Source organism: Elaeis guineensis, chromosome 16 (genome assembly GCF_000442705.2).
Source record: "Elaeis guineensis isolate ETL-2024a chromosome 16, EG11, whole genome shotgun sequence".
In the NCBI taxonomy this organism is placed as follows: Eukaryota; Viridiplantae; Streptophyta; class Magnoliopsida; order Arecales; family Arecaceae; genus Elaeis; species Elaeis guineensis.
Genome location: NC_026008.2, coordinates 32,381,278 through 32,525,456, shown reverse-complemented (window position 1 = coordinate 32,525,456; position 144,179 = coordinate 32,381,278). Strand labels below are relative to the sequence as shown.

Genomic DNA, 144,179 nt, shown 5'->3' with positions numbered 1-144,179 from the left:
TTCTCTATCTATAGGAATACTACTGTATAAATGATCCAATAATTCTTGACATGATAATGATGAAGACAGTCTAACCATCCGACTTGCAAGATGATTGTACTACATGCCATCTTCGTCATTTTGTATTGTACCATCATAATATAATAGTAGACGAACTCGAGCAATAGCCATTTTCTCAAAAAAAATATAATAATATTAAAATTAAAATATTAAATATTAATAATTATTTTAATAAAATGGCTTACATAATAAATACATCCTATCATCAACTAATAGGTAAAGGTAGGTCCTATCTCATTCAGGAATTGTATTAGTTCTATAAGTAATTACAGTATGATATGCAATAAGATTCGAGAGAAATTTCAGCAGTATTTTTCTTTAGTTCTCTCCACACGACTAAAGATGTGTGAGGAGAACTAAAGAAAAATATTATCCAAAATTTCTCTCGAATCTTCTGTATATCGTTTGATTACTGTAATTACCTATAGAATTAATTGTAATTCTCAAACTGTCCAAACTGGACAGTAAATAGACCAATATACATAATTTTTTCATTCGTACAAAAATATATAAATATATGGATGTCGTAGAATATATATATTAATCAAAAGACAGGTGTACAATTCTATACAATGCAATATAGTTAAATTTTTTAATTAAATTTTAGAAAAAAAATCAGATTTTGATCGATTTTCAATAATATAATAAATAATATTAATATATTAACAGATATTTTAAATTAATAAATACATTAGTAAAAGGGGGGTGCAATGTGGGTGGGGGAGAAAGCGTCGAACGGGCAGAGGGAAAGAGAAAAGAGAGCCAGTGGGGGGATCGTGTCGGATGGGTGGCCGGCTGGCAAACAGCCTGTGGAGGGGGGGCCGCGGGTAGCCACCATGGGGGGTGGAGGGCAGCCGCCGCCAAGGGGCCGGCAGCCACCATCGAGGGTAGATCGGGTGGGGCCCACCGTGTGGGGTGGGGGGGCAGCCACCGTGTGTGTGTTGGTGCAGCTAGCCACTGTGTGTAGGGGGTGAGGGGGGCAGCCACCATGTGTTGTTGGGGGGGCTCGCTGCCGGTAGAGGGCCAAAGGGGGGGTGGCCGCCGCCGGCAGAGGGCCAAAGGGGGGTGGTAGAAGCCACCAGGGTAGGGGGTGGTAGAAGCTGCTGAGGGGAAGAAGGTGCACCGACCGGAGGAGGGAGGGGCCGCTGGCGGAGGGCGGGAGGGTGTCGGATGGGGAGAGGAGGGGCCAGTCGGCGGGGAGCGAGAGGGTGTTGGATGGGAGGAGGAGGCAGCAGCCGACCAAGGGGCAGCCAGCGGGGGGAGGCACACCAGGGGGGCCGCCGGCGAGGAGAGGTGCACCAGGGGGCTGTCAGATGGGGGGAGGAGGCGGCCGGGGGAGGAAGAGGGGAAGAGGGAGAGAGAAGGAAGAGGGACGGCGGCGGTTTATCGGCACAGGGAGCTCGATTGTCGGAGAAGATTGTTGGAGAAGAAGTGAAGCTTGTCGAAGAAATGCCAGGTTTGTTTGTTTTTTTATATATATAAAACTGAAAAACGCCATTCGAAATGTCGTTTTTCAAAAAATACCATTCGAAATGCCATTTTTCAAAAAATATCATTCGCAATGGCATTTTCTGAAAAATGTCATTTTGAAGAACATTTTTTTAGAAAATGCCATTTGTCATTCTGAATGGCGTTTTTCAAAAAAAACCTTCCGAAATGGTATTTTTTGAAAAATATCCTCCAGAATGGTATTTTTTAATTTTTTTTTTTTTTTGTAGTAGGTTTCCAGGTGGTGCTAATTGGGATCGAAGAAGCATCATTTCAAATGATATTTTTTTAAAAAAATATTATTTAAAATAATATTTTATAAAATTTATATTATTTATGTATATAAATTGATATATATATTAAATTGATAAAAAAAATTAAATTGAATTAGTATGTTAAAGGACTCGGGATTCTGTCCCATGGACAGGAACTTGGGGAGACGCCGAGCGCGGGCAAAGAGAACGAGAAGGGCTCCTCGCTGCCTCCATCTTATTTTATTTATATATTCATTTGTCCGAAAAGAGCCTACCACGTGGATTGCACGTGGAATACGTGATAAAATTGTTCTCCAGTCCTTCGTTGCATTCTATTTAATAAATTTCAAGATGTCATGTAACATTGAATCTCTAATGCAAAAGCTTTCAGTTTCCTTGTGCTATTTAATAAATTTCAAGATGTCACGTAACGTTGAATTTAGTTTCTTTCACGTTGAATTCAGTTTCTTTCTGCCCAAAAAAGCCTGTAACATGGGGATTAAACTAGATACTAAACATTTAAACTAGATACTAAACATTTCAATACGACTCGTATTCCGTTGGAACGACGACTCCACGACTATTAACTCTGATATTAATGATCCGAGAGCCATTCCTTATCATCCAATCTTTGCATAATATTTGGAACTATATATCAACAGGCTATAGAACTTTTAAGGCTTGTCGCATCCTTCAGGAAGTTAATAAATAACCCCAAATAGAATTTGTCTTGATTTGATAAACATTCTTCTCTCTCTCTCTCTCTCTCTCTGGGTACAAGCAAGGAACAATAATCATTTATTGAGTTTAGATGTTTATTATTTTCTGATATAAGAGTTTCTTATGTGTAAAAAGAAATGATAAGCTCATCTTCATTTAAACTGAACTCCAACATCAACATAATCAAAAGCCTCCTATTATTCTCTTGCAATTTGCAGCTAAAGGCAAAATCATCTATCTCCTACAATTGGATTCTAGTCTCAAAAAAAAAATAATTGCTTATACTCCTAGATGTAATGCAGCCCATGTTGTACCCTAAAATTTATTCACTTCATAGTTTGCTGACTAATGGCTCATATCATGCTAGTGATTAACAAGAGAAGGAAAAGAGGCAATAAAATAAAAAAGGTGGGGGAGGGATGACATCTGGTTCTTGGGGACTTTATAGGTAGTGACTTACTGTATATTCTCCAAGAAGGCGAGCTCACACTGCCCACAATAAAATTGTGGTGTCATTTTCGAGTCCAGGTCCAACTCAATATACATTGATATGGCACAATGTATCCTAGCCATTTTTGTTGAGTTCTCAAATTAACAAACCAACTTCATATTAGCATAAGTAAGAAGAGGATGTAAAGGACAATAATAACAAGAACTTGGTTAGACCGAATTAGTTAAATGTAGAAACTGTGTATCTAGATAATGATAAATGATTGCACTATAAATTTGGATTGAATACCAAATTTTAATTTTGAAAAGTACCATGATGGAATGAACCAACCATCCTAAATGTGGCAATCTAATTACTCCAAGTTTTATATCATTATTTTTTATTCTTTTTCTTAACCTCTTTGGCCCTATAGATCCTTTCTAATCACTGAAGCCGAATATTTATTAGCCTATGGATCACCCATTAGTGCCAACATTCTAAAAGTAAAGTTACTTTTAAAAATTAAATAATCTATTCAAACTTATGACAATCTATAACGTCCAGAGTCATACTTGAATTATACACATTTATAATTGTGATGATCATGGTTATCCAAATCTAAATGGATTTTTTGAAAAGCATCCCTCACTTAATCCATTTAAGTTGAAGATATTCAAATAATTTGATTAGCTCTAGGTCAAAAATTTCAAATACTATATTCATCGATGCTTAAGTTGGCCTACACCTAACCATGCTCAAAGCCTCAATTTGACCAACCTAAATAGTGGGCTACTTGGTCATCTCACAGGCTGCTCTCACTAAGCATATAGTGCATAGTTGATATCTTTCAGCATATTTGTAGTGGCATTTTCTAAATTATTATAGGTAACCAGAAAAATAAAGGTAATAAATGAGGAGCGTCATCCATCGAGCCTAATTCTTTGAATCCACCACTTATTCAAATAAGTCTACATATATCTTTTGTGTTCGATACAAGCTTATGGAGAGAATGAGGCAATAGAAGCTAAATGAGAGATTAATAGCGCAAAGATGAAATCTCGCCAATAGGAAGAACAAGAGCATAAAATTTATAGCGCATATATCTTTGAAGAGGCCATGATAGAAGTTGATGAGGAGATGACTTCCCTTAAGAAAAAGGTCAGGCTAGCCAACTCCAAAAAGGTTAGGCCAGATGGTTGTTTTTTTTTCTTTCTTTTTTTCCTTCCAATTTAGCTTCTTATTTTTGGTTGTTGGATGTGATTGATGTAATATATTGCAAATCTTAGAGGATGTTGAGAAGAGGTTGAGAGAGCTTATGAGGAGGTTAGCATCCTATGAGAAAAGGCGGCCAAGGTCGAGAAGAAAACTGGCACCATCCTATCTCTCCACCATCTCTTTATTTTTTGAATTGTTCTCTAATTATCTTTTGCTTCAAATAAAATTCTATAAAACTGCTCACTTACATTTTGATATTCTAGATTACTTTTCCTAACATTTCTTAAAAGAATAAGAAATATGTGTGGTAGTGCATTATAAAGTGCTTCTTATGCAAGAAAGGCAAAGGACCAACTTTGGGAGAAGCTTATAAAATTTGTTCTCTGATATCTACTTAAATGTAACGGCTATTCTAATTTGAAAATTATGATTTTATCTTATGCATAAGAGCAAACATATTGGAGATCCAAGCGAAATTATAAACTTAGATTTAATTAGCTCATATGAACCTAGATGAAATCTTGAATATGATTTTATGGTTCATTTTTAAGCCTTCAATTGAATCACAAACCTTATAACGTTGGATTTGACTCTATTTAAAGACAACCCTATTAATAGAGTATATGTTTACAAAGTGCTTCTTGTTATAATATATCAAAAAACAAATGAGTGCTTCTCCTCAAAGATAATGTGCTTCTCAAAATACCCTTTTAAAAGCATAATAAATAGCAAAGAGAGACTTTTATGGCTTTATAAGAAAAAGCCACAAATACTTTTTGATTAATTTTTTTTGGATAGTGCTCAATTAAAATTACTACTTACGCAAGTAAAAGTAAAAATCTACTCTTCTGTTACATTAGAAAAACTAACTCCACTTGTTTATACTTTTATCGAATACCAATTTGATTTCCATAATAATTGTAATATATTTCTTTTGGTTTCCTATTAGATATGGGAGCTGCAAATTAATTAGAGAAACTCATATCTATTTATCTCATCTTGAACCAAACCTAAAGCTGAAGTACGATCCTGTGGGTTATTGAAATCTTTAATTTAAACTAAAATATCTACAAATATAGAATTAAATCTACTAGAGTTGGATCCAACTCTTGAAACTAAATAGACATTAAAAATACTTTTTACATTATTTCAAATGATGAGAAATAACTATGTGTGTGTATCTTTTAAAGAGAAATGGGAGGAATATCTCCAAAAAATATTTCTCAATCACTTATGATATCATATAAACTATACTAAAGTTATAATTTATAAATTAGTGTCATACTGATAATGATTAATGGAATCACGAGTTCAACATTCACATTTATCTTATAGTTCATATCCAAAAAGTAATCAATCATCAACCAACTATAATAAAATGCATGATGATATTATAGCAACCAAGATTTAATTAATTACTTATGTTTTGACACTTGGAGAGATCATGGCTAGCCACTTATCATTCATAAAAGAGGCCATATTGAAAATTTATCTCGTATTAGAGCCCAAAATTTCTTTGCTCGCCAACTCTCCAATGCTCTCACTTGCAATCCATATATCATTCTTTTTCAAGGTTCATCCCCTTTCAAGCCCTATACATAAGATGGAGTATTTAGAGAATGATAAATCATCCTACATCAGAAAAGGAAGCAATCTTAGTAGTGCTTATATACTCATGGGCCTACCTACCTAATAGTTTAAGCTTGTGAGGTTGAGGTTTAATATGGTATTATAGCTCACAATCTCTCTTATCTAGCAATCGTCTATCTCTCACTTGCAATTTATGTATTGGATCTCTTTAGATTCCATTCCATAGAGTTTCATCCCTTCTCAGGTACTGTAGAGAGAGGATGTTGAGAGAGTGATAATAATTCGACATAAGAAAATAAAGGGATCATAGTAGTGCCTATATAATTATCAGCCCATCCATATATTAAGTTCAGCTTTTGGGTTAGATTTTAACATAATGAAAACACCATAACATATGCATTGTAAGGTGCTGCTAGCCTAATATTTTTTTCAGTAGTATAATTTTATTTTATTAAGTGCTCTTTTCGGGATTGAATTTTAAATTCATATTGGAGGAAGAAGCTCTAAGCTTATTAAAGATACTTATGCTATTTTCTGCTTGTTAGTTGACCTAGAAGGGATATACAAGGGGTTTTAAAGGCACCATAGTAAGATGGAATTGATGGTTTATATGATGAAGAACGAAAACTAGTTAATATTAATTTTGTAGAGAAGTTACAAGGAACCATATTAATATATAATATAATATAAACTAGCTATTATTAGGGTCTATGTCTAAAACTCTATCAGATTATATATTTGTAAACATATCAAAATTATAATATTATTATGATTATCCATCCAATAATTGATGATCACATTTTGCCAAGTTTATATCTTGCAGTGAAGTTTAGTTACAAAGTCTGACACTTTGAGAGCTGGCATCATAATTGAAGCAAGTGTAGAACCAAAAGAATTTTAAATTCATGCCTTTTGATGGACTCTTGTACATCGAAAACCCTTATGATATCTGCACCTACTGTGATCAGGATTTTTTTGGAAAATAATTTCAGTTGTTCCATCGTTGCATATTTTTATGGCTGAATTTTCTTAGGTCAAATTTATTGCCCTTTCCTTTAATATATTCTCTGTTTGTTCAGATCAAACTATATGACTAGTGTTCCCACCCTACAGAATGTGGTTCTCAGAAAATAATTTTTTTTTAATAATTGGCTACAAAAATAAAAACAAGAGAATCATCCTATGGCGCTTGAAAATAAAGGAATCATACATAAGGATACCATGTCATAGAAAACAAAGTTTGGTATCTATATCTCATGTTTTTTTTTCTACTGTTACATCTCATGTATTTGTTCGTTCAGTTATTTTTCTTCTGTATCATTGATTGTCGTTTTCTCATGAGGAGATGACATTTCTTTGTTGGATCTTCTTTAGTAATGCAAGAAATTTATTTTACAATATCAAAAAACAAAATAATCAAACCTGACACAAAATTGCCTGGAAACACTTATTTCTAGGTAGCTTTTTGAGGCAAGTTCTTTTTCACAAACCAATGATAACCTCAAGGTTTTGTGCAGTTGCTGAGAAAGTGAGGAGACATTTTAAAAGAGAGAATCTTTTTTTCCATCATATGTCAAAGGAGTAAATTCAGTGTGAGAAAAGTAAGGAAAGAATAGACCGCTAATTTTCTTTGAGGCCTAAAATATTCTTCTCAAATAGGTAGTGATTTTGAGAGAAAATAATGAGGCAAACAGAAAAGTGTACGTCAACTACTTTCTTTATAACTTTCCTTGTAATACTCTGAACATGACCAAAGAAGAGAATTATTAATTTTCTTTCCTCTTCTTCAGTTAATTTGCTTTTTCTTTCTTTCATTTGCTTAGCAACCGCAAACAGCCTTTTAGTTATTATCCAAAATCCAAGTAGTTTCTCATGGAATTGCTTTCTTGAATTCGCATAACTTACCACCTACCTTACAGTCTTAATATGGTACCAAGTGGCATCTAATGGGCTTAGTGTATATGATTTTGATCATTCATTTATACAACATATTTAAAGAATTGCCCAAGGTGTTGTAGAAAATTCTAGGCTTCTTTATAATTCTCCCAACATCTCACAGGTTGTAAGAATATTTTGGAACCTCTTGATTTTATCTTTGGTCTTCCATAATTCTTGAGACTCTGAGTCTCCCATCACCTTGTTCCATAAATCCATGCCACAGGAAAGTAGCTGTCAAATTATTCACTATGTGAACTTGCACCTGCATGCCTTGCAGTCTGTTCAACTTGACTCTTTGACAATCTACCTCAGCAAATCATGACATGCATATTTTTTTCTGCTAGCGCCTTGTCTGTCTAGCATTCCACAACTTCTTGCAATTCTTCTTCTCCTTGAGGCCTTTTTATGCCAACTCTGTGTCTCTTTGCACTTCTTTGACTAACTACACCATATACATCCATCTAAAAAAGAATGCCACATATACAGAGGCTTATTGATGCCAGGCAAGTGTATGAATGTCATTTTAGTGCAACCTTATTTATACTGACAGGTGGTTTATTATATCACATTGTTATATCAGTATCTTATATGCCATCTTTAATTTTCACCCACATATACAGAAAAGTTCCAAGATTTAGGTGAGCAATATGCTACAGACCATACCACCGAAGGGCGTACGAATCACTGCATTGCAAACTCTTCTCTGGGATTCACTTGGAGATTCCTTGATCAACTTCTCCCTTCAAAAATGATGGCTTCAGTGTTGAGAACATTACGGGACTCTCATGAGATTTTCTTTTTCATGGGAAGTTAAGCCAATTGCAGATTAGTATGAACTAATACATTTTAACGTTAGTTGTGTTATATTTACTTTGCATTAAGATGATGTCAGACATTGCTCATATAAGAACTAGGATGTTTAACTTCGGTAGAACAAGAAATAACAATGTCGCACTATTTTATGTGGTTCATATTCATATCCTTGATGAGAATTAGGATATGCAGTAGCCCAGCTCAAAGACAAACTGAGAGAAGGATTGAATCTAGGTTTGTAGAACGAAGATAAGTGACTCCACCAACTTTGCCAGTTGATACTTGATGTGAAAGATAAATTGCACTTCATAACAGTATAATTAATATTAATTATATGAGTATCATGCTAGAATGAGTATTTGATTTACAGTCTATATGATAAAACCATCATCCTTTGCTTTATAGCATTTTATCTAACAAATAACAAGAACTGATTTATAGCTTCTTTAATTTTTTGTTTAGGGTACAGTGACTGTTAGAGGGGTTGAGGGAGGTGATATGTGTTGATGTTGAGCCCCTATTTCCCATGGCCATTTTACTCAAAAAAGGAAAGAATAGAATGAGAACAAACATTTTTCGATGTAATATCATATTTAACAAAGATATTTGCGAAATGTACTTCTGTCTTTGTTGAAGAAGCAACGAAATTTTAATCAATTCATAGAATTGGGTACGTGAAAGAATTTATTGGCTACAAATGTTCATTTTACTGCCTACTAACAGTCTGGAGGATATACCAACTCTCAATAAATTAAATAAGAGGAAACATGTCATATTTTATAATGTTGATGTCCATCATTCATATTGTGTGGGGCTTTGATCAAATTAATATTAATTATTTGGAAATCGATCGATATTAGCAACCTTTGGTTCGAATATTAAAACAGCATAAAGTTTGGCATAAGCCTTATGCTTACCAAGTGGATCAAAAACAAGAAAAACAAAGAACTATTTATTTCGGTCAAACCTTGTGATGCAGGAAATTAAATAACCATAGCAAGAGAAGGCTGTTCCCTCCACTACTAGATCAATCTCTTAGGACATCACCCCAGTACTCAACCTTCTTGATTCCTACATCTTGATTTTGTATTGATGGTGAGTAATCCCACCTCTAACTTGGCCAAATTAGCTGAATGTTGAACTAGCTAAACCTCACTTTTGCTTTGGGAACGCCGAAAGAAGCTTCTTGACAAGTCCTTGCTTCAGTGCCTGAAAGGTAATCTGAATTCTTAGGTTGCCCTTATCAACCAATGAGTAAAATCTGAACTTTCTCAAAAAATAATCATCTTACTGTTAAGCTCTTCACTATGGTGCTCATCTTGCTGCTCGTTGATTCACTCCCTTTCTTCCTCCTCTTCTTCTTCTCTTGAAAGCTTGCAAGAGATCTGGGAACAATGCTTGGCAGCAATATCTTCTTCCAGTCACCAAAGCAAGTTGGAGTTCTCCTGTATTTGTGCTTGCGAGAAACTGGAACTAACTATATTGAAAACATTAATCAGTACCTTGATATCTAACAATTTAGAATGTTGATCAAGTTAACAAATCATTCAAGAATAACCCGAGCACCAACACCTTGTTGGATTTTTTCTCAGGAGTATTGGAGTATGTTATGCGGTGACCCGGCGCCATCGTTGCACCATGGGCAAGTGCCCTCAGGTGCTGCGCATATCGAAGCAGCTCAGCTTTCCGGTTGTAGCCAACACTTGAACGTGGTGTTGGGCTGTGGTAAACATGGTGATAGTGGTGATGATGATGGTGGTGGTGGTGATTTATATTTGATGAAGCCTTTGTCCTAGTTGGCTTTATGGTGTATACTGTCACAAGCACTGCCTTCTCCCTATGGCACCAGCCCTGCAATTAGAGACACCACGTATCCTACATAACATAATAGCCAAATATAAACGACATGGAAAGAGAAGAGAACCAGACTCACTGTTTTCTGCATGGAGAAAGGGGGGGAGAGAGAGAGAGGGAGGTATCGTTGAGGAGGATGGTTTGAGTGCAGTAGAGCTGCTTGGGATGGGATATTGCCAGAAGATGGCAAATGGCCGGTTGCAGGCCAAAAGGAAGTACTTTGGTCAGATGGAAAGCACAAGGTGAATTGTTGCATAACTAATTATTGGAGGCATTACTGCCAAAAGATAGGAAACAAAATGAAGACACCAATTTACTGATTATTTGTTCATTTACATTTTTCTATTGTTTTTGGCACCTAATGTTTGGATTGTTTTGTATCAGTTGAAACCAAATCTATGAGATGGACTTCACCTATGCTTTCTTATTTTAATATGTTAACCTGTCTAGGAGTCTTCGGCCATCTGAGTTTCTTATTTTAATATATTAACCTACTTTCTAACACCCTCTTTTGTCTGGTATTGAAAAGGTGCTCGGATTCACAGAAAGCGGAGAAAAACATGCATTTAGATGGATTATGATTAGGTGTGATTCGAATTTCAAATAACCTGGTCAAAAGCTAAAGAATATTAAACAACAGAGGTTAACATTAGAAAACATGTAATTGCATTAAATTCTAATAGTTTTTATTAAACTTGTACAAGGCATGCAATTTAAGATTCATAGGAAGGTGAAGGTTGCCAGAGTTGTTGTGAAGCCTCTGTTTTAGATACAAGAGACTTGGGCTTGATCCAGGCATTCCTCTAGTAACAGATCAAGCTCAACTCATTTTAGCTTCCATCAAAGTGTTTGTGGATTGCCAAAGAAGGGACATGACCTACTTGTCCATATCTTGTAAAGTAGACATTGCTTCTTTCATTGAGCACCCTTCACATAACAACCAAATGATTCATGAGTAATTAGCATCATTGATTTGGGTCATGTCTTTGCTTTTCTAGAAATATCATAAAATAAAGGTCTTGAATTTCAATACAAACACGAGAACTAGCAAACTTCTTGGAATTTAAAGAATTTAACTAAAGAAAATTTCTGATGCATCCACAAATACTTTCAAAAACACTAACAGTCTAACAACATTTCTACGTGTTAAGAAGAATCCTTCTGCAAAGAGTGTTCTATCTAAGCGAGGACTATTTGAAGTAAAAGATTTTGATAAACTTCAGATTTACTTAAATTATACGATAAAGATAAAAATTTAAAATTAACTTATCTAAGACCTGGTTGGATCGACACGTAGATTTTAAGAAGCAGAAACAAAAAGAAACCCAAAAGCATGCTGAAAATATTTTGCCATCATCATGTGCGCGCCACGCTGTGCCATGATACGTGCATACAAGCTAAGAGCCGAGTCAGGTCGGGCCGTCGTTCGTGTGTAAAATATAAAATCTACATCCCTCCAAGCCCCCTCAAGAAAAAATGGGTAAGAAAAGATGATTTATAGATACAAACAAGTATTTGTTCCTTTTCAATGTGGGACTAAAATAAGACAAAACCTTTAGAGAACTTTGGAAGGAAGGAAAATTTTGAATTTTTTCTCCAAAACTCTAACACTATCTTAACTACAACTTCTGAGTTGAACTTTGAATTCCCCAATCTAACTTGATGAACATGAAACAAGTGAGTTTTAGGATTACATCTTAATTGAAGTTTGGATCAAAATTAACCATGGTCAAACCACATGCTTTCATGGGACTCGAGTGTCATTACACAGTGGTAAAATACTCAATTTTATAACTCAAATGCTAAGTTTACTAAGATTGAAAGAGATTTTTGGATTTTTTTTGGAAAGAATTAAAAGAGACATGTACTCTTCATTTTTGTTAGAGAGTCTTTTATATCTTATGTAGGTAGTTTTTGGATGGTTTTATTTAACTCCCAAGATAAAAAATTATTTTCACCTATCATGGGTGAACCCCATCTAATTTTCAATATCTTCTACTCACACATGATGGGTGTAACATTTTCATTATGTTAATAATTTTTATACTAGCAAATGGATCATACGATCTACGAGTTCACCTACAAGTCTAATTATGTGCATGTTACGTATACATAGTGGCTGTATAAATCAAAAATTAAATTCAAATTATACTGTGACTCACTATATCCTAGGTATATTTAGTTATATTGGATTAAGCATGCTAATCCTTTAAAAGATATACTTAACCCCTCTTGTCTATTTATGCATTCACCATTATGTCTAATTTTTCTAAGAAAGATATAACTGATCGATCGATGAATACATAAGATTAAAATAATCTAAAATATCTTTCTCGTCAATCTTATACTTATCAGTTTTTGATCAATCACTTTTCTAGACATGTCTGATAGGGTTAATTATTCTATCACCATTAAAAATATGCTAAAATAGCAAACATTGATCTATCACATCAAAGTATAGTCAAAAGTTATAAGGACACTCTTGAAGCCAATTTAAATTTTAAGCCTCAAGAAACTCACACAGTGAGGACACAAGGATTTCTTTATCATTTAATTTTAACCTCACTTTTCTCATTATCATCTTTCCACACATGGTATATATGAAACATATGTTATGGTATTATCTCTCCACTAAGGAGTGCATATTATTTTATTTTATTTTTTTAATATTAATCTTTAAGAATCAATGAGCAAAATAGTACTTAAAACACAAACAGTACTAAAAAAATGGATTTGGTGCAACTTTCTTTGGCTTGCCACACTCACGAGCAAAGCGACCTATTTTTCCATAATTATAGCACCTTATTTTGCTCTTATCCTTTTTCTTCCAAAATCGCTTACTTTTCTTATTCTTCTTAAAGCTATTCTTTCTAGATTTGTAACCAATCTCTTTTCCTTTCTTTTCTTTATTTTTGTACTTCTTATGCCAATGTCTTTTTATCTTCTTTGAGCTAGATTTGGCCACATAAGCTTGTCCAATGCATTAGTGGCTTCAAGCTGCTTATCTTCCAACTCAACACTATGTGACACATCTTGAAAGATCTTGATGCTATCATTGTGGGCTAGGTTGACCTTAATGTGTTCCCAACTATCGAAAAGAGACTGAATCACTGCTTCAACCTACTGCTCATCAGTGAGGGTATGGTCAGCTATCTTTAGTTTCCTAATCATATTGAATATCTCTCTTAAATGCTACTTGATTATATAATTAGGTCACTTTTTGTAAATGTCGAACTTGATAGTCAACTGCCTTAGTTTAGTATTATAGTATCCTCAAATTTATTATTTAAGTGAAGCCACATGATTTGAGTAAAAGGCAGTTGTTCACATTCACCAATAAGATCATTAATCTTATCAAAATTCCACAAGCTAGAGCATCCTTATGCTTTCATGCTTGATAAGCTTCCCGATATCTCTTATTTTGGGCAGTATTTCCATCACCATGGTCAATCATGGTGTGGCAGATTACCTCCAATACCTTTTGTTTTTCAATAACATATGGGATCTTTGTTTGTCAGATATTATAGTTATCACCATCAAACTTTTTAGTTTTATTCAGATCAACAATAATATTCTTTGATGTCATGGATTCTATAGAGACAATATTGATGATAAATACTAGCACCTCAACATTTAATGCACATACATCACTTTGCAATAGAATAATATACTAAATCGATGATGACTTAACATAAGATATAAAATTAAAAGTACACTATGTTCCCAATCATTTTTCTTATGTGAATGATGATGTATTATTAACTTAGTATTCATGTTGCAAAGTTTAAGTTCCAACAATTTTAGAACTCTCACTTGATTAAACACTTATCAAGACATGCAATAATTAACCATGTAAAATATAACACATAATTATACCATTTGTAAGAATAAACATACTAATGTTAACATTAGCATTCAAATGCTTGCAAATATTTACACATGCTTAGTTATATTAAATATGAACAACTAAGCTGCTATACATGATATCCTAATGAGTTTAAGTATGACAAGTAGATATTATTTAGTCTTTTTTTTTTTTCTATTCTTAGTACACCATGGCTCTAGAATAATATTATCATATTCAACTTGATGTGTAATACCCGAGGTCATTTTTGTCATCATTAGGCTACTATCGGATTTGCCACATGTAGGATGCTTAGCGCTATAATTGAGGTACACTTGTCCATCTTATTGCTTTTGTCATATAATGTCAGTTATACTCATTCCTTAATCTCAATAGCGGATCCTCATAGTCAGGAATAATATAATTTTATAAATTCTTCGAAAAGTCTCAAACTAAAATTTTGATATCAACCTCCAAAGGGCTTCTATTCTTTCAAACGGTTGAACAGTATTATTTTTATTTTCTAAAACCTCAAATTTATTATCCAAGATAGATGTTGTGTCATACTATGTCAAGGTTTCATGTTATATTCCATAATTGATTGCAACTTACCTCTATTATATTGATCTCTCGAATACTTTTATGTCCTTTTCATTACAACTATTTCTAATTATATATATTAGATTTAGCAATTCATGCAATCTAAACTATAAGATCCAAGAGAATAAACTTAAAAATTTTTCCAACCAAAATCATAATATTTTTTTTATTTTTAATGTGTGTTGAAAGAAGAGATGGTTGGCATCTCCCTTGATAGGAATAGCCTTTGGGGTTTCCTGTTACACAAATGTCTAAGGCTCCATGCTTGGGCGGATCTTATTCATTTTTTTTATTTATAGAATTAACCAATATAAACTCTTAATTTCAAACTTTCATAACTTTCATTGTAGTTATCCAAATTTATAGTTCTTCATATCAGTGATAATCTTGTTCAGAGAACTTCCAACTGGTATAAGTTTCATTATTCATTTCATATTCTTCATAGAGAAGGATGACTCAAAAGGCACAAATCCTAAAACAAAATTGAAACTTATTTAGATTATAACTTCGTACATCCATTTAAGATGAAAAATTTCAAAATTAAATAACTACTCAAGGCCTACAATATAATTAAAAAATATTTGGATAACTCTACGTTGAGATGCCATGATGGGGTTTTTAAAAGTTTTAAATCAAAAATTTTTTAAAAATGCGGCAAACATGCACTTAATTAATCAACAAATACTATAACAATCATCCATAGAAGCCACGGATTTAATTTATAGGCTTTAATACCAATAACGAACATGAAACAAGTGAGTTTTAGGATTATTTTTAAATTAAAATTTGGACCAAAATTAATCATGATTAAATCACATGTTTTCATGGGACTCGAATGTGATTACACTATTAAAAAACACTCAATTTCATAATCCAAATGCTTAGTTTACCGAGATTAAAAGAGATTCTCATTAAAATTTGGACCAAAATTAATCATGATTAAATCACATGTTTTCATGGGACTCGAATGTGATTACACCATTAAAACACACTCAATTTCATAATCCAAATGTTTAGTTTACCAAGATTAAAAGAGATTCTTAGATGTTTTTTTTCAGGAAAGAGTTAAGAGAGACACATGAAGTAAGGGAGTTTTAGGATTATCTTTGAATTGAAATTTGGATCGAAATTAACTACGATCAAGTCACATGCTTCTACAAGACTCGAGTATGATTATATAATTAAAAAATATTCAATTTTTATAATCCAAATGCTAAGTTTATCAAAATTGAAAGTGATTTTCAAATGATTTTTTTTGAAAAGAGCTAAGAGAGACACATACCCTTTATTTCTGTTAGAGAAAGTCTTTTATATCTCATGTGGATAATTTTATTTTACTTTCAAAATAAAAAACTGTTTCCGCCTATCATGAGCAGACCCCATCCAATTGCCAACACATCCAAATAGGAATATTGTTTATCAATACAAAATATAGGTTCTTATGAAACATGTTAATTGGACCATTGTGACAAACCTAAAGGGATTTGATTCGACATGTACTGATTAATTAAATATGCATATACCCATTATATTCTTGAGTTGCAATTTCTAGAATTAGCAGAGGATTGAATTGCACCAACAATGAGGGGAGAGCATGGATTCTACCATAATGGCATCACAAGAGGGTTTTTTTAGCTTTTGAAGCTTATTTAAGGATGACGTTGTCAAAGACTTTGTGAGATATCAAGAACTTAATCACGATGAAAGTACACAAATGTTTGTTTAATCCTAAACGATTTAAGTTGAATTCTCTGAATACATGGGTGGAAAAGTCTATTTGAGCATGACTTACCAAAAAAAAAAAAATGCTATTTGAGCATGGCTTACATCAACTTAACATTCCATCAATCCGAAATCTAGAAGAATAAAAGATTTTAATGATTTTTTGTTCTTCCTACACATCTCAAAATTTCTAAATTTATAGGAGATGCGGGCTGTCAGAGTCAACAAGTGGCAGAAACATCCTAATAGGCCTGATTCTTACGTGTCATTCATCCATTGGTCCGACCACATAATTTGATATCAGAATCCGATCCCAAAATCCAAACCGGCATCTATCCTTGCGGAATCATAATATCTTATCGTGCACCGCAACACCTCGACCAATCAAACGTGCCAGATGCCATGACAAATCCACCAATCTGACGAACCTCCCGGAGTTTGAATGCACCCGCGGGTTGATCATACCGTGAGACTCTTCCAGCGAGACCTGGTAGGGTCGCGATACGGCGAAAGGATTTCTTAAGGGACACCATCGTAAATAAATCGCATTACACGGTCACGTACCTTCTAGGAACTATCGCGAAGCGCGCACCGTTCGGGGGTCTATAAACGTCCATTCCGGTTTCCTTCAGCCGGTCGCAAATTTCATTTTCGCATCGTTTTGGTGTCCTCGGTCGCTTTCGCTTTTGCGCTTGGATTCATCTGCTCCTCCTGCACAAACCCTCGAAGCTTTTCGGTTTGTTAGAGAATGGATTCCTTCTTCCAGTCCCAGGCCGGCATTGGAACCAGTTGGAGTTACGAATCGCTGAAGAATTTCAGGCAGATCTCTCCCGTCGTACAGAACCACCTCAAGCAGGTTCGATTTGCATCCCCCGGAATCCCAATTTTCTTGTTCCTCTTTGGCTTTGATTGATCTATTTTGTGCTTGTTGGATTTCTTTTATCTTGCCTCTTTCTGGACCTCTTGTCGAATTTCTTGGTATTTTTCGTAATTTTGATGATTTTTGTGTGGTTCCTCTCTATTGATTCGACCGTTTCTTGCTTTTATGGTGGCTTGTGGAGGAATTTTTGAGGAGGTAGCTTGTATCTGTCTTATATGTTTAATTGACTGAGCTTCCCCAATTTTCGCTGTCTGCTTCTCATAGACGGTGTTCTTCCGTCTCTCGTGTGGTGTTGATTGATCCAATTACTTTTCAATTTCTTATCCGTTTCAAGGTTTTGTTCATAAATTTCTAGAAGTTCTTGTTGAACACGGTTATTTCTATTATGAATTTGTGCATTGTTTCTTGATTTTGTGGTAGGTTGTGCGGAGACTGGTTATTTTGCTTTAGGTTGTTTTCATCTTACATTTTGTTGTGGAATTTCTCTTAAGAATGGTTATTTTCGGTTAATCTGGCCGATCTTGCAGTTGTCTTAATATTGCGGTAACTTGTGCAGGAATTGGTGTGTTTTTTTCTTGGATTAGATTTGTGTTTCATTGATTGATGGATTTAGATTTCTATGGTTGATTTGCTTTAATTTGTATAGTTTTTAAGAAAGAAGCCTTTGTGATGGCTTGTTTTGTATTATTGTGGGATGTCTCCTATGTAAATCTGTTCCTTTTTTATTAATTTGAAGTCTAATTCATTGAGGGGTTGATATGCAGGTTTACCTGACACTATGTTGTGCGCTATCGGCTTCTGCAGCTGGAGCATTCTTGCATATTTTGTGGAACATTGGTGGTTTCTTGACCATGCTCGGATGCTTCATAAGCATCGCTTGGTTATTCTCTTCACCTATATATGAGGAAGTATGAATATCTATCCTCTTTGGCCATTTTTCAAATTATTGTATTTCCAATCCATCGATGTATATTTAATGATCGTTGTTTATCGTTTATTGGAGCAGAGGAAGAGATTGGGCCTTCTCATGGCTGCTTCCTTCTTTGAAGGGGCTTCTGTGGGTCCACTGATAGAGCTAGCCATTGACTTTGACTCAAGGTATGTTGCTTGAGAATATTGGTTGCTACAAGCTTGTGTATTAGTCTATTAATTTATCTGATTTGTCAAGTTTGTGTAGATACTATTAGTATTTTGAGTGTGTTGATGGTTGTTCTTTAACTTTTCAGTATTTCTGTACTCTGTAGCATGCTAACTCATCATTCCATATGAATTTGTTGGATTCTTAAAGTTGGACACAAAGATTTGATTTATGCAACTCTGCAGTGGTTGATCAAGGGGTTAGCATATTTAAACCTCATGGTTAAGTTGTTTCGTTTATCACATTTAGGAAGTTGACCAGCCAACCAAGATTCTTTATTTAATCTTATATATTTATATTTCAATCTTAATAATGAGGAGAATATCGAAATGGTACTGTTGGATAGAGCTATTAAGTAGGGGAAAAGGAATGATGGGTTGCCAACTATAGATAGGGGACTCCTCAGGAAGACCACATGCCACTCTTTTTTGGAGACGTGTGAAGATGTGTGAAATATAAGATTTATTGGAGATGGCCACTAGGAGGACTCATATGTTGATGACTTAGAAAGAGCGTAGTTACTTCAGTTGCTATAAACTTAGGAAGAGTGGTTGCTTAAGTATGTTTAAACTTAAGCATATATTTCACTACCCTGTTTTGTTTGAATTTACATTTCTGGTCGAACCTGAACTTGATGGTCCACTGGTTAGTATTTTCTTGTTTGTAACTCGTAATAATGTTGAACTCATCTTTGTGGTTATTTGTGTAACTCATCTTTGTGGTTATTTGTGTAACTCATCTTTTTGATATTTTTCTGTTATATAAAAATGGTGGAATTGATAATAAATTGCTGTTTTACATTTATTTTGTATGCACAATTGCCATACCATTGATGGGGCAATCATATGTGAAACTTAGGAGGGTATGCTATTGTCCTTATTATTGTTACTGTTGATGTTTGGAAAGATAGGAACCAAAATTTGAATCTTTTATTTTTTGTTTGATACGAAGGATGGATGGATGAAAGGATGGATGGATTTTTCATCCAATCCATGCATTTTTCATATATTTGGTGAAATATGGAAGGATAGATGAAAATGATTCTCTCCTCTATTTAGTATAGTATATAGGAGGAATGAGAGAAAGGGTGATTAATATATATATAATATATTTACTAAATTATTTTAAGATAAAAATATTATTATTATCAATTTATAATACTTATATTAAAAAAATAAACAATATATAAATTTATAATTTTTATAATTTATAATTATATAAATATTATATAAATATTTAATTGAATACATGATTTTATAAATTAATTATTAATAAATTAATCATATAAATAAATAATTAATTTACAATTTAGTTTAAATAGTTAATTAAAATTATACCAATAGTAATTAAAAAATAGTAAATATAATAGAGAAATAGAAGATAATTTAATTATTTTATTATAATTAAGAAAATTATATATTAAAATTAAAATAATGATTAATAAAATTTAATAGTATATGATTAATAATATATATATTATATAATATAATATAAATGAAACGGTGAAAAAGTATTGTAGTTTTATAAAAAAAAAAAAAAGGAACTAACGAGGGATAATTTTGTCCATACAAAAGTCCATTCTTTGTTCCATTCATTCTTTCTTTATCCTTCTAATTTGAGAGGATGTAATTTAGTAGGACATGATGGATGGGCAATTCCTTGAGGTCATCTATCCTTTCAATCTTATCTATTTATTCTATCATGACGCCAACCAAACACAGAGTTAAGATCTCAAGAGGCGATTTATGTGCCTCGATGTGTAAAGAAGAAAACATAAATTAAAATATATGATAAGATCTGGTGTAAAAGTATGCAATGATGTTACTTCAACTTCCATGGAAAGCATCATGTAACAAATAAATACAGTTTTTTAATTCGATTTTTGGTCAAACCCTTGATATATAGAAGGGGGTTAGGCATGCTCCAATGAACCTTGGAATGCAATATAATTCCTTGTTTATCATAGGCTTAGCAATGAGCCCAAGGCCCTGCAGAGTCTCGGCTTGAGGCTCGGGGCAAGTTGGTTGATTAAGTTTCTTGATAATAATTCATTCAGCATCACCAGGAGTAGAAAGGACTTAGTTGAGGAAGTCTAACTGTTTGAATTAATGTCTAATTTCCAGCATACTTATAACTGCATTTGTGGGGACTGCTTTGGCCTTCGGATGTTTCTCGGGAACCGCTATAGTAGCTAAGCGGCGTGAGTTTCTTTACTTGGGTGGGCTGCTTTCTTCTGGCCTTTCAATCCTCCTCTGGTTGCAGTTGGCAGCCTCCATCTTTGGCCACTCTACTGCTACATTCAAGGTCGAGGTAAGTTGTTGGCAGCATGTATGATTGTTGATGACAATATATTGATTATGAATTTTTAGCTTCTTCCTGTCTGGTAAAATGCTGATGATGTTTTTCTTGGCAGCTTTATTTTGGGCTGTTGCTATTTCTGGGATATGTGGTCTTTGACACCCAGGAGATCATTGAGCGAGCACACCTTGGGGACCTGGATTATGTCAAACATGCCCTGACGCTCTTCACGGACTTTGTTGCTGTTCTTGTTCGCATTCTCGTCATCATGGTAAGCTGAGTTCTAAAATTTGTTGCTTTCATGCTGGAAGCATTAATTGTGGCTTCTTTCTGCATATTCACAATGGCATCTCCAAATTTTTATACCTGCAGCTGAAGAATGCATCTGAGAAATCTGAAGATAAGAAAAGGAAGAAAAGATCGTAAAGCTAACTGGAAAGGAAGGCGGAGATCATATTTGCGTTGTGAATGCATAAAATTGTCACCTGTCTTTTCTCGTCTAGAAAAACGCTTTTGAGTTCATTTCTTTCTCATCATGTATAGTTTGTTACTAGAGATGGTGTGTTGCCTGCTTAGGTTTGTGCCATACGTACCGACTCTGATGCGGTTACTGTAACAAATACAACGTGACCTACTGTGGATAGGATGTCTTTGTTTCGTTTTCGGATGTAACCTAGCCAAAATAGAAGCAGCAAGTTATCGGAACTGACACTCCATGTTAAAAGATTTCCTCTGTAGCATCTGCGTAAAATAATGTAGGCTTCCTTGTTATCAATGTCGATGAAAGTTGACCTCATGACCAGATCCATTCAACTTATCAAGAGGCTTGATGTGAAGGTCTGTGTTATCGTCATGAATACGCTAGGAAAAACCGGTAACCTGGATTGTTATTTAATGGATAAATCACATAGTTAATGTGAAATGGGGTAGACAATACCAGTTGTCATGCTCAATGTTAAAAAAATTTTAAAGAGTGTTTAGTTCGCAATGAAAATGAAAATTGAAATGTTTTGAAATTAAAATCGAAATGGTAAAATCTTTTGAAATATTTGGTATCGAAATCGAAATGTTTGATCTGTGATCAAAATTGAAATAAAAATTTATGATCGAAATCGAAATGTTTGATCTGTGATCAAAATTGAAATAAAAATTTATGATCGAAATTGAAATAAAAATTTAAATCTATAGAGTAGAGTAAGAGTTGAGTTTTATATGGATTGGATCGTTTTTCTTCTATTCTAAAATTAAAATAAATTTTTTTTAATCAAATAATTAGAATGAAAATTATGTATTTTGATTTTATATTCGCACTCTCTCCAGTCAAACATTTTTTTTAAAGAAACAAACAAAAAGGATCACTCGGTGTCACTATCATGGCTGGCGCGGTGTCACTATCATGGCTGGCGCAGTCCTTGTAAAGGTTGGATTGAAACCTTCCGGTAGCGTCTTTATCGGCGCAAGTTGCCTTGCAATCAAGTGTTACGGTGGTGTGGAATTTTGCCTTCTGATGTTAAGGTATGTTATTTATGACCTCTGATGTTCAGGTTTGTTATTTATGTCCTCAGGATATTGGGGACTCTGATCACGTGATTATTTTGTGTCCCTTAGCAGTGGATTTCTGGATCAAGGTGTGTGGGTTGTCTTTTTACCCATCGCTTTTGCCGGCTCTGGTGGAAATTTTTTGCCAGGGGCATGGTAGGGAGGGTATGGGATTGTTCTTGGGTTCGGTGTGAACGGTTTTTCAACAAACAAGCAGTACTCCAAAGAATTAGTCTGGAGGTTGTTTTTTGTGTTTATTAATGCATTTCAGGTAAGGTTCTTCGGTCTCTTAATGCTCATTCAAGGAACTGGGGTTGTTATTTCTTCTCTAAGTAGGGGCCATGCGGCTTTTATGGCAATCCCCTCCTCTTGGGGTATTAAATTAGAATTTTGATGGTGCTGTGATTGATTATGTAGCAGCTGCAGCTTTTATCATGAGAGATTACGAGCGTTTACCATCTTTTTGGCACCATTTGCTAAGTTGGTTTGTGTTTGGATGCATCTTGCACAACAACTTTGAAGGGAGGGTGGTTCTTCAACGTCTATTCACTAGATTTCCAAGTCGCAGTCCGCCGTTGCTGACGGATATTGCTGCTTGGCGGGCGACTACCTAGGTTTGGCTAGCATCTCATGTGTATCGAGAGGCCAAACATGCTGCTGATTGGTTGGCCTCTCAGGCACTAAAGATCTCTTTCACTATCATGGCCAATGATAGCTTTCCTCAGGAGCCGGGCTTCATTCTTGCGGCAGATGGAGTTTTCTATGATTGCCATCCATAGTTGCTGAAATTCTTTTAGTGTTTTTTCATTGACAGCACTGTATGCTATTAGTGTGATGGCTTTCCGGTCCTGGTTGCTGGTTACCTTTGGTATTATAAAGTTTGCAGGTTGTTGATCAGTGGTGCAGTGTCGAGTGGTCCGACTGTCATGGTTATCACAAGTGACGCCCACTCGTATTCTTATGATAGTTCGACTGCCGTTGTTTTTGCCGTGGAGTTCCCAGATCATCTGCCTCCCAGATGGGAAATTATTACATGGCTTGGGTCCGGGGGACCAATCAAAATCTGAGAGCATGCGTACGGTGGATAATAGGCAACCATCATATAATCTAGAATTGTAACGGGTCCATTGGACTTGATTTGCCTGATAATTAGACCTCTCATATTTCTATTGTGATGCTTATGCATGCAATCGAGCTTTAAGTTTGACTCGATTAAAAATAATCAGACTCAAAATTTGACTCGAAATTAATTAAATCTTAATATCCCAAGTTTAAGTTTAGCTTGCTAAAAAAAAATAAAATAAAATTCGAGTTTGAATCGATTCGAATATCAATTGAGCTATATTTGAACTTGAATTTGAGTTCGGATCAAATCTTAGTCTACTAATAATCAATATAACTAAGCGGCCTTAATAAGTGGTGTAATCTCGCGCAACTACGAAGAGTTCGCAACTTGTGGAGGTGGAGGAAATAGTACTAGCGGCAGAGCGTCAGAGTAGAAGCCCATGTTGCTTTTATGGCTGACCCTACTTAGCCTTCACCACCGGTGATGGTGTTTTTTTTATCTTGACCCAAAACCCGAACCTGTTGACAGTCTATTGATTGATAGTCCCATAATGTATGTATATAGGAGTATAAGCCTCGGTGAATAATGAGCCAAGGTTCCTTGCTTTCATTTGCTTTAGCTTCAATGAATGCTGTGCTAGGATAGCGGTTGCGTTCTTTGTTGAGAAGCTAACTAAAATAAGCTTTTTTATTGATCCTCCCAAGCCGGAGCATATCGCTACTGAAATGAATCATTTTGTTTTGCCAAATGCTCTAACAAGCTGCACACTTTCAAGCTTAGGCCCACGACTGATCTTCACATCTCATTTGAAAGCGGCAGGATGACTGAATGTGAAGTGAGAGTACATCTTTGAAAGGAGTGAGATTGATTGATTAAGGTAGGTCACTATCAAAGGATAGCTTATCCAGGTCAAAGGCAAATTGTTTCCTAAGAAGGAGGTGGGTGGTCAACTAAAGGTTAGAGTAGAGGACCAATAGCATAGCGAAAATGTGGATCAAGCCGAAATGCAGTGCATATTCATTTTTGCTCCTCTCTTTGTTGTGAGAGAGTTACGCAAATGGGAAGGCACTCAACCCCATGGGTGGGTGATGAAGAAAGAAGTGCCATGAGCAAGGCAAAATTCAAAATAGGATCTTTAGTTGGTTGAGGAGTCCAGCAAGCAAGAAATCCTCTATTTCTGTACAAAATAAGATTGTTAAATTAGATGTCATATATTTATAAATAAATAATATTATTAAAAATATATATAAATTTAAATAGGTTCATGAGCTCTCGATCATGGTTTCTTGCTATTTGAGCTCGAAAATAGTTGGATCAGATCGAGCTTGGATTGGAGTAGCTCACAAACAACTTGATTTGTTTGCATCCCCAATGATACTTATCATTTTTGATTCATCGACACTTGCCATTAGCAGGGTCTGGTCTACTGTAGTTGGTCTTATAGGCCGTTTCTCATGAGGCTTTCAATGCCTTGGGTTTCTTTTCTTTCTTTGGTTTGGGTTGCGGCCAACAATGTTTCGAGTTTAAGCATTTTGGTTCTTATTGCATTGTTGAGGATGTACGTATATGACAATTGATGTTGCCCTACTTTTCATTTTTATTTTGGATGAGATAGAGTATTCATATAACTCTAGTATGAATACAACTAAAAAGATCAAAAAAGAGAGTATCCCTGAAGGCCAGAGAAGGTCCCTTATATGAGTCCACACAATCCCTCTAGTATGCTTTGCCACATAAGAGGCCATCTAGTTAGCAATGCTGTTGGTCTCAAGATAGACATGACGAATATCGATAGAAAAACAGCTCCTCGCCACACACTATATATGATGAATAAGAGGGTGTACCATCACAGTCGATGATTATCCTCACAACCAAGCCACCATAGTAGCCAAATCTCCCTCAATCACCAGCCTCTCCGCTTTTAATCTCAACTTGGCGAAGGTAATATCTGCCCCAAGTCACCTACAACTCTATCGTCGGAACAGTGCTTCGATGAGATGACATCGGCTAGTAGCCAGAAACTTAGAGTCAGGGTCCCAAATCACAAATCCCATGCCCCCTGCTGCCATCGAAGTTGACCTTAAGACAATTCGAAGATGGGGGCTCCCATGTGATGAACATTAGTCGGGTCATTACCAGAGTAGTCGGGGACCCTAGATGTCCCGAGCAGCCAAGGTTGAACTAGTCGGTAGGCAATGCATAACCTCAATGACCGGAACCATCACTCTCTTTAAGATGAATCTTATTTGCGACATCACCTTAAATATGCCCTATTCCTAGCCAATCAGATGTGATAAGCGATGTAAACAGCTCCAATGCCCATTGTCCTGGATGAGTCAGTCTCCACGCTCCTCCAAAGAACCTCTAAGAAAAACTGAACTAGCTCCACGAGGGTAGAAGTCATTGCAAAAAGTCACACCATTCTCTACACCTATTGAGCTCTAGGGCAAATGAAGAGGATATTGTCCATAGTCTCCTCCTCCATGTCACAGCTAAGGCAAGTCACCGGGAGATCCATGCCTCTGACCCACAAGAGTACTCTGGTCAAGAGGTAGTGCCACGCCACCTTCGAAAGAAACAAGCTAACTCTTGGATAGATATGCAGTCTCTAGATCCACATCCCATCTAATCTTCTGGTCGGAGACCCTCTGTATACCTCATACAAGTCCCTGGTCACTACTCTCAAGATGCAAGCCGACCCCTATACTCTCACATCTGGGCCAACATACACCAGCATCATAATGGAAAGCATCCTCTACCAAATCAGTCCCAAAAAGGTGGGATACTAAATCAACATTCCAACCTTTCCCCTCTAGGTCAGAACAAGAGATGCGTATTGACTCCTCCATCTCCATGTTCATGAAGGTGGACGATCTACTCAAGGGTAGCTCAGTAATCTATGGGTCCTAGAAGAAATTGATCAACTGCCCATTACTTACAAGCCATCTGACTTGGTCTAGTGTCGTATGAGCTTGAGAGCAAATCTTCTTCCCAAAGAAGGAGCTACACCAACCGGGCTAAATATCATGACCAATGGTTCATGAACCATACCTAGCCCTCGTTATCACACTCTAGAGATAATCCGACTATAATAAGAATCTAGCAGCATGTTTAGCAATCAGTGCCTGACATCTTGCTACTAGGAACTAGATACCAAGGCCTCCATCCTCAATCGACTGATAAACCACATCCTATGCTAGAAGGTGGATACCTCCCTCACCTTGATGGGACCCCCATAAAAAGCTTCTATAATGCTGCTCAGACCTCATCAACATGATCTTCGGTAGGATGGTGTGTGATATCATGTATGCTAAAATCAAGCTGAGCATCGATCATCGGAATGACCCTATCTATCATGCAAAGGCATTTGGCTTGCTAGCCCTCTAGTCATCCTTGGATTGCCTCCTCCATCCCGATACATGGTCTTCCGAAGAATGCACCCAATGATGGGGACCTCCAGATCGGTCCCTGAGGACTCCACAATCTCCAGTTGCTCTCTAATCACCTACCTCAACTGTCTTCGATCTTTGGACTAAAGTATAAAGTGGACTTGAGTAAATTCATCTTTTGCTCAGATGCCCTATAATACTCTTCCAAAATCCTCTTGAAGTTGGTTGCATTTTGAGTAGTCGTTCGGCCCACCAAAATATAATCATCTACAAAAAGGAGATGCAAAATCAGTCTAGCTCAAGGGGCAGACTTGTATAGATCCAAAGCTTGCTCCATGATAGCTACTTGCAAGGCCTTAGATAAAAAATCAGTGCAGAGGATAAAAAAATAGAGGGACAATAGACAACCTTGGCGAAGGCCAACAGTAGATTGGAAGTAGTTTGTGGGGGTGCGATTGACTAGAATTATGGAGGAAGGTGACTTGACACAGTCCATAATCCATCTGATCCACTATCCATGTGTTAAATGAGTGTCCTAAAAGTCAATTATTGACTGACATATTCTATAATTTTAGGATTTAACTTTATACTTGTAATACTTTTATTATTAATAAAGATATTTTTATTTTCAATCATATTTACATGTCCATAATTTATCTTAAAAATTAACAAAGATAATTTTTGTATATTCTCAAGGTGTCAAAAATTTGAGATATATATTAATTAGTGATTAGTTTCTGAATACTCCCGATCAAAGAATCATCATGGAGGATAATGATCAATCCATTTAAAGATCGATACATGGATCATCTCCTTTCTGGATAGATGAGTCTCGAATCTGCAGTGTAGAGACACTAGGGTGAGAGTACAGGTGGTTGTTAGAGAACAACTTATACTGAACGTGACCAACATGGGAAACTACTTGGATATCTACTCACTCATCAGTGGTTATCTCGATGCTGTAGCGGTACGAGTGATCCTTTAACCTGCGGAGTCATTGGCTATTCGCAGTGAGGCTACTGAGTTTGACTACATATTTTCTTGATTTCTAGCCATTCAGATCCTTACTGTGTATGTTGACTACAGTAGGTTCAGATTCGCTGTTAGAAATAAGATGTACCTAAATAGAATCTATCGATCTTGATAGAAAAGAAGAAGTCCTATACAATTTGTGAGACTGAGTGCAGAAAGTCTTTGGTCAAAGTAAGTGTGAATACTAAAAAAGAGTTTTTACGAGATTCACAAGTGAACTCGAGTCGAGCCAATCTAGCATATGACTGACAATGGAATCTGACAAATTTTTCATGACCTCCGTCAAGTCGAAACTCATGATAGAATGACTGAATCACATGATAACTGCACCTAAGAGTTCAAACTTTCATTCTATTAGGTTATCACTACATACTGCTAGGCATCACTGATGGATTGTGGGACTCATCGGGCATCGTCTTGATGATCGATGACTCTCGAAGGATAGAATTAAAATTATTTCAATCCATCGAAAGAAGTTTTGATGATATTATGATGAAGATTATAATATATCTCACTACCAGATAGAATGAAACCTATGAGATCACACATTAAGAAATTTAATCTTGAATTAATCAATTGGGCTTATAAAGTTCTAATTGGATTAAAAATTATTGAAATCCTATTATATTTAAAAAAATCATGCTCGTATATGATTAAACTCAATTCTTCTCTAAATTTGAATTTCTTATTAGATAAGGATTGGATCAAGTCTATAGCCTTAAACCTTAACTAGATTCATTTTGAATTGGATTTAGTGGGGTACCTATTTAAGAGTCCAAAAAGATTGGATCAAGTCAATTAGTTGGCAAACTGATCTACTTATTTTTTTCTTTGTTATTTCTTTATGAGGTGTGGAATTATTAGAAAGAAGAGAGGAGGCGCAAGCCTCCTATTTTTGAAAAGACCAAGGGGCGCAAAACCCTTGGAGTGGGCGTCATAAGAGACAAGGGCTTGCCCCCTCTTTTGCCTTGGCATGGAAGGAGAGAGAGAGAGGGGCTACGCCCCCTCTCTTGTGTGCAAAAAATCCTAGAGGGGCACCAAAAGTTGGCGGCCCAACTACTTGCCCCTTTTTGATGAGGGTGCCCACTCGACTTACTTATTTTGATGTGGGGCGCCTCATCTACTTGTCAAAAAAGATGAGGACTTTTCCACTTGAATTTGATTTTTTTTTTAAATATCAAATTAAAAAGATAAAAAATTTTATGAAATAAGAACTAGCTTTTTTAGATTGATTAAAGATTAATTTAGAATCAAGAAAAATTCTATATAAGAGATGATCTCCTAGGGTTTCAAAATTAATTGATTGTGAATTTAGATCTCACCTTCTCTCCATCTCCATGCCATCTTCTTTTCCTCCTCTCTTTCCAACACTCAAGGGTTGGGTGTCCCATCTTCCCACATGCCTAATTTAAGGGTGATTTATTCTACAGCAAGGAACAGAGAAAAATGCTGAAGTGCAAGTGTTGAGATCGCGGTCAAAGATCAAGAGTTGATCAAAGATCTAAAAGACTGAGATTTATTTTGGAAAAGATAGATCTATAACAAGAAGAAAGATTCAAGATTGATCTCGATGGATATCTGTAGAGACCAGACACATATGCGGATCAGAAACCTTCAGATTTAGGATCATTGGTTGCGGTGTATTTCAATCCACACAAGGTATTGAGATCCAATCTTAATTTTTTTTTTTTATTTTTAAATTATATGTATGTCTTTAATTCAGAGCTCAGATAGATGTAGATTAGATTTATTGCATATGGGATTAAAAGATTTAACCTAGATCGTTTTCGCTGCTATTTCAAAAAGATTTTGAAATCTATACATGCAATCCTATTCGATTTTCTAACAGTGATATTAGAGTCACTGATTTTTAAGACATGTATAATCTGATTTTTAATTTAGATCTGAAAGTTTGAACGGTTTAAAATTGATCTTATGCTAGTATAAGGTTGTCCTGATATAGGGTTAACCTCCTATATTGAAAAGATTATTCTAGTATAAGATTGATCATTTTTAAAAACTATTTTTGAAATATTTACATTAATCTTTTAGATCTAAAAATAGATGTGTATGATATGTCTTTATTCATGTTAGATCTAAAATTAGAATGATTAAAAATTTACATCGGATCGGTATAAAATTGACCTGATATAGGATTTATCTCCTATATTAAAAAGATTGTCTTAGTTTGATATGAACTGATTTTTTGAAAAATATTTTTAAAATATTTTAATCATTATTTTAGATCTAATTTTATATATATTTGATATATATAATTCTTATTTTAGATCTATAATTTAATATATATATATATGATATATATTTGTAGTTTAAATCTAAAACTTCATATATATGATATATAATATTAGATTTAAATCTGAAACTGTTTCAAGATCATAAGCCACTAATACATGTAATGAAACATAATCTAAAATTTCTTTTTAGAATCTAAAAATCATGTTATTGCATGTGAGTATGAGTTGAACAAATTAGGTCTAGTGATCTAACTATAATTAGGGTTAATTGATTAGATCAGGCTAGAACTCATTGTTGGTTTTGAGCAGTTCATTGAACCGAATCAATTATTGGTTAGGATTAGGTCAAAAAGACTCAAAATCAAGTTTAGTTGTAGTTGATTACATCGATTCATATTTTGATGTGAATTGATTGACTTAAGACTTAATTTGGCTTAGTGGTTCGGGTCTAGATCAATAGGTTAACTTGATCGATTCTAATCGATCAATTTGGTGTCGATGGCAAGTATCTAGATGATGGTTATTTAATTAGTTTCATTGTCTGACCTGATCAATTCGTTGGTGTCTAAGAAAAGTAATGGAGGGACCCCCACTCATCTTAACTTATCTGACCATTTTGAAAGATTAAGTTTTGAATTAGGTTACTTATTGATTCAAGTTCACCCATGCTGACTAGGTAGGTCAGATATGTGAATGTGCTGACCTGAACTTAGTCAGTCAAATATCAAATCTGATGACTTAGAAGAGATCTAAACCTAAATTTTCTTACTAAATATTAAGTCTAACAGTCTTCCACCATTGTAGAGACAATGGTGCCTTTCCGGTATTGATCATTCTCGAGTGATTACAGTGGTTCGGTTGCATTGAGAAGGTACAACCATTCTATTGGCATTAGATGCCCCAAGATAGAGATGAGATTGGGCCCAATAATTGTTAGATGAGAGATCCAATGACAGCTTTGCATCTGCTAGTGAATGATGGGTCTGACTTAACTAAAAAATATGTCAATAACTGTTAGGTGAGGCCATAGGATTTAGAGACTGAACTCGCTGCATCTTGCTTAGTGAAGCAATGGATAAAGTATTATCCACTCATTGGTCTATGCTTACCAATAACTGTTAGGTGAGGTGTGTATAGATCAGTAAAACTACAGTACCCACTAAAAATCGATCGCATATAAATTTTTATTTCTCCACTTGAGGAGTGTGAGAGATTCGAAGAAATAGTGAGAGCCTTATTTGATTTTAAAAATTTTTAGAACAAACATTTAATAAGTACAAACATCTAACTAAAAACTGTTCTCTCTGCAGATAACCATGTCGAGTGCCAACCCTTTAGCCCATATTCTTGGCATAAATAGATTGATCGAGATAAACTACAAAGACTAGCTCCAAAATTTGAAAATCATTCTCAGTTTTGAAAAGTTAACTCATATCCTAAATCAAGATGCACCTGTGTTACCAGCTCATCCATCCCCTAATCAACAACCCGCACTTGAGAAGTGGATGGATGAGGACAATGAGGTGAAATGTTACATTCTAGCATCTATGTCCAATGATCTTCAGTGATAGCATGAAGATATGAGGACTGCCAAGGAGATACTGACTCATCTATAAGAGTTGTATAGTGAGCAGAGTTACACAGCTCGTTTTGAGGTCTCTCGAAGACTATTCAGAGTGAAAATATGTGATAGATAGTCCGTCAATGATCATTGTTTGACAATGATCAAAGACATCGAAGAGCTTCAAAAGCTCGAGATGAATATGGATAAGGAATTGTAGGTGGATTTGATCCTCCAATCTCTTTCTGATTTTTATGGGCAGTTCATTATGAACTACCATATGAATAAAATTGATAACATTTTATCCGAATTACTGAATATATTGGTGACAGCTGAGGGCATCTTAAAAAGTTTAAGAGGTATGATTTTGACTATGAAGCGAACTTTCTTAATAGAAAGTCTTCTTTCAAGAAAAAGAAGAAGCCTACAAAAAAGCAAAAGAACGAGGTCAAACCCAAAAAGCAGGTTTTGAAGAAGACCGACGATAAAGAAAAGTATTTTCATTGTAATGTCAAAGGCCATTGGAGAAGAAACTGATCAGCCTATCTGACGATTGTGAAAAATAAGAAGAAAGATGGGCCTTCTGAAGGTATGTCTGATTTGCTCATAATAGAATCTAATTTAGCGATTTTTTCTTCTTCTAGTTGGGTTCTAAATTCTAGTTTAAGTGCTCACTTGTGCACTTCTATGCAGGATCTTGAAGAAGTTAGGTGGCTGAGGGAAGACGAGATTACTTTTTGGATCAATAATGGAGTAAGAGTTATTGCTGTGATCGTTAGGACCTATCTTTTGCGACTACCGTTAGGATATAGATTATTATTAAAAGACTGCTATTGTGTACCTATAGCTAGTAGAAATTTAATTTTCATATCTGTGCTGGTACAGGATAACTATAATTTTTATTTCAATAAAGATATATATGTAATTTATTTTGAAAATAAAGTTGTTGTACGTATTTTTTTGATTTATGATCTTTATCATTTGTATATGGATACGAGTGTTAATATTAATGAGTAAATTATAAATGCCATAGGGTCTAAGAGACTTAGAGATAGAATTAGTCAAAAATATCTATGGCATTTTAGGTTAGGCCATATAAGAGAGGACAGACTCAACAAACTAGAGAAAGATAACCTTCTCGAGCCATTGACTTCCAAGTCTTATCTAGTTTGTGAGTTCCGTCTTCAAGAAAAAATAGCTAAGTTGCCCTTTGTGGGACAAGGAGAAAGGACCATTGAGATATTAGTCCTAGTACACATTGACGCATGTGGTCCACTCGATATACAAGCCAGGAGTAGCTATGTCTACTTCATCACTTTTATCGGTGATTATTTACAGTATAATTTTATATATTTGATGCATCGAAAGTCTGAAGCTTTTAAAAAGTTCATTGAATTCAGACATGAAGTAGAAAAATAGATCGAAAAATCCATAAAGATTCTTCAATCAAATCGAGGAGAAAAATATCTTAGCGAAAAATTTTAGATCTATCTCAAAGATAATGGTATAGTCTCACAATGGACACCTTCAGGGACAGCTCAGCTCAACGAGATATCCGAAAGAAGAAATCAGACTCTATTAAATATGGTCTGATCCATGATGAGCTTCACAGATCTTTCTGTCTTTCTCTGGGGACATGCATTACTTTCTGCTATTCATCTTTTAAATCAGATTTCTTCTAAATTCGTTCCTACTACACCATATGAGTTATGACATAGTAAGAAGTCAACTCTTAGGTATCTCAAGATTTGGGGATGTCTGGTCCATGTCAAGCGACAACAGATGGATAAGTTAGAGGCTACATCTTTTAGGACTCATTTTATAGGGTATCCTAAAGAAATCATGGGATACTACTTCTATCTTTCTGAGGATCATAATGTAATTATGAGCCATCATGTCGTCTTCTTAGAAAAGGAGTTTATCCAAGATGAAGGCAGTGAGAAGAAGATTGAGCTCAATGAGAAGGTCTCTGGAGAGTATTAAATTCAAGAACCTAAACCTAGTAGTAAGCTAGTAGATATGATACCTCCTCTATCTCGTAGATCAAGTAGGATCTCCCATCCTCCTAAAAGGTACTTAGGTATTCTTACAGAGGATTTAAAGGAAGCATTCTTTTTGGGAGATAGGGACATTAGGAATGATCCTAAGACCTATAATGAGGTGATGTTAGATGTTGACTTTGAGAGATGGATAGAAATGATAAAGTCAAAAATTGATTCTATACATTCCAACCAGGTTTGGGTCTTGGTAGATCCATCTGAAGGTATTGTACCTATTGGGTATAAATGGATCTATAAAAAAAAATTAGGTCGGATGGTCAAATAGAGACCTATAAGGCAAGACTGGTTGTGAAAGATTATAATCAACGTGAAAGCATTGACTATCAAAAAATCTTTTCATCCGTGGCCATGCTGAAATCCATTCAAACTCTGCTTGCGATTGCAGCTTTTCATGATTATGAAATTTGATAAGTAGATATTAAAACTACTTTCCTAAATGGATATCTTGAAGAAGATATCTATATGGAGTAGTCTTTGGATTTCACATCTAGTGATAGTGATCATAAGGTCTGCAAACTGTAATGATCCATATATGGACTCAAGCAAGCATCTTGGAGTTGGAACACTCGCTTTAATGATGTGATCAAAATATTTAATTTCATAAAAAATGAAGAGGAGCCGTGTGTGTATAAAAAGATCAGTGAAAGTGCTATCACATTCTTCGTATTATACGTAGATAACATCTTCCTGATCGAAAATGATATTCTCATGTTGACATCGGTCAAGGTATGGTTGTCAAAAGAATTCACTATGAAAGATCTAGGAGAAGCTTCCTATATTCTTAGTATAAAGCTCTATAGGGATAAATCTAAGAGAATGATAGGACTCTCACATCGAATGTATATAGAGGAGGTGCTGAAGAGATTCAGCATAGAAAACTTTAAGAGGAGACTCTTGCCCCTTAGATATGGCATTCATCTCTCCAAAAAGATGTGCCCTGACACACTTGAGAAGATCCAATGTATGAGCAAGATCTTTTATGCTTCGACAATAAGGAACCTTATGTATGCCATGTTATGTACATGACCTGATATAGCCCTTACCGTGAGTGTCACAAGAAGATATCAGGTAAATCCAGGTGAAGAATCTGTGAAGAATATCTTTAAGTACTTAAGAAGGACTAAGGATTTTTTTTTGATCTTTGATCGAGGATCAGGACTGAAAGTAGAGGGATACATCAATTCAGACTTCATAACTGATATCGATGATAAAAAATCTACATCGGGGTATATTTTTTTATGTAATAGAAGATCGATTAGCTGAAAAAGTTTCAAACAGTTGGTCATTGCAGATTCGACTCTGGAAGTCGAGTACATCACCATCTCTGAAGCTACTAAGGAAGCTTTCTGGTTCAAAAAATTTATTGCGGAGCTGGATATGATACCATTAGATGCCATTGCACTGCACTACGATAACAACAGTGCCATAGCCCTTACTAAGGAGCCCAAGTCTCACTAAAAGTCCAAATATATAGAGCAGTGGTTCCACATCATATGCGAATACCTCGAGAAGAAGTTTATCGAGGTGCAAAGAGTCAACTCCATGCAGAATATGATGGACCTGTTAACCAACCTTCTCAGCCAGCAGAAGATCGAAGCTCACCTTGAGAAGATGGGTCTAAGGTATATGGTCAATTGACTTTAGGTCAAGTGGGAGTGTGTTAGATGAGTGCTCTAGAAGTCAATTGTTGGCTGACACATTTTGTAATTCTAAAATTTAACTTTATACTTATAATATTTTTATTATTAATAAAAAATATTTTTATTTTCAATCATATTTATGTGTCCATGATTTGTCTTAAAAATTAATAAAGATAATTTTTGTATATTCTCAAGGTGTTGAGAATTTAAGATATACATTAATTAGTGGTTAGTTTCAGAATATTTTCGATCAAAAGATCATCACAGAAGACAGTGATCAATCAATGTAAAGATCAGTGTATGGATCACCTCCCTTCTGGATAGATGAGTCTCGGATCTGCAGTGTAGGGATATTGGAATGAAAGTACAAGTGGTTGTTAGAAAATAACTTGCACTAAGTATGACCAACATAAAAAATTATTTGGATGTCTACTCACTCATTAGTAGTTATCTCGATATTGTAGAATATGAATGGTCCTTTGATCTGTGGTGTTATCGGCTATTCACAGTGAGGCTACTGAGTTTGATTGTATGTTCTTTTGATCCTTAGCCATTCAGATTCTTACTGTGTATATTGGCTACAGTAGATTTAGATTTACTGTTAAGAGTCGGATGTATCTAGATAGAATCTATCAATCTTGATAGAAAAGGAGAAGTTCTATGCGATTTGCAAGACTGAGTTCAGAAAGTCTTTGGCCACAGCAAGTGTGAATACTGAAAAAGAGTTTTTACGAAATTCACAAGTAAATTCGAGTTGAGCCAATCTAGCATATGACTGACAATGGGATCTGACGAGTTCTTTATGACCTCTGTTAAGTTGGGACTCATGATAGAAAGATTGAATCATACAATAACTGCACCTAAGAGTTTAAACTTTTATTCTACTGAGTTATCACTATATATTGCTAGGTATTATTGGTGGATTGTGGGACTCATCGGGTATCATCTTGATGATTGATGACCCTCGAAGGATAGAATTGAAATTATTTCAATCCATCGAAATGAGTTATTGTGATGGAGATCATAATATATCTCACTACCAGATAGAATGGAACCTATGGAGTCACACATTAAGGGATTTAATCTTGAATTAACCAATTGAACTTATGAAGTTCTAATTGGATTAGAAATTATTAAAATCCTATTGGGTTTAAGAGAATCATGCTAGCACATGGTTAAACCCAATTCTTCTCTGAACTTAGATTTCTTATTAGATAAAAATTGGATCAAGTCTATAGCCTTGAACCTTAACTAGCTTCATTTTGATTTGGGTTTAGTGGGGCACCTATTTGAGAGTCCAAAAAGCTTGGATCAAGTCAATTAGTTGGCAAACTGATCTACTTATTTTTTTTCTTGTTATTTCCTTATGAGGCGTAGAATTATTAGAAAGAAGAGAGGAGGCACAAGCCTCCCATTTTTGGAAAGACCAAGGGGTGCAAAATCCTTGGAGTGGGTGTCATAAGGGAGAGGGGCTCGCCCCCTCTTTTGCCTTGGCATGGAAGGAGAGAGAGAGGGGCTACGCCCCCTCTCTTGTGTGGAAAAAACCCTAGAGGGGTGCCAAGCCAAGGGTTGGCGCCCCAACTACTTGTCCCATTTTGATGAGGGCGCCCACTCAACTTGCCTATTTTGATGTGGGGTGCCCCATCTACTTGTCAAAAGAAGTAAGGATCTTTTCAATTGGGTCTGATTTATTTGAAAAAAATTAGATTAAAAAGATAAAAATTTTTATGAGATAAGGACTAGCCTTTTTAGATTGATTTAGAATCAAGAAAAGAACTATATAAGAGACAGTCTCCTAGGATTTTAAAATTAATTGAATTGTAAATTCAGATCTCACCCTCTCTCCATCTCTACGTCATCTTCTTTTCCTCCTCTCTTTCCAATGCCCAAGGGTTGGGCATCCCATCTTCCCACATGCCTGAGTTAAGGGTGATTTGTTCTACAGCAAGGAATAGGAAGAAAAGACTGTAGTTCAAGTGTGGAGATCACGGTCAAAGTTCAAGAGTTGATCAAAGATCCAAAAGATTGAGATTCATCTTAGAGAAAATAGATCTATATGAGAAAAAAGGTTCAAGATTGATCCCGATGGATACTTATAGAGGTCGGACATATGTACAGCTTAGGAACCTTCAGATCTAGGATCATCGATTGTGGTATATTTTAATCTGTGCAAGGTATTAAGATTTGATCTCAATTTTTTTTATTTTATTTTTAGATTATATATATGTCTTTAATCAGGGCTCAGGTAGATGTAGATTAGATCTATTACATGTGAGGTTAAAGGGTTTAACTTAGATGATTTATGCTGATATTTTCAATAGATTTTAAAATCTATGCATGCAACCCTATCCGATTTTCTAACATCATAAAATTTGAAGTTCTCTAGTATATCTATAAGAAATTGCTAACTGATCCAGTCATACACCCTCTCTATATCGAGCTTAATGGCTATAGGACAGTGATGGATCGGAGTCCTCTGTAAATTATGCATGAACTCCTATGCAACCATCATATTGTCAGAGATGCTGTGACCTTGATAAAGGTACTCTACTTCAGATTGATCAATCTAGAGAGAATCGGCTTCATCTATTTGATCATAATCTTCACACAAGTTTTGTATAATATAGTATGGAGACTAATAGATCTGAAGTGACTAGATTCTGAGGCATTCTATCTTTTTTGGAAGAAAGATAATGAAGGTCCTTTTCTAAGCTCCAGCATGGATCCTAAGGTGAAGAGCTACTGCACGGCCTCCACCATCTCGTTCTGAATGATCATTCAGTACTGCTTAAAGAAGAGGGATACGAATCCATCAGGACTAGGTGCCTTGTTGTCTACCATGGCACAAAAAGCTCTATGAATCTCATCCACCAACACCAGACCAATCAACATATCGTTATACTATATTGAGACCTAATCAGTAGAAGGTGAAATGATAGATAACTCTCCTCACCCAAGCCGCTCAGTCCACCTTATCCGAAGGAATTGAAGGACCTTCGGTTTGATGTATTCCTTACCCTCCATCTAGTAAACCCCCATCATCCCCCCAATGTCTAAATCTAGTTCCTCTGCCCCTTGATAATAGTCAACTGGTGGAAGAACTTTATATTTCTGTCACCTTCTCTAATTCACTGGATTTTGGACTTCTGTCTTTAAAACACCTCATGCTGGTGCAATGGGGAGTGATGCATGGTGAACCTCCTCTATAGCTCTGTGATGTCCACCTCAATCGACCATCTATCCTGATCTTGTCTCCTCTAAAGCTTAATAATGACAGCCTTAGTGTCGTCTAGTCTTCTAAAGATATCACCAACCTTCCCTCGGTTCCACCATCAAAATCTGCATCTCATCAGCTCCAACCTTTGGGTGATGCAGCACATCGCATTGCCCCACACCATTAGCCTCAACATCTCTCGCATAATGTCCTAGGATCGAAGATAGGAGAGTTAGAATTTCTCAAATCATAAAGGGCTCCAATACAAGAGATCCATATCAGTGGAGATTGGTATCGAGTAATAGTCGAACACAAGCTTGGCTAGGTGATAGACCTGATGATCTAGATGCATTTGGATCCAGCTGGCTGTACTGAATGCTTTGGCAATGCGCTCCCAAACCCTCACTCTATCCTAGGTAAACTTAGGACTAGAGAAGCTCAAATCTATCAACCCATTCATTTGGATGAATTCACAGAACTCTCTTGCCTCAATGTTGTCAATGAAAGACCTACCTCTCCTCTTCTTTTGGGTACTATCAATATAGTTGAAGTCTCCTACCGCTAAGGAAGGAATGTCCCACTCAATCAGTCTAGACACCTCACTCCACATCAGTCGTCTCTCCTTGTAATCCATGCTCACATAGACACCAGATAAAAACCAAGGAGAACTATTATTTTCAGAGATTATAATGGCTGCATACTGATAATGAAAAATATCAACATTAGTCCCCCAATTTCTTCAAGCCAAAATAATACCCTCGGACAACTCATGGGACTCAATTGAATGGAGTCCCCCTGTTCTTAGGAATCTATGTCTGGCACAGATGAGGCTATTACTCGACAAATAGGTTTCAAGCATCCCACAAAAATATGGAGTTTAGAGATGCATAAGTCTTCGAAATGTCAACATGAGTGAGGATTTTCTAGCCCCTCAGGGATTCCACTTTAGCACCTTCATGGAGAGCTTATCAGTGGTGAGATGTTGGGTCTTCGCTCTCCCCCCCTTGCATGGTCATTAGAAACTATGTCCAGCCCTTCCATGGTGATAGCCATCGTACCAGGTCTATTTGCCTCCAATGTAGCCTTTAATTTGGCCATAACACCCTTCTAGCCCTTTTGCAATTCATGACCTAGCCCACCACAAGCAACATCTTCACCTTCCACCTTCTCCCCTATGGCATTCCCACCAGTTGGGGGTTTCTCCTTGGAAGGTTCCTCCCCACCACTAGTTCATCTATCTTGAGCTAATCACTACCCTTTTCCTTTGCCTGCAGCACAATTGTGCCCTAACGAATCTCAATTTTAGTGTCACAGTGATAAGTAACATATTTTTATATTTATTATAGATATTTTCAGTATTTTATGGTGCTAACATCTTCTAAAAAATTTAATTTCATAAATAAATTAGATTTTTTATAAAAATAAATAATTTTAAAAATATAAAATTAGAACATATTTATAAAAAATAGATGTCTATTTAATTGAATAATTTTAAACATCAAAATGATAAAAAATTATTAAGTAATTTAATGCATATTTTTTTTTCTATTTTTCAGAAACAAATCGGAGCAAAAATCAAGCCAAAATATCCTAAAAATTAATTTTTATAGCCTTCAGTGCACAGTAGACCGGCTGCTCAGTCCACGGATTCAAAGATGCGGTCCACGAGAGCGATTCGTAGTGTTTGGCATGATTCACAGGTGGGCAAACAAAATTCATGCAATTCAATGGCTGATGTCGCTCTGAATACGCGATCGGATGGCTGATATCATGCATTACCATATCTAACGATGGTGGTCCACTCCCAGTGTGCGATCTGACGACCCAAATCAATTTTGAATGAGATCCAACAGTCCACATTTATTGTCGGCAAAGAATTAAGTGAAGAAAAAAATCTGAGCATGATCCAACGGCCGAAATTTCATCCAATGCTTGTTTTGATGGCTATGGTTATTCCTGACTGAGAATAGGAGATCAAACGCATTGATCAACGGTTGAAATCAATCCGATGATTGATCCAATGGCCAGCATCATTTTTGATCATGATAAAGATTTAAACACTATTTTTGGGGCTGATCTGGGTGGTCAAATGAAGATCCAATGGTCAAAATTAATTCATACAGATATTATACGATTTTTAAAGATTTTAGGACTCCTTTTGCTACCAAAAAAAAGTAAAAAATTTACCTATAAATAGGGCATCCGGGAATAAGAGTAGGGAGGAGAAAAAATCAGTAGAAACATGAAAAAAATTAAAAAAAAAAATTAGAGAGGTTTAGGGATCCAAGAGTGGGAGAATATGGAGCTAGAGATCTTAATGTGTGGCTAAATCCCTTCAATCTAGGAATACGATGAAGCCTGTAAATGAGTTTTTATTTTTTTTTTATGTATTTAATTTTCATACAATAAAATTATACTTTTATTTCATATCTTTTTATTTTGAGGTATTGATCTAGCCTACACGGCTTAAACCATCCATTGACGTGCCGTGATCTCTGGATACGGTACGTGCCTAAGAGAGATAGATCGTGGTATATTAGATTAAACCTTATATCTTGTAATTAAATTTAGATAGTTTATACTCTAATAGGATGAGCTGTGATCTACTGATATAGTTCGTACCCCTTAGAGATAAGCTATACTAATACCTTAATCACAAGAATTAATATTACAATATAAAAAAAAATAAATCTAATTTGTATGGTAGATTTGAAATTCCTGGATTATCTCTCTGACTTATTTTTTTTATAAATTAATTTATATTTATAATTAAATTTTTACTATTTTATTCTTTCTTTAATCCTTTTATAATCAATTCTCTTTTATTTCTTCTTAAAAAAAAATAATTACCCTAGAATAAACCCTAAATAAGATAAGATGGAGATTTCATCATTCTTCTTTGGCCTACAAACCATCATCCTGCATACTACATTGACCTAAACTTTAATCTAAAATCAATTAGACATTGGCCCTTAAGGACTTTTGAGCTCAATAGGATAAGGGATCCTAAGAGTTGGATCGGGTTAGGGTTAGTCAGTTTGACTGATGTCTAGAAAAATGATTCAGAGACTACGTCTTGAAGAAAGATAATTTTTTAATTGATTTCGTTTGCCTACTTGACCAACTTAGTTGGTGTCTAAGGAAAGCAACGGAGAGAGTCCCACCAACTTTATACTTACCTGGTCAGTTGAGTGGCTAGTCTTTTATCTGGAGTGCTCAAAGGCAATCTTGACAGTTAGAAACTGTCTAGATCTAGAATTATCCTTAACTAGGATTGACTGTATAACTTGATTACTAACCTATAAACATTAACCCTAATTAAAATACTCTTCTCTATCATCTCTAGATTTAGAACTCCTTAGGCTCTCCTCTTTAGAATTCTCTTCTCATCTATCTTCCTTTCCTCTTCTCTTCAAAAAAAAATTATAAAAATAACTAAAAATTTTCAAATTTCTTCTTGGACAAGGATATCTGATCGATTAGTGAGAATAGATCCAAACTTTACATCGAGTCCAGTAGACCTTAAACCCACCATGGGTGAACCCGAACATGAACCTCGGATATTGAAAGATCTTTGCTATCTAGTTGGATCAACCTAACTCTCATGTATCCGACTGCCACAAATTGATGTCAATTTTAAAATTAAACCTCAGATCATAAACATGCTTCTCAAATTCACTGAAATTGAGGATGCATACATTTTTATGAGAGAATTTGAGAAAATATGCGCCACGATACAGCTTCAACAGCTTACTGAAGATGCTGTAAAACTGAGGTTGATCAACTTTGCCCTCAAGGATAGTGCCAAAAAGTGGTTATACAATCTTCCTAACCAATCCATAACATCATGGGAGGATTTTGTTAAAATATTTTTGAAAAAAAAAATTTCACACCATAAGACTGCCAAATTTAAGAATAAAATTAATCAATTTTATCAATTACCTGGTGAGTCTTTTTGGAAGTACTTTGATTGTTTTAAGAACTTTTTGAGTCAATACCCACACCATGAAATAAAAATTTGAAGACTGTACTAAATCATTTATGAAGGACTAGACCCAAACTCTAGAACCATATTGGAATCAATATGTCAGGGTCAATTCATGAACAAAGAGCCTATAGAAGCCTAGCAATTTCTAAAGGACCTAGCAGAAAAGAGTCTACAATGGGAGATTACTAGAGAACCTGATAGACTCATATCTTCAAGAGGGGGTGTATATCAAGTTCAACCTTTTCTAGCTGAAGAGGCTAAATTTGCATCTTTGATCTATAGGATAGAGGCCCTAGAACTCAAAGAACACACCTAAGTGAACCAAGTTGCAACATCCACTTGCAATAGGTATAATGCCACAGACCACACAATGGAAGGATATCTTTTCTTGATGGGTCCAATCGAGAATGAAGTAGCACAGGTGAGCGTAGCCTATCAAGGATCCACAAATGATCTCTACACACCAACGTACAATCCAGAATGGAGGAATCATCCCAATTTTTTTTGATCACAAGGGTCAAACTCAAATAGACCTACCTTCACTCAGTCCAACCCCAGATTCACTCAATCATCAAATAATCCATCAGGTTTCAGTAATGATCAAAGGCTTAACTAACTAGAAAAGAGTCTAGAAATCCTAGCAAAATCGACTGCTAGCACCAACACTATACCAAACAACTTCATGTAGACCACGAGCCAGAAATCCTAGCAAAATCAACTACTAGCACCAACACTATACCAAACAATTTCATGCAGATCACGAGTTAGCTTTTAACTTTCAACACCCAGGCTATTGTCTGTTTAGAGATGCAGTTAGGTCAATTATCCATGGTTGTGAGTGAAAGAGAAAAAGATAAACTATCGAGTCAATCTGAGGCTAGTCCTAGAACTCAGAATAATCAAGGATCACAACAAAGAGCCTAGATCAACCAATTAAATGTAATTCACACCTTAAGGTCTGAAAAATAAGTAGACAATCATGTCGGTATACTTGAAGATCAAGATGACCTGTTGTCTAAACCACCTCATGAGCAAGTGACCGATCAGATCGAGTCTAAGGAGCCAAGTAAGTCTAAGGAGTCAACAGAGATTGACGAAACACCCAAGCTACTTGTAGAATCCACCTCAGATTTTAAGCAAGTCAAGACATCACCCACTAATCTTGTAGCTCCTTTTTCAAATAGACTTAGATCCAACAGATATTCAGCCCATATGGATCAAATCTTAGAGATGTTTAAACAAGTGAAAGTAAATATCCTTCTACTAGATATGATCCAACAAGTTCCCACATACATCAAATTTCTCAAAGACTTATCCACAAAGAAGAAGACTACCAACATTCTCAAAAAAACCTTCTTGGCGGTGAGTGTGAGCTTATATCTATTGAGCCACATGCTTGTTAAGTACAAAGATCCAAGATCTCCAATAATCTCTTGTGTCATTGGGGAAACCATTATTGATAGGACCTTATTAGACTTAGGGACTAGTATGAACATCTTACCTTATTCGGTCTATAAAAAATTAGAGATAGAAGAATTAAAACCTACAAAAATCATATTACAATTGGCAGATCGATCAGTGAGGATCCCTAAAGGAGTTATGGAGGATGTATTAATTAAGGTCAGTAATTTTATTTATACTATAGATTTTGTGATCTTCGAGTTTGAACCAGTGTCTAATCCAAAAGATCACATCTCAGTAATCTTAAGAAGACCATTCTTAGCAACCACCAACATCCTAATCAATTATCGCAATAGACTCATGAAACTCTTATTTGGAAATATGACCATTGATCTTAATATTTTCAATCTTGAAAATAAAAGGGATCAATTCGTTGATGTAAACCTGATCCAGGATGAGATCTATGAGACCATTGACCTAAGGGAAGAAAATTTTGACTGTAATATCTGATCAGACCAAGAATTTGAAATAACTTATGAAATTTCTCCATCTAGTGATCAGAGAGTTCATCCACAATAGCAACCACCTGTCGAACCACTTGTAAGGATGGATGAACCAATATACAAGCCATCGATTGAGGAAGCATCAAAATTAAAACTCAAAACACTCTCTGAGCACTTCAAATATGCGTATCTAGATCCATCATAAATTATATCCATAATCATCGCATCAGACCTAGATCAAATGCAAGAGGAAAAATTTTTAGCTATCCTCAGAGAGAATAAGGAAGTCATAGGCTGGACCATAGCTGACATCAAAGGGATCAGTCCTTTAATTATCCAACATCAAATTCATTTAGGAGAGAAAGCCAAGCCAATTAGACACCTCCAAAGGAGACTTAACCCAGCTATGAAAGAGGTAGTGAAGAAAGAGATTCTCAAGTTACTAGACAATAGAATTATCTACCCCATTTCAAATAGTTCATAGATTAGCCCAATTTAAGTAGTGTCTAAAAAGTCAGGGGTAACAGTGATCTAAAATGAAGTAAATGAGTTAGTGCCGACTAGAGTCCAAACTGGATGGAGAGTCTGTATTGATTACAGAAAACTGAATATAGCCATAAAAAAGGACCATTTTTTTTTACCATTCATTGACCAAATATTGAAAAGGTTAGCCGGATATGAGTTATGTTATTTTCTTGATGGATATTCTGGCTATAACTAGATTCCTATAGCACCAGAGGACCAAGAGAAGATCATATTTATCTGTCCATTTAGAACTTTTGTCTATAGACGTATGCCCTTTGATTTATGTAATGCTCCATCTACTTTTCAAAGGTGCAAGGTCAGCATCTTTTTTGATATGATCGAGAGATTTCTAAAAATATTCATAGAAGATTTTTCAATCTTTGCTTTCACCTTCTCTGAGTGCCTACATCACCTACGACTGGTCTTAGAAGGGTGTAAGGAGAAATACTTAGTATTTAATTAAAAAAATATCAATTCATGGTCAAAGAAGGCATAGTACTTGGCCATATTATCTCAAAGAAGAGAATTGAAGTGGATAAAATCAAAGTAGACCTAATTGTAAATCTTTCACCATCCAAATCAGCCAAAAAAATTCGTTCATTCTTAGGATATGCTGGCTTCTATAGGAAGTTCATCAAAAATTTTAGCAAAATAGCTCGATCACTGATCAATCTTCTTGCCAAAGATATCAAATTTGATTTCACTTCTGAGTGTCTTGATTCTTTTAGGCATCTTAAAAAGGTATTAACATCCGCACCCATCATTGACCTACCCAATTGGACTCAATTCTTCAAACTCATATGCGATGCATCTGATCATGCCATCGGAGCTATTTTAGGATAAAAAATTGATAAGTTGCCGTGAGTTATTTATTATGCTAGTAGGACCCTTAATGATGCATAGCTTAATTACTCAACCACTGAAAAAGAATTCTTGGCTATCATCTTTGCCCTCGAAAAGTTTAAATCTTATTTGGTTAGGTCACATGTCATTGTATATACTAATCACTCAGCTATTAGATATCTCTTAACAAAAAAAGATGCAAAAGCATGCTTGATCCGATGGATTTTACTTCTTCAAAAATTTGATCTAGAAATTAAGAATAAGAAAGGAATCAAAAATATAGTAGCTGATCACATGTCCCGATTGACTGATGCACTCTCTAATGAACCATTAACAAAAGAGTCTTTTCCTGATGAACAACTCATGTCTGTGATAAAAAAACTATGGTACGCTGATATTGTCAATTACTTAGCCACTGGTAGGATTCTCTCTTACTGGATCACTCAGGACAAGCACAAATTCTTTGCCCAAGGAAAGTATTTTATTTGGGATGATCCATATCTGTTTAAACAATGTCCTAATCAAATTATTAGAAGATGTGTCCCAGACTATGAGATCAAAAGTATTCTATCCTTTTGTCATTATCAAGCCTGTGGTGGTCACTTTGGATCCAAGAAGACGGTCGTAAAAGTTCTTCAATATGAATTTTATTGGTCCAATTTGTTTAAGGACGCACATGAGTACTGTAAAAGCTGCACTAGATGTCAACAAGTAGGATGGATCACAAAAAGAGACATGATGCCATTAAATCTGATCTTAGTTGTTGAGATTTTTTATGTGTGGGGTATTGATTTCATGGGACCACTTCCAAACTCTTTTAAGAATGAATATATCTTAGTGGTTGTCGATTACGTATCCAAATAGATAGAGGCTATGCCGTGTAGATCAAATAATCATAAAATTATTATCAAATTTCTAAAAGAAAATATCTTCTCTCATTTTAGAATCCCTAGAGCCATTATAAGTGATCAGAGAACACATTTTTACAATCAATCCTTTGCAACTCTGATGAAGAAATACAACATTATCTATAAATTGACCACACCCTATCATCCCCAGACTAGTGGACAAGTTGAAGTTTTAAATCGTAAAATCAAACAAATCTTAGAGAAGACTGTGAGCATCAATAAAAAAGATTGATCATTGAAGCTAATGGATGCTCTTTGGGCATATCGCACTACCTTCAAAACCAACTTAGGAATATCTCCCTATAGGCTTGTGTTTGGTAAAGCATGTCACTTGTCAGTAAAACTTGAACATAGGGCTATGTGGACTATCAAAAAGTTAAACATGGATCTAAACGAGGCTGGACAATATAGGAAGCTACAAATTGATGAACTTGAGAAAATCAGGAATGAGGCATACGACAATGCTAAGATATACAAAGAACGAACTAAGAAATTTCATGATCAAGCAATCTTTAGAAAATTATTTTCATCTGGTCAAAATTTTTTTTTGTATAACTCTAGGCTACATTTATTTCTTGGAAAACTTAGATCTAGATAGACAGGATCCTATATAATAAAAAAAAATTTCTCTCATGGGGCTGTAGAGATCAAAAACCCAAGCAATGGTGCTACTTTTAAAGTAAATAGACAATGATTGAAATCATTCTTGGAGTTACCTACTGAAATTGAGGAGGTGGTCATAGTTCTCCATGAGCCTATTTATTCTGATTGATTCTGTATCACGGATTGAGTCCAGCTGAAGACTTGAAACTTAGCACTTTTTGAGAGGCAACCCAATTTTTTTTTACTTTATTTTAACTAATCCTTATTTTTTTAGGAATAATGGATCGCTCTGTGTGGAAGCACCTGTCAATAAATATGATTTGGCTGAAGATGATAAACTTAATACTTTCTGGAAGGCAACCCAGTTTTAGTTTTTGCTTTTGCTTTCTTTTGTATTTTATTTAGATTAATCGAGTCTTGCTTCGTATCTTTTGTAAAAATTTGAGGATAATATTAGCTAAGTTAGGGAGAAAACTAATTTTAAAAAGACTTCTGGATCAGATGATATCTCTCTTTTTTTTTTCTTTGTATGCACCTTTCATTTTTTCTTACTCCATTGAGGATAATATCGATTAAGTTAGGGAGGAGAATAAAAATTTTTAAGTCCTCAAGTAAGTTAGTATTTATCATTTAAGTATCTGATTACACTTAAAAATTGAGTTAAATCAAGTATTTTTTTTTAAAAAAAATTGATATACAAACCAGAGAGTTTATGAGATATCAAGAGATCAAGTATTAATAAAACTCAATAAAGAGTTAAGTTAGAATATAAATAATTTTCTTTGAGTATTTTTAAATTTTTTTATCAGTATCAAAGAAGAGTTTATTTTCTATGGGCTTATGTAGGGTAACTATATGTTTCTTCATATATTTAAACAAAAATTTTAAGTACTTCATGCCGAGTAATCAGATTTTTTTATCTAAGCAAGTATTAAGTTTCGCATCAAAAGATATAAAGAGCAAAGAAGCTTTATTGTAAAGTTAGTTTTAACTCGTAGCCTATTTGATTCGAGCAAGTAAGTTCGAGGAGTATTCTATATCTAGTGCTCTAAAATCATCTGATTCAAAAATTATTGGCTGAAAACTCACTACATTGGTCAAATAGAAAGCTTAAGGAGTTAAGGTACTTAATAGCAGTATAATATTAAAAAAATTAATAAATAAAGAACGGAAGTAACAATATACTTATCCATATGAAGGTTAATAATTTGGAGATAAAGGTAGAGATAATTTAGAAAAAAAAAATTTAAAAAAAAAATTAATATTCTTGGCTAAACTTTCATATTGATTAGTATTAATACTCCAATGACATACTTTACTCACGCTCTACTGAACATTAATGGTCCTTTATAAAATTATTTGATGAAATTTGAAACTTTAAGTTAAACGATACTTAATTTTAAAATTTTTTTTATCCGAAGACGAGTAAAATTTAAGTTGGGAGGTGAGATAAGTGATATATTTTTATATTTATTATAGATATTTTGGTATTTTATGGTGCCAACATCTTCTAAAAAAATTAATTTCATAAATAAATTATTTTTTTTATAAAAATAAATAATTTTAAAAAATATAAAATTAGAGTATATTTATAAAAAATATATATATCAATTTAATTGAATAATTTTAAGCATCAAAATGATAAAAAATTATTGAGTAATTTAATATATATTTTTTTTATTTTTTAGAATAAATTGAAGCAAAAATCAAGCCAAAATATCCTTAAAAATCAATTTTTATAGCCTTTGGTGCATGGTGGACCGACTGCTCGATCCACAGATTCAAGGGCACGATCCACAAGAGCAATTTGCGATGTTTGGCATGATTCACAGGTGATCTAAAAAAATTCATGCGATCCGATGGCTAATGTCGCTCTGAATACACGATCGGACAGTTGATATCACGCGTTACCCTATCCAGCGATGGTGGCCCACTCCCAGTGCACGATCCGACGGTCCAAATCGATTATGAACGAGATCTAATGGTCCATATTTTTTACCGACTGAGAACTAAATGAAGAAAGAAATCTGAGTGCGATCCAACGACCGAAATTCCATCCGATGCTTGATCCGACAGCTATGGTTATTCCCGACAGAGAATAGGAGATCAAACACACTGATCAATGATCGAAATCAATCCGATGATCGATCCAATGGCCAGCATTATTCTCGATCATGATAAGGATTTAAACACTATTTTTGGGGCTGATCTAGACGGTCCAATGAAGATCCAATGGCCAGAATTAATTCATACGGATATTATATATTTTCTAAGAGCTTTAGGACTCCTTTTGCTATCAAAAAAAGATAAAAAAATTATCTATAAATAGAAGGTCCGAGAATGAGAGTAGGGATGAGAAACAATCAGTAGAAACATGAAAAAGAATTAAAAAAAAAATAGAAAGGTTTAGGGCTCCAAGAGTGGGAGAATATGGAGCTAGAGATCTTGATGCGTGGCTAAATTCCTTCAACTCAGGAATATGATGAAGCCTGTAAATAGATTTTTATTTTTTTTCATGTATCTAATTTTCATACAATAAAATTATATTTTTATTTCATATCTTTTTATTCTGAGGTATTGATCTAGTCTACATGGCCTAAACCATCCACTGACGTACCGTGATCTCTGGATACGGTACGTACCTAGAAAAAATAGATCGTGACATGTTAGATTAAATTTTATATCTTATAATTAAATTTAGATAGTTTATACTCTAATAAGATGAGTCGTGATCTACTGATACAGTCCGTACCCCTTAGAGATAAGCTATACTAATACCCTAATCACAACAATTAATATTGCAACATTAAAAAAAAAAATCTAATTTGCTTGATGGACTCAAAATTTTTGGATTATCTCTCTGACTTATTTTTTTCACAAATTAATTTACATTTACAATTGAATACTTATTATTTTATTCTTTGTTTAATCCTTCTACAATCAATTCTTTTTTATTTCTTCTTAAAAAAAAAAAATCACCCTAGATCTCCATGGAAATGATTCTGACTCATCCTATCTATATAGTTTAAGTTGATTTTTATTCTTGACCGCCTAAGATAGCAATCACATAGCCCTCGGTTTCGACCCAAACACCACATGGTCTAGGTCACTCACTGGCTCAACATCCCCATCAGCCTTATGGGCCTTCACTGGGCTTCTAGCCCACTTTAGCTTTGATGAGCCCACCTCACTCATCACTAGATCGTGTGGGCTAGGACTGCCATCTAGGCATAGGTCGACCCCCTCCTCTGCTAGATTGATGCCTATTAGGATTGAAAATGCTGACTCGATTCCCAACTCCAACTCGATTGAGTCCACTCGTCCGAGTTCACGCCCGATCATCCATTTGTTGGGTGATTTGCACCAAGCCATCTTAGTTAGTTTCTGCCACCCGTCCAAGTCGAATGGTGACTCAATTAAACCTGACAACTCATTTGATGAACTCAGCCTGGAAGAGGACAAGTTAGGGCCTGATGACTCGATCTCCTTCCTCAGCTTCAATCTAACTCTAGGGGCTCTATGGTTGTTACATTCAAGCCATAATAATCTAAGACCCCAACCACAGCCAACCACTAATTGTCAGAACAGCGACCTCACCATCCTCTATTGGTACAATAGGTTCCTTCTTCACCACCATTGGCTTAACCCCCAGCTTCTGGCCAATCATGCTAGCCACCAAAAAGTTGATGGGTTGCTGTGGGCAGTTGCTACTATCGGAGCTTGGTTCCATTTGGAAAAACCGACGGCCATCATCTTTATGTCCTAGCCAGTTGAAAAGATAACAAATGGTCATGATGTTTTCAGAAAAGAAGGGTTACCAAATGACCCCCTTGTGCCCTTTGATCAATACATCGGGCTTCAAAGGCTTCGCACTATCGATAGTGATTTGCACCTGAGCATAGCCAATCTTTCAAAATTGGCAAATAAAGTCATCAGTGGCAAGCAGTTTCCCAGCCTTTGATGTGATGCCCAAAATCCTTGACTCCATCTAATATTCGATCGACAGCTTCAGTAGTTGGAACTACACCACTGCATGGCTTACTACCTTAGCCTTAGGTATAAAATCGAGCACCCAAGGTGTTGCGGCCTAACTTCAATGGGATAGTCAGCTTGGAGCCGAGTCGCTGCGCCTGAGCACTGTGCGACAGGAACCCAGAGAAGGGAGTTCATCTACCGGAGAGAAGGCACACCAGAGATGTTCAAGAATGAGGGCAAGGACTTATAATGTGTGTTGATGATGATCTTCGCTTGACATCAAAGCGACTGAAGTTTGGTGGAGCGTCGGACTACCATGGATGAGACCTATAAGAGAAATCCTGATCGGAGGTTGCTTCGATGAAGATTCTTCGACGTTCAAGTTAGAAATGGAGCTCAATAGAAGGAGGAGCAGAGTTTCAGCATTGGAGCATGCATCGCCTCCCTGGAGGGTCTCTTCTTATCTCTATTTATAGAGGAATCAAATTAAGGGAGAGAGAGAGAGAGAGAGAAAAATCCCATTTCATATTTTTTGGCCGTCCTGAGTAGTACAAGCTATCCCATTGGCTCTGACGACGGACGAGCCTTTTGTTCGGTGTGCAGGTGGCTGTGACGGTGCATCTTATCATGTGTGGGGCATAATTAATGACCTCATGTGCATAATTAATGACTTCATAGTTTTTAATCACAGCACGCAGTTGGTGGCCTAGGATATGGCTCCTGAATGATGGGACTTGATGTGACCTAATAGGATGGCATGACGGCTACACTTGATGTTCAGCTGCTCGATTGACACTCGCACTCTTGGACTCGACAGTCGATCGAATGAGTCCATTAAGCGGTGCCACCCAATCGTCGACTAAATCAGTTGGTAGGGCATTGGATTGGTAGCCTGCTATGTGTCGAATATCATCAGCTAACTTTTAGGTTGTGCGTAGACTGCATATCGAAGCAAATTGATAAAGTACCGACTCGACTAAACCCATCGATCTTAGTCAGCCACGTATCGTCGATCTTGGTTGATGAAAAGTTGATTGGGGTAAGGCTTATTGATCAAAGTCGGGTTGAACTATAGCAACTTGATTAGTGAAGTATACTTAGTCGGTCAAGAGATGAAGAAATAGGCTAATCAAGAAAGTGACGAGGATCTACCCAATACAAGGTTCCATCATTAGCAGTTGCCAATGATGAACCAAGGCTCATTGGAGAGAGTAGCCCTACAATTGGCTATAGATTTGAAGTGTGCAGGGGGTGGTGATCCTCCACCTGCACAAATGCCTTTAGGTCAGACTCAAGCTTCCACTTCTCCTTCATCTTCTTCACCACCCACCTAAGAAGCACTCGTTGGCCCAAACTCCAAGTGATAACCGCAGCATCCTCCCATTCCTTCCTTGAAGCCTCCATCTCCTCTTTCGAAAATTCAAGAATCTTGCTAAAACTAGCAGCATACCCACACTGCACGGCAGATTAAAATCAAATAAAAAATAAAAAAATAGAGATAAAATTATAATTTAAATTATAATAATTTTTTAAAATTTTTTTTGGTTCATTTTCAGCATTTCTAATCCTTAACATAGACATGAAATATAAAATAGGCGGTACATAAACAGTCTTTCAGCTTAATTAAAATATGTTTGTCACAATCAGATTCCTCCGAACTCGATTCTCAAAGAGTCCACATCTATGGGATGCATCACGAATTTTCACATGAAGGAGATCTATTGACCGAACTGCAAAAAAAATTATATGAATCTTTGGTAGACATATTATACAAATGTGGAAATTTTATAATATAATTTAAAAGCAGAGGAAAACGGTGTATATATTGTAACAATCAAAATTAAAATACCTTGATCTCATTCTTTTTGACTGCGAGATATGCATACTAAAAAAGAGTCAATTTTTTTTTAAAAAAAAATATTGGATCGTGTTGGATAATCGTTTAGTAGGAGTAATATCTGAAGAAGATTCATTGCACATTCTCTTCTTAGGAGACGAAAAAAATTGTTCCTTAAGTTTTCCTGTGGAGTTTGAAGACTTAGGTGCAAAACTCCCTTGCACATCGACATATCGAAATTCTCTATCCTCAAAGATGTTGGCTATCTTGAAGTTAGTCATACTTTCACTGGAACTTTGGTTGCCGAGAGTAACCTGGAAGATGTATGTGTTGTTAAAGATTTTTTTGGTGATGTCAAGAAGGACGAAATGGTCGGATCTTGAATCTATCGTAAGATTAACCGTTAGTACTCCAACCAATCATTGAGCTATCTTTTCAAAAGCCATAAAATTGGCTATACCAATATCATCCTCAGCAATAATACTCAATTTGTACCTAAATATTTGAAAATTTAAGCAATTATTACTCTAGATAAGAAGTTTTATTCCTATACAAAGCGAGGGTATAATTCAAGATAAAGCAACGATATCATGGAATTGGAGGCTGATCATTTTTTTCATACTGATTGCACTAGAAGTTGTCACCATAAATTTTGACGGCAGCTTTACAACTATAGCATGCTTTATACCACCAGCCATATGATGTGTCTATATCCTTAATCACTGCTTTGCACGTAAACTTCATACCCTAAAGAAAAAGGAATATCGAGGTAATAGGTATAAGTATATTTTAGCCATTCAATAATTTCACATTGCATCTAAAATTCTTGTGGCTCCAATCCCAGCAATTCTCTTATATTTTTCCTATTCACATTGCTTTCATCATACGGACTAATAATGACACGGTCAAGCTATTCAGCAAATTCGATTGGCTGAATCGGCAAGGTTATTCTATACCAAAATTAAATATTATATTTATTAGATAGCAAAATCCTCCATTGTATATATGTTTTTTTTAAAAAAAATTGTCCAACCTGCTTTTATATTCTCCAACCTCCGATATTTTTAGGCATAAAAAAAATCTTGAGGCTGAACATGATGATAGGCATATTTGATCTATACATAAAGAAAGGGTATAAAGTATTATCTGAATTTAGCTATTCAATTAAATATCTTAAGTTCAGAGTGGATAGAAAATTACCTCTAAAGTCCTCACTGTCATCCCTGCGAATATCGAAATGATAGGACCTTCATTTTCTTTTTGTCGAATTATATTTTCAACAATGGCTCCAACAAATTTAGTCCATAATGTGATGGAAAGTCTTTGAGCACTGCAAGATGTTAACAGATACATTAAAGCAATGATAATTTATTCAGTGATCTATAGATGAAAAAAGATCTTATATACTACCTCAAGTTCTCAATTTCCAAGTTCCTCCTCAAAACTAATTTTTGTCTAACATATATCGGTTTGAGGGGTCTGACAGTGACAATATGGCCAATAACATCTACAGACAATTTGATCAATATGGTAAAAATATCATATCGAAGATAAGAAGATTATATTAATTTTTTTCTTTTTACTAGTTAAATGAAGATCATTACGATTTCGAGATGATAATTTATTGAAATCAATGCAATTAAATTTTTGTAGAGGTATGCCGCAGTCAACATCATCGATTTGCTGCACATTTGTAAAACTATTAATGTAAATAATATATTTATGTATAGCAGCTCTAAAATTTTTTTTGTTCTGTGCAACATTAAATCTTTCAATCAAATAGATTTTTCTTTCAATGTGGATGGCTTTGAAATGTGCCGAATCTTCCCTCCGAATCGATGCTTGGATGGTATTTCCTTGTAGGGAACATTTTTTTAAAATTTTTTTCTTGCAGAACATGCATATTTTGAAATTAAGAAAGAAAAAGACATATATCACAATCTTTTTATCAATAAAGATACAATTGATGCTCAGTAACTGATTTCCTGCATTTGGATTTATTGAATCCCAAATTCTTGCAAATCTAACCTTTATTTTCTAGCTTCTCTTTTTGGAAGTCAGATCAGAAAGAAAGTTGTATTCCATCTCCTAGATCACCATGTTTGGGCGGTAGCAGAATCTGAAGAAATATACAAATTAGCATGAAAAGTTCGCATGATGTATTGATGACATAGATTTTATATGTATATGAGTATATATTATAACGAAAAAAAATAAAGGATACCTGTAGGCAAATTCAAAAAGATTTTTTTATAGATAATATTTTTGTATAATCTCTGAATTCAGAATACTCATTTTTTATTAAGATCTTAAGTCCACATCGCGAAGTAACATGCAATAAAGCAGTAAAAAGTTGTCCATGACTGAACATGGGAGTGGGCAAAAATAATCCAACTTTATTTAATGTCTAACCTTGGCTTTTGTTGATTGTCATGGCATAGCAAAGTTTGATTAAAAATTGGCACCTTTTAAAAATAAATAACCATTTTGTTTCCTTCATGTGTATTATAATGCGAGGAATATAAACTCTAGCTCCAATGTTACCACCTGTGATTACTTTTGCTTCAATAATTTTCATAGATAAATTAGTGACTATCAATCTGGTACCATTACAAAGGCCCTCACTTTGATTTATATTATGCAACAACATTATCGATGCACCCTTTTTTAGCCTCAATTCATGATGCGAGACACCATTGAATTTTAAGAAATTTAAAAATTCAATTGGATAAAGAATGTCTTCACATGCAGCATCCGCCGATGTTTGATATATTGAATCGGAGCTTAAAAAAATTTTTTCTTCATCAAGAAGCAGAGAAAGCATATACATATTTATTTTATCTGTCATTTTATTTGTAGGTATAATGATAGCCCTTTCTTTCAGATATATAGGATCAACAATTTTTTTTTGAACGTGATCTCTTTCTGTTTTAATAAGAAGATCATCTAAAATTTTTGTCTATGTGGCTTCTTCTTCATCATCATATAATTTAATTGCTGATATTTTTTCATCACCAATATCCAAGATTTATTTGGTGAAGTCGATCAGTGATATCTTGGATTCCTCGTCCATATTGTCGTTCAGCAAACACATGTTCATTTTGAGAGAAAAAACCGTACAATAATCCCATAGATATGATCGACTTATAGATGCATCTATTGTATCCGACCTACTTCCCTAGACCACCATCGAAAAGATCTATCGAAAATCTCCTCCGAGCAGCACAACCTTCCCGTCAAATAATTTTTTTGATGCTTGTGGATCTTCTGTATTTAGAATATCTTTCAAAGGTTTATCGAGTGTTTCGAAATAATTTCTATAATTCATAGGGGCTTTATCCCAAAAAATCAAACTTGTTGATTCAAGCAGCTTTACAAGCTGAGTGTCTTTTTTTATTTTACATGTCGAGTGATCATCAATCTGAATTAGAATCTGGAATCTAGATTGTGCTGTCCTACCACCAGATAATAAAAATGATGCTATTCTAGAAGAAGCAACAACCAAAACAACTTTGCCATCTGATCTAATTTTTGATACAATAATTTTTTAGAGATAAGTTTTTTTCATTCCTCCATGGCCGTATACGAAAAAGAAACCTCCATTGTCTTCGTTAACGGCATCCAAAACTGCATTGTAAACATCTTTTTGCTCCTCATTTAATCTATCAACCAATTCTCGATGCTCTTGTTGTAGAATCTGAACATCATAATTGAGTTCTTCTGTTTGTAATCTGTTATTTATTTCTTCCAACATAATTCTATTAGGCATTGGAAGATTATAATCCGAAAGAGAAGTAGAGTTTTTATTCAATAATTTCTCCAATTCAAATAGTACATGATTTTTTAGCCAAGATTCGAAAATTTGCAAATTTGGAAGCCCCAATATATTTCTCAAACCACAGATTATATCATTTATTAGTTTTTTCCAATGTAGCTGGAATAATTTATTCGGATCCACCACTTCACCGAAACAATCAGCATGACAAAAAGCTATCTTAATTCAGATGATATCGCCCAAGAAAGAAGCTTTGTCCAATGCCTCGTTCCATTCTTTATCATCTCTTAATAATTCAAATGCATTACATGCGGACTAAAATATAAAATGTATGATACCATTCACAGTCCTGGTCTCCTCATAATTTTTTGCTCCTTTCACAATGTTCAAGAGCATACGTAAGTAATATAATTCACCCAAGCTGGGATGAATATATATGATTCTACCAATCCTGTTCCCACATTTCCTCCTGGTCCATATTCTATCTTTAGCATTCCAAATCCACTTCGTCAGAAATTCTGCATAAGTTAAATCGTGATTTTTTTCAGAAATCTCATTTGTTTGCATCCATTCCGTAAAACATAGTTTTCCCAACATCTCTCTTGGCAAGAACTGACTTTAAGTTCTGATCTCCATGATAGGTAATTCTGTTCATAAACGGAAGGTGTACGGCCAAACGTTCAACGATTGGTTTCCGAAAATAAATATCAAATTGAAACAATATCCAAATAGCTTCATATGCTAAGAGATATCTACAATCAAGAAATATCTTCATTTCATCAACTTCTTCAAAACTTTGCTCTTCATTGTTGATATCGACCAACACATTCTCAGTTATTAAGACTCTAGCTCTATCTACACCTTTATTAACATACTTGAATAAATATTTAATCATTCTTGCTTTATTATACCACTCAATATTTATATGTGCTTGACAGCGCATCACCAAATATCAGTTGTACGAGACAACAAATTGATTATCAAGCTTTATCCCATTTTTTATGGCATATCTGCCATCATTTCTTATCCTATAAGTAGTAAATTCATTCTCATCTATCATCGTTTTCTCATAGAATTTTTTTGAAAAATATTTTGAGCACCGCCCTTTCACCATATAGGGTGATTTCGGATTTTTCAATCCACATGGACCATGCATCATGAATTTTACAACACAAGCATACCCAGAAGGATCAAAATTTTTATTTGATAATTCAACACATATCATTGAATCAATATCTGACACTACTGGATTCTTGTGGGTGGAATCCAATGAAAGTAATATATGCACATGTGGCAAACCATGCTTTTGAAATTCAATTGTATATAAAACTGCAAAAAAAAAATTAAAAATATCAAAGGAGTTGCTTTTAATAAATCTCATAACATTCAAAGAAAAAAAGGGTGTACTTGCAACTGCTCTTCCAAAATGCTGCTTCTTAGTAATATCCAATATCAATTCTTCAAGTTTTATCTTGAAGGCCCTAATGACAATATCGGGTCTATCCTCGACCTTTTGACTAGGAATCAAATCTAATGCAGACCTAACTTTAGACAATTGTGCATTGCATGTAAATGTAATAAATAAATCTGGATGACCATGACATCTACAGATAGCATCCTGATAATTCTGCATCATATATCTTGGACTACCAATAAAATTTGACGGTAAGATAATCCTCTTTCCTATTGCATCACCATCAACATCACAATGGACAACTGCATCTTTAATACCTTGATAAATTTTTGATCGAAGATCCTTTTGATTCCTCCTGATGTAATCTAATTTCTCCTCCTCAACACATGAAAAAGCATCGACTATATATTGCTAGAATAATATTTCTCCTTTTATTAGCATATGTCCTTCATTTATCCTCTGTTGTATTTTGTAGGTATAAAATTCTCTCATCATAACACACTGTCTAATGTTTGAATGACCATGAGTAGTGTCCCTATATCGGATGCCAACTCTGAAACTATCCTCACCAAATAGGAATAAAATGGGATATTGCATAGCCATAAAGCTTGGATGTAAATAACTGATGCATCTCAATCCATCACTTTTATGTTCAATAATAATGTCACACTAATGATCAACTTGTCTCAGTCACCTACAATCAACACTGCAATTTTGAAAGCTGTAGGCATGCTATATTGCAAACTATCTCTATTGCACCTTTCTAATAATCTTAGGTGCACAGGCAGAATCTGAGATTGTTCGAAATGGTCTCTGGCCATTCTAAATGCTCCAACAATTTTATTTTTTTCATCAAACATTTTCACTTATCCTTTGATAATTTCTCGTTCTATACCCGTCAGACCATCATCTGAATTAAATGCACTCAATTTATTACTCACTTCATTTTTGGTATCATATATATATATAAAACTGAGCAAAACTGGGCCTCTTTCCCTCAATAGGAAAAAGGGAACCAATTCTATGGTGATTTTGCCTACTTATCCGGAATACATATGGCCCAGGTCTATTATTGATTTCTTTATCAATTCATGCTCCGATCGATGTAAAAGTGAACATAGAGTTGTATACTCTTATATTCTCTCAAAATTTAGGTCTCCTTCTGCCATCATAATCCAACAAATTGGCTAAAAAAGTAAGGTTTTGTTCCAATAAAAGTAGATCAACTCTCCCTTCATGATAACATAAACTAAATACAGGTCTAGATGTACCACGCTTCCTATGCAAATGTTCCCCATACCAAAACAAAGCTTCATAATATTGACACTGATGCTCGAGAAGACCAATGTCCAATGGTTCGATAAGGGGCCCTACATCATTTTTTTTAAAAAAAAATAAGCTGGAACCTTACTATAACTTTAAAAATATAAAAAAGTAGCCTCTGCAAGATCAGATCATTGTTTACTCTGTGTATTAGATAAAGATGGAGCAGAATTTCTGTGATAACTTATTCGATCATCTATTTATAATATGAATGAACACTATAATATGAGAACATGATTAACCAAGATCAAGTGATATTAGATAATACCTTCTTCTATATTTAACATGATATTCTCTTCCAAAATATCATGGTCTTCCATTGGGGCACATGAATCCCCCTCACTATCAAGAACTACAATTTTATCAGAATCTCAAGAACATCCATGCATGGACATGTATGGATCTTCTTCAACATTTATGATAGAATGATAATGGATTTGTTCACATTGTTTTCTCCTACTGCTATCGCCCAGGCAACCTTGCTTTTCAAACAACCTTCTAGATCTTTTGCGAGCAATGATATCCATTCTTTTAATCCTATTCGACTTTTGTGTTTTGCTTGAATTCATTCTACAATGCGAAATAATGATTTTATTCCAGAGGTGTGCAAAACTCAAAATAAATATAAAAAAACACATGAACTAAGGTACGATATATTGTAAATGGTATCAAAATTTGTGAAGAATAAGTGTTAGAGAAATTCTCGAGGCCAAATTCTCAGCCCAAAGATAAACCATATAATCCGATGAAATGTAAATACCGAATGAAGGTGGGAAAGAATTCAACAAATACCTTTCGAAGTAGTTATAGAGAAGAAATGGGTTACCGAGAAAACAATCTGGCCTACAAAAAAAGAGAAAAAAATTAGCAAAATTTTATTAAGAAAAACTTTCCTCAATAATATATGCCTTTTTTTGGGGTAATGGATGAGATCATTAGCTTAGTCATTTTATATTTGGCATCTTAATTCATGAATTTATATCTAAAATATGAACAAATTTTATGGTCAGTGCATAGCTCCTTTGGATCTATACCAAAGAGTACGGGAAAAATTATAGGAGACCTGCCAAGCAACACAATCCTTCTCTTTCTTTTAAAAAAGTATAAGAGAAGTTAGGATTATACTGATGGTTTGTATATATATGAGCAAATACCACTGGATAGACCAAGAAAGACATTACAGCTTCAAAATAGGTACCTAATCAAAATGAAACCATCCAATGCCAAACCCCAAAATACAATATACAAAACCATGCATTGATAGTGATGCATGACATTGGTTTCAAGCTAACACTCGCAAAACATCTATGTCCATCTCTAGATGACATTTTTGCCAATAGATGACTCGAAATCCGGGCAAAGCATCTTTTTATATTTTTCAATCACACTCTCTAGGGTATTATATGCATTAGATAATCTTTTATGCCTATCGATCGATAAATCATATTCGCAACGTAACTATCTATACTCATACTCAAGCTACGTGTGAGCCTCCGAAGTTCTCCGATACTCAACATATAATGGCTTGTACATTCCTAATCTATCTGTTATCTCTTCGAGTATTTTTTTTTGGAAAAATTTTGACTGTAAACATGGTTGCAATTATTAAAGACTAAAGATTAGTATCTTAATCAGATAGAAATTTCAGAGCAAATTAATACAACGTAACATATTTTAACTTCACCAAAAGAGCCAAAAAAAATGGGATCCTTTCTAAACAACCCAAATTCAATCTAGTAATAATATCCAATAACACCATAAAATGAATTTAATAAAAAAATATTAACAACATACCTTACAAATTAAATAACTACATCCTAATTTTAATTTCCTAAAAAAAATTTCATAAGAGATCTAACCTTTTGGTTAAATTAAGTAAATATATTCAATCCCTTTATCCTCAAAGAATTCTTAAAAAAACAAACAGCTCATGATATTTTTCTAATTTTTAAAAAAGTAGTAAACTTATTAAATCTTACCTCCACTAAATTTTTTTCTCACCAATTCATTGTGATGAGGTTCTTTTAAAAAGAAATCAATATTTGAAAGATGTTTTTAAAGAAAACAACTAATAAGCACATTCTTTTTTGATATGTACATTAAATCTTGTCATCACAATTTTTTTTCACTAATTTAGGTTAATGAGCATTTTTCCCTAAAAAAATTAAATTATATAAAGAAACTATTTTTTTAAAAAAATAATCAATAAGCATACTAATCTTCTGTATAATCTTCTGTTTTATTTTATTATCATTTTTTGATATTTTTTTTTAAAGAAAAGATCAATCAGCTAATACCGACAAAAAAAAATCATTTAATAAGGGCACCATTCTTCCTATGTATGTCCATATGATATAAGATTTATGATATTTTTTTCGATCAAATCATTAATAAAAAAATACTTGCCTTGGTGATTTATATTTCTTTTTTAACCAAAATAAGCTGATAGGTTATGGGATATGCCCTATCTTTTTTTGAAAAAAAAAATTAATTCAAATAAAAGGCATAGCAATATAAATGCTTCCCAAATTTCCACATAGTACAAATATGAGGATGCCAGTATAAAAATAATTAGAAATTTTAAAATACAACCACCCATATATAATTTTTATATGGCTATTACCACATAGTATTTTTATGGGAACAACCCATCGTCAGAAACTTTTTTTATGTGGCCTTCATCCATAAATAATACTATGGGGATAGGGCCCTTAACAAAAGCCCTAACCCTCTCTCAACCCACCCCACCTCGCCACCTCCCCAAAAATCAAACCCCATCTCTGACCCCACCTCCACACAATGCTCGAACCCCACCACCATCTGCATCCACCCGTTGGATCCACGTCCGACGCTCCCCCCATCAGATGGTGGACTCTCCCTTGATCTATCTACCCTAACGTCTCCCACTGATCCTTCACCACCCACACTCGAAGCCTCCCATGGATTCCCGATCGGCCACCGGATCCCTTCTAAATGCTCAATTGTGGCCAAACCTCCTCCATCATGTCACAGTTCTTTCATACGAGGGCATGGTCCAAATAGCTTAGAACCGATGCAAGTTGCCGCCCATTGAGGAACACCCCACCGGCAAGATGCGGCGGTGCTAGCTCACCGTGGGATCCTCCGCCTTTGATAACTCCTATCATCCCGACCCTCTTCTCCCTTCCCACATTATTGGATTCGACAACCCCTCCTTCCTTCTTTTTTTATTATTTTTTTATATGATTCACACCCTCCTTCTCCATGCCCTTATCTTCTACCAGGCTGCCCTATTGCCATCACCACCATCGTAACCCCATTCCTTACCCTAGCTCGGACATTGATTTTACCCCAACCCTCACAACAGCCACCTCCATCTAAACCCTAACCCCTTTTTTCAAAGCTGCTTGACCGACTCCCAACCCTTCAAAGGCCCCTAGCACATCACCGTCGCCGAGCCATGGACCGATCCCTAGATCCTTACCCAACATCGGCCATCAGCCCACCGACAACCATCTCCATCGCTCTAACTCAGACCCTCACCACTAGCCATCTTCTCTCTCATCCACCATCACAGTCCAAATCTTAACCCTAATCCAGCCGACACGGATCAGGAACCCAACCCTGACCCTAAGCCAGGCCGAAACCTTTTGCAAAGGTGGCTGGACCCAAAATCATTGACCTGTCGCATGCCCTCTGTTGTTAACCCTGATCAGAGACACAGGCCTGACCCTAACCCCACATCAAGACCTATTTGGAAACCCAAACCTGACTCAACTATTACCCTAACCCAGACACCAGATGGCGGACCTGATTGCGGATCGAAATGTAACCTAAGTCCAGACCTTAAAAAAAAAAGGTTCGACCTAGCCATCACCCTGAGCCAACCTGATCCTAAGCCTAGACCCAAAAAAAGAAAAAAAAAAAACAAACCCAGACCCGACCAAACCATCACCTAGAGCCTATTACGAAGTAACCTAGGTCAAACCCATCCACCCTTGTCCACCCAACTCGTGGAGGGAGGAAAAAAAATCAAAAACCACCGCCATCACCTTATGCATGCGTGCGTGCTAAAGCACCGTGCATGGCAATCAACGAGAATTGGAGGCTGCAGTAAGCAGCAACTTTCCCGAACCCAATCAATAGTGCTCCCTCTTCTACTTTGATCACATTAACCCTTTCCTCTACATGATGAAGCCTGGGAGGAGGGCTGTGAAAGAATGCAGCAACCCCCCATGCATCTGATGCAGAAAGGGCTTAAAAATCATACCTCGATCCTGACCCGATCTTCCTTTTCTCAGATGATGTTGTACGGGGTACGGATGGCTGTAGCATACCTGTAGCAACCACTCTATTCAGACTGAGGAGTCTAAAGCAAAGGGAACAATACTATATTTTTTTTTAAAAAAATAGATAAATCTCAAACCAACCTGAAGACCGTCTCTTCCACCAAGCCTTATTGTGCAATACCGAGATGGGTGTATATATAGCCCCATCCTCCCACACCAGTCGGCCTCCATTGAATCGTATCTCATGCTTCTCAAACCAAACTATCTCATCCATCCATCACGGGTACCATCAGTCTGTGCCACTTCGAAATCATATCCTATATTTTTTTGCCATCATTCCTCCTTAATTAACCGAAAGAGGCTACCTGAGGATTTCTCTATGTAACCAAGTCCCATCCTGTATTGAATGCCACTCGGAGAAGTTGACACCAAGCAAATGCATGTGAAGCACATGTTCTTTCATCCTTTCTTTTTCCCTGCAAGATAAATCGAGGCAAGTTGGTCATATTTTTTCTATTTCTTTTGATTAAAGTAGGTTGAGCCAATGTGAATCCAATCCTCAACAGATCCAACATAATTTTTTTTTTATTTTTTTCATCTGCAAAGCGAACAGCCTAAACCAGATACTTGTTCTTCTTCCACCTTTTTTTTCTTTTTCTTTGGATTATGTTGGGGTAGATCCCCACTGCTTAGCCGACTACCAAGCCTTCTCGACTCTGAGCCAACTATAGGAGCTACACTGACTAAGCGACTGCCACAACCTGACTTAGATTGACGAGTCTCGTCCAACAGGATCGACGCCGGCCACCATTATGGACACCCAGTCGATAAGGGCAGCTCACTCCTTATCGGCATCAGGCCGACTAGAGTTAACGTGTCACCCATGGCCACTTGCACTTAGCGGACCTCGGCCTATAACCGACTTCATAGTTGGCATATGGCTAACTATGCCAGTTGATGGTGGGATACCTCGATGACTTCATTTTGCTGACTACAACAATGCAGGTCTCTACCGATTAAGCTAAGCACCAAACAAGGCCACCATACCATCCTAATAGACCACATCAAGATCATATCACTCAAACACCATACCCTGACCAACTAGCTGCGCATTGTGATGGGATGCCATAAATTCATTAAATGCATCCATAGGATCATTTATTATACTCCACGTGCGATACCATCCACCATCTTCTCCATGTTGAATAGAAAGCATGCTCCCCATCAGCATTTAATGATGCCCATGTGGTACTATGAGACACCATACGATAGGATATGATCGACATGATCATCTATCCTCTCACCATTCATTTTGCTCCCTCTATAAATAGAGGTAAGCGGGGACCCCTCCAAGTATGCATACTACTTCACAACCCAGAGATCCTGTTGTTCTTTTTTCTCAAGCTAATTCACTAACTTGAGCGTCGGAGGATCCTTATCGGAGCTACCTCTGATGGGACTTATTTTATAGATTCTTTTTCGATGCCGAGTAGAGCCCAATACCATATTTTTTCGATCTATCTTACCGTCCTCAGTCTCGACCTTGACTGTGTGCACCTTCTCCAGCGACGGCATGTCATCTTCCAACTCTCCCGCTGTCTACCAACAGGCACAGCTCCTAATCGTCTCTAAATCGACTACCAACTACCCACCGAAGAAAAGTCACAACAGTTTAACATGCTAGGTAGGAGAAGCATCGAGCAGAGAAAAGTCTTCTCTCTTAAGAACCTCCATGGTCAAGACAAAGGTGCAGAATATTTTTGCTAATTCTATTCGATGCTCGTCACGGCATGATGCACCTTCGACAACCCATGGAGAGTCGAGTGCTCCACGACCATCAGTGATGGCAGATTCTGGATTTGCTGTCCTCATACAGCAAATGAAAAATCTGATGGAGGCTGTCCAAGATCTCCAACAGCAACTGGAAGAGGTCGCACTATGCAATGCGCCTTCCAAGTACAGCCACCAACCATGATCTCCAACCAGCCACTCTACGCGGCACTCCTATCGAGCAAGTTCTCCACCTGCCAGACGGCCACCACATTTGCAGTCTTAACATGCTTTGCGTATTATGACAACCGTTGGTCTCCACATTCTCCTCGATGAACTTAGCACAAGGGGAAGAGGCCGTGATCTCCATCGAGATCTTCTTTTTCTAAGGAAGGTTCTACCCCAGGCTACTCACGGCATCCTGATGTATCACAATAATGACTAGACGTGTACGATCAAAAACTGAAGAAGATAGATTGCTGTCTGAAATAGCTCCAGACCAACCATCAAGATCCAACCAATGAGTTCGATGTCAGTACAAATTTGCCTTTTTCAAGACAGATCTTTGACGAACTGATTCCTAGTCGATTCAAAATATCGCAAATTGAGCCATACGATAGCTCCACTGATCTACTTGATCATCTTGAGAGCTACAAAGCTCTCATACTTCTATAAAGGGCATTTGATACCCTTCTCTGTATTACTTTTTCAGTTACATTCCAAAAAATCATGCGAGTGTGGTACTCGGGGCTACAGCCAGGAAGCATCAACTCTTTTGAGCAGTTCGAGCAACTATTCGTGGCATACTTCGAAACAAATTGGAGGGTACCTAGAACCATTGATAGCCTCTTCTCTGTCCGATGGCAGGATGGAGAATCTTTGCAAGAGTTTGTGGCATATTTTAACACTGTCACCTTGAAGGTCAAGGATCTCGATGAAAAGATGGCCATCGCGGCAATGAAGCGGAGACTCCAAAACTCTAAGTTCATCTACTTTTTGGACAAAATGCTTCCTCGGTCCAATGTCGAACTCCTTGAATGCATGCAGAAGTACATCTATATCGAGGAAGCCATGACTGATTGATGCCAATTTGAGAGAAAGAGCCAAAAGAAGAAGGCAAGAAAAGGAGGAGGCTCCGGAGAGCCTAGTCGGATTCGAATCGAGAAGGAGGCTCCACCTTTCCGACTAAGCTAGAAGCCCAAAAACTTTATGAACAGGTATGACTCCTACACTCATCTGACTACTTTTCAATAGTAGATTCTTATGGAGATAGAAGGAAAGAATTTTCTTCACCGATCCCCATCGATAAAGATGAAATCTTGTGATCGAAAGTGCTACTGTCGCTTCCATCGTGACCATGGACATGACATAGAGGAGTGTCACCAGCTAAAGAATGAGATCGAGAACCTAATAAGGTAGGGGTATCTCAGAAAGTATGCATGGGACCGACCTACGCAGCTACCCTCTGATCCATCTCATCTGAAACCCGAGGAAGTGTCCACGTCCAACCGACAGTGGGCATGATCAACATGATCTCAACAGGACCACGACCCCTAGGGGGCAAACAATTGCTGAAGTACTTCCAAGTACTAACGGGCCGACAATGACATTGTCTTTACTGAAGTGGATTGGCAAGAAGTCCAAACTCTCCACAATGATGCTGTAGTTGTATCAATGACAATTACCAACTATGATGTAAAAAGATGTCTTGTTGATAATAAAAATTTTGTTGACATAATTTTCTATGATTGATTCTCCCAAATGGGATGACTTTTCATTAAACTTCTCAAACAGTCAATGTCCCTCTAGTCAGGTTTACAGGTGACTCGATCAAAATGGAGGGCGAGATCAAACTTCCCATCACAGTCAGACAATCATCTCGACGGTCGATCATTCACCTCAACTTTCTCATAGCCCGGGTCCCATGTACCTACAACATCATCTTAGGATGGTCCAAATTGAATGCACTTCGAGCGGTTGTCTTAACTTACCATCTGCTCGTACACTTCTTGATAAAGAACGGATCCAACGAGATGCGAGGAGACCATCAGTTGACCCGACAATGCTATTTAACCACTCTCAATGAAAAAAGACCAGCTGAGGCTTTCCTCATCGATGACAGACTGGATCAGAGAGAAGTCGAAAGTCGAAGAGAACCCACGGAGCAGTCATCCCAATTTTTCTATACGGTGGAGATCCGACTAGAACCATTCAAGTCAAATCTTTGCTAAGCAAGGAACTATGGGAGAAATTGATTAATCTTTTAAGAACAAATATCGACGTCTTTGCCTGATTTGCCTCAGACATGCTAGGCATCCTTCCAGAAGTTATCATCCATCGACTTAATGTTAATCTCGACTACAAGTCGGTTAGACAAAAGAAAAGAAACTTCACTCCTGAGCGACAGAAGGCCATCGATGAAGAGGTTGACAAACTGCTAGCAGCCAACTTCATCCATGAAGTGACCTACCCAGATTGGCTTGCGGATATTGTGATGGTCAAAAAGATAGATGGTAAATAGTGAATCTGCATCGACTACACCGACTTGAACAAAATCTGTCCTAAGGACAGCTTTCTATTCTCATGAATAGATCAACTAGTCGATGTGACGTCAGGACATCAGCTGCTCAGCTTCATGGATGCCTTTTCTAGCTTCAATCAAATCCAGATGGCATTCAAGGATGAGGAGAAGATGGTATTTATCACCGACAAGAGTCTGTACTGCTACAAAGTCATGCTCTTTGATCTCAAAAATGCCAAAGTAATGTATCAGAGGTTGGTCAACAAAATCTTTAAAGATTAAATTAGATGTAACATGGAGATCTACATCGATGACATGCTCGCAAAAAGCACTGAAGCTGCCCTCCATATCAATGACTTAGCTAAAACTTTCGACATCTTGAGGAAGCACTAGATGAAACTGAACCTGACTAAGTGCACCTTCGACATCATGTTGGAGAAGTTTCTCGACTTTATGGTGACAAAGACAGACATCGAGACCAACTTCGAGAAGATCAAGGTGGTTCTCGATATGAAGCCTCCAAATTTTCAAAAGGACATTCGGAGATTGGCGGGGCATATCGCATCCTTAAGCCAATTTATCTCCAAGTCTGCAAAGCAATGCCTTCTCTTCTTTAAGACCCTCAGGCAGATGAAGGACTTCACTCGGATGGAGAAATGTCAAAAATCTTTTGATGAGTTGAAGTAGTACCTTAGCTCTCTCCCACTCCTGACAAAGCCCAGTATCAGTGATGAATTACTCATGTACGTGTCGACCACTTCTGAAGCCATCAGCTCGGTGCTAGTTTGAGAAGAAGATAAAGTGCAAAGGTCCATCTACTATATAAGTCGGATGCTGCATAATGTTAAGACAAGATATTCTCTGATTGAGAAGGTCATCTTCACGATCATAACGACTATTCGACGATTACGGGCCTATTTCTAGGCCCATTCGGTGAAAGTTTTGACTGACCTCCCCTTGAGGACTGTGCTTCACAAATTGGACACCTCGGGGAGAATGATGAAGCAGATGGTGAACTCACCGAGTTCGACCTTTCTTTTATCCCAAGAACTTCGATGAAGTCTCAAATTCTTGCTGACTTTATCATCGAGTGCACCCAATCTGACAATGACCAAGTCGAAGATAACTCTCTGGATGACACTCAAGAATCTGCATAGATTCTACATATACATGGAGCCTCAAATGCTCAAGGATGTGGTGCAGCCCTGATTTTGATCAATATTGATAGAATGGTGATCGAGTATGCTCTTCGATTCAACTTCAAGACTTCAAACAACCAAGCAGAGTATGAAACCCTAATAGCCAGACTGAAGGTCGCTAAAGATCTCGGTGTGAAGCACCTACGGATATTTACCGACTCGCAACTCATCATCGGACAGTCTCGAGGAGAATATATGGCCCGAGATCCTATTCTCTCCAAGAATCTACAAAAGCTCAAGTCTCTACAATCGCATTTTGACCATTTTAAGATTTTCTACATCCCTCGCTCTGAGAAAGCCTGAGCCGACTCCCTGTCTCATCTCGCTACCTCTGACTGAAAAAATCTTCATCAAACATCTCGAGAGCCCGAGCATCGACTCAGATGAAGAAGTTCACCAGATCCAAGTTAGACATGAGCCAAGTTGGATTGATCCGTTCATCAAATTCTTGATGGATGAAACCTTATCGACTGATCTTGCTGAGGCACGCTGACTAAAAAGATGGATAACTCGGTACGTGATCATTGATGATGAACTCTATAGAAGGTCTGTATCTCTATCCCTACTCAAGTGTCTCCTATTGAGATTTGATGCCTCAAGATTAGATCCACACTAAGCTCATAAAGAGGTCCAGGATGATGAACGAAGTCCAACGAGCCCAAGATCAATCCAAATGGAGTCTAAATGATGAAAATACGTGTGAAAGAAGACTTGGAGCAGGTGGCACGACCCATGAGATGGCGGAGGCCGACGGCTATGCAGTCGGCCCCGACGAATGTGCTCATGCTTGTCGAAGTGCACGGCCCAGCATGCAGGCGGGCCCAGCGTAGTTACACACATGGGACGGCCCAGCGGGTGCACGAGCACCCAAGCCCAGCACCCTATCGTAGCATGAGCATGGGTCGATCACATAATCTGTGCATGGTCCAGGGGCATTTGTGCATGATCCGACGGTTCAGATCGCATGCGATCACGATCGGACAGCTAGAACTCAATCCGAGCATGATCAGACTTGATCTGAGGCTGTAGTGAGCAATCGGATGGCTTTGGTGTGAGCCGGTCATGATCGGATGGCCATAAATAGTTCTAGGGTTGATTTGGACTCGGTATTCCTAGTATAATACTATTTTTTGAAGATTTTGAAGCCTATATAGCTTCAATTGATGAACCATTTATTGTGTTGGGTAGCTGGTGACATCCCTGGAGGTATAAAAAGGATTCAAGAGAGATTTCAAAAAGTTTTTATGAGGATTTTGAGACTTCTTGTTGAAAGACTCTTGTACAAAGGTTGAGTTATAAATTCTTCTTGTATTATTGTGTTTTATTCTCTCATAGTGAAGCTTGCGCACCCCGTGGAGGTAGGCTTGAGGTCGATCCACGTATTTGTATGATGTTTTTTATTTTATTTTTTCTTTCTTCCTACCGCAATGCACGGTACCAGATCCTACACAATAATTGGTATCAGAGTAAGGTGGTACCAGAGTATAGGTTGCGGTGGTGGTGATTGAGATAGAAGATAGACAAGATAAGCACAACCAATGTGGAGATCAACTGATTCAATAGAAAGAGCAATTTCTTCTTGTGATAAGTGAGGGTGAAGGACGTGCTTATCCAGCAAGGATTGATCAATACTCTCTTATGCAAGAAGAAGCCAACTACCATACAGGTGCAGCATTGAAAGCAACTCCAGATACAGGTAGTGAGTACGATCTGCTTGTACGTAGTGGATGAGGTGGTGATACATGTACTTGATGAGATTTTTTTGATGGTACTATGATCAAAACTCGAGGAGTTATACATGACGAAGTCTTTCACCAACACTCTCTTCCTCTTGAGGTAATTCCATTAGCTACGAATGACTGAGGGATAGAGCATACAGGAGTATCTCAGTCACTTTCAAAAGATCCTCACCGACCTCCTCAGTATTGGTGAGAAAGTTGAGGAGAAGACCAGGGTGCTGGTCTTACTAGCATCACTTTCTCCTTCGTATGAGTTCTTGGTAACTACTCTTTTAGTGGAGAAGAGCATCATCAAGATGGATGAGGTCAACATGATGATTCTTTAGAAAGAAGTTCTCAGGAGGGAGAACCTAGCTTCGAGCTCAGATGGCGGCAGCTCAGCTTTGGTGATTTCTGAAGGAGCAGGAGGTGGTAGATGAAGCAACAGATGATCACGACAAGGGTAGTCCAAGTCCAGGATAAGGGATTTGGACAAGACCAGATATTATCGATATGACGAATTGGGATATCTAGCTAGAGATTGTCCTCAACTCAGGGATCAGACAAGGGCTACTGCAACAACGATCAATAGCGAGTTAAAGGATGATGTTCTCGACATATTTAATGAGATATCTACTTCTTTCCGATAGTAAATTTTAGATTCTGTATCCATCTATCATGTATGTTATAGAGAGGAGTAGTTTGACTCCCTAAAGAGCAATGAAAGCACTGTTTATCTATCAGATGGATCGAGCTGTACGATCAGAAGTATTGAAACGATCAACTGGAGGACACATGATGGTGTAATGAGGAGATTTGGAGAGGTATGATATATATCCAATTTTAGATCTTATTTTATTGAGCAGATTGGATTTGAGAAGCTACAGGACGGTAGCTGGTGGAGAAATTTTGAAAGTGTTGCATGATGATAGGATTATTTTAGAGAGAAAGAAGAGGATGAGAGCACATTACTATCTGAAGGGAGCCCAGTGCGAGGTGGAGTTTTAGGAGCTAGGAGGAACCCAAAGCAAGGTGGAGGTGATCGGACACTAGAGGGGAGACTCAGGAGGATGAGAGGCGACATCATAGAGTGAAGTTCCTATTGCCATTGGAGACTTTTCCAAGCAGGTCTTTGGTCAGAGTAGACACAACCCATGATGGAGGTAGAATCAAGTGGCCTAGCTCGACTCCCTGGGTGAGATGGATCACAGGCTCTCAGAGACAGATAGAGGCCGTATATCGAGTCGAGGTAAAGATTGTTGAGATTTGATACCTTAAGATTTGGTCCATACTGAGCTCACAGAGAGGTCCAGGATAATGAACAAAGTCCAACGAGCCTAAGAATAGCCCAAATAGAATTCAGACGGTGAAGATACATGCGAAAGAAGACTCAGAGCAGGTGGCACGACCCACGAGATGGAGGCCGATGGTGGGCCGACGGTAGTGCAGCTGGGCCCGACAGATCCGCATGCATGTACAAGAGTGTGCGGCCCAATGCATGAGCGGGCCCAATGCGAGTGCATGTGCGGGCCCTGTGCCCTGTCGCAGTCCACTGTGGACCGCAGGATGCTGGGTGGTCCATGGAGGCTATGTGGACTGATCACGTGATCTATGCATGGTCCAGGGGCATTTGTGTACGATTCGAGAGTCCAGATCGCATGCGATCATGATCGGATGGTTGGAACTCAATCCGGACATGATCAGACTTGATCTGAGGCTATAGTGCACGATTGGATAGCTATGATATGAGCTGATCATGATCGGACGATCACAGATAATTTTAGGGTTGATTTGGACTCAGTATTTCAAGTATAATATTATATTTTGGAGATTTTGGAGCCTATATAGCTCCTATTGACTAGCCATTTATTGTGTTGGATAGCTGGTGACATCCTGAAGGTGCAACAAGCTTCAAAAGAAGTTTTAGAGTTTTTGTTAGGATTTTAGAGCTTCTTATTGAAAGACTCTTGTATAAGGGTTGAGTGATAAGTTTTTCTTTTATTGTTGTATTTTATTCTCTCATAGTGAAGCTTGCACATCTCATGAAGGTAGGCTTGAGGTCGATCTATGTATTTGTATTATGTTTCTTTTTTATTTTATTTTTTTGTTGCAATGCATGGTATCGGATCCTGCACAACAATTCCGACCTTCCAAGCTGACTACACACTTCGGGAGGTGCATGAAGGTATTTGCAGTAATCACTTAGGGGTAAATCATTATCCTACAAAATCCTCCGATAAGAATATTACTGGCCGACCATGCAGAAGGATGCCTACGACTTGGTGCAAAAATATGACCGATGTCAATTGTTTGCCAACATTCGGAGGCTTCCATCCAACTTCCTTACGGCTATTTCGGTATCTTGGCCATTCGATCAGTGGGGTATCGACTTCCTCGGTCTATTCCCATCTACTAGCAAACAAAAGAGGTTTCTCATAGTAGCTATCGACTACTTTACTAAGTGGATTGATGCTAAACCACTGGCATAGATAACGGAGTAGAAAACTACCAATTTTTTATGAAAATTCATCATCTATTGATTCGGTCTACCTTGAGTGATCGTCACCGACAATAGCCGATAGTTCAACAACATCAAGTTTAAAAAGTTTTGTGTGAAGTATCATATTATCCACAAGCTCATTTCAGTCGAGCATCCTCAATCCAATGAAAAAATTGAGGTGACCAACAGGATGACTCTCCAAGGCCTGAAGACTAGAATCGATCAAGCTAAAGAAAGCTGGGCCGACAAGCTTCACAGTGTCCTATAATCTTATCGAACAACTCCTCGGATCTCGATCAGAGAGACTCCATTCAGTTAGAATTCAGGACTGAAGCCATAATTTCAGTTGAAATCGGTTTACCTTCAACTCGGATGGAACGCTATGAAGAATCGACCAATTCAGATAAGAGATGAGCAGACTTGGATTTGTTCGAAAAAATTTGAAAATGAGCTCGACTAAGAATAACTTCCTACCAGCAAAGGGTAGCTCGGTGTTACAATTCTCAAGTCAAACCAAAAATTTTTCAAGTAGGGGACTTAGTCCTCAAAATAGCAAAACTCTCCAAGCCCACTAAGCAAGAAAAGCTATTTCCAAATTGGAAAGGTCTCTATAAAATCTTAGCAGTCCTGCGACCTAAGGCCTACAAAATTGAAAATTTGGACGGTGCCGAAATCCCTCGAACCTAGAATGTCGAGAACCTACAGATGTATTATCAATAAAAATGCCTTCATCAATAAAAAGTTCTTTCTTTCTACAAATTCTCTACCTTACGGTTCAAATTCTCGGAGAACTATAATATGACCACTCTCTCGTCAGCTTGTACCCGATGAAGTGCTGTCAGCTCATACCCAAGTAACAATACCGAAAGTGGGCCCATTCCTGACAACGGATGGGTCTCTCGACCATAAGCACGTCTGTCAAAAGCTACAGTGCTAGATTGAATGTGAGACCTAGATAAAATCATTGTGTTAATCCGCTAATATTCGATTACCAGAGCCACATGGTCTGACAACCGCCACCACACTCGCAATGGTCCAAGGGCCACAAGCATGAAGGCTGTAGTTTGTCATATGATCTAATGAAAATAAATTATGGTAAGTCAGCTTAACACCGACTGGCCAAGGATCTACTGGACCTAACCAAAAATCTCTAAGTTTCTACTCAGTGGAACAATCTACGATGAACAATCTATGACTACGACTTCAGTCTGACTGAGTTCGTCTACAAAAATTGACTACATGACTTAGTGAATTTTCTCAAGTTCATTAATTCAACTCCGACCTACTTCGTTTAGCTGCTCCCTACCAACTATTTTGCTTTATTACTGACTACAAGACTTGAAAGATTTTATCAAATCTATTAGTTCGGTTGTGACTTGCTTGGTCTACCATTTCCAACTGACTACATCACCTTATTACCGACTTCATTACTTAGCCAATTTTACTAAAAGAAAAAAATTGCTAGATGAATAAAGAAGAAAAGTATGCATAAAGATCAAGTAGGACAATTCAAAGAGAAGATAATTTTATTTAATTTTGAAGGAGTTCATTACAAAATGAGAAGAAAGTACATGATAGAAAATTGAAAAGAATACAAAAGAAATCTAAGAAGTCAATTGGGGATAGTCCTTCTCGGCCTCCGCTTCCTCGTCGCCTGATTCATTCGATTCCTTATCGGCTTGAATGGAGCTCAAGTCTACCTTAGGCATGAGACGACGGACCTGCTTCTTGCATTCCAAGAATTCAAGCTGGTATACGTCCACACCGACATCAGCAAGCTCGCCTCATACTCCTTTGAATTTTGGAACTCGACCAGTGCCTGAAAAGTAGCTTCCTGAGCTCGAGTTTCTATCGCCGTCAATTTTTTTTGTAGCTCGGCTTCCTTGGCGGTCTTCTTGGCTTCCTTGGCGGTCTCCTCAACTTCTTTGGGCGCATTCTTAGCCTCCTGGGCAGCGTTCAGCACCTTTTTCTTCTCCTCAGTAAGGGCGCTCATAGCCGACTCCATCTCCTTCTGATAGTCAGCCATCAGCTTCTCGAACTCCTCCTTCTCTTTCCTTTGTTGGGTTGCCAAATTCACCAGTTCGGCCCCCAGCAGAGATATCTTCTCTCTACTCTTCCTCTCTCGCTCCTCAGCAGCTCGGAGGAGTTCGTTAGAAATATCAGCCCATGCATGAGCGGTCTGGGCCTGATCCTCCAAAGCATGGTTGACCTGAGCAGACTTGATCAATTTCTTTGACAAAACTATAATGTCGTGGATCATCTACAAAACAGAAAACACAATGGCTAAGTCATCTACTCGACCAAAAATAATTCAGAAAGAAACCAAATAAGAAAAAGTTGAATACTTACCTTGATCAATGACATATAAGCATCCGACGGAATCTTCGAGATTGGGCGTGCCTTCCTGACTTCCCAGTCTGCGGGAAGCATGATCATTCTTGCCAACTCCTCAACAAGTCGGTGGTCTTGAAGTGCCTAATTGGTGGCTTTGAAGCACATCCCGATCGCAACAATCAACTCCCAAGAAGGCATGTCCAGACCATAGTCCGCAGTGAAAGTAGAAAGCATCGGTGCCCTACCATTGTCGGCACCCTTGTCGGTAGCTTGCCAACTAGCTGCTTGACTTTCTCTGAACTCGGCTTAGATCAAAAGGGCTTGTACCGCTTCAGTTGATTTTGTCAGTGCTTTGACGACCACCACATCATCATCGATCGAGGGAGAAGCAGCAATCATCATGACTTCGGCAGCAAGTGGCGGAGACGAGCACTCCGATGGTATTCGAGATGGTGATGGTGGTACTCGAGGTGGTGATGGCGGCTGTGTACTCCTCGGTACCCTTAAAGGAGATTCTTCTTTCGACTTCTTTGGTGGCCAAAAGGGACCGTTGAGCCCGGATGGATCTTCTTCTTTTGAACCACCTCCTTGAGAGATCTCGTTGTAACCCTCATGTCTGTACCAACATGACAAAGAAGAGACAGTCTACGAATAAAATAGAAACTACAAAAAGTCTGTAGGAAAGAAGACTACCGAGATGACTAATCAGGCTTATCTCGATGTCATAAAGGGACTGCTTTTTGAGCAGCTCCTGATGTGCAGGGATCTGGACTTCGAATAGCTTCTCGTGTATCTTCCGATCTTCCTCTAAGACTGTTTTATTTCTATTCGGGGAGAGATTGGGAGTCGTCCAGGTCCAGTTGAAGCCCCATGGGTGGTCAGTGGTAATGTAGCAAACTTTATCTTTCCACCCGTGAATAGAGAAAGGAAGCTTCTTGAAAAGTTATTTTTGGGGCCAAGGACAGAAGAACCATCATCTCCACTCCCGAGGATATTTTTTCATTACAAAAATAGTCTGAAACAAAGAAACTCATGACTCAATCCGAAGAAGATGATAAAGGATGATAAAACAAGCAAGAATACGAATAAAATTGGGAGTGAGCTGAGCAGGAATGATCTTGTACAGATCGAGAATATTGACAAAAAAGGGATGAAGAGAAAATCAGAGTCCTGATCGAAGGAACTTCTCATAGATGGCAACATAGCCATTAGGAGGATGAATAACCTGGCCTCCTTCACCGAGCGTCATCAACCGATGCTGACTAGGGATATGATAATGTTCTCTTAGTCAGTTAACAGCCGACTCCATCAACTCAGACCTCTCGATTAGAGGTCCAAAGAGGTTCTCGACAGTCATCTATTCATCCGACTTATCCAAATCTAACTGACCCTGCTAAGAAGATGCCTCATTGGGTCATCTCGAGTAATCTCTTTGATCATCCTCTGGATGGTTGGAGCTCGAGAATTCTGATCACTGACTGGATTCTCGTCTCCGAATTTTCTACCAATGGAAGTCATAAAAAAGAGAACAAAAGAAGATCAAAAAAAGAAGAGAGAAAGATCGAGAAGGAAACCTTTAAGAAAAACAAGACCGACGGCAACGATGATGGTAATGGAAGACTAGCGTCGGAGGGGACGACTCACAGGTGGCACTACCTAAGATCTCTGCTAAGAAGGGGATAGGATAGACCTGAGGTGGAGTGGAAACAATGAAACAAAAATTGGAAGAGGATCAACCCCTATTTATAGGTTCTTTCGACGGTCAGGATCGACGCCTAGTACCACACCTTACTCGGAGATCTTGACACGCGATGGCAATCTCAACCGACTAAATCGGCACTGATTCGACGTACCACCATTCAAATCTCACCGAGTAAGCTGGATCTGTGTGATCACAGGCTGGATCAATGGGTGGCCGACATGCAGACAGCTCGGGTACACGTGCTCATTATTGCCCTGCCAATCAATCTTCTACCATCAATATGAAAGATCACCTCGAGCTCCACGGCATTAACTGCCACACGACCTGTGATGGGACGACGCTGCCACACATCCTACAAAAAGATAAAGCAATGGTCCACCCCATGAAGCGACAAGACAATGAAGTGACAGTCGGTCAAAGCAACTCAAATCTGCTCAAAGACGAACTCCATCTGCCCGACTAACTGTGCAGTCGGACTCAAGAGTTGGGGGGATAGGTGTGGGGTTAGATTTCCGTCGCTTAGTCGACTACCAAGCCTTTTTAACTCTGAGCTGACTATAGGAGCTACACCGACTAAGCTATTGCCACTCAACCCAACTGGATTGACGAGTCTCACCTGACAGGGTCGACACCGGCCACCATCGTGGATGCCCAGCCGACTAAGGATAGCTCACCCCTGGTCAGCACCAGGCCGACTAGAGTTAACATGCCGCCCAGGGCCACTTGCACTCAGCGGCGCTCGGCCTGTAACTGATTTCATAGTCAACACATGGCCGACTATACCAGTTGATAGTGGGATACCTCGATGGCTTCATTTTGCCGACTACGACAACATGGGCCTCTACCGACTAAGCTAAGCACCAAACATGACCACCATGCTATCCTTATAAGCCACATCAAGGTTATGTCACTCAGATGCCATACTCTGACCGGCTAGCTGTGCGCCGTGATGGGATGCTACGAATTCATTAAACGTGCTCACAGGATCATTTATTATACCTATGCATGGTAGCGTCCACCGCCTTCTCCGTGCTAAATAGAAGGCACGCTTGCCGTCAACATTTAAAGACATCCATACAGCACCAGAGGCACCATGAGGCACCGTACAATAAGACATGATTGACATGATCACCTATCCTCTCACCATTCATTTTGCTCCTTTTATAAATAGAGGTAAGTGAGGTCTCCTCCAAGTATGCACACTACTTCACAATCCATAGATCCTGTTATTCTTCAAGCCAATTCATTGACTTGAGCATCGGAGGGTCCTTGTCGGAGCCACATCCGATGAAACTTGTTTTACAGATTTTTCTTCTCTGATGCCGAGCGGAGCCCAGCGTCATATTTTTTCGATCAACCTCACCGCTCTCAGTCTTGGCCTTGACTGTGTGCACTTTTTTCGATAATGGCACGTCATCTTCCGGCTCTCCCACCACCTACGAACACGAGCAACTCCTAATCGACTCTAAGCCGACTATCAACTACCTATTGGAGAAAGGCTGCAACAGGTTACAGGAAGCCTTGCGCCACCGCATCCATTCACTGCCAGCAGTCCGATCGCAAAAGGAGGTTGTGTGGATGTTCAGATGACCGACACATGTTCTTTTGGTCATCCTTTTTTTTTTTTTTTTTGGGCTAGCAGTCCAGCCGCAAAGCAGGCAATCCAGATTGTGAACACGTAGTCTTCACCGATCGTATACACATGGCATGCCGGAATTGTGACGCTTACCATTTCGGAAGATGGCTTGTTTGTCCTTTAATGTAGTTGTATAGATAGCGTTGTAGCCTCTCCACCTCTTCCTCGGAAATCTTTTGTGATGTCTACAGTAGCTGCCATGGAACATCCTGCACCACCTTCAATTAGGATTTTCTTTGCCGGAACCGGTGGACAACCGACCTCCTCCACCACCATTAACATTCCTCCCCTCTGTCACCCAATCGCCTGCAGGTTGTTCGACGAAATGCCACACATATTGCACACAATTTGAAGCTTCCACACAACCGCCCAAGTGCAGTCCGTTGTCGTTGCCTGGACTACTTTTCTTTTACCAATATGGTCACTGGTCACCCAAAGCATCGAATCCTGACATACTCCCACAAATGATTTTTTTTATTATTATTTTTTTATTTTTTATTTTTAAAAATATTTTTTTTTATCTTATTTCTCAAATTACTGAGATCATGGTGCTGGCGTATTCTTCTCCTCCTCCTCCTCTTTTTTTTTTTTTTTTTTAACGGACTAAGGAGGCGGCGGAGAACCCACCGCCGAGGGGAGGGGGCATGTAGGGGGCTAGGGGGTGCACGGTCGAAGGAGGGCGGAGAAGGTTGCAGCCTGCGGGGGAGGATGGAGGGGGTTGTGTTCGTACGGATGACTACTAGAGCGGTCGCATAGAGCCAGCAGTGGACGGTGGATGCGGCATGGACGGTGGCAAGACGAGGCCGTCAGAAGGGGTGGATGCAAGTCGACTGCCGGCAAAGAAAGGTCGGCCAAAAGAATGGGAGGAAGAAAAGGAAGAAACGAAAAAAAATAATAATAATAATAATTTAAAAATAATAATAAATTATTAATTATTAAATAATAAATTTTTAAATAATAAATTTTTAAAATAATAATAAATTATTAATTTTATAAAAAAATATTTAAAAAATATTTAAAAATAAGAAAAATAAGTAAAAAATAAAAAATAAAAATAAAAATCATCACTTGGGTTGGTGATTTTAGTGAAATCGTCATTTGGACCAGCGATTTCACCGAAATCACCACTTGAGCCTGCGATTTCAATAAAATTGTCATTTGGGCATGCGATTTCAATGAAATTGCTAACCCCACCCATGATTTATCAGCCCACTGTCCATGTGTCCTGCGATTTACCCCCTTCGCTTGGGACCGATGGGTGGCACTGGTGGATGAGGGCACGCAGTTCGAGGTGGTACAAGAGGGTGGGAGGAGGTGCCGAGCAATGGCCAGAGGCGCAACAGGCCCAAGCTGCGCATGGCCAGTGGTCGTGCGGGGGTCCATCGGGCGTAGGGGTTCGACGCAGAGTCGTGGGAGGAGAACGAAGGAAGGAAGATTTTTTTAATAATAATAAATAATTTATATAATTATAAAATATTATTTTTAAAATAAAAAGTTTTTTTGTAATAAAAAATAGATTTTATTTTTTTAATTAAATTTTGAAATATTATTTTTTATTTTTCTCTTTTAATTTATATTTATTGATTTTTAGTGATAAATATATTTTAAAATAACATTATTAATCAAATAATAATAATAATTTATTATTAATCAAATAATAATAATTTATTATTAGTAATAATAAGTATTAAAAATAATAATAAATTATTAAAAATTTTAAAATAGAATATTTTTTTGTAATAAAAATAGATTTTTAAAATAATGATAAAATATTATTTATAAAAAAATTAAAAAATAAATTTTAAAATATTAATTTTAAAAGATAATTGGAATTAAAAATTTTTTATTATTATTATAATTTAAAATAATAAAATCTATTTTTATTACAAAAACTTTTTATTTTAAAAATAATATTTTATAATTATATAAATTATTTTATTATTATTAAAAAAATCTTCCTTCCTCCGTTCTCCTCCCGTGACTCTGCGCCCAACCCCTACCCCCAGCAGAGCTTCACACGGCCATCGATTGCATGCAACTTGGGCCCATCATGCCTCCAGCCATTGCTCAGCACCTCCTCCCACCCTCCGGTACCACCCTCGATTGCACGCCCTCATCCACCCGCATCGCCCATCGGTCTCAAGTGAAGGGGGCAAATTACAGAGCATGTGGACTGTGGGCTGATAAATCATGAGTGGGGTTGGTGATTTTATTGAAATCGTCAGTGACGATTTCACTGGAATCGCAGGCTCAAGTGGTGATTTCAGTGAAATCGCCGCTTGGGTGGTGATTCCAGTGAAATCGCCGATCAAGTGATAATTTTTTTTATTTTTTATTTATTTTTCTTATTTTTAAATATTTTTTCAATATTATTTTTTAAAATTAATAATTTATTATTATTTTAAAATTTTATTTATTAATAATTAATAATTTATTATATTTTTAAATTATTTTTTTTTCTTTAATTTCTCCCTTTCCTTCCTCCCACCACCTCTTTCCTAATCCTAACAGTGGCCGACCCACACCCACCCTTCTCTGATGGGCTCACCTCACCACTATCCGCACCGCACCTCAGCTCAGTGCAACCATTACTCTCCCTCCCCTTCGTTCGGGCCTCGGCGGTCGTCCGCACAAACACAATCCCCTCCGTCCTCCCCGGCAGGCCGCAACCCCCTCCGCCCTCCCCTGCCACGCACCACCCCCACAACACCCCCCGCACGCCCCCTCCTCCCGGGGTGGGTTCTCCGCCGCCCTCTCCATTCACCCAAAAAAAAAAAAACACATCAGCGCCAACGTGTTCTTGGAATCGGCAATGTGGACAGTAATTTAAGAAATAAGGTGGGATAGGAGGTACTTTTGAAAATAAAAAATAATAAAAAAAATCTTCACGATTGAGGCCTGGAAGGTTAAATGAATCGTCGGATGTTGACCGGCTGGCGATTCCTCGGGGAACTCATGGGGGGGGCATATCAATACTCTTCTCTTTTGGGGCCTTCGCACCCTGACCTGTGAGTGGCCGTGACCCGCCTCTCATGGGAACCCATCCAGCCGAGGAGATGAACCTGTAAAGTTGTCTCCCTCCTCTCCTTCACCCCACACGATACCCAGCAGCATTTCGATGGCCTTGTTCTCTCCCATTAACACGGCCCTCTCCGCCTTATCCTTAAAACGCGAACTCCGCTTGGTTCTGGCACCCAAGAGAAATCTCTCCTTATTTATCACAAGATTTTCAGCAGGTGAGGGAGTAGGAATGGTGGGTTCTGCTGCTGGCGGCGCAGTTAAGGTGGAGGGGTCCAAGTTCATGGATTCGAGATGGATCCGAGGGACTTGGGATTTGAAGCAATTTGAGAAAAATGGGAAGACTGATTGGGATGCCGTTATGGATGCCGGTGAGACAATAGATGTAATTTTAATTGCTTTTCTTTTTACAATTAGATTAGAACTAAATTGGACATTAGTTTATTATTCTTGTTTCTAAGCATGGGTGGGCTTTTTTTTCAAGCAACAGTTTGATTTATCGCTGGATTCTTGGGTTTAGCTCCTAAATTTTGTTTTTATTTTTCTTACTCTTCTGTTTGGTGTCATTGATGAGAACTTAATTTGACTCAAGATTGTCTTGATGGATTTTTTTTTGTTGACATTGGACAACAGTTTTGGGAGAAGAAAAGTGAACTCGGGATAAACTTGCAATTGTTCTTAGCAATTATCGACGTTGCACAAAATTTTCTAAATTCTGGTTGGCGGTTAAGAAGTATATACAATTCACAGTTCTATTGGATGTTGAATAAACCTTTGATTGGGCTGGGATATTCACAAAGTCGGTAACAAAATCCGTCCCCATCACTGTATATTATATGTTTCAAATCTTTAATGGTTAAAAAGGCTTAGAAACTTTTTATTAAATTAAAGGATTATGACCTTATAATGTCTATATGCTTTCATAGCTAGAGATATGGATAACATGAGTGTTGGGTCCGGTTGTGCCATCCTCCACACTTGAAGAAAGGTTTCTGCATATTTGTTATGGATTTTCTCTTCTAACTCAGCTAAGTCGAGGAAGTCTCATGATGCCATCCATGTCTGTGGGTCATGTGGATGCCTTTTCGCCCTTCAAAATGAGATGACTTACGAAAAGAACAAGATGGGAGGAAAGTGATGATCTCCTAGAGATCCAATTACTTGAGTGGGTTGCACTTGTTCTTAGACATCTTTGAGCTTTGGAAAAGCCATAAGGAGATCATCACTCAAAAACTGAAAACTTTGTTCTAGAGATGCCAACCAGATTTAACAGGCCCCATTTGTATGGAACCCCTTTCATTGTTACTCATTTTGGAGAGCTTGCCTGCAGTGGCACATGCTATAACATCTATACATACAACATCGAAATGTGCCTAAGCAATCTTGTTTGGCAAAAAGCCTATCACGAACTTCCAGAAAAGTTTGAATAAAAATTAAATTTGTGAGTTTCTAGACATGACTATTAATTATATACTGTAGTTTACTGTAGCTGGGGATGCATAAATGAGTCTGTATGGTGTAGCCAGGCTTGATGCATAGAAAGATATTTGTCATATGAACTCCACCATCCCAGGATTTGAGCATACACTGGATTTGTTAATTGTTAAAAGATATACAGATATTGCAGTCTAAACCAATCCATGTAATTCTGAGTCACATGTTTTGCTAATGGATGTTTGTTTTTTAAATAAGTCTCGTGTTGGTGCAAAAATCCGCTTACGCCGGAGAAGCTGGAGTCGCGGTCGCCGTCAAGACCTGCAAAAGAAGTCTAAACCGGAGGTGGGGTTGCTCCGACAAGACCCTCCGACGCTCAAGTCAGTTCTCTGCCTCAACAAGAATGGAGTGCTCAAACGAAAATTTTAGCAGAATTTCTAGGTAAAAACGAGAGCTTAGAGAATAACATATCTGGGGTCCCCCTTTTATAGGCGGAGGGAGCAACAGACTGATAGCAGTGTCTGTAATCGTCTGGCAGTGGGCTGCCCAGAGTCAGAGGGAGTTTGTTGCGAAGAGTAGTGGGGTGGAATCGTGGCTATCACCGGGACACGCCACGTGGAGTCTGTCACGGGGAGTGGAGCGGCGTCCGTTGTCGCGACTTGCCAGAGGATGAAAGAATCGCGCGGTATCCGTCGCAGGAAGTGGAGCAGGATCGTGGGCATCATAGCGGTCTGTCAGGGAGTGATGGAGCCGCGCGGAATCCGTCGCAGGAAGTGGAGCAGAGTCGTGGCCGTTACCGCGACCCGTCAGGGAGTGCAGGTCTGTCGGCTAAAGTTCGGCTGGAGTGTCAGCGGTTGGAGTTGGTAACGGAGTCCGGCTCCCGTAGGAGCTCGGGCGGAGTCTTCCTTGCAGTTGAAGTTGGGGACGGAGCCCGGCTCCCGTAGGAGTCCGGGCGGAGTCTTCCTTGCAGTTGAAGTTGGGGACGGAGTCCGGCTCCCGTAGGAGTCCGGGCGGAGTCTTCCTGCAATTAAAGTCAGGTGCGAAGTCCGGCTCCCGTAGGAGTCCGGACGGAGCTTACCAGTAGTTGAAGTTGGTGATGGAGCCCGGCTCCCGTAGGAGTCCGGGCGGAGTCTTCCTGCAATTAAAGTCAGGTGCGAAGTCCGGCTCCCGTAGGAGTCCGGACAGAGCTTACCAGCAGTTGAAGTTGGTGACGGAGCCCGGCTCCTGTAGGAGTCCGGGTGGAGTCTTCCTTACAGTTGAAGTCGGGGACGGAGCCCGGCTCCCGTAGGAGTCCGGGCGGAGTCTTCCTGCAATTAAAGTCAGGTGCGAAGTCCGGCTCCCGTAGGAGTCCGGACGGAGCTTACCAGCAGTTGGAGTCGGGGACGGAGCCCGACTCCCGTAGGAGTCCGGGCGGAGTCTTCCTGCAATTAAAGTCAGGTGCGAAGTCCGGCTCCCGTAGGAGTCCGGACGGAGCTTACCAGCAGCTGAAGTTGGTGATGGAGTCCGGCTCCCGTAGGAGTCCGGGCGGAGTCTTTCTGCAATTAAAGTCAGGTGCGAAGTCCGGCTCCTGTAGGAGTCCAGACGGAGCTTACCAGCAGTTGAAGTTAGTGACGGAGCCCGGCTCCCGTAAGAGTCCGGACGGAGTCTTCCTTGCAGTTGAAGTCGGGGACGGAGCCCGGCTCCCGTAGGAGTCCGGACGGAGTCTTCCTGCAATTAAAGTCAGGTGCGAAGTCCGGCTCCCGTAGGAGTCCGGACGGAGCTTACCAGTAGTTGAAGTTGGTGACGGAGCCCGGCTCCCGTAGGAGTCCAGGCGGAGTCTTCCTTGCAGTTGAAGTTGGTGATGGAGCCCGGCTCCCGTAGGAGTCCGGGCGGAGTCTGCTTGCGGTCAGAGTTGTGGGCGGAGTCCGGCTCCCGTAAGGGTCCGGACAAGGTCTGTCTGCAGTCGGAGTCGGGGACGAGGCCCGCGAGGGTTAATCCCATTGAGAACTTCGGCTGAGGGTATTTTATACCCAACACCAGTCCTCCTACTTCCGAGTTTGAATTTCGAATGAAGGAAGTATAGAGAGGTTTGCACAGCCGAAGTTGTCCCCTTGAATCCTGTGTACGACCGCCTCCAGATATTTTGGCATTAAATGTGCGCGTGCTGGAGTCTTTTCGAATCGGGGTGATACGAGGGGACCCTTCGAAATTTTTGCTGGTACGCTGGCCCAGGTACGGCGCATTAATAGCTCTGTCAGCCGTCAGCCGCCGGCCATGGCGAGTGGGACACGTGTCGAGCACGGGTCGGTCTGGGGGGATTCGCGATCATTATGGCACCGGATCCCAGGGTCTATTTAAACCCGCCCTTCCGCCTTTAGGGGCCCTATTCCGCCTGAGAGTTCCATCAGTATCCGCCCCTTCTTCGAGAGTCCCGATTCTCCTTGGCGTCTTCTTGGGCCATAGGCGTCCTTCGAATCGTCCCTTTCCTCGCCCCTCTGCATCCCTCAGGGCGATCTAGGTTAGTCCCAGAACCTCCGTCCTTCTTCTTTTTCTTTTTTTCGTCTCTTTTCTCTTTTCTTTTTTTTTTCTTCTCTCTTTTTTTTTTTTTTGCGTGCTACTCCTTCCTTTTTCACCCCATTATTGATTTCTGATTTTTGATTGATGATTTTTTTTTTTTTAAGGAATGGATGCCGAAGCAGCACGGATGCTTGCCAGGGGCCTCAAGGCCCACAAAAGAAAGGGTGCCGCGGCCTCTGGATCAGCAAAGAGGGCCAGGGCGGAGGAGTCGAGCTTGGCCGCGCCCGTCCAGGCGGCTCCAGCGATCGACATTCCCTTGGATGCCGAACCAATGGCCCCCCAGGCCTCTTCGAGGAGTCCGCCGATTGGGGCTCCCGTTTCGGGGGTCCGCTCCACGGAGGTGCCCGTAGTCGAGAGGGGGAAGAGAAGGAAGTCGGTGGCCCGCAGGGTGAGTAGCCACCGAGCCGCCGCTGACGAGTCCCTCGGTTCCGAAGAGGAGCCGGAGAATCCCTTCAATGACAGGGACTTGATCAAGCGGTTGATCGACGGCTGCATTCTGCCTGAAGTCGTTGAGAGGATCGACCGCGTCGATCCTGAGCAACGGGTTTGGGACTCCCTAGGGTCCTTTCTCGAGGTAAACAAATCTTCATTTAACCGACTATTCGACCCTTGTTCTGATCTCCTAGCCGCTCTTGCAGATTGGGCACCAGCTCCTCGCCAATATCGAGGCGACGAACCGGACGAAGAGCGACGCCATCCAAGTGGAGGAGCGTCGCCGGGCCGAGGTCGCTCACCTCAAAGAAAAGGCAGCCGAAGTAGTTGCCCTCCAGGAGGCCCTGGAGAGAGAAAAGCAGGCTCGGGAAGAAGAGAGGCAAACCTCGGAGGAGACGGTGAGGAAGGCGGAGGCCGAGGTCGCCAACTTGGCGGAGCAGATTTCGGTCCTGGTCTCGGAGGTCAGGGTTCTTGCAGTGGAGGAGTTCAAGACCTCCGCAGAGATGAGGGACCTGAACGTCAGGTTCGGTCAAGAAGCATTCATCAAGAGGTTCGAGCTCTGCCAGGAGAAGGTGGCCAGAAAATTTTCCGAGCTCGACCTCAGCTTCTTGGGCGAGGAGTCTGAGGATGAGGCCGGTCCTTCTCCTGGCGCTACTGCTGCCGCAGCCCCCCCTCCAGGAACACCGAGCTCTCCAACTCCTACTTCTGAGGTCTGAGACCTCCGACCTTGTATCTTTCTTTTACCGCAATTTTTTTTTCCTTTTTATCTTCAAGAATCATTCAATCAATAAAGTTGAATTTCTCACCGTGGATGGCTTCTCTTCTCCCCCTTCCCCCCTTTTTATTTTTCTTTCTGCAATGAGACGCGTCTTGACGCTTCTGTCTCTCGATGGCAGTGTCCTGCCAAGGCACTTCCCCTGCCCCAGGGGATCCCGCTGAAGTCCACGATCCAGCGGCTGAAGAAGGAGGTTCTTCATGCGACGAAAAGGTCGAAGAAGATGGAAGGCGAGCTTCGCAGGTTAAGGGAGGGTTACTCTGAAGCCACCTCGGAGGCCATCCGCTTTCGGAATCTCCACGTGAAAGGGATCATGGAGTATAGCCAGAGGAAGGCGGACTTCGCGAAGGAGCTTGAGGAACACAAGAAGAGTGCCAGCGATCGAATTTGGGCTCAAGCTGCTAAGATCAGCTCTTTCAGGGTGGAACTGTCAGCTGCGCAAGAGAGGATTGGCCAGCTGGAAGGGAGTTCGTCCCGGCTCTTGGCTCGGGCCGACGGCGATCGGGAGTGGTCGAAGAAGGTCTCCGACCTTCAGTAGTAGCTTCAGGACGCCGAGGTGAGCTACGACGTGCATTGGGCCGGTTGGCGCAGGCAGGTGGATGAATATAAAGGGAGACTCAGGGTGGCGGCCGATGAAGTCGTCCGTCTTCAGAGGCAGCTGGCTGACAGGGCTCAGCTTATTTCTGCTCGGGATTCTAATGAACTCCAGTCCCTAAGAGGAACCGTCGAAGGGCTTTCTGTCACCCTCGGAGAAAGGATGGCTGAGCTGCAGCAATTGAAGATCCAACTGGCATACGAGCAGCAGACCGTCACGGACGCGGAGGCGGAATCTGAGGTCTTGAGAAAAAAGCATCGAGAGGCGGAGATCGAAAGCCAGCGACTTCGTCGGGCGCTCCAGGATGCGCTGCTGAAAAAGAGAGAGCTAGAAGAAGAAGTTGAGAATCTGAGGCAGTCCTGGATAAGGGGTGGAGTAGATAATTCTAGGTCGGAAGGAGCAGAGCTTCCCTAGGGCTCTTCCTGGCCTTCTGTCTTTTCATGTATACATTTTTCCTTTTGTTGTTTTGTCTCGCTTTCATCGTTTTGCTTTTCTTCCTTTGGCCTTCTGGGCTTCGTGGTGTATATTTCGCAAATGGAATGAAAAAGAGATTTTGTGTTACCTCGTCCGCATATTGTATTAAATTATCGTCCGCCGAACTTTTCTTGTCGTTCGACTTGTCCGACGTTGACGTCGTTTGGAGGTGCCCAGTCGTCGATACGCTGGTTCGCTTTCCTCGTCGTTCATGGCCGTAGGCTCGAGCTTGGTGGTCCGAACTCCGCATTATCTCGGAGACGTCGCTGTTTTTTTGACCTGTGTCGAGAGCCTTCTTTGAGGCCAGGGGTGTTTGGTAGGAACTTCCCGTCTTTGTTGAGACGAGGTTCCTTAGGTCTTTGGTGTGGTTTGTCCTTCATCTGTTTCCGATGTAGTTCGTCGCTTTTCCTTTTTAATTTACCTCCTCTTTTCGAAGTGAGGGCCCTCCCCTTGCTTTTTGTGGGGTTGCGTAGAAGTGTGAAGGTGCCGCTGAGGGGCCTTTCCCCTTCATCCGATCTTGTTGGGCGGTCGGATTTCGTCACCGTTAGGACGAGATTTTCCTTCCGTTCCTGACGTAGTCGATCTCAGCTCAGGTTAGGACGAGGTTCTCCTCCTATTCCTGACGTAGTCGATCTCAGCTCAGGTTAGGACGAGGTTCTCCTCCTGTTCCCAACGGGGCCGCGGGGGCACATAAGGGCCATCGCAAGGGTCTCTCCCCCATCCGGTCTAAAAGAATCGGACCTTCGACTTTGCTCATGTCAGGACGAGGTTCTCCTCCTGTTCCTGACATGGCTGTGGGGGCGCATTAGGGCGTTGTAAGGCCTCTCCCCCCATCCGGTCTAAAAGAACCGGGCCTTTGACTTTGCTCATGCCAGGATGAGGTTCTCCTCGTGTTCCTGACATGGCTGTGGGGGCGCATTAGGGCGTTGTAAGGCCTCTCCCTCCATCCGGTCTAAAAGAACCGGGCCTTTGACTTTGCTCATGTCAGGACGAGGTTCTCCTCCTGTTCCTGACATGGCTGTGGGAGCGCATTCGGGCATTGTAAGGCCTCTCCCCCCATCCGATCTCAAGATAATCGGACTTTCATTTTATTTATGTTAGGATGAGGTTCTCCTTCCGTTCCTAACATAACTTTGTTTTAATTGTTTGAAGGGGTTATCCCCAGTCGTAACAAATCCATGCCAAATGGGAGGAACATGCAAAGTCGAAAGGAATTTAGATTCAGGGCAAAGTCGTAAGCGATACATTTACTGCTTTCCCGAGTTCCATGGTCGTGGAAGGTCTGCTCCTCCTTGAGGCCTTCCGGTGATGGAGTCGATGGTCCCAATTGGAGGCCGATCTCCGGGCTGCTCTTCCCTCCTTGGTGGTTCAGGTTGCGGCAGGGCCCTTGGCCGATCTTCTCTACCCTCAGGCCGGCGTCGGATGAACCTGTCGAGTCGACCTCGTCGGATGAGCTCCTCGATCTCGTCTCGGAGCTGGATGCATTCCTCCGTGTCGTGGCCATGGTCGCGGTGGTAGAGACAGAACTTGTTGGGGTTGCGCTTCCCGGGGTGTGTGCGCATCCTCTCTGGCCTAGGGAGCTGCTCCCTGACCTCTATCAGTACCTGAGTCTTCGAGGCATTGAGGGGGGCGTAGTTGCGAAATCTTCCCGATGGAGAACCCCGCCGAACCCCGTGATCCGGACTTCTCTGCCTACGTACCCGAGGCAGAGTATGGGCACGCTTGTGCCCAGGAGGGGATCAAGAACGCGGCCGAGCTTCTCTCGATCTTTTTTCGACTGCGGGCTTACTCGAGTCTCCCGCCTGCCGCTCTCTCGCGGTCTCCTCATCCTTCATTTTGAAGGCTTCTTCCGCTCGGGCGTACCCTTCAGCCCGAGCCAACAAATCAGCAAAATTTCTGGGGTACTTCTTCTCCAGGGAGAACAAAAGGTCATTCTTCTGAAGGCCGCCCTTCAGAGCGGTCATTGCGACTGATTGGTCCAAATTCTGGACTTCCAGCGCTGCAACATTGAAACGGTTGATGTAGGCCCGAATGGACTTCCCTTCCCTCTGCTTGATATTGATGAGGGACTTCGAACCCTTCCGGGGGTGCCGGCTGCTGACAAAATGGGCCATGAATTGGTGGCTCATCTGATCGAAGGAAAAGATGGTACCCGGCTTCAGCGCCGAGTATCAGTTTCTTGCCGCTCCCTTCAAGGTGGATGGGAAGGCTCGGCATAGAATGGCGTCGGGAGCGTCATGAAGCAACATCATCATCCGGAAAGCTTCCAGATGATCAACCGGGTCCGAAGTCCCGTCGTAGCTTTCGAACTGGGGGAGTTTGAAGTTTGGCGGGATCGGTTCCTGCATGATCATTTGAGAAAAGGGAGGGTGTTATAGCCCAAAACCCAATTCAGCCCACCAAAGCCCAAAATAAAATAAAAAAAGAAAACAGGGGAATCAAAATCGGGAAGAAGACTCCCGATAGGAGTCTTCTTCTCCGGCGAAACCCAAGCAAATCGGGAATCCTAGGACCCCTCGGGTTCTAGGACCCTCTATAAGAAGACCCCCCTCCCTTGAGACCAAACATCGGCCTCCTCCCTCTCTCTTTCTCTCCGTTTTTCTCAATCGAAGCCGCGGACACCGTTCGGTTTCTCGCCGTGATTGCTCGCCGGTGAGGTCACCGGAGGTCGGGGTGAGTTTTCCTTTCCTTCTTCTCTTCCTTCCCTATCTTCCTGTACCTTTGCTTGAGGTGGCCGGCGACGAGTGTCGCCGATTTTCGGTCGGGAAAGAGACCCTGTTTTTGAGCCTTTTTTCCTTGGATTTTCCGATGCCGGCGATCGGAATCGATCGCCGGCCACGCTCCTCCGTGACCGGGGGAGTGGCCCCCCTCTGCTGCCGGCCTCCGCCGCGGCGGCCGTGGCCTGAACGGCCCGGCAAAAGAAGGGGACGCCGGTCCCCTGTTCCGGCGCAGGAAGAGCCGAGAAGAAGAAGAAGAAGAAAAAAAAGAAAAGAAAAGAAAAAGAAAAGAAAAAGAAGAAAAGAAAAGAAAAGAAAAAGAAAAAAAAGAAGAAAAAGAAGAAAAAGAGAAAAAGAAAAGAAAAGAAAAGAAAAATAATAATAATAATAATAAAAATAAATATATATATATATATATATATATATAAATATATATAAATAAATAAATAAATAAATAATAAAATAATAAAAAAATGAAGAGAGAGAGAGTTTCTCTCTCTTCTCTCAGTCTGAACCCTGACTTTCTCTCTCTGAAATTGGACTTTCTCTCTCTACTTTCTCTCTTTAGGTTGTTTCTCTCTCTTGATGGATTTCTCTCTCTCTAAAGTTATTCCTCTAGGATTAGCGAAGTGTAAGGCTTCATCTGATGATTTTGATCGAGTTTAGAGAAGCGTCTGATTTTAAGTGAGGTTTTGATTTTGGAATTTGTTAGATTTAATTTTGAATTAAAATTAATGTAAAAAAATAATTTTGGATAATAGGCACGGAAGAATCTCCTAGAAGTTAGTCGATCTGTTCATTCAGTGCTCCGTGAAAGGTAAGTAATGAATCATCTTCTCGAGATATTCCATATTTATTCTGAAAATAAATAATTATTCTCTGAAATTATGTATGATTTATGAAATTATGTTTTGAAAGAAAAGTGCTTTTGAAATATTATGGTATGTCGATTTATGCACATGTTCAGTGAAATATTTATGATATATTATGATACAAAGTGTTTTGATACAGATCGAATTTATGCTCTCAGCCTAACTATGTTTCAGTGGGCCCCGCCAATGGGGATTATACGTTGGTACTCAGTGGACCCTACCAGTGGGGGTTGTGCGCTGGTATTTATGGACCCTGCCAGTGGGGGTTGTGCGCTGGTATTCAGTGGACCCCGCCAATGGGGGTTAAACGTTGGTCATAGTCAAGGCTGTTGAGTTACGAGTGTTTAGAATCGAATCGGATTTATGATTATATTATATGTGAATATTTGAAAATATTGAATTTGTATTAAATCAGCATGAAATATATTTTTATGTTTATTTGCAGCATTATTCTTGAAAATTATATAATATCTGAAATATCTGGTAGAGATACTTGTTACTTACTGGGCTGTCTAGCTCATTACCTTTCTTTCTATTTTTCAGATTCAGATAATTAATTTCGAGCGTGGGAAGAAATATTGGGACAGAGCTTTTAGAGGCGAGATTTAGCATTGTCAACTTCAATTGAATTTAGATCTACTGTTTTAGTAAAAATTTTATTGGATGTAAGACATTTGATTTAATTGCTTGAATTACAGTTGAATAATAATTATTTGAATTTATTCCGCTGTGATGCATTGATATCGTGATGAGATGCCTTGCATGCTTATGGAGAGAGTTCTTCATGAGTATGCGGCGGTTGCCGCGATCCTCGATTCACAAATCTCTGGTCGGGGGCGTGACAATTAATATGGTATCAGAGCACAAGTGGATAAATTATGACACATAGAATTTGACATAGTATGAGTGTAGGTGGGTAAACATTAGGAATATTGGGACGTTAGAGTATGAGCATCATAATAAACCCATCCTGACAAATAGATAAATGAATCTAATAAGGTTTTACTACTACAAGGTTACCATGCCTCCCCGTAGAATGACAAGAACTACTCAAGGAATTGCAAGAGAGACATCACAACCACGGGATGGTAGCACTCCCCATCTGATCAGTGGCACCCCTCAGGAGGAGGGAGTCGTAGATCCTAATGGGAGTGCTTCGAGAGCACGTCAAGAACCAGATATGGCTCAGTTAATGCAGACCCTAATCAGAATGGTACAAGCACAACAACAAATACAGCAGCAAATGCTTGAACAACAGCAGATACAACGAGATGCACAACAGCATCCACCACCACAACATGGAGAGCAACCCGTACAACGGAACAACATTTCAGAATTTAAAAAGCTTGCTCCTCCAGCTTTCAAGGGGACTACTGAACCTTTGGAGGCTGATAACTGGATAATAGAGATGGAGAAGGCCTTCGCTGTCCAAGAGTGTCTTGATGAAGAAAAGATTCGATATGCAGCTTATTTACTACAAGGAGAAGCATACAACTGGTGTCAGCGACTACAGCGCAAGCATGAACAAGACGGCGAAATACTTACCTGGGAAAGATTTCGGATTGCATTCTATGATCAGTATTTTCCTCGGAGTATAAGGATCCAGAAAGAGCAAGAGTTTATTTATTTGAAGCAAAATGGTATGAGTGTGACTGAATATGAAGCAAAATTTACAGAGTTAGCAAAATTTGCTCCGAGATTAGTAGATGGTGAGCAAGAACGTGTTCACAAGTTCGAGATGGGATTGAGAACTGAAATTCGAAAACAAGTGGTTCCATATGAATTGACAACTTATGCAGATGTGGTAAACAAAGCACTGATAATTGAAAGGAAAGTCAATGAAGAACGCATGGAAAGAGAAAGAAAGTAAAGAAAGAGAGCAAAATCAAATGATATACAAGGGCAGAATATTAAAAACATCAAAAGATCAGCTAAGGGAGCAATAGACAATAAGACTCAACAGATTGATGGTGAGCCATGCTCTAGATGTGGCAAAAATCATGCAGACAAGGATTGCTATTGGAATACAGGTGCTTGTTTCAAATGTGATCAGAAGGATCATAAAATTGCTAGCTTCCCGCTAAATACTGAAAATCAAGTTGGCCAAAGAACTTATGAAGGACAACATAAGAGTGGTGGACAGATTTTTAAAACCCAGGGAAGAGTTTATGCGCTTACTCAACAGAATCCACAGGCTTCCAATACAATGGTGACAGGTATGAAAAATTTCGAGGACGAAATTTCTTTTTAGAGGTGAAGAATGTTATAGCCCAAAACCCAATTCAGCCCACCAAAGTCCAAAATAAAAAAAAAAAAGAAAAAGAAAACAAGGGAATCAAAATCGGGAAGAAGACTCCCGATAGGAGTCTTCTTCTCTGGCGAAACCCAAGCAAATCGGGAATCCTAGGACCCCTCGGAGTCCTAGGACCCTCTATAAGAAGATCCCCCTCCCTTGAGACCAAACATCGGTCTCCTCCCTCTCTCTTTCTCTCCATTTTTCTCGATCGAAGCCGCGGACACCGTTCGGTTTCTCGTCGTGATTGCTCGCCGGTGAGGTCACCGGAGGCCGGGGTGAGTTTTTCTTTCCTTCCTCTCTTCCTTCCCTATCTTCCTGTACCTTTGCTTGAGGTGGCCGGCGACGAGTGTCGCCGATTTTCGGTCGGGAAAGAGATCCTGTTTTTGAGCCTTTTTTCCTTGGATTTTCCGGCGCTGGCGATCGAAATCGATCGCCGGCCACGCTTCTCCGTGATCGGGGAGTGGCCCCCCTCTGCCGCTAGCCTCCGCCGCGGTGGCCGTGGCCTGAACGGCCCGGCAAAAGAAGGGGACGTCGGTCCCCTGTTCCGATGCGGGAAGAGCCGAGAAGAAGAAGAAGAAAAAAAAAAGAAAAGAAAAGAAAAAGAAAAGAAAAAGAAGAAAAGAAAAGAAAAGAAAAAGAAGAAAAAGAAGAAAAAGAGAAAAAGAAAAGAAAAGAAAAGAAAAATAATAATAATAAAAATAAATATATATATATATATATTTATATAAAAATATATATATATATATAAATAAATAAATAAATAAATAATAAAATAATAAAAAAATGAAGAGAGAGAGTTTCTCTCTCTTCTCTCTCTTCTCTCAGTCTGAACCCTGACTTTCTCTCTCTGAAATTGGACTTTCTCTCTCTAGAATTTTCTCTCTCTAGATTGTTTCTCTCTTGATGGATTTCTCTCTCTCTAAAGTTATTCCTTTAGGATTAGCGAAGTGTAAGGCTTCATCTGATGATTTTGATCGAGTTTAGGGAAGAGTCTGCTTTTAAGTGAGGTTTTGATTTTGGGATTTGTTAGATTTAATTTTGAATTAAAATTAATGTAAAAATATAATTTTGGATAATAGGCACTTAAGAATCTCCTAGAAATTAGTCGATCTGTTCATTCAGTGCTCCGTGAAAGGTAAGTAATGAATCATCTTCTCGAGATATTCCATATTTATTCTGAAAATAAATAATTATTCTCTGAAATTATGTATGATTTATGAAATTATGTTTTGAAAGAAAAGTGCTTTTGAAATATTATGGTATGTCGATTTATGCACATGTTCAGTGAAATATTTATGATATATTATGATACAAAGTGTTTTGATACAGATCGAATTTATGCTCTCAGCCTATCTATGTTTCAGTGGGCCCCGTCAATGGGGATTATACGTTGGTACTCAGTGGACCCTACCAGTGGGGGTTGTGCGCTGGTATTTGTGGACTCTGCCAGTGAGGGTTGTGCGCTGGTATTTGTGGACCCTGTCAGTGGGGGTTGTGCGCTGGTGTTTGTGGACCCTGCCAGTGGGGGTTGTGCGCTGGTATTCAGTGGACCCCGTCAATGGGGGTTAAACGTTAGTCATAGTCAAGGCTGTTGAGTTACGAGTGTTTAGAATCGAATCGGATTTATGATTATATTATATGTGAATATTTGAAAATATTGAATTTGTATTAAATCAGCATGAAATATATTTTTATGTTTATTTGCAGCATTATTCTTGAAAATTATATAATATCTAAAATATCTGGTAAAGATACTTGTTACTTACTGGACTGTCTAGCTCATTACCTTTCTTTCTATTTTTCAGATTCAGATAATTAATTTCGAGCGTGGGAAGAAATATTGGGACAGAACTTTTAGAAGCGAGATTTAGCATTGTCAACTTCAATTGAATTTAGATCTACTGTTTTAGTAAAAATTTTATTGGATGTAAGACATTTGATTTAATTACTTGAATTACAGTTGAATAATAATTATTTGAATTTATTCCGCTGTGATGCATTGATATCGTGATGAGATGCCTTGCATGCTTATGGAGAGAGTTCTTCATGAGTATGCGGCGGTTGCCGCGATCCTCGATTCACAAATCTCGGGTCGGGGGCGTGACAGAGGGTCAGTGCAAATATCCTCACCATAAGCGGGGGGAGCGTGGCGGAGTTCTTCGATCCGCCGGTTCATCTCTTGGAGTCTCCGGTTCAGGAAATCCTCTCAACTTCGGGTCTCGAGGGTCCTCTGGCAGAATGGGGGCAGGGATCTTCCAGGGGTGGAGTCGTGATCCGATTGAGGGCTCTCCACCCTCGGGTTCGTCTTCCCAGAAAAGACGGGACGGCTGGTCCAAGTGGCCCGTCCCACCGTCGGATTCTGGTGTTTCGGTGACACCCTTTCCAGGCGCACTGATGCCTGCGGCTGCTGCTGCTGCTGCATGGCCTGCACAGCTTCAGTGAGGCCTCTGACCTGCTGCGCTAGCAGATCAAACTGCTCCGCACCGACCGCCGTCGCCGGAGGAGGAGGAGGAGGTTGGGAAACAGGAGGTGAGGCCGGAGCCTGAGATCTGGCCGCGGAGGCCGTGGATCGTCGCGTGGATGCCTTGCGGGGAGGCATCGAGCAAAGACCAAGTGGAGGAAGGAGGAGAGGATGCTGGAAAAGATGCCCGGGGGCGGTCCCGTTGAGCGCTCCTTTAAAAACAAGGATACTGCGAAGACACAGGGGCCCTCCTTCTAGCGCCAATCCTGTTGGTGCAAAAATCCGCTTACGTTGGAGAAGCTGGAGTCGCGGTCGCCGTCGGGACCTGCAAAAGAAGTCTAAACTGGAGGTGGGGTTGCTCCGGCAAGACCCTCCGACGTTCAAGTCAGTTCTCTGCCTCAACAAGAATGGAGTGCTCGAACGAAAATTTTAGCAGAGTTTCTAGGTAAAAATGAGAGCTTAGAAAATAACGTATCTGGGGTCCCCCTTTTATAGGCGGAGGGAGCAACAGACTGATAGCAGTGTCTGTAACCGTCTGGCAGTGGGCTGCCCAGAGTCAGGGGGAGTTTGTTGCGAAGAGTAGTGGGGTAGAATTGTGGCTATCACCGGGACACGCCATGTGGAGTCTGTCACGGGGAGTGGAGCGGCGTCCGTTGTCGCGACTTGCCAGAGGATGGAAGAATCGCACGGTATCCATCGCAGGAAGTGGAGCAGGATCGTGGGCATCATAGCGGTCTGTCAGGGAGTGATGGAGCCGCGCGGAATCCGTCACAGGAAGTGGAGCAGAGTCGTCGCCGTTACCGTGACCCGCCAGGGAGTGCAGGCCTGTCGGCTGAAGTTCGGCTGGAGTGTCAGCGGTTGGAGTTGGTGACGGAGCCCGGCTCCCGTAGGAGTCCGGACGGAGTCTTCCTTGCAGTTGAAGTTGGGGACGGAGCCCGGCTCCCGTAGGAGTCTGGGCGGAGTCTTCCTGCAATTAAAGTCAGGTGCGAAGTCCGGCTCCCGTAGGAGTCCGGACGGAGCTTACCAGCAGTTGAAGTTGGTGATGGAGCCCGGCTCCCGTAGGAGTCCGGGCGGAGTCTGCTTGCGGTCGGAGTTGTGGGCGGAGTCCGGCTCCCGTAGAAGTCCGGACAAGGTCTGTCTGCAGCCGGAGTCGGGGACGAGGCCCGGCTCCCATAGGGGTCCGGGCGGAGTCTTCCTTGCAGTTGAAGTTGGGGACGGAGCCCGGCTCCTGTAGGAGTCCGGGCGGCGCTTACCAGCGGTTGGAGTTGGGGACGAGGCCCAGCTCCCGTAGGAGTTCGGACGGAGTCTTCCTGCAATTAAAGTCAGGTGCGAAGTCCGGCTCCTGTAGGAGTCCGGACGGAGCTTACCAGCAGTTGAAGTTGGTGACGGAGCCCGACTCCCGTAGGAGTCCGGGCGGAGTCTTCCTTGCAGTTGAAGTTGGGGACGGAGCCCGGCTCCCGTAGGAGTCCGGGCGGAGTCTTCTTTGCAGTTGAAGTTGGGGACGGTGCCCGGCTCCTGTAGGAGTCCAGGCGGTGCTTACCAGCGGTTGGAGTTGGGGACGAGACCCAGCTCCCGTAGGAGTCCGGACGGAGTCTTCCTGCAATTAAAGTCAGGTGCGAAGTCCGGCTCCTGTAGGAGTCCGAACGGAGCTTACCAGCAGTTGAAGTTGGTGACGGAGCCCGGCTCCCGTAAGAGTCCGGGCGGAGTCTTCCTTGCAGTTGAAGTTGGAGACGGAGCCCAGCTCCTGTAGGAGTCCGGGTGGAGTCTTCCTTGCAGTTGAAGTTGGGGACGAAGCCCGGCTCCCGTAGGAGTCCGGACGGAGTCTTCCTGCAATTAAAGTCAGGTGCGAAGTCCGGCTCCCGTAGGAGTCCGGACGGAGCTTACCAGCAGTTGAAGTTGGTGACGGAGTCCGGCTCCCGTAGGAGTCCGGGCGGAGTCTTCCTTGCAGTTGAAGTTGGGGACGGAGCCCAGCTCCCGTAGGAGTCCGGACGGAGTCTTCCTGCAATTAAAGTCAGGTGCGAAGTCCGGCTCCCGTAGGAGTCTGGACGGAGCTTACCAGCAGTTGAAGTCGGTGATGGAGCCCGGCTCTCGTAGGAGTCCGGGCGGAGTCTTCTTGCAATTAAAGTCAGGTGCGAAGTCCGGCTCCCGTAGGAGTCCGGACGGAGCTTACCAGCAGTTGAAGTTGGTGACGGAGCCCAACTCCCGTAGGAGTCCGGGCGGAGTCTTCCTTACAGTTGAAGTTGGGGACGGAGCCCGGCTCCCGTAGGAGTCCAGGCGGAGTCTTCCTGCAATTAAAGTCAGGTGCAAAGTCCGGCTCCCGTAGGAGTCCGGACGGAGCTTACCAGCAGTTGAAGTTGGTGATGGAGCCCGGCTCCCGTAGGAGTCCGGGCGGAGTCTTCCTGCAATTAAAGTCAGGTGCGAAGTCCGGCTCCCGTAGGAGTCCGGACGGAGCTTACCAGCAGTTGAAGTTGGGGACGGAGCCCGGCTCCCGTAGGAGTCCGGGCGGAGTCTTCCTTGCAGTTGAAGTCGGGGACGGAGCCCGGCTCCCGTAGGAGTCCGGGCGGAGTCTTCCTGCAATTAAAGTCAGGTGCGAAGTCTGGCTCCCGTAGGAGTCCGGACGGAGCTTACCAGCAGTTGAAGTCGGGGACGGAGCCCGGCTCCCGTAGGAGTCCGGGCGGAGTCTTCCTGCAATTAAAGTCAGGTGCGAAGTCTGGCTCCCGTAGGAGTCCGGACGGAGCTTACCAGCAGTTGAAGTTGGTGATGGAGCCCGGCTCCCGTAGGAGTCCGGGCGGAGTCTTCCTGCAATTAAAGTCAGGTGCGAAGTCCGGCTCCCGTAGGAGTCCGGACGGAGCTTACCAGCAGTTGAAGTTGGTGACGGAGCCCGGCTCCCATAGGAGTCCGGGCGGAGTCTTCCTTGCAGTTGAAGTTGGGGACGGAGCCCGGCTCCCATAGGAGTCCGGACGGAGTCTTCCTGCAATTAAAGTCATGTGCGAAGTCCGGCTCCCGTAGGAGTCCGGACGGAGCTTACCAGCATTTGAAGTTGGTGATGGAGCCCGGCTCCCGTAGGAGTCCGGGCGGAGTCTGCTTGCGGTCGGAGTTGTGGGTGGAGTTCGGCTCCCGTAGGGGTCCGGACAATGTCTGTCTGCAGTCGGAGTCGGGGACGAGGCCCGCGAGGATTAATCCCGTTGAGAACTTCGGCTGAGGGTATTTTATACCCAACATCTCGCATTTCACATCATGTCTGATACTGCTAGAGGCCAGGAGGAAATGGCTTGAAGATTATCCTGAAGCATCTAGCAACGAGGAGTCCATGGTTTTTGGTACATCAATCATACCCTGGTGGGCATGGATCAAAAGGTTTCACCTTCCTGAATCCGAAAGACTGAATGGTTGGTTATTGTATCTCTTCATTCTGAATTTTCTTTGGATGATTGGTTTTCACGTTGTCATCTCAGTGCACTTCCAACATCTACAATTATGCAGGTCGTGCTGCAATGATCGGATTTTTCATGGCTTATCTAGTTGATAGTTTAACAGGCTTAGGTCTTGTTGATCAAATGGGAAACTTCTTCTGCAAAACTTTATTTTTGATAGCAATAGTTTGGGTGCTGCTAATTGGGGAAAACAAAGATATTGAAAACCTGAAGAACATTCTTGAAGAGACAACATTCTATGACAAGCAATGGCAAGCAACTTGGCAGGATGATACCACTAGTGATTCCAATAAGTAATTGAATTTTCCAATGCAAGTCTTGTGGTACCTAGTGCATTTTTACTTTGTAACTTTGCTTCTTAGGTGGCATGAGCTGATTTTGTAATTCAACTTTTTCTTTTTTGAGACAAGATAATTGAACTATTTTGCTCAGAGTTCAATTAGACCTATGAACCTTATTTCTATAAAGATCAGTTTCCCTTTAACTACTAATCCAATGAATATTGGCAGTGATCTATGTTTGCCCATGTTATCAGCTTTCACATGCATCCTTGCCATACCAGATGGTACAGCATTTTCCTAAATAGGCATGATCATCTCTTTAGTAGGTCGTGATATTTAACTCCAATTAATCAAAATGCGGATAACAACCCCGAAAACCCCACTCCCCCCAACAAAGAAGAAGATGAAGAAGAAGAAGAAGAACACAGCCTGGATCCCCCCAAAATTGGGGGGAAAATAAAAAGAAAATATACCATTCAATTTTATCGATGAATGTTAATGGAATATGAGAAATAGATGTTCCATGATAATAAACTAATAAGGACTACCATGTTACAAATTATCCCTTCCCAAATAAAAATAAGCTCTTTTGCTAATCTTTATCCAACCGTTATAACACAATATCTCAATCAACCAGTCTCAAACCCTGCTAATAATGGTAACATCCAGCAATAGGGACATGCCCTCTTGACCTAATGTGTTGTTCGAAGGTTGCAAGTTTACATCATGTCTCCTATGGTAGTTTGTCCTGTAGCTTACCTCTCAGAGAACACAATAAAAATTATGTAACAAACAGTCCTTTCTTGGCTTGAATAAGAAGAACTAGTATCAAACAAATTTTTTGAGAACAATTTTACATTCTAATCCTTTCATCAACACTGCTGCTGACAGCAAGAAAGGGAAAGGTGATTGCATACCTTGTCTCTAACATCTTTGAGCTTTAACAGGTTCCATTTGTATGGAAGACCCTGTTCTTTGGAACTTCAATGTCAGAAAGCCTACCTATTGTGGTTTTGTTCCGTAAACCTAAATATGAACAGTAAGGAAATGAATCTAAGCAGTCATGAGTGGTATAAAGCCTTTTAGTTCTTCCAGAAAGTTCCAAAACTTATAGCAGACTAAACAAAATAAATATTATGAGTTTCCAGGCATGACTAAGTTATCTTATTATAGTTCGTAGTCTGGGAAGTACAAATGAATTGCTGAATAAAATCACGTAGTACTAGTGGCAGCAGCAGGGCTTGATGCATAATTTGGCTCAGAAAGATGTTTGCCAAATGAACTCCACTTCCTCCCAAGTTTAGCACACAGTGGTTCCATTAACTGTTAAAAGATATAACTTTTTAAAAGCATTATGTTATAAACCAAGAGCCACTTTTTCTAATAATTCGTGGGATCATGTGTTTTTGTTAGTAGATATTTGATTTAAAATTCTTCTCACGTTTGACATCAAGTGCTATCCTCTTAGACGCCTGGAGGAGGAAATGACTTGAGAATTATATCGAAGCATCTAGCAATGAGGAGGCCATAGTCTCGATGCATCTTCCACACTTTGGAGGGCATGGATCAATTGGTTCCATCTTCCTGAAGCTGAAAGTAAGTGAACTGTTATGTGGCTGTGAGTTAGATTTGTAGGTTTGCTTCTTATGTGGCTCTCAGAGCTGAGAAGATAAGTGAATTATCATACTCAGAGTTTAATTCGTGATATAAATATTATTTGTTTCAATGACCAGTTTTTCTTTAGCTACTATTCCAATGAATCTTGGCATGTGTTCGATATTCTGTTGTTTTTTCTAGTATTCTGATTCTTTTCAGGTATATCCCATGTTTGTAGTAATCTGCAGAGATGTTGTCATTAGTTTCCGCAATGCAGAATTCTACTGATCTTTCTGATGTCACTGAAATATATTGAATGGAGCAACATGGTGCTTCAAGTACCTTATCAGGTTTCATATTCTCTTGTGATCTCTATTTTTCCACGACATTTGTTTTCTCCACCACGGTCAGCTTCTCTTTGCTGTCATTTGAGATGTTTTTAGGACTTAACCATCACATAACTTGTCCCAAATTCAAACTTAACCCACCATATAATGTTTGCATGCATATGTTGCTTCGGTTCCCTGGTCATATATATGCAGCAAAAAACAGCTTTGTGGGGACCTGATACCCTTCAAGTTGATCAAATGCATGGAAGGTTACATTTTAGAAGTGTTTGGTGAACTCCAGGTCGACATGTAAAATAAGATACATGATGCTCTGATCTTCAAGTGTGTGACAGGCTCAACACAGGATGATGTGACAAATACCGTCTCATGACATCTTAACCATTAGAAAGGCCATAAATCATATGATAGATGTGACTCTAGAGTCTAAAGTAGCATTTGTGCTATCAAACATGAGACAATCCTGTTGTGGCCCCGCATCTTGATACAATTGATTTCAGCTGAACATGTTTAGGTGCAATTTTAACAGAGGATGTGAGTCTTAAATCATGTTCCAACATTTAGCATCAGCCGGCTATAAGGTTGGCTATGGTGACTGTTAGGATATACCGGCTGACCCCTATATGCCGACCTATCCTCGGAACGGTCCGACCGACATCCGACTCTATCCACTTGATGGATAGACGATTCCGACAATGACTGCCGACGTTATCCGGCCAAAGGTATGCCGGCCAATCAGACCAGTACTGTTCCCAACCGGCCGAACCCATATCACCGACTCTATGTCGGGGGTGGCAGCCGACGTCCGACTTCCACAAGACATCAGATCAGCCGACGGTGTTTTCGAGTCATCACCCGACGTCTCGGCAATCAAATACCGACATATAATCGGCCAGCCCGTCCAAACGCCGTACAATCATTATGGACTGTTGTCCTGCCAAGGACATGCTGTACGATCGTCATGGGGCATTGTCCCGTCAAGGACACGGATTAATTCTGATGACCTGACAACCCACAACGATTTGATAGTCCCCGACGATTTGACAACTTCTCAGTTGTCTGCACCATTAATAACGGGACCATACCGCATTCTACTATAAAATGGGGTAAGGCAACAGTTTTGATAAGCTTTCTCAAACTCTCTTAAGCTTTCTCAAGCTTTCTGAGCCTCTGGTTCTTTTTACTGTTGCCTAGTCTCCTCTCTGACTTAAGCATCGGAGGGTTCCCGTCGGAGACATCTCCTGTCAGTGAGGATTGTCTTTGCAGGTGTCCGTTCTCGATGATCAGACGACGAGGGGATTGACCGCAATAGTGACCAATGAAATAGCTGTTGCCATCTAATTTACAAGACTAAAGAAGCAATGGAGGTGGCAAGTACCCAAGTTCTGTCAAGTTCACATGATGGCGATGCTGAGTTTGCTCTTGGAAAACTATGTTTGCATCATGGAATGATTTTTGCTTCTTAGGAATGACTACCAACAGCTTATTTTGTTTTTAAAAATAGATATACGAATAATTTTCAACAACTTGTGATTTCTTTAAGGAACTTGACAAAGTAAACTCCATTTTCTTATTTGAATTGAGGAAAGTAAAAAATATATGAATGGAATGAACATGTAAGATTGGCATGGACATTACTTGCAACCATGAAATGGTCAAAAAATGACATTTTTTCCAGCAATTATTGGGTGACAGCTGAGTTAGATGATGCCTTGAAAAGTAATGTAGTTCTCTTGCTTGGATGGGGTTAGTTTCAACATCTCTCTCTCTCTCTCTCTCTTCCTTCCTGATTTGGTCAGAGGAGCAATATTATCTCCAACCTGTTTGACAAGTTCATGAATAATTATTTGAGCAGATTCAAAGCTTCAAATTATCTAAAGAGTTGGTGAAGAAATCCTGGTTCCTTGCAAGGGAGGTCTTGACTGCCTCATATGATAATTATTGTTTTCCATCACAACAATTCTAGATCGGTTATGCTCTAAATATTTTAAGATGATTGACAAGTATGGGTGGGTTCATGTCACAATCCAGTGTTATATTTATATGCCATAAAAATTGTGCTACCATTAGGGATTATATAATCTAAAATCACTTCAACATTCATGCTGCCGCAGCTGGGCCATGTGGTTTGCCGTTGTGACAAATGAGATGCAGCCGTTACCTCCTGATTTTATAAAATCAAACTAAAAATCTGTTAAGGATTGACCGGGTAGCCAATGCCTGCTCCTGAAATGAAAGTCAACATTGATAAATACATTAAAATCTAAAGATGCATGTTTTTTTGATAGTTTAATCTCCATGAAGTTTCTTTGACAAGAATGATTTGGTATTGATCTTCTCCATGCTGCTGGAAAACATAAACTGATGGAACAAAAGAGGATAAGAAACAAGATGAGGTGTGCACAGGAGATGTGAGAATATCAAGAGGAGGTTTAATTGATGCATGAATGAGTGTACAAAACATGTCATGCCATGGATGTGCAATTAAGCATGTCAATAAATCCAATACAAAAAGGCCAGGTACTTATAGCCAGTCACGACCAATCAAAAGTAAATCTAGATCATTTGCTTCAAACACACAGAAAGTCCAAGAAGAAGAAGACGAGGTGTGGAAACAAATCTCATGAAAAATAAAAACATTACTTGTTAATCCAATTCCAAAGCCTCTTTCTTTTGTACATAGCCCTTAAAACAGATATTCAACTGGAAAGACATGAAATAGAAAAAGAAAAAACTCCTAAATAATGGCTACCAACAATCCTTATTACATCATACATTCACTCATCATTATTCATATACTTAATTCATCATAAATAACCATCTTAGTTCCCATCATCCTATTTACATATCCACCCCTTTAATCTTTGAGCCCATCTTTAGACCAGGCATGGATCAATATCTTCTATTCCTTGTCCGATTGATGAAGCAACTGCTAAAGGATCGCACAAGCCATTGGATTCTCCTCAGCAGCCGGAACGTAGTAATACACAATCGCATTAGGATTTCCTGGCCATGGATTGGTTGGCTTGTTCTCACCCTTCTTGGGCTCCTCCTTTTTGGGCTCCTCTTTCTTGTTCTCTTCTTTGGCTGGCCCGACCGAAGAAATTTCGGCATACCAGGATTTTCTTAGCTTGCGCACGACAGCAACTGGGTCCACAGTTCCAGTCACCGTCAACTTCTTCTCTTTCATGTCCATGGTGAGGGAATTAATCCCTGTTGAAAGAATAGATGATCAAAAGTTTAGCAATACTTATTCCTATACAAGAAAGAAAGAAAGAAAGAAAGGAAAATTTTTGATAATTCTTTTACTAAAACTCAGTTAGATTCATGGTTTTAATAGCACTATGGACTTGGTTCATTATGAACTTTAGAAAGCTTTATCTTGGGGACAAATTCACAAAGATGAAACGAAATGATTGATGCCTTCGAAGCTGGAGACTGTTTTCATAGCCTTCTTTTTGGCCCTGTCATCGTGCAAATCCAATTTCAACACAAGCTTCTGCAATTACCACAAATAATTAAGTTCATTAGTTATAAACTCAATAAGAAGAACCAGAATTACTTGTTCAAAACTATAGAAAATAAGTAATTCATTAAAGAAGAGATAAGAGAAAAGCATAACAAGAAGAGAATCCCACCAAGAATTATTCTTTGATTCCAGGAGAAAAAGATCAAAAGCAAAAAGTTATAAAGTAAATGAAAAAGAAGGGAAAAGATGCTTGCAAAATCCATTCATTACTCCCAAAATGAATTGAATTGTTGATACAAATAACAAAGTTGTTACCTTGGCGTCTCCAGACATCTCAGACAATCACACATGAAATACGAAGACAAGTGGGGAGAACGGGATGGCAGAGTGAGAAGAGTTGGAGGTGAAACAACCACGAAAAGTGGGCGAGAGGACAGTGGGAGGATGGCTTGTTTGTCTTGACGTCTTCTGGATTACGGCCTCAAGCCAAGCGATATTTATCGGCACCTACGAAACTTGTTCTTGGAAAATCCGGCATTAAAGTCTTGATGGTGTATGTAGTCAAAAAAAAAAAAAAAAAAAAGTCTTGATGGTGGTGTGACATTAGCGTTGAGGCATTCAAAATATATACATTTTGAAAAATTATATTTAAAGATAGAACGAAATATAATTTTTTTAAAAGAATATATGTTCGATTGATAGGACCCGAGCCATCTCATCAAGTCGGTACAAGTCAATACAGGCGGCGGCAGCGTCATCTCGTCGGTGTCATCGGCATCGTCATCATCGCCGTCGGGGTCGAAGGGGAACAACCAGCAAAGAAATAAAACGGATTAGATGCAACCACAAGACTATGATTAATTTTTACCCCAAAAAAAAAAAAAAAGACTGCTTAATTCTCGTTATTGGTGTGGCTCTGGTTAGAGTTTAGTCAAAAAGTTCTCTGCTTGCTAGCCAAGCTAGTGACGCACTTCAATGACCAGCTTGTTTGGCGGGACGACACTGCCAAAAAAAAAGAAACAGACCTTTAACGATGCAGAAAATGGCCGCTCCAAGTAAAAAATAACACTCTTAATATTTTCAGAGATGCTTATGTCGAATATTGATTTAATATTGTTAATAATTATATTATTAGATAATTGATGATGCTTTTATTTATGCCACTAAAATTTCTTTTTGGCAGCATTTGGATTTATCCTATCGAAAGGGGCAAAAAAAAAAAATTTATTGTTTTACATTCATTCCTATATATATATATATATATATATATATATATATATATATATATATATATATATATCATTATAAAATATTTATTTTAGGTGTATATTTTTTTTTTCTCTTGCATATGTACCCATACTATTTAATACTATTAAGACATTAATAATTTTTAATTTCAATAACTAAAATATTTTTAATAAATAACCATATTTTAAAAAAATTATAAAGATATACATGCAAATAGTAACTTTTCAAGGATATTCATAAAATTTCACATATTTAGGAGGATTTGCATGAAAAAAATAATTTTATTTTTATAGATTTCAATTTATTTAAATACTTAGATTATTCTCATACTCGCTCCTTAATATTTTCTATAAAAATATTACTAAGAAAAAAATAATATGCCCTTCCGTTCTTCATAAAAAAATAAATAAATAAAATTATTTATGAGACTAATTCAAATTTTATTCTCCAACATTCATGTACATATCAAGATTCCACATATTAGCTCATTTATAACTTGCTTGACCACATTAAAGTTAAGGTGAGCTTTGATATTTATATAAATTACAATATTTAGGAGGTTATGTATGCAAAAAAACTCACACTTGGTGAAAAAACTTCCAAAACTCTCTATGTCATGTAATCGTCAAATCCATCATTTTTCCTAAGCAATGTTTTCACAAAAAATATTAAGAAGCAAGTAAAAGAATAATCTAAGTATTTAAACAAGTTGAAATGGATAAAAAAATAAAATTAAAATTTTTCACATGTAAATTTTTCTAAATATATGAAATTACATGAATACCCTGCAAAGCTGCTATTTACATGCATATCCTTATATATATTTTATGCCTCCTCGTTAAGGATATTTTGGTCATTTAAATTAAAAATCATTAATGTCTTAACAGCGTTAGATTGTATAGTATATATGCAAAGAAAAAAAAAAAAAGGTATACACGTAAAATAAGTGTTTTATAAAGATATACTTATCAATATCAATTTTGAAAGAATATTCATGTAAATTATAATATTCAAAAAGATATTTTTATAAAAAATCAAAAAAAAAATTTATGAGGAAGGGTGAAATAAGTTTAACCCCTATGTATACATAGATAAAAATTTTGCCTTCGAATCATATCGGGTTCATCCAAGCCACGATCGTAGCTCGATTGAGGTTTGATTTAAGCTGTTGTGGTGAAGGGCTTGATTCAAGCGATGCTTCCGCCATGATTGCCGGATCTTGCTAGATCGGAGCAGCCGATAAGCTCGAAGTGGCCCAATCCAGGATGTAGCCTTCCTCATGGTTCCTTTCCTTTCCTGGCTCGATTCGAGTCCATGGCCTGATGCCATGGTGCCAATGTTGGTCCTTTCCTCGGCTCGTTTTCAGACCATAGCATGATCTCTTACCATGGTCAAGATGGTCCCTTCCTTGCCTTGGTTTGACGCCACGACCTGCTGCCTTACCATGGCCATGTTAGTATCTTTATCAGCTCGGTTTGAGACAACGACCTGATACGACGGTAGTCATGTTGGGCTTTTTCTTGATGGGTGTGTGCAAACATAGCTTGTCCATCTTTGGACAAAAATTGCACCATTCAATTAATGCATAGTTCTTTATAATTTCGAAAATCTAGCTATGAATTTGATGCTATTGACTAATAAGTGAACATGCATGGCTGAGACAAGCAACTGTAGTGATCATTGTCTGCCCAGCCACTCCTGCTATCCTAATTTTTTTTCTTTCACGGGCGGTGTGGAAAGTTGATTGCCGTTCAACAAAATGTTGGCTCATTTGTCAACGACCGAAAGAATTTCTTTTCACTGGAATATTTTTTTCCGATAAGTTGATGTCTAGATATATGATACTTAAGAAAGTAATTTTTATGTATTTGATTGATCATGAGAAAATGACATATTCCAGAATGGCTCAAGTTTCATTGAGTGCCGCCGCTATCTACTAATCAACCAGTCATCTTCAATTTTAACAGCTGACATTTCCTGGTGAGTTCCATTGCATGATCTTTGATCTAGTCTAGGCATTGTTCAAATGCCCTCTCATGAGGAAGATCTAGGTAAACCGCCCTCTCTACGTAGCTAAATTCAAGAATCAGCAAGGGCCAGCCTTGCCCAATATACTGAAAAAGGCTTTATCTTCCCTTATCCCAGCCCAAGGGATAGTGCATGCTGAAACCCAAAAAAAAAAAAGGACGACTCATCTCTGGAGGAATACTTAGGAAGAGAGAGAAATATCCCCAGTTAATAGTAAGGAACTTTCAAATGCACATACAATCCTTGTCATGATGCACCAAGCATTCCAAAGCTATAAAACCCCCTTGCCATAAATTCATGAACTGAAGATGCCGAAGATGTACCTGCCAGAAACATCACTACCGTATTTGCCAGTCATGCAAATACCTCATGGATGAACCCAGCTTGTGGCATTAGCTGATCGCCAACAAATTTCTTTCTAATTTTTTTCTCAGCTCAGTTCAAATGCCAACAATTTAGTCCACAATTTGTCCTCTAACCAAGCTCATAACACTGGTCACTGCATCCTACTTGGCACATGTAGCACCAAGAACCCACATTCTCCCCATTCATCACCTCACAGACAACTATTTTGTTTTGTCCATCCAAAATGGAAATCTACCATAATTGACTACGTTGAGTATTTGGTATCCTCCAGGCAACTGCTGCTTGATGATCTCTTCCATTTCTTTTCTAATGGTTTTCCTTCACAAGTACTTCCCCATTTTTTTGCGCTCATTGTTTTCTACTAAAATGTTTTATAATTACCGCTACCAATTATTTTAATATTAAATAATCTCAAACCAAATTAGATGTGACAAATAACAGCTGTTACATTTGTTATATCAACAAATAATGGTTTTGGACTAGAATAATGCCAGGAGTGAAAAAATGCAATCCACTCTTATGTTCCATTAAGGAGACTTTTGTTTGCCTGGTTACAGTTGCAATTGCAGCGACTAATTCAGACATCCAAAATAGCTTTTTAGATGACTACAATTACAACTACAGGTAACATTTGAAGCACAAAAATGGCCCAAATCTTGTAATTGGAACTGTAAACAAATTTAGCTGCAATCCCAATTACTATATTCATTGAAACTGGAGGCAACCTCAAATAAATCCCCACAGCATTCTCCAACCGTTGAAATTTAATATTGTTCCAAGTACCTTCGACATCGGACAGCATACCAACCAAAGCAGCAACAGTTTACATCCTTCACAACTTTAAAGGAGGTTCTGCAACGCAAGATACAGTTGGTGGTATACCAAATATTAATACTTGACAGAGTTAGTTACAGATCCAACTTGTCCCCAATAATTTCCCCATTAGTGAGAATTAATTTGGGAAGTAACTGATGATCTGACAATGAGAAAAATGCTCCATCTGTGTCCACACTTCAAATAATTCGTTATCTGATTCTGTTGAACGCTCGTTAGCATTAGATTTTGTACAGTGTGGCAACACTTCAAATAAGCAGTGCTGCTTGGTACTACCCTGTACCGTTACAAAAATAAATACAAGACACATGTACTTCATCTCCGGAAATGTATATTCACAACAGTCGGTTGCATATATGTCTGCTGGATGGAAAGAGCAAATGGTAAGTAAGGATGGAACAGGAACGATGAAATTCTCTTTGGCCTGCCATCAGAACCACCAGCCTCAGGTCCTATACAACATAATCAAAGTCCACTTAATTCACTAAATGATGAATTAGATGAATCAATGGCTTACATACTTATCACTAAGTCTATTGTAAAAACAAGCAATGAAGGACACATTATTGCCATGACGATAATTATACGTTGAACTCATGTCCGTCTCCATCAACTAGCAGTCTCATGAAAGTATGCAGCAGATATTACAAAATAGCTCATGAATGGGCAGGTTTGTCTTGTCAGATTATTTGGGTAAAATGCATGACATTTCTGGGGCATTAGTAAGGAAGGCACTAGTTCGATTGGAAGCGTGAACAAGCACTGATGGTAACATCTTGGACACCTTCAGAGGCTTAAAATGAAGAACAGTATAGTGGTATCTATCAGCAAAAAATGCACTACGAAATGTGAGAAAGCAGTAACTGATTGTCATCAGAGACTGAACTCAAGTCAAGGGTGGGAGTTGAAGCACAAGCAAAAGCTGGCTTACACAACATAGAAAAGCACAAGCCAAAGCCTGGTGCAGAACAGGGTGAAAGAATCAGGTCATGTTCTTTGTAATATGACCTATTAAGGGTTCTCCCTAAAACTTTGATCCCATTAATCATCTGAGGTGTACCTGGTTTTATCTTGAACTTAAGCATATTCGGTTGCCTCCTTGAAATGAACTTTATTGGATGTTCAGTGGAGTGTCTGTGGCGAACTGTTGCTGAAATCAGCTACAAAAGGACAAAAGCAACAATCAGGCAACAGTTGTAACATATCAATGATGAAAACCATTCAACCTACACATCGACTACCTCTTATAGGCCAGTCAGAAACAACTCTTCCCTATCATAAGCATTCTAACAGTGTTAGAAACAAATTTATAGTCTCGAAAAAAGAAAGGACTTGTAATTTGCTCTTCAATCAGATTCAGATATCCAACAAGCTACATCCCACCCTGAGAAGCAGACCGGAACTGACACCATACTAATAAAGCATGGGAATCGAAATCACATATGTGAGAGTATGGGTTCTCTGTTGACCAAAAGGTTGGCATAAGCTTATTTAGTTTAATGGACTTGGTTTACGTGATGACCCAGCCTGAATAGAATTGGGCCTAATCCATCTGACAGCCCAGTAGCAAAATTCAGGCCCAAATCAAGAAAAAAGAAGGACTGTTGAGAAGAAGACTGGAGTCTTCTTCCTCCAATTTCACTGGAGGAAATCAATGTTGAGAAGGATTCCTCACACCTTCTTCCACCCTATTTAAACACCACCGCACCCTCTTCAAGCCTCACCATTATCGGCCGTCAATTAATCGCATGAAAACTCTTGTTTTCCTTCTTCCAGATGCCCTTCACCAAGCCCATTGGAAATCACGGCCAAACACCACCGAAAGCAAGGTAAAAATCCCTTCACCCTTTAGTTCATCCTCCTCCCCATCCTTCTTAGCCCATGGAACTCGGATTCCAGCCAGCTATTGCTGAATTTTCTTTGAAATTGAGAGCCTCTAGATTTCTCCCGTTTTCCACCAGTTTTCTTGATTTTTGTCCAGCTGGTCATCACCACTAACTGCCAGTAGGGGTACCTCCTATTCGTCACCATGGGCCCAGCCACCGTTGGTTGGGGACTTCTCTATTCCGAGAAAAAGGGGTAATCATATCCCCTATTTCACCAAGTAACAAAGGGAAGGAAGGAGGGAAGAAAAAGCAAAGAAAAGAAAAGAAAGAAGACAAGAAAGAAAGAAAAAAAAAAAAGAAAAGAAAGAAAGAAAACAAAAAAGAAAAAACGAGAGATTTTCTCTCTCTTCTCTTCCTCTCTCTTTCCTAGTTTATCTCTCTACTTTCTCTCACCACTTTCTCTCTCTACTCTTTTAAATTTCTCTCCCTAGATTGTTTCTCTGTCCACTTGATCTAGTAAAAATCTTCCTTCAATGATTTCGATCTAACCCTAATGTCTTAGGATCTTGATCCATGGCTGTCAGACAACATGCCGATCCCCACCTGATCAAGCTGAGTACCACTAGATTTCACCATCAATTATTCAATTGCATCCTAACATGTTAGCATGATACTTGATTTGTAATTGATCCATTGGATGCCCTAGATTGAACCGATCGTAATGTTGGATGCTATTGCTTGGCTTGCCTTATGAAGGTGCTGGGATTAAGAATTTTTATTTTTAAATAATCATGATGAAAATTTGAGAAATATAATTTTTGAATATTAGGCTTTGAGAAGGATTTTCAAAATTATTGGATTAATGGTTGGTTTTGTTTGCAAAATAAATAATGCTCAACTTTTTCTAGATTTATCAACAATTATAAAATATTATTTATATTAAATTATTTATAATTTATGAATTTGATGCATGATATTTTTTATTTTGAATACGCCTTTCTTCTGAAATATTAAATGATTTATGATCGAATGTAATGAATTTGATATGGATTGTCTAATTGATTTCAAAGTCACATGGTTTTATAAGTTATTCGATTTGAAATATGAAATATCTTTAAGAAAAGTGTTGATTTAAAATAGATGTTCACTCGCAACCAGATTATATTTCAATACCCCGCCAGTGGATGTTATATGCTGGCATTTTGACAACCTGCCGGTGGAGGATATGTGCTAGTACTTCGATACCCTATCAATAAGGTTTATACTTTGACATTTTGAAATTCTACCATTGAGGATTATACACTAGTACTTTAATACCCTACTAGTGAGGATTATGCATTGGTATTTTAATACCTTGCTAGTAAGAGTTGTATGTTAGCCCTTCGATATCCTGCTAGTAGAGATTATGTATTAGTATTTCAATATCATGTCAGTGGGGGTTATATATTGGCACTTCGATATACTACTAGTGGGGGTCATATGCTGGTATTGCAATACCCTATTAGTGAGAATTATATATTGGCACTTTGATATCCTGCCATTGAGCATTATGTAATGATACTTTGACTAAGCTCATATTCTGGCCTAATCACAGGATATAAATATGGTCATAATTTATGACTGTCAAAATAAATGTGATGTTTTGAAATAAATTGATTTATAAATAAAAATTAAATTTTGAAAAAATTGAATCCGCATGCTTATTGTTTGGATAGTACTATATATTTTTAAACTGGATTTTGAATTGATGCACCTTATTTTCAATTGGATTTTGAATTGATGTACCTTGTATGCTTATTTTCAGTATACTATTTGCTCGGTGTTCATTACTTATTGAGTGGTCTAGCTCATTATTCCATATTTCATTATTTTTACATATTCAGATAATAAGCATGATTCGAGGGATTCATCACGGGAGAGATTAGAAATAGAATTTGATATCTTTATTTTAGATTAGGATTTATTGAATTTTGATGCAAGATATTGAAATATTATTTTGTAAGATATTTAATTTAGTTATTTAAATTAAATTTCGAACGTTAGTTATTTGAATTTATATTGCTGTTTGCTTTATGATATTGTGATGAGATATCTTCCATGCTTGTAGGGAAAGTTCCCTACAAGTGTACGATAGTTGCCGCAACCCTTGGCTCATGATCTCAAGTCAAGGGTGTGATGATTTAGAACAAGTTTAAGACAACATGACAATATTAATATTTTTATACAAGTATATTAGGTACCAATTTTCTATCAAATCCACAGCAAGTAATGATCCAGCTGATCTCTAGATATGCCAAAAACTGCTTAAGTGCATAATTTATGATGTACAAGAATTCCAAATGATTAGTTAGGTATATGTCAAGGTTCGCCATCTCGATACTAGCCTTATACGGATAACATCCTATCACAATGTTAGTATACCCAATATGGGGGTTATTTGCTGTGCCGACACTTGATAGTCTCCCATACCATATATCGGTTCAATACTCATACAATACAATATGCTCGGTATGCATTGGTACTGACTGATAAAGCATACCATTATATATATTTTTTCACACATCATTATAGATATTTTCATTAAGTGAACTCATCATTTAGATTTTATGATTTTACTCTGTCACTTAGTGACTAATTCCCATACTCTGAAGATAATAATTAGTGCTACCATAGCATGCAACAGATAGATGAAGTGATGGCCAACAAAACCATACATATGCTGCTTACACACAATTCTGCTTGAGAAACAAATCAAAAATTAAAAGACAATCAAGGTCAATTAGACCTAGGAGGGGATAAGAAAAAGAAAGAAGAAGAAAAAAGAAAGCAAGGAAGGCAAGGAAAAAAAAGGAGGAAAGAAGGAAGAATGTAAAGAACGAAAGAAAGAAAAAGAAAAGAAAGCAAAAGAAAGAAAAAGAGGAGAGAGATGGAGGCCAGAAAGGTACCTATGGGACTCTCAATTGGGATGAGGAGGGCCAGTGGGCATTTTGTTCTATGAAGAAAACAAGACATCTTTGTCCCACAAGATTTAAAACCTTGAACCTATGTATTCTTTATTATATTCAACTACGACTGTTCATTGACATATCTAGTTTTTAAAATAAAGAGGGAAGGGATGCATGAAGAAAATAAAACATCGTAAAATAAACCATTTAGTATGGATAGCATTATTGAGTGAAAATCAGATAGTAGGATTGGCAAACAAAGATTTAAAATACAGGAGAAAGTTAATATGACAAAAGGATATAAAAGTGATAGCAAAAGAGAAAATAGAGCATGATAACCTATGATATGAGAGAGAGAGTCTATGTGTTGGCCAGGAGGGGCGGGGTATGGCATGCTATTAACCTCATGCATGTTATTAACCTCATGAATTTGGGAAGGTTCTTGTTTTGCAATACTTAGTGGTGTATTATTTCGCTACGGGGCAAAATATTGCCTGCTTTATGATTTAAAGAAAAGTTTCATCATATGTTACATATTATAAATTTGCCATCATTGTAAGTTAAAGATAGGTTTGAAGTATTTTATGAATTATAAATTTCACACTTCTAATGATTTATAGTCAATTGTGTCCCGTTAAACAACAAGGGGAAGATGGATAATTGGACATTTTTCACCAAACAAGCAGCCCACTTATCTCTTTTGTCCCTGATCAAGAATATAAAAAGGGAAGAATAACAAGGAGAGAGTTTTTTCTCTTATCAATGACAATAACATAAAAGAAAAGAATAATGACAAGGGGAGGGGGAACAGAGAGAACGAGAAAGAGAGAATGTGGGGGGTGGGAAGGGGGAGAAGCATTTGATGCGGCTGTTTGTTTAAGGAAGCAGCAGATCACATAGTTCCTAGAACTTTATAAGATTCCGTATCTAGCTTAAAATTTGGAAGTGCTAATTCTCATTAAACTAAGTAATTAGACAAAGATAAAGGCCACAAATTTTCACAGGTGCAACCATTAATGATTTTTTTTTTTTTTAATGGGTCACTCAACTTAAACATTGGACTCTATGTATAGCTATACATGTCACCTGTAAAGTAAGGTTTCATATCAGTTTCAGTATACATGTCATCCGTAAAGTAAGGTTTCATATCAGTTTCAGTATCAGTTTTAGCTAGGTGGAATCAGTTTATATTTCCACAATTTTAATTGAAAATACAAAGGAGAAGACAAGAAAGTAGCGAGAAGTTGAATTAGTTGCATCATTTTATTCACAGGGCTAAACAATTATTGGACAACTACAAAAATAATATCATATATATTAAAAAGAACAAGCTAAAAAGGACTTATTTTTAAAGTTTAAACAGCCATTATAGTGTTTTGTGAATGTCTGCAAAAGTGTAGAACTAAATGCTATCAGATATAAACTAACATCATGAATTCCAAAAATTTGAAAATATCACAAAAGTACCGATATAAAATTTATAAAAACATAATCCTCTAATAGTACAATTTGGCAACTGCACGGAGTTCATTTATTAATGGTCATCATATAAGGGATTCTTAACTTGCTGGACTTTGGGAAGGAGTCCAAGGAGGAAACTCTCCTCAAGTTGGGCTTTCTTTAATTTTATGCATGGTAAAAGTTGTCTAGATTAAGAATCTAATACAGCAATAAAACTTTAACAGCTTCAAAGAGGCATATTAGCATCTAATCCATGCTTATATCCTTTTAAAAACTTATCCTGCATCTAAAATATTTAGCAACCACGTGCATTGGCACATACATTATGGCTAGTTCTTTTAAAGTTGAACATGTCATTTTAGTGTTTTATAAGTGGCTGCCAAAAAATAGAACTGTATGCTATCAGGAATAGATTATACATCATAAATTCTAAAAATTTGATGGCATCACACAGAATACTAACATGAAATTTATAAACATAATACACAAATTGTACAAGTTGGCAGCTGCACATAGCTCACTGATTACTACCAATATGTCATTTCTATCAAATACTAATAGTCACTATCACCATGTACATGTGGTTGTCACCACTGCTGTAGCATGGTTGCAGTACACACCAAAAATAACTGCTTGTGTTTGTGTTTGTGTTTGTTTGCGTGTTGAAGCAAATTTTGTATTACAGAAAGCAATCAACACCCTCAAACCTCATTAAATGGACTAATATAATTAAATGAAATTAGAAATGGTAAAAGTTGACCTTCAAACATAGGAGAACTGCCACTTTTGATCACAATCAAAATTATGATGATGAAGAAGGTGACCGGTAAAATTAAGTAAACCAATTTTCACATATATGATAAGCTCTGACTGAATAGATCAGACCTTTTCATCATACCGAAAGAGTGATAGATCAAAATATGGTGAAGGGCTTTGGGACTGGCAGGTGCATGGTAATGAAGTCATCATCTTCTTCACAAACTGCCAACAACAAATAACATATGACTTAAAATAGAGAGGGCGTACAAAGAACAAATAGGTGAAATGTGTGCATGCTTTCTAGCATATCTAGATCCTTACAAATCTTCAGCCAATATTGTTGTTGTTACTAATGGATGCAAGCCAGTCAACATACTGTTTCTAGGAAAAAACAGAAGCTAAACATAGGTTATGTTGTAGCAGTCACCAATTCACCATTAGTGTACAATGACTCAATGAGACCTATTCTCAATCATCAATATACGAAAAATATGAGAACTGAAAAGAAATAGAAGCATGGCAATCACAAGTCATGCTTCAGTTTTAAACGATTGAACTTCCATTAGAATAATTAAATAAGAGATAACTTATCGCTTAAAGTCTAAACCGTAGTCTCCAATACCAAATTCTGATACAATGAATGTTAAATATTAAAAAAATTAAAAAGAATTAAACAAGATCAGGTTTAGCATAAATGAAACAAGAAAACCATAAATCATCTAGCATCCTAAAATTACTTAGATATTTACAAAATATTCTAAGATGGAATAGCTACATAAACAAATAAAGTTAACAATCAAATTGCTAGCATATAGAAAGAGCATTTGGTGAAGCATGGATCAGCTGATTAAATTATATTTCTTGAAAAAAAAAAAAAAACATTATAATCCTTGCATGACAATGAGCTAAGAGAGCTATGCCCGTACCTCAAGAACTGAGCATTACCTGTGAGATGCTGTTTGCTTTATTTTTAATGCACCAAAGCTGATCGAGAGCATGTATGTTATTGGAGTGAGAAGATATAAAACTTGTATGCAAAGAATTTCTCGAATTTGCATGAAAATGGTCATAGAATTGCTCAAACAATGAGTAAAGCTCCTCTGAAGAATTCTGCAGAAAATAAAACATAAATACAAATAATTTGATCCAAAACGCTGTTTTAACTATGCCCGCATTGGTATAAAGCAACTACCTGATAAAATGCAACAATATCTGTTGTTTCCATGTTATACACAGCAAAGAATGCTGGATGTTGATCGGTACTTCGGGCAACCTAAAGTTTTAAATATATGGATAATTGAAGATTTGATGAAAAATCACAGAAAAAAATATTACCAGATTTTAGCACATGAAAGAGAGTACAGTTTTCCCAGAAGTAATACAATCTAATGATACTTACCCCTCCATCCACACTGCCAAACTTAATTAAAAGATGATGACGATCCAAGAACTGCACCTGTTCAGAGTGTTCTAATAAGCTACAAAATATTGTAGGAACAAATTCTTGAGATTATAAGAAAAAATAATCAAAAATCACAAAAAAAAAGGAAATTATTGTTCCATGCAATCAACATACAAAAATTCAAAAAACAAATGCAAAAAAAATTGTGCCAAAAGAATAAATTCTCATTGAAATTTATCTCAAAGTGAAACAAAATCATAATTTTTCAACATGTTAAAGAAAACTGTGAACACAAATATAAAAGGAAGCGTGAATAATGTGTACCTTCCACATGATGAGATCAACATAATCTTGAAAGTGGAAATAGAACTTCTTCTTTAAATGTTGAACCCTCTGGAACAAAAGCATGATTTTATCATTATCCTTTTGCAAACAACTAATACATAGTCAAACCAAAATTGTATTACTGATGAAAAAAGGAAACAGTAAAAGAAACAAATGATGTTTCATAATTTTAAATGTTATGGAGACATAAAACAACCAAACAAGTTGCATCAGAATACTAAAAGGTTAATATCTAAATTAGATTCAAAAGACATTCAAAAAATAATGATACAATCATAAAACCCGGTAACACTGCATAGCCTCTTTCACCTTAGCGTTTTCTGTTGATAAAGCTGACACAGACCAATGTGTCACCGGCGATATAGATACAGGCATCTGATATGTTAACATAAACAGTATAAAGACACATGGATATGTGTATGTGCATATAGTCAATATATATGAATTCATTTAAGTATCCATGGTTGTCATATAGTGTGCCTCTAGATGATGGACATAGCTTGTCACCCAGCAATATGCCCAAGCACCTGACGGTTGCCCAAATAATGAACTTCATATAGCACCATTTCATGTAACTATTTCAAAAATATCATTAACCTCCATATATCTCTAAAATAACAATTAAACATGCCTCAAGGCATAAGCAACGGTTTACTGTATGAGTACTCATTAACAATTTAAAACACTTTCCACATGTACTGTAATTTGTATTATCCACAGTAACTCATAAATAAAACAAACAGAAGTAATATCATACTTATTATTGTCTTCAGATTCTTAAGTCAAGCAGTATCTATTATTGAGCTTTCTTGGCCACCCAACTCGTAAGACATGGGAGCACAAACTTAGGGTGTGAATGAAAGAATTTAGGGGTCACTTGTTTAACACTTGAAACACTTTTTATATAATTTTATTTGGAGTCCAATCCGATGGTCACATTCCCTCATTACCATTCATGAATCATTTACAATAATAAATTAGAAAGAACCAAAAAACAGAGGTTACAAGAAAATATGTAACATGCTGGATATATAAAAATGTAATTGCATCCATGTGTTTCTATATATACATAAATAGCTGCATGCGAACACATATATTACACATTTACAAGTCCATATATGATCATACACATATTACATACTATATGTACAAATACGTTAATCCATACGTATGAATATGTGGACAAATATACAGGTTAGACTATATCTCATCAAATCATTTGCAGTGGATACCACAACTTTTTAAAGCTTGATTTACATTGCTGACCCATTCTTCATCAGCCCAAGTGTTTGGGATCGAGTGTATTTTCCAATAAATCTTTATATCAGTCCTCTCCTTAACCTTGCAGATTCCTTTTCCTTGACTGTTGTGCATCACATGGTATCAGCACTTAGATTGCCAGAGATCATTAGCTCAAATCACGGATCACCAACTCAGAACCAGACCCTGTGCCGGCCGGCGGTACGAGTCGGTATGTCCCTATATCAGACTATACCAGATCCGAATCGACACAAAAATGAGGAATGAACCAAAGAGGAAAAGAGGGAGAGAGAGGGGGGAGGGAGGGAAAGGGAGGCTTGTGGAGATGCCAATGATGGCCACCGGAGGGCCGCCAAGGCCCCTCGGGCTCCGCGGTCTTCCGGGATAGAAAATGAGGGCAGAGATAGATAGAGAGAGGGGAAGGGAGGGAAGAGGAAGGAGGAGAAGGCGGTGGGGAGGCTATTGGGTGGCCTTCGGATGGCCCAAAAATTCTTCACAATGGCTGCAGGTTCAAAAGAAGGGGCGACGCCCCTATTTCATCATCTTTTTTAAAAAAGACGATAAATAATGAAGTCGGCAATGGGTCCGGAAACCCTCCAACGGGCCCATGAAGTTTTTGGGCCATCCGGTGGCCTTCTCGCCGCCTTGCCCTCCTTCCTCTTCCCTCCCCCCCTCTCTATCTCTCTCTTTTCGCATCACATGGAGGACCATGAAGGGCCGCTGAGCACCGGAGGCCTCGCCGGACCACCACCGGCCTTCCCCTCTCCTTCCCTCCCCTTCTCTCTCTCTTCTTCTTTCCTTCTCTCTCACTCTATTTTTTGCTAGCATTCTAAATCAGACATCCGAACCGTACTGATTAGCCGCCAATATGGTTCGGCACGCTCCGAACCGTCCGATTCAGACCAGTTCCACGAACCATGGTTCAAAACCTCCTTTAAGTTATTAATTTAATTCACCCAGTTGTCATCTTGACTTCTTTCGATTGTTGTGACTTGTTCTCCCTTGTGTATCCATCCATGGGTAGTCTAGACTGCACATGACAGCAGGTGTTAAGCCTTACATACATCGTCGACCCATTTCTTGGCAACACAAGTTTTTGGGGTCAATTAGTTGACCTTTTGGTCATCGATGCTCATCAAGATTCATGCCCCAATAGCTTTTAAATATATGCATGTCTCATGTCCCATTATATGAAAAGGATAATACCATGGATGCACTACCTTCACGCACACGAATGGTTAAAAAGTTGTTACCTCCACTACCAAATATTTGATGAGAAGTGCAATCCAATTCTCTCTCCGACATGCACACATGTACCTATTTGTGCATGTGTAAATAGATGGCAGTCTAGATGGGTTTCACTGAGGCATCCTGGTGCCTATCTACCACCTAGGTGAACACCTGCAAGGTTGCAACAGCAAGTATGTTTCCTATTATAACTATAAAGCACCGGATGAGTTTTAGATACACATGACATGTAAGCCCCACTATGTTTGTTGCTATAATTTTTTTAAAAAAAATGACTAATGAATTATTGATTAACATGAGAGAAGAACAATATTATCAAGAATCGCCAATGTGAGTCTATCATGAGTGTCACAGGTTGATATGTAATGTGAAATTTATCTACTCGTGCACATTATATTTTTTCTGTTTTTTCTGTTATAACAGGTAATTTAATTGTTCCGACCATTTGGATTTCGGAATGTGCCATAATCTCATCTCCTCCCCTTCCCCTTTCTTAAAGGACAACAATGCAATGTGATTCCTGTAAACACGGTAATAAAAATAATAGCCACTTCACTCTTTTTACTTCCCCTTTTCCATCTCTTATCCTGTTATAATATCAGCTCTGATATCTGATGTGAAGCCTTTTCCAGATTTTTTCCTACTTTTGTTTGTGAAAAGATCGGCACAGACTCCAGGATGGATCTCATAGTGCTGAAGACCCACACTTCATTCAGACATATAACTGCTCTGAGACTGCTGTAAACGTAGGAGTACTGATGCTAATACAGAGATTTTTGGTGTGAACATGTGCGCTTGCAAGGTTTGAGCAAGTGTGAGACTGCTCTTTTTATCCTCTACAACCTGCAAATCTGCATGCTTGTTCTAACCAAGAGTGTTCCCAGCTGCTTCATTTGAAAGTGCAGCTTGACATGTTTCACTACGCAAGCAGGCATGTTTACCCATTTGGATTTGGGTCTACATTCTACAAGCTTCTAATTAGACAAGACATTGCTTAATATTTTAAGACTACTGCTATGTAGGTGTAATAACATCCCAAGTGTAAAGTTGATTTTTGGTACAATGCACGGGCATTAGAGTGTTCATTTGGGGCCAAAATGCCAACTTTGACTTGACAGTTCCCACAAACCCATGGTTTACAACCTTTTCGAGGACATTTTGTGGAAGAAGTATCATTCCCCATATTTTAGTATTTCATGTATCCAAAGCGCAAAAACAGCCTCTCTACACATAAGAGAAAGGCTGCAAATATCTGACCCTCTCCAAACCTAGCAAAGGTGGGAGCCGCTTGCACTGGGTCACACTTTTTTTAACCATTATTTTTTGAAAAGCATATTAGCTTAGATATTATACATAATTTAGCTAGGTCCAAACTTCAAATCAATTTATGATTATTCTGGTCCCAATGAGTTCCTCGACTTCCTAAAGTGTGTTTAGAAAAGGTCTTCAAAACTTTAATCATACAAGTAAGATAGAGTAATGGTTTCATGAGTCCACATGAAAAGACCCTAGGTCCTCCTCTTCCCATGAATAAGATCAATATTCTCAGTTTGCTTTGTATCAATAAATATGAATCACAAAAAGACATACAATAGAATGCAGCATGACAATTAAAGGATAAAGAGAGCATTCACCAATAATCCTCAGCAATTAAAAGCATGATCTCAAAACTACTAAACATACAAACCAAAATGCAAAAATTGGGTAATATACATACAGGTAGAGTGAAATGCAGATATTAAGTACACAAAATCAGAACATAAAAATCTATCTTCTCGAGACTGTGAATTTTCCAAAAGCTTGAAGAAAAATATTAAATATACCACATCATCCAAGTACATAGCATACAGATCGCTACCACAGTCAAATTCCAAACAATCAGAAAGTAGATAAGAACATAAGTCATAAAAGCCTACCAAAGTTGGATCTGCTTCTTCATTCCATATTTTGCAAAAAATAAATGAAAGCAAGCGCTGCTTGATACCACTAAGAAAAGAAGTCCCCTGTGTAACTTGGAGCTGTAGAACGCCATTAGCTACCTGGCGGTCAGATGAATCGTCTGGCTTAGATTTGTCCAAGATTCCCATGCTCTGAAAGAAATGCATCAGGTATAATGTACCTTATAAGAAAGACCATCATTCCACAACTAGAATTGTGAGATCTTGAAAACATAAATAAAATTATTGTCATGGCTATACTGTAAGCTGCTCTATTTTGCACAAATCATAAAAGCAGATTAAGACAACAACCCTTTCATCTTTGCATCGTAAAGAACATTTGAAAGTTAATTTGACTAGGCAATAAGAATGCTTGTGGAACACATGAACCAAGATATTGCCTCCACACCAGCAATTGCAACAAAGTGATTGGATTATGAAGGAAACTTCCGGAAGATCATATTCCAAAACAAAGGAGGGCATTAAATACGTATGCTTTGCTGCGAAATACCAACTCCAATTCTATGTAGATCAAAATGATAAAATCATCCCAGATCATTTGCTTGATTTACCAAACAAATTCGCAGAAACAACAAACATTAGTTCAATAACCCTACTGCTCAATGCCAATGCACCACAAGTTGCATTAATCCCAATGATCAAACTAACATGATGACAAATAAAAATGCTAGATCTTAAGATGCTTTTACAAATCAAAGAAAACAAGATCAAAGACCATGCGCTTTTCTTCTGTTTGTAGAAAGGTGGAAACAGAAGACCTGAAATTTTATTATTTGTAAATTTTGGGTGTAAAGGGAAGAGGGTAAACAACTTGTCACCAACCCCAAAATAGATGCCCATAAGAAACCTCAAAAAATTTATGCATTTGAGAAACAAAGGTTAGACAAAACATTGAGGACATGGAAGACATGACAATTGCATAGTTATACATCTAAAGTCAAAGTGACAACTTCATCCTCTCCATACTTAAAGCAGGTAGTGGAGGGATACATGAAGTCTAGCCTGGCCCATTGGGGCACACAGCATGCAAACAGAAAAAGAGAGGAAAAAAAAACTATATTTTGATTATCTAAAAGTAGGAGCATTGAGAAGTTCCTATCTAAATATGCTTTATCCTTGGGAAAAATATATATGACAAGCAAATAATCACACCCAATTCTATACCACCTACACATGCACACCCCCATAGACTGGACCTACACATGCACACCCCCAAGAGAGGCATGGCTATTGGTATACCCAAAACAATATGAAACTGAGAACAAACCTTTTTTAATAAATGCATATTCATGTTTCTTCATCTCTTTAAAACAAAAAAAAACATGCATTCTAATAAAGCTGGGTTTGGATCCGAAATTGACATGAATTTACCTAGACTCAGCAAAATATAATTCATAAAATTATATGCATCATACTTGCACCTAGCCTGAACCTGATCTAGTAAGAATTGCAACATTGTTAGACTACCAAGCAACCCGCCCAGCTCATGGCTTAAAAGGTAGATCTATATCCATTCTAGGTTTGCTCTAGCTCAAGCAATACTCGGTCCAAAACAACCCATTTACACCAGTTACCATCCTAAAATAACCCAAAAACATTATTTATTTCCTTTAGAGAAATAAAGAACACCTCTTTTGCATCATTGCAATTATAATTGTTGCAAGCATTGGTTTAAAAAAAAGTCATGACAATGCATTGATGGTAGGCATGGCACCTTTAAAGCACGAACACCCAATGTTGTCACAAGCAACTATTGAGGTGCCTAGGCATGATCACCTAGGTGCTTGGACAACCAAGCAATTTCCAATTCTTAAAGCAAGGCAAATGCCCAAACAGCCTTGTTCATTGATTTAGTCAACACATTAAATTTTTCTAATAGTCCTCTTTTTTAGGTACAGAGATATTTATTTCAAGACAGAAGAAGTTAATTCCATTTAGTACATGTTAAATAAATATTAATTGATGCTCATATTATGTTTCTAAGAAGCTTGAAATATTAATTAAAACAGAGGCCTTGTTTGGATGCTCGTTAGGAGGTGGTTAAGCAGTGGTTATTCACTTAACCAGCCAAACACAAGCAAAAAGTCACATGTTAATTTGTCTGGTCAATGCCCCAAAAAGTCACTTAACCCAGTTAACTATAGTTCATGGGGGGAGGTAAAATATATTTGACTCATTCCACTAACTTCGAATGTCAACCAAACAAGGGATATTATTAACCCATAGATAATTGAATAAGGGATAGTTACCTAAAGTTATAAGGTATCTCCCCATAGTGAGCTATTTGGCATCTAAACAGGACCTAGATAATTAATTCAAAGATTTCATTATTGCATAACTTAAATAGTTGACAACCTTATTGTTTATAAATATGATGTTCTTTAATGTTTTTTTTGTATTTTACTTTTTGCTATATATGAGTACATATGAAACATACATTTTATTGATTATTAGGTTTTTTCACTTGGGCACTTGCTTGGCCACTTACATATTCCATCAAGCCTCTAAAGAGGTCAAAGCCTAAGACCACCTGGACAATTTGACAATATTGCTAACACCATGAAGCACCCTGTGATGGCCTCTACAGTCTAAGCAAGTGCTTTGGCAAGCTAAAACGTCATATGGCACCCACTATGTAGCTCAGTTGTAGTGTGCCTCAAGCCCCCATAAGTAGCTAGCCAATTATAAGGGAGTTAACTTGGACCAAGTTTTATATATAGGTTCAGTTTGGTCTGTGGTTGGACTGTCAGGACTAATTGGTCTGCTTTAATTTTGCCTTGTTGAAGGGACGAAACAATGCAAGAGAAAAAGAAGAGAGATAAGAGAGAAGGAATAAAGAAGAGGGATGAGGGGTTAAATTGCATCACCATCAGCAAATAAGATGTTCCAATGAACTGCCTTCAACAGTATTTCTTTCTCTCCCCCCCCCCCCCCCTCTCCCTCTCCATTTTTTCCTTTTTCACTTTTTTTTTGCTGAGGGAATGGTTGGGGAGGGGGAGGTCCTCCCCTGCACTTCCCTCCTTTATGTCTTTGATGCCTATATTGCAAAGACTCATATATCACTGCAAGACTACCACCATCAGCTTGGTTATTTCTTTTAATGGTGACACCCTACGGTTTGCTAGATTTAGTGATCTAAGTTTTTCTAATATAGGATAATTCCTTTACTGTACTTATTTTGATTTGCATATTCATCATGGCAATTATGTTCTTGATTTCTTCAATTCCTCTTAAAAGTTATTGTTTGTTGCATTTTACTTGAACTACATGAAGGTTTAAACTCGAACTCAATTTTGGTTAGGTTAAGCTTGCCAAGTTCCGATTTCAGCTTAAGTTTTGCATTTTAGGGGGAAAAAAAGAAAATGAAAAAATTGAGGAAAAATAAAATAAACCAAGGAAAACATATATAAACATAGTTTTGAAGCATATTGTATTGTTTATAAACACCAATTTTATGGATTCTATTTTTCAGGTGAAGCTTAATAGTATGAAGAATTACAAAAATCTTTTAAAACGAATGAAATGCTAAAGAACTAATATATGACAATAACCTAATTCCTAAACAGCTAATATAGTAACAACAAGAGTAAGATATACTAACATAAAACTGCATATGAATGTGAAATATGGAATAATAATTACCATCACAATACATAGCAAGTATTGACAAATTACTTATGATCTAATAAGTATGAAAAGACAACAATTAGATATACCTGTATATTATTAAGAAGTGCTGGGATTCCTTGGGTTTGTCAGATTTTCCTAGGTAAAAATTCAATTATAGCACATGAAAAATGTTATTATGTAATATTTATAAGCATGTGTAGTTTTGGAAGGAAGAATGCCCTTATCATTATCTTCCTCTGCCCCCAATCTTTTAACCTAACAAGATTATCCCCCCTCATTCTGTATATCTCTCTCTAACAACCTCATCCCTTTGTCCCTCGTTTCAATCTTATCCTTCCATCTTTTTTCCTGCCACAACCATCTTTATGTCAATATTTTGCTATTTATTTTTTTTGGATTACATTCTTTGTTCTGTAAATTTACATGAACAATTAAAGCAAATCCTTATCAAGATTTAAGCAGAGGATAGGTATAAGATTTAAAGAATGTTCCCTCTGGAGTAGAGACATATAAGAAGAGAAGAATTCTGTATGGCTAAGACCATACATGCAAAAAAAAAAAAATGGGGCATCCTGCACGTCCAACAGATATCTATTGGCAAGGTGCTCTATTTCCTTTGTTTTGTTAGTCAATGAGTCCCATTTGTCAAAAATCAATTTTACTTTATATGTCTGATAGAATGCAAAGGTAGAAAGGGCATCTTTAAAGATAGGTCCTTCTTTGAAATCATCCCATTGGCAAAAGGAAAAAGGTGGCCTAGCACACAAGGCTCCCACTTTGCAAGGTCTAGGGAGGGTTAGATGTAGTGTTCGCCGTACCGGGCCGAACCGCCCGGTACGGGGCGTACCGAGCCGGACCGGCGCTCAAACGGTCCGGTTCGGACCTTTTTTTCAAGAAACAGCCCGAACTGATACCGAACCGAGCGGTTCGATCCAGTTCGCTTCCATACCGTCCAAAACCGGACGGTATGGTCCGGTTCGGTCCGGTTCGGTGTGAACCGAACCGTACCGACACCCCATGTGCCAAAAGTGATGAGGGGGGAGGGGGGGAGGCATAAAAAGCCTTACCTGCTTTGGAGTTCTCTGAGATGTCTCAGAGAACTCCCGAGGGTCCGAAGGTCTCAACGAAACCATTGAGACCTCCGAAAAATTAGAAAAAAAGAAAAAAATTCCGTCAAATTGCAGGAGTGGTTCGAGGAGAGGCTGATCTTTGGCCGGAGGTAAAATAATGTGTTATTTTCTTAGTAAATATTTTTTTTTAATTTTTATTGTTAAAAATAGGATAAGAATGAGAAAGAATGAAAATAAGAGAAAATCATGCCAAAATCTTGTGATTTTGGGATGATTTAATTATATGTGATAGATCTTTGGAAGATCTACATGATGACACTAAAATTGTTAATTTTTGTTAATTATATATTTTTTAAATATTTTTAAATATTTATTTATTTAAAAATAAAAAAAAATTAAATTTTACGAAAAAAATCAGAGTTTGGGAATCATGTTTAGAATGATTCAAACTACTTAAATCTAATTTCTATTTTTTTTCAAATATTTGAAATTAAAAAAATATTTTTTTAATTATTTAAATTTAAAAATTTAATTATAAAATAAAAAATATATAAAAATAATGTTATATTTTAGTTAATTTAAAAATATTATTTAAAGCATATAACATATTTATTTTGAATTTATAAGTTTTAAAATAATTATTAAAATTATTTTAAAATTATATATAATTATTTTAATTATCGTTAAACTATCGTTGTTTGTTATACTTACATATATTTATAAGAAAAAAATTTAGAGCATGACATTCGTTCACTTTAATTAATCAACTATTTTATAGTATATATTTATTTATATAAAAATTATTAAAAAATAAAAAAATAAAAAATCAGTTTTAGTTTTGAAATTGAGAATAATGTTTAGAATGATTCAAAACAATTGAAATATTTGAATCTAACTTGAGATTTTTTTGAAATTTTTTTTGTAAATATTTAAATAGTAAAAAATATTATCAAATAAAAAATATATGTAATTAGTGTTATATTACAGGTAATTCGAAATAATTAGTATTTTGTTATATCTGCAGAAATGAGTAAGAAGAAAGATCAAGAGCGTGACATCGGTTGGGATCATGGCGAGATGCTCTCGGCTCGGCATCATTGGAGATGCAAATGGTGCAACACAGAGTTCAAGGGAGGAGGAGTGACTAGGTTGAAGCAGCATCTAGCTGGTGGTTATCCTGATGTGTCGATGTGTCGGAAATGTCCGCAAGAAGTCTGACAATTGATGAAAAGGCACTTTGCTGATTCGAAAACAGTGAAGGGGCAAAGCAGAAAAAGATCGAAGTAGACCGTCGAGCTGCAGAGCCACCTTCTTATCACTCTAGAGAGTCAAAGGAGGTTTCTGCTCCAGATGATGAGGAGGCACAGATTGAGGATGCCATTCATACGAGCTTGGCGGATCAGTACCAGCAAGAGGAGATGGCCCGGTACAGAGACCGATTCGGACCATCATGCTACGAATCAGAATCTGGATCAACGACTGGTAGGGGAGAATTCGAGTTCAAAAGGACTACCTCAGTCAGAGAGCCTGGTGGTAGAGGGAGCAGACGCAGCATGTCTTCTTTGTTGGGAGCTTTTGACAGTAGGAGGAGGTCCTCCAGAGATATTCCAGCAGGAGCCAGCATTCAGGATTTGGATCCACATGCTTTGTCCAGCAAGGATTCAAAGCAGCAGAGAATTGACAGTATGCTGAAAAAAGATAAGAAGAAGGATATGTGGCGAGCTATTGGATCATGATTTCATTTCAGCCATATTCCAGCAAATGCAGCAGCCAATCCTTACTATCGATCTGCTATTTCAGCCATAGAGGCTGCCGACCAGGGTGTAGATCCTCCAGGACCTAAAGACATCTATGGTCAGCTTCTTGACAGCAATAAGAAGGATCTGCAGAGATGGATTGCTTCTTACAAAAATAAATGGCCTACATACGGTTTGACAGTGATGTGTGATGGTTGGACAGATCCTACTAGGCGGAGCATCATTAATTTTTTGACATACTGTGATGGAAAAATATTTTTTTACAAATCAATCGATGCTTCAGATAAGATGCATGATGCCCCATATATCCTTTGTCTGATGGAGAAGGTGATTGATTCAGTGGGTAAGCAGCATGTCGTGCAGGTCATCACAGATAACGGACCACAATATAAGGCTGCCAGAGAGTTGTTGATGGAGCAGCGACCGCAGATATACTGAACCCCATGTGTTGCACATTGCATTGATCTTATATTGATGGATATCGGAAAGATTCGCAGGGTGCAGCAGGTAGTGGAGATTGCCCAGACCATTACTAGATTCATCTACAACCACACATGGGTTCTTTCATTGATGCGGACGTATACTGAGGGGAGATCTTACGACCGAGTATCACACGGTTTGCTACCAACTACATAGCACTTGATAGTCTTCTTCAGAAGAAAACAGCCCTACGTCAGATGTTTGTCAATGCCGAGTGGCAGGAGAGCAGATATGCGAGGGCCGGCACTGATGGAAGTCATGTGGAGAACTTGGTGACGAGTCAGTCATTTTGGCAGTGGGTTGAGAAGATAGTGAAGGCTATCAAGCCTTTATATGAGGTGCTTCGCGCCGTGGACAGCGAGAGATACCCCCAGATAGGCTTCCTATATTACATGATAGAGAGGACAAAGAAACAGATCAGTGAGAATGATCCCAAGCATGCTCAAGAATTCATTAATATTATTGAGCACCGTTGGGACTATCAGATGGGCAGAGATTTGCATCTAGCTGGTAAGTTTGGATTCAAGAATGTTTTAAAATACTTTTTCGAAGCATGAAGATAAAATTGTGCTTAATCAGTCTTGAAATTTATCTGCAGCTTATTACTTGAATCCGAGATTTCAGTATACTATTCCGGGGATAGATATGGATAGCGAGTTTCTTGCTGCTCTTCGCAATGTCATATATAAGATGGTGCCCGATTCAGAAATCGCGTCGTTGTGTCTGCAAGAGGTATGCTAGTTTAAAACAGATGTAATTATTCAACTGAATTCAATCTGATATATTTATAAATAATAAATATATTTTATTTCAGACGAAACAGTTTAGAGAAGGATCAGACAGTTTTGGAGTTCCATCAGCTGTCGTAAGCAAAAAGCAGATGAATCCAGGTAAATTACATATCAATAATGAGCAATGTAGATTGATATGTAATTTTGCTTAATAATATCATCAAATTTGATATATAATTTTACTTTTGTAGCTGAATGGTAGATTCATTTTGGAACGTCAGTAGAAAATTTGAGACATATGGCTGTCCGTATTCTTTCTCAGACAGTCTCTGCTAGTGGCTGTGAGCGTAATTGATCCACTTTCGCCCTTATCCACAGCAAACAGAGAAATCGTCTGACACAAAAATGCCTCGACGATCTTGTATATGTTCACTACAATCTGAAGTTGAGGTTAAAATATATTCAGGAGAAAGTTCAGTTGAAGTACACTGATCCGACGCTGGATGATTATGCCGACGAGGATGACGATCCGATCATCGGATGGCTTGCAGGTCAGCAACAGGAGCCAGAGCTTGATGAGCCAGGATCTCCTCCACGACCAGCCAGTGTGGTGGCAAGGGAGATCAGGGTGGATCCAGGGCAATGGGCAGAAAAAAATAGTCCACATAGGGTTCCAACTGATCAGCCACAGTCTGAGGGGACACAAGAGACTCACTCATCACATGACTCGCTATCTGATACATCTTCCCAGAGATTCGAGCGAGAGATGTATAGACGTTCCTCCCAGCAGCCAGCAAGAAGGCATCCATCCTCCCAATCACAGGAAACTCAGTCACAGAGGGGCACAAAAGGGGAAAGGAAAAGACAGTTGCACGTGCACCACTCTCGAGAGTACAGGAGCGATCTGGTTCAGATACGGACACTAAGGAGAGTGATGATGATACTGGTAGTAGTAGCCATGGATCTGATGATCAGGGAGGAACTGGAGGATAGGAGACCACCGTTTATGAGACACAGCCACAAGGTGATATTCGATTCACCGGTGAGTCTCAGTTTACGCATGTCACACAGGATAGGGATCATGGTGGATGAGTCGGTAAAGATCGTGGGGAGCCGATTTCATATAGACGACGGACTCCTAGAGGTCGTCCAGCACATGGTGCAGCTGCGGACGATCTTGCACGTGGAGTAGGGTCCATGGATGTATCTAGATCATCCTCACATTATGGATCCTATTATCCACAGCCACCTTATGATCCATATGCATATGGTGTATCCCAGGCATCATCTTCTAGTGGTTACTACCCTATGCAGCTTGGAGCAGCTCCAGAATCAGATTTTGCTACTGGCATATTTGGATGGGCTCCTCCACAACCGTACCATCATCTCGAGAATACTTCTCAGAGTCAAAATTTTAACGAGAGGTCTGAGATGTCTTACAATCCAGAGAGAATGCCTTATGGAATGATGAATATTCGAGAGTACGGTGCAGCTTGGCTAGAGGGTTGGACTGATGTCCCTTCAGATTATGTTGATGATCCAGATATCTACAAGCGTTACAGACACTCGACAAGAAATTAAATGCAAAGTACATCTTAAGGTTCGTATATCAGTTATTTGGCTTTGTACTTAAATATTTAGATACATTTTAATGCGTATTTTATATATTTTTTCTTTAGTTTTAAGATGACATAGTTGAAATATAATATAAATAAATATATGTTTCAAATTTTGGATCAAGAATCTTTATACCGCAACCTAACTCCAAATTGAACCCAAATATGTCAATAATATGCAATATAATGCCAAATTGAGGTTGTATTTATCAATTATTAACTTTAAAAATCAAAAAAAAATTAAAAATCGAAAAAAATTGTGTACCGGTACCGGACCGATATGCCGGAGCGTACCGTATGTCGGTACGGTACGGTACCGGTACCGTACCGGTCCGGCACCGGCACGCTGACCGGTACCGATACAGCGAACCTTGGTTAGATGTATGTGGAGAGATCAGTTCTATGTTTCAAACCCATGACATCCGAGTCACAATCAACCTTACCACTGTGACAAGGCTCACCCTCGCATAGCTTGATATATATTCCATTTTCTATGGAAATGTCCTTGAGGTGTCCAAAGATGTTGATAGTAGAGGACAAATTTGATTCTCATACATAACAACTATTGAAAGAAAAATGGTAATCAACTGCTTAAAGAGAAAAAAGCTCTAAAATGTCTTTCTTTGATTTGAAGTAATGAGACTATTCCAACAATTATGAAACTCACAGGGATAGAACTATCATAAATTATTTAGGAAGATATCTTGTATCTAGTGATGAAGGGCTTGAACAAAGATTTCTGGATAGTTAGAATAACCAAGTATATTAAAAGCAGAAAGAATCTCCAAGATCTGGGTTATGAAATGATACACAGAGCAATGATATAAACTGAAAACACAGAGCAAAAATAGATATCCTGGATACAGGAAAGGAAGCCCAGCTAACAACAGACCTTAATTGCATCCCTTAAAATAAAATATTTATATAAATTTGTTTTTACTTATACATGCAATGCACATGCCCATATACTAGTCTCTTCTAAATCTCCTAGGGATTTGGTTAAGATCTAGCAAATCCAAGCCTAGGCATAGACCCCTTTTTATCCTGTTTCTCTTTAATAATGATCTTAAAGACTGAAAACATTATCTTATATGTACAAAGATTTACCTTTTTATTAAGATAATTTATTTGTTCCTTAAGATAATTTTCAAAGAGATACAAGAGAAAAGGGTCTATCTGCCAGATTTAAGCTTGGATTTGCCAGATCTTAACTGAAGTCCTTAGATTCAATCATCCAAATGCTTTGAATTTTTTAAAAGACTTCCAAGAATATATGATTAATATTAAGAAAGTACTTTTTGTTTCTCATAGATTAGATACTTAGATTTATCATCCATAAGCATATTTATTTTTAACTCAAAAATGAAAAGGTGGCCCAAAAATTGAAACTTCTAGTAAAATTTACTTAAGGAGTTGGGGAAATGACTTCAGAGTGATACTAAATTTATAAAAACATGTAAAAATAGACTGAAAAGGATATGAATTATCGATATTATGAATTAAAAAATATATATATGTACAATCAGTTTCAGCTAAAACTGGCCAGAACCACCCAAGTGACCAAAAGCAGAGAAAATTGGCTAAACTGAAAATCTCAGTTGATTTCAAATTATCTAAGCAAAAACCAAGCCTTTTCAACTGAAATAGATTTTGACCAGAGCTCCAACCCCTTGTTGACTGTACTGCTTATGCAATATACATGCTTGCTTCTCTTCCTTCTTTCCATCTTTGTTTCTAGAACTATCAAAAAGGAAGCCATTAAGGCAAGTCATCACTGGAAAAAAGTGCATAACTTCCTTATTGGCTATCAGATCATATTTGACTATTTTTTATTTTGGCTAATTCAGTAATGTAAAATATTAATATTAGCAATAGACATGCGGGCATATATGTGCAGCATGTATAATGTGTTGCTGAATATGCAAGTACGGTTGTTTGCCCCTCTACAATCTTACATAACTTTTTAGATTATTTGCAGTGTTAATGCCTCAACATGGTTATACAATGTTAGAGCTGTGTAATAGATTGCCTCTAACTATTTCACAGATACCAATCATGACTTATGACGTAATATTCTATCATCAAGTTAAATACTAAGATTATTTGCTTCAAATATGCACGTACACCAACCATAAAGCAATTAAATTTGTGCTATGCTTTTGCAAAATTAAGTAGCATGTCTAAGCAAACCAGTTGCATATCTATTTGATGATAGTGTCTCTTTCTGTGTCAGTTTGTGCCAAGTACTGAAACAGTATAGCACGATATGGGTCCTGTGTCGATGCCTGACTAAAACAAGAGCACAACATGGTATCTAAATCCTTGATATGGTAAAGCAGAAACTATAATCAGTAATCCACCAAGGAAAATACATTCTGCTGATTGATCAAAATAATGTGGAACTATTCTTATGATGCACTCTTATGCATAACAAGAGCCAAAGATGGCTCCACTATACATCTAAAGAAATGAAAGTTCTCAAGAAGTAGATTTTTGGAAAACTTCTCAAGAAGAATTTCAGGAGACTTTTTATGTTAAAGAGCATGAATTTACATAAAAAGAAATTAGAGAAACTGATCATTAGCCCCAAAAAGATAGGATATGTTCGACTGTCATTGTTATTAATAAACAAAAAGACACCTAGATTGATCGCATCAATTTTACAATATTTGTTATTCAATCTGCAAATGGAAGAAACAGAGAATACAATCAGCACCCTCAATGTTGTTGTCTACAGGCCAGCATTTCATGTTAAGCCATAATTCAACCAGAACCCTGGATAACAAAAATGAACCTACATTCAAGTACATGCTAGCATTTCTATTTATGCCACTCCTACATAAAGAATCAAATCTTGATCATGAAATCTGCACATAAAAGAGAACAAAGAGGCAGAAAACAAGGTATGCATGCAGCAAGAAATAGATAATTACCATAACCATAATGAAGAAGCCTCATTCACTACCACACAAAAATGATATAACTCATTTCCAGAAAATCAATATCGTAACACTTATATGTGCTGCCATTGTGGATTCTCAAATTTGAGAACCACTATGAAATGGTAGGAAAGAGAATGGTATCTCTCTTTCCAAATTCGATCACAAGATCACTTCAGACACAGAGTTCAGCACATTGGCATGGGACTTAGCAGCCAAAACAAAATAATAGCCACTGATTTCAGTTAATAGAAAGGGCTTTTGTTGGTGGGGGGAGAGGGGAGGAGACTGGGTTATGTATGCCCTTCATAAAGGGGTTTCTTTAACCCTTTCTCATTTGTGAATTTCTATTGGATCACCTTCACCCAGCTCAATGCAGGTTCACCTTCTAATATCCTACGTGCTATTATCCTCCAAGATACCATGTTATTTTTGTGCACAATATCTTGCATCAGGAATTCAACTTCATATCGGGTTCATCCAGGGTTCCGCTCAGGGCACTTTCATGTAAAACATATCAGATGAGAGTAATCCATGCCTTCATGGTTTTGTCCAAAACAACAGTAGTGCAATCTTAATAATTTTCTAAATAGAATTTTTAGAAATTTATTCCATGAAAGATTTATAACATAATACCAGATGCAACTCTTATCAAATCATATGATAGTTTGAGCAGCATACGAGATACACATGGTAAGTCCAATATATTCCTCTTTAGCAATAAAACCATTAAAAAAATAAAAAAAGAATAATTTAATCTGCATTATATGCAATGGCTAGTGTCTATTTAAGTTGACTACACTCTCATCAAGCTTGGGAAACTAAATTTTTTTCCAAGTAAGAAAATTGCTTACCTGAGCATGGGAGTTAATAAATAACTCATCATCTTCTCGGCAGAATATACCTATATTTCGTACATAAACCAGGTTTCCAGAATCCCGAATTTGTAGTATATGTATTGTTTGATATCGAAGGGACATGATACACAACAGATCCTCATACAAGAAAACACCCATGCTCTGGGCCAAGTTGACAAAATCATTGCAAAAGGCTTTCTCATCTAATATGACTCCATCTTCCAGTCTGACACAAAACTTATAAATATAATAATTATAAAAAGGAAAAATGGAGAATTCTTATAGAAAGAACATATGGTAAGTATTAGCATTTTCATCTACCTCACAAGGTAAAATGTTATCTTTTCTATTGAAGGGAGTCCTTCTATTGCACCCTCTGTGGTGGGTGCCTCATGGCTTTGTGCAGTTGAGGTTGCAAACAAGCCAAACTGGTGAGTCTCCATATACAGAAAGAGGTCCTTGCAAATAAACTCATTGCTGGATGCAAGAGACACACAGTAGAGCTGGGTGAAAAAGCTGTCAAACCTCTTTGCTTTCTGGGGCAGACTATGTGCATCACAATCTTCTCCTTTGCACGAAAATGACAACCATGTGGGTCTGTAAACGATCAGATCCTGGTGATTCCTGCTAAAACTCACGAGGTATTGGCCGTCGTCTGTAAACTTGCGAAAGGAATGGTCTGGGCAATCGATATCATATATAGTACAGCTTGGAACCAAATTCTCATAAAAATGTCTAACAAGATTAACCTGTCCACATTAAAAAAACTAAAGTTTTTTACAGATTCGCAAGAACTAAACATAAATATGGAAAAAGATTGTCTCGTTGACATCAGAAAGTACTGAGTAATATGGAATACATTAGTCAAACTTAACAACCCTGTAAATGCAACAATGACAGCCAGTGTGGTATAAAGTTGGAACCCAAAACATGCAGCTGTCAGATCCCCACTGTGATTTCTCACCGTGGAAGTTCCTTTTTTATTTTCACTGATTAAATAGTATGGAAATGAACAAGAAATTCAGAACAGTTATTAGAAAGCATCTGATCTTATGTTGATCAAGAAGATTCATGAAAAATAACATGCATAAAACTATCTAGCACAACGGCATGCATTCCCTAACTAATATTTCAATCGTATAACACCTTCTCAGGAAAGCTGGGTCAATCTGACAATCTCAGGTACTTGCATAACCAACTGACATATACACCAGAACCAGATTCAAATTGTCAAGGTTCATAAATGCCAATCCAATGAGGTTCCCCCCCTTCCAAACACCACTATTCGTAAGAGGTACTTAACCAATAAACTTAGTTTCTAGGCTATAGTTCAATTGGCTGACAGGACAATTTGCTAGCTTCTTACCCACAAATTTTAAAACATTCAGGAAATGTATCACCCCTTTTCATCAAATAGGGACTAAGTAGCTAATGAAGTTGGGTTGAAGGCCAACAACCAATCTAATGGGACTTGACTTCTTGAATCCTATTTCACCAATCTAATGGGAGTGGACTTCTTGAATCTCATTTCACCATCTGCCTCCACAAAGGCTTGCATCATCCATCAATACAACCTTCACAATCAGCTTCAAAAAGTGATAAGTCGCCCTTTCCTGTCAACACATGACTTTATCAGCATTCTTCATCCGAATTACCAATGTTGCTCCAAATCCCACATGAGCAAAGAGGAATGTCGCTGCCAATTAGGCAGTGGGTCACAAAATTCGGCCAGAACCATGACATGCAAAAGGATCACAACATCCATTTCCATGTGTAAAAAAATAAAAAAGGTAAAAACTCATGCATCAAACCTCCACAAAAAATCCCTACTCCTCTCATTGATCCCCCCATCCCTGAAGCAGCAGACAGCTCATCAACTGATCGCATACAACAAATTTGCAAATTCCGCTTTAATTCAGAACTCATGACCCAAAAATCCCAGCTTGCTGCATCCATCTCTACTCTTACAGCTTCCTGCTTCTTTCAGACACTGGAAACTGGCATGCATAGACTTCTATGGTTGTTCAGTAACGACTGGTATCGAATTGGGGCAGTTAAACAAACGATTTGGACAAAATGTTTCTTTGATGCTTTACCAATTTCGTAAGAAGAAAACAAAGAGAGAGAGAGAGAGAGAGAGAGAGAGAGAGAGAGGGCAATTAATTACAGAGAAGATGAGGGCAACAGGAATGGGGAGAGAGAGAGAGACAGAGAGCGAGAGAGGCGTACGCTGGTCCCAGGGCGGGGGGTGAGGATCTGGCGCTCAAAGACCCTGGCAGCGAGGTTGTTGCTCCTAAACATCAGTACGGTAGACGGGAGGAGGCGGCAGGCGGCCAAACCGAGACGAGGGAGGGGTGGCTGCGGCGGAGACGGGCATGCCTTTAACCTATTTGAGAGAGAGATGTAGGCTATGCCTATAGGCCTATTGGGTGGCAGCACGTGTGGTCTGGCTAGTTACGGATATGGAGCTTTCTTGCCTACCTGCCTGCCTTCTTCGCTCCCTGCCTTTGGTAGCTTTTGGCTGTCGATAATATTGCTCTCTCTCTCTCCCCCCCCCCCCCCCCCTCTCCGGGGAAGTTTGTGAGGATGACAAGGGGACACGAGGTGGCAGAGGTGAATCGCCATCCCGAGATTTGGACTTGGAAATTGACAGCTGGGCCCCCAAACCAGAAGTTAACTGACTTGTTTCAGTATAAGGGTTTTTTTTTTTTGGACACCCCATTGATCTCCAAATATTAAAAAATCCTGCATACTTTTTAACAAAGTGAAAAGAAAATAAGTTAATTATCTAAAAATTTTTATATTTTTTAAAAATTTTTAATTTTATCATAATATTTTAATTTTTCAATCAAATATGCGTACTATTCATTTCATTGCAATATTGGCCTGCCGTCAATCGATGTCGAATTTTGCCGTTACGATGATGATGTAGAAATGAGGTGTCAATCTGCTAATTGATGCACCATATTATATGTATGATATGTCATCCACATTGTTAAGTCTAGGATGGATTAGGATTCTGAGGAGACAGAGCGACAGAGATGGAGAGATGGGTTCTGTAGCAGAAGCGTTGAAGAGGGTGAGGGTCGAGGTTAGAGTTTCACTGATTTCCTTCTTCCTTAGTGATCTCTCAACCATATGTGATAGATTAGGGTAAAGGACTAGTGATCCCTTAAAAAATGCAGGTTTGAGAGCGTAGAAGATTCAATATGATAGCATGGGCAATCACCTTAGCAATACGGCGCTGATTTCCTTCTTCCTCATAAATCCTTCATCGAGCCTCTATATTTATGGTCTGTTATCGAGTCTCTCCCTCAGTGATGCCTCACTGACCCCTCTATTAGTGGTCCCTACTCAAGCTGTTTGAAGAACAGCTCGAAAAGCTTTTTGCAACAAAAGATAATATTCATTTCATTAATTAATTATAGCTTTGTACCAGATTTGGGTGACAAACAAGTTGAAATTATTAAGTTGTTGCCCAATATTACATATATTATATAGCATATGTCATATATGTTATTTGAAATTCTTGATTACCTTAATGGATGGCATATTATTTTACTGAATGTCATAATATTATATTTACTAACAATAGGTAATAGTGTGATTTTATATTATAGAATGAGAGATAGGTTTAAAATACAGATGCATCATGGGGGTGCTTTGCAAAGGTATCCAGAAGTGACATGTAGGAGAAAAGATCAATACATTGGATAACTGTGATCCAGATTTTATTTCATACTTCAAGCTGGTAGACATGATCGAAGAGTTAGGGTATGTAAAGGTAATAAGAATTTGGTACAAAGTTTCAAATATGAATATAAGTGATCAGGGTATGTTAGAGAAATTAAGAAGAATAGTGAAGTGATGAAAATGATACCCATTGCATGTCAACATAGGACCATTATGATGTATATTGAAGCTGTGGTTGCTCAAGACTTAAAGGATAAAAATACAATTATAGTTATGGAGTTTGATCCTAAGGCTATGGTTACTGATATTATAGATGCAGCTGATGGAAGCAGTCAAGTAACAGCATTTGTAGGTAGTGAGAAACCTACAGATGAAGATGATGATCCTGAGTACATGTCAATTGAGCCAAGCGAATCTGATGAGACTTTGAGTGACAATGAGCTCATGACAGATGATGAAGAGTATATATAAGCTAGGAATAGGAAGAATGATGTGAGGCAAAAGGGCAGTACTAGATTTCATAATGATATTGGTTCAGGTACTATTGGAGCAGATGTACTTCAACCAAATGCTATTGGACCAGATGCAAGTATATCAAATGAACGAGGACTAGATGCACTACAGTCAAATTTGGAAATCGCCAAGGGTAATAAAGCTTCTTATCTACATAAATTCATGATTAACATAGTGACTATGAAGCTTCAAATGCTGAATTCTTAACTCCATGTAGTAGTGAGGATGGTCAGTTTGAATCTAAAAATGAGAGGAGGGTAAAGCATACTTGCTACAATCCAAAGTGTGACTGTAGGGATGTGAAGTTTAAACTAGGAATGAAGTTTGAGGGTCCTAAAGAATTTAAAGATGCTGTTGAGAGATATGCTATGATAAATGGATACAATATTAGATGAAAAAGAAGTGGTGAGAAAAAGATGGAGCTCAAATGTGTGGACAAGTATCTTTGAAAAATATATGCAAGCTGGATGCAGATCGAGAAGACATTTGTTGTAAAAACTCTTCATAATGAACACAAATGTTGCAGAACTTTGAGAAATAGATAAGTTAATTCTGAGTAGCTTGCCAAGAAATATATTAACAAGTTTAGGATTAATCCTAGCTGGACTGTCAAAGATATGGAAGCAGATATGAAAGAAAAATATGCCTTAACTGTAACAAGGATATAGTGTTATAGAGCCAAGTGGAGGGCATTGACCATGATTACAGGTTATTTAGAGGACCATTACAGTAAGTTATGGTCCTATGTTGCAGAGCTAAGAAGGATAAATAAGTATGGAACTTTTAAGATTGAAGTTGATAGGCTAACTATTGGGGGCAAGCCATATTTTCATAGATTTTATATGGGATTTGATATCCTAAGGAGAGGTTGGTTAGTAGGATGCAAGCCAATCATAGGACTAGATGGTTGTTTCTTAAAAACATTTCTAAGAGGTCAACTTCTTTATGCTGTAGGAAGAGATAGAAATAACCAAATATTTTTAATAGCTTGGGCAGTTGTTGAGGGCGAGTGTGAAAGTACTTAGACTTAGTTCTTAAAACTGTTGCTTGATGATATTAGAATTCATGATGGCTATGGCTACACGATAATTAGTGACCAGCAGAAAGTACTTATCTTAGTCTTCTTAATGCAGTTAGAAAGTTAATTCTATATGTAGAGCATAGAAACTGTGCTAGATATATATATATGCTAATTGGAAGAAATCTAATCCTGGCCATGCACTTAAAAAATAATTTTGGATAGCTGTACGGGCCACCAATCAAGCAGATTTTAATGATGCCATCAAGGAGATGCAAGAAATATTAGAGAAGACGGTTGAAGACTTTATGAACCAAGGTCCACCATACTTTTATAAGGCATTCATTAGTACCTTTTCAAGATGTGACATTATTGATAATAGCTGTTAGAATTTGATGCCTTAAGATTCAGTCCACATTGAGCACACAGTGAGATTTACGACGAAAAACGAGGTCCAACGAGACCAAGATCATCCCAAACGGAGCTCGAATGGAGGAGATACGTATTTTTGAAGTCGGCACGAGATCCGAGGTGACAGAGGACCTCCGACGACCGGCGGAGCGACGGAGGCACGGCCGCAGGCGGGGCCAACGTGCGGGACGCGTGACCCAGGCGCGCGGCCCAAGCGGGCGGGCAGCCCAACCGGGCATGCAGCCCAGGCGGGCGGCCCAAGCGAGCGGGCGGCCCAGGCGGGCGCACGGCCCAGCCTCTGCGTGGGCCCGTGCGCGGGTGCGAGCCGACCCAAGCCCAGGCGCCTTGCCTGGGCCTGTACCCCGGTCCACTGCTGGGCTTGTGGACCGCGTGGGCATTTTTCACGCTTTTCTCGCGGTCCACGATACTATTTCATGGATCGGAGCACGATCGGACGGTGTGGGTGGCTCTCGGTCTTGATCCGACGGTCCAGGGGGTTATTTGGCTTTGTTTAGGACTCCTAATCCCTTTCTAATTGGGTTTAAGCTCTATAAAAAGCTAGGAACAGTAAACAGAGGGGTGTGGTTTTGGTTTTCTCCAGTGGATGCGCTATACGTAATTCGAAGAAGAGAGAGAGGGTTGTGACGCTGAGAAGAGAAGCAAGAGCAGGGCTCTGGAGAGGTTTTTGGACAGCGGACGCCAAGTACTTCAGGGGTTCAGGGGGTTTTCCAAGAGGGAGAGTTTTTGTGAGGAGAACTTGTAGTGAGAGAGAATTGGGTGTACAAGGGTTGAGGGTGAGGTCTATTCTTGTAAATTTATTTTTTCATAGTAAAGTTTGCATGCCCCGTGGAGGCGAGCCCTTTTGCGGCTGATCTACGTATTTTGATTATTTTTTATTTTATTTCTTCTTTCTTCCTGCTGCATCGCATGGTATCGAAAAAGTCATGGAAGATGGTATCCTGGCCAGACATCCATCCAACAAGTGGTATCAGAGCAAGGCGGTACAAGGACGCAGATTGCAGCGGTGGTGAGCAAAACTAAAGATGAAGAAGTCAGGAATAATCAAGATGGAGATCAACAAATTCGATGGTAAGAACAATTTCTCCTTGTGGCAGGTAAGGGTGAAGGACGTGCTCATCCAACAGGGATTGATCGATGCTCTCTTGTGCGATGAGAAGCCGACCACCATGGAGGTGTAGGATTGAAAATGGCTAGAGATGTAGGTGGTGAGCACCATCCGTATGTACCTGATGGATAAGGTGGTGATCCATGTGCTGAGCGAGACTTCTCCGACGGTGCTGTGGTCGAAGCTCGAGGAGTTGTAGATGGCAAAGTCTCTCACCAACACTCTTTTTCTCTGGAGGCAGTTCTCCCAACTACGGATGACTGAGGGACAGAGCATGCAGGAGCATCTGAGCCACTTCCAGAAGATCCTTACCGACCTCCTCAATATTGGTGAGAATTTTAAGGAGAAGACCAGGGCGCTGGTTTTGCTGGCGTCGCTTCTCCCTTCGTACGAGTCCTTGATGACTCCTCTTCTAGTGGAGAAAAGCACCATCAAGATGGACGAGGTCACCACGGCGATACTCCAGAACGAGGTTCTCAGGAGGGAGAATCCAGCTTCGAGCTCAGGTGGTGGTAGCTCAGCTTTGGTGGCTTCTGAAGGAGCAGGAGGTGGTAGACA

The 144,179-nt window shown here is 38.7% G+C and overlaps 5 protein-coding genes, 1 non-coding gene and 1 pseudogene across 15 annotated transcripts; 4 read left to right on the top strand and 3 right to left on the bottom strand.

The window, feature by feature from the left end:
* Window positions 1–9,409: 9,409 nt before the first annotated feature.
* On the bottom strand, window positions 9,410–10,550 carry LOC109506739 (uncharacterized). Its single transcript, XM_019855415.3, has 4 exons — window positions 10,442–10,550; window positions 10,081–10,359; window positions 9,800–9,985; window positions 9,410–9,717 (listed from the first exon to the last, which is right to left on the bottom strand). Exons 1-4 carry the CDS (start codon window positions 10,451–10,453, stop codon window positions 9,661–9,663), a joined length of 534 nt encoding a protein of 177 aa, XP_019710974.1. The 5' UTR covers window positions 10,454–10,550; the 3' UTR covers window positions 9,410–9,660.
* A 4,431-nt stretch (window positions 10,551–14,981) lies between these two features.
* LOC114912666 (U6atac minor spliceosomal RNA) lies at window positions 14,982–15,098 on the top strand. Its single transcript, XR_003798372.1, has one exon. It is a non-coding gene; the product is annotated as a U6atac minor spliceosomal RNA (small nuclear RNA).
* A 2,045-nt stretch (window positions 15,099–17,143) lies between these two features.
* On the top strand, window positions 17,144–21,549 carry LOC105059431 (bax inhibitor 1). The gene is made up of 6 exons (XM_010942723.4): window positions 17,144–17,384; window positions 18,173–18,316; window positions 18,415–18,506; window positions 20,670–20,856; window positions 20,960–21,115; window positions 21,217–21,549. Exons 1-6 carry the CDS (start codon window positions 17,277–17,279, stop codon window positions 21,268–21,270), a joined length of 741 nt encoding a protein of 246 aa, XP_010941025.1. The 5' UTR covers window positions 17,144–17,276; the 3' UTR covers window positions 21,271–21,549.
* Window positions 21,550–82,128: 60,579 nt separating this feature from the next.
* Window positions 82,129–102,548, top strand: LOC105059445 (light-harvesting complex-like protein 3 isotype 1, chloroplastic). 5 transcript variants are annotated; one of them, XR_003802728.2, is made up of 2 exons: window positions 82,129–82,732; window positions 102,157–102,548. XR_003802728.2 is itself a non-coding variant. In XM_073249693.1 (2 exons), the coding sequence occupies exons 1-2, from the start codon at window positions 82,462–82,464 to the stop codon at window positions 100,702–100,704; spliced, it is 519 nt and encodes a 172-aa protein (XP_073105794.1). In that variant the 5' UTR covers window positions 82,215–82,461; the 3' UTR covers window positions 100,705–102,136. The 5 variants fall into 5 exon arrangements, 1 of the variants encoding a protein (XP_073105794.1); XR_012137364.1 differs by lacking the exon at window positions 102,157–102,548 and adding an exon at window positions 92,760–92,907; XR_012137362.1 differs by lacking the exon at window positions 102,157–102,548 and adding an exon at window positions 82,995–84,057.
* A 2,704-nt stretch (window positions 102,549–105,252) lies between these two features.
* On the bottom strand, window positions 105,253–106,575 carry LOC105059432 (heavy metal-associated isoprenylated plant protein 39). The gene is made up of 3 exons (XM_010942724.3): window positions 106,416–106,575; window positions 106,055–106,130; window positions 105,253–105,844 (listed from the first exon to the last, which is right to left on the bottom strand). Exons 1-3 carry the CDS (start codon window positions 106,431–106,433, stop codon window positions 105,564–105,566), a joined length of 375 nt encoding a protein of 124 aa, XP_010941026.1. The 5' UTR covers window positions 106,434–106,575; the 3' UTR covers window positions 105,253–105,563.
* Window positions 106,576–110,473: 3,898 nt separating this feature from the next.
* LOC105059434 (light-mediated development protein DET1) lies at window positions 110,474–139,432 on the bottom strand. 6 transcript variants are annotated; one of them, XM_073250199.1, is made up of 11 exons: window positions 139,090–139,432; window positions 137,182–137,609; window positions 136,858–137,086; window positions 123,739–123,861; window positions 119,294–119,362; window positions 118,967–119,023; window positions 118,760–118,840; window positions 118,513–118,677; window positions 117,694–117,789; window positions 111,637–111,736; window positions 110,474–111,028 (listed from the first exon to the last, which is right to left on the bottom strand). In XM_073250199.1, exons 1-11 carry the CDS (start codon window positions 139,159–139,161, stop codon window positions 110,892–110,894), a joined length of 1,557 nt encoding a protein of 518 aa, XP_073106300.1. In that variant the 5' UTR covers window positions 139,162–139,432; the 3' UTR covers window positions 110,474–110,891. The 6 variants fall into 6 exon arrangements, 4 of the variants coding, with proteins under 4 accessions (XP_073106300.1, XP_073106298.1, XP_073106302.1 ...); XM_073250197.1 differs by having other exon boundaries at window positions 123,739–123,912; window positions 139,090–139,431; XR_012137556.1 differs by having other exon boundaries at window positions 110,927–111,028; window positions 117,707–117,789; window positions 123,739–123,912; window positions 139,090–139,431.
* Window positions 129,728–131,045, top strand: LOC140854361 (uncharacterized; annotated as a pseudogene).
* Window positions 139,433–144,179: the final 4,747 nt, after the last annotated feature.

What these genes read in the sequence shown, in the direction of transcription:
- LOC109506739 (XM_019855415.3), bottom strand. An exon ending in CTGAGAAAAAATCCAACAAG is followed by an intron (nt 9,986 to 10,080) that starts GTGTTGGTGCTC and finishes TTTTCAATATAG; the next exon opens with TTAGTTCCAGTTTCTCGCAA. An exon ending in CCATAGTGAAGAGCTTAACA is followed by an intron (nt 9,718 to 9,799) that starts GTAAGATGATTA and finishes ATTACCTTTCAG; the next exon opens with GCACTGAAGCAAGGACTTGT.
- LOC105059431 (XM_010942723.4), top strand. Translation starts at nt 17,277, where the DNA reads ATGGATTCCTTCTTCCAGTCCCAGGCCGGCATTGGAACCAGTTGGAGT. An exon ending in GCCATTGACTTTGACTCAAG is followed by an intron (nt 18,507 to 20,669) that starts GTATGTTGCTTG and finishes TCTAATTTCCAG; the next exon opens with CATACTTATAACTGCATTTG. An exon ending in TTCGCATTCTCGTCATCATG is followed by an intron (nt 21,116 to 21,216) that starts GTAAGCTGAGTT and finishes TTATACCTGCAG; the next exon opens with CTGAAGAATGCATCTGAGAA.
- LOC105059445 (XM_073249693.1), top strand. Translation starts at nt 82,462, where the DNA reads ATGGCCTTGTTCTCTCCCATTAACACGGCCCTCTCCGCCTTATCCTTA. An exon ending in GGATGCCGTTATGGATGCCG is followed by an intron (nt 82,733 to 100,456) that starts GTGAGACAATAG and finishes ACAATTATGCAG; the next exon opens with GTCGTGCTGCAATGATCGGA.
- LOC105059432 (XM_010942724.3), bottom strand. An exon ending in AACAGTCTCCAGCTTCGAAG is followed by an intron (nt 105,845 to 106,054) that starts GCATCAATCATT and finishes TTCTTTCAACAG; the next exon opens with GGATTAATTCCCTCACCATG.
- LOC105059434 (XM_073250197.1), bottom strand. Translation starts at nt 139,161, where the DNA reads ATGTTTAGGAGCAACAACCTCGCTGCCAGGGTCTTTGAGCGCCAGATC. An exon ending in TTATTAACTCCCATGCTCAG is followed by an intron (nt 123,913 to 136,857) that starts GTAAGCAATTTT and finishes CATTTCTTTCAG; the next exon opens with AGCATGGGAATCTTGGACAA. An exon ending in TAAGTTCAAGATAAAACCAG is followed by an intron (nt 111,029 to 111,636) that starts GTACACCTCAGA and finishes TATGTTGTATAG; the next exon opens with GACCTGAGGCTGGTGGTTCT.